At 42.9% G+C, this 117,566-nt stretch overlaps 1 protein-coding gene across 3 annotated transcripts; it reads left to right on the top strand.

Moving 5' to 3' along the window:
* Window positions 1-13,361: 13,361 nt before the first annotated feature.
* cnr2 (cannabinoid receptor 2) lies at window positions 13,362-117,073 on the top strand. Of its 3 annotated transcripts, none has more exons than XM_059954437.1 (2): window positions 13,362-13,777; window positions 113,445-117,073. In XM_059954437.1, exon 2 carries the CDS (start codon window positions 113,593-113,595, stop codon window positions 114,772-114,774), a length of 1,182 nt encoding a protein of 393 aa, XP_059810420.1. In that variant the 5' UTR covers window positions 13,362-13,777; window positions 113,445-113,592; the 3' UTR covers window positions 114,775-117,073. The 3 variants fall into 3 exon arrangements, with proteins under 3 accessions (XP_059810420.1, XP_059810421.1, XP_059810419.1); XM_059954438.1 differs by lacking the exon at window positions 13,362-13,777 and adding an exon at window positions 95,521-95,546; XM_059954436.1 differs by lacking the exon at window positions 13,362-13,777 and adding an exon at window positions 101,327-101,790.
* The last annotated feature ends 493 nt before the right edge of the window (window positions 117,074-117,566 follow it).

Below are 117,566 nucleotides of genomic sequence, written 5' to 3'. Positions count from 1 at the left end.
ATGTAGTCTATATGGACTTCAGCAAAGCCTTTGACAAAGTTCCACATGGAAGGTTAGTTAAGAAGGTTCAGTCGTTAGGTATTAATGCTGGAGTAATAAAATGGATTCAACAGTGGCTAGATGGGAGATGCCAGAGAGCAGTGGTGGATAATTGTTTATCGGGATGGAGGCCGGTGACTAGTGGGGTGCCTCAGGGATCTGTTTTGGGCCCAATGTTGTTTGTAATATACATAAATGATCTGGATGATGGGGTGGTAAATTGGATTAGTAAGTATGCCGACGATACTACGGTAGGAGGTGTTGTGGATAATGAGGTGGGTTTTCAAAGCTTGCAGGGAGATTTATACCGGTTAGAAGAATGGGCTGAACGTTGGCAGATGGAGTTTAATGCTGAGAAGTGTGAGGTTCTACATTTTGGCAGGAATAATTCAAATAGAACATACAGGGTAAATGGTAGGGCAATGAGGAATGCAGAGGAACAGAGAGATCTAGGATTAACAGTGCATAGTTCCCTGAAGGTGGAGTCTCATGTAGATAGGGTGGTGAAGAAGGCTTTTGGAATGCTGGCCTTTATAAATCAAAGCATTGAGTACAGAAGTTGGGATGTAATGTTCAAATTGTACAAGGCATTGGTAAGGCCAAATTTGGAATATTGTGTGCAGTTCTGGTCACCGAATCATAGGAAAGATATCAATAAATTAGAGAGAGTGCAGAGACGATTTACTAGGATGTTACCTGGGTTTCAGCACTTAAGTTACAGAGAAAGGTTGAACAAGTTAGGTCTCTATTCATTGGAGCGTAGAAGGTTGAGGGGGGATTTGATCGAGGTATTTAAAATTTTGAGAGGGAAAGATAGAGTTGACGTGAATAGGCTGTTTCCATTGAGAGTAGGGGAGATTCAAACGAGAGGACATGATTTGAGAGTTAGGGGGCAGAAGTTTAAGGGAAACACGAGGGGGTATTTCTTTACTCAGAGAGTGATAGCTGTGTGGAATGAGCTTCCTGTAGAAGTAGTAGAGGCCAGTTCAGTTGTGTCATTTAAGGTAAAATTGGATAGGTATATGGACAGGAAAGGAGTGGAGGGTTATGGGCTGAGTGCGGGTAGGTGGGACTAGGTGAGATTAAGCGTTTGGCACGGACTAGGAGGGCCGAGATGGCCTGTTTCCGTGCTGTGATTGTTATATGGTTATATGGTTAAAATGCTGGAGGAACTCAGCAAGTCAGGCAGCATCCATGGAAGTGAATAAACAGTTGACGTTTCATCAGAAGTCAGAGCAAGAAGGGGAGGAAGAAGCACAAGGTCATTTAGTGGCGGTCAGGGTTGGGGGTCGGGCAGGGGGATGGTTTTTCCCACTTTGTTGGAACAAGTTTTGTTCCCACTGCATCACTTCATTGACGGAAATACACACCCATTGGTGCAAAGGCTGTATGGACACACGAGATTCCGCAGGAATCTTGGGCAAACCACAGATATTGCTGGGGTATTGTGTTCGATTTTGGTCACCCTGCTGCAGGAATAATGAAATTAGGTGGGAAAGAATGCAAAGAAGATTTGCAAAGGTGTTCTCAGGTCTCAAGAGCCTGGGTTATAGGTTGGACAAGCTGGGACTTCTTTTCCTTGGAACAGAGGAAACTGAAAGATGATCCTGAAGAGGTGTGTAAAGTCACGAGGAACATAGTTAGAGCGAATGCACTCAGTCTTTTCCCGAGGGTAGGGAAATCAAGAACTCGAGGACATAGGTTCGAGGTAAGAAGACAAGGTGACACAGATTTCATATGAACCCAAGGGGCAAAATTTTCACCTGGAGAGCGATCTGCAAATGGAAAGAGCTGCCAGAGGAAGTGTTTGAAGCAGATACAGGACATCAACCACATTTAAAGACACTCGGACAGCGTCACAGAGAGGAAAGGTTTAGGGGGATATGGATCAAATTATGGCAAGTGGGACTAGATTAGATTGCAGTCACGGATGCTGCCTGCAAGGCTGCGTGGAGCGCCCCCGTGTGGTAATGCTGTGTCATTGCATCCAATTCCCAGTTCCTCCGGTTCAGACTCCGGTTCCAATTCATCAGTTCAGACACTAAGTACACAATGTTTCAGCTGCGCATTACTTCAGTCACCAAAATTTTAATTTTTAATTTTGTTGCCTGGAAAAATACACACTCAGGACAACAAATACTTTTTCGGGTCTTTAATTCCTTTATCTGTTTTAGATGTTTTAATGCAGAAAGTGGGTATCAAAATAAAAACGACAAAATTAATTTTCAAAAAGTTTTTGCCGTAACAATCTCAGCTTAATTTCGGTCTACACACTAGTGTATCAACTAGTTACACATGTAGTGTGACAATAAATGAGACAACGCATACCAATAACGGTGGTGACAATTTTTGGCACACACGTGCTTATACTAAAACTTCCAAAGACCATATCGGCTTGACCCTGAAACGGGTTCACCTCCCTCACACTAAACCGAGAATGAACTTCGCACAACCGCGCCCTCCAGCGCCGATACCTCGACTGGGAAAATCTTTCCTCATCGAGAGTGGAAAAAGCTGCTCCCAGCACTCGACGCTCGTTCTCAAACATTTAACTCTTTATTTCCGCTCCACACGTGCATATTGATGTCAGCGTTTTCTCTGAAGGTTCCGGGCAGCTATCTCAGCGTGACCGGGGTGAATACGTAAATGTACTTCAACAACAAAGAATAGTATTCAGCGCTCACCTGGTTATATTGATGTTTTCTACTTCAGAAACTTACTAAGCTACCTCACACCATTGATAGCTGAATCAGAATCAGACCTCAAGTTTATCATCTCTGACCTGGCGTGAAATTTGTTGCTATGTGGGAGAAAAAGATGGGTTACAACCAACCAATCAATAAATATGAAGAATAGTGAGGTAGTGTTCATGGATCATTTAGGCATCTGATGGTGGAGGGGAAAGTATACTGAAACACCGGAACATAGAAAACCTACAGCACAATACAGGCCCTACATGTCCCTACCTTAGAAGTTACCTAGGCTCTGCCCATAGCCCTCTATTTTTCTGAGCTCCATGTATCTATCCAAAAGTCTCTTGAAAGACCCCATCGTATCTGCCTCCACCACCATTGCCAGCAGCCCATTCCACTCACTCACCATTCTCTGCGTAAAAAAACTTAGCCCTGACATACCCTCTGTATCTGTTACTAAATCACTGAGGTGTGCCCTCAGGCTCCTGTACCTCCTCCCTGATGGTATAATGAGAAGAGGGTATGTCCCGGATGGTGAGGGCAGGCTAGAGTAGGACTTTGCTGGTTACCACCACTCTTTTGGCAGTATTGCCGATTAAATCTCTTTGCCGACCAGAAGAAGATCACGCTCTGAAGAATGTTTTGGGGGTTGGGGGGGGGGGTTAAGGCCTGTTATCTATGCTGGACCCGAGATCTCCGGTGTCGAGATGAGCGCAGGCTGCCCAGGGCGCGGTAGCGTTGCGGAGGGAGCGGGTGGAGGGAGTCACCAGCGTGTTGCCTGGCTGGGAGCTCGTCACTTCCGAGGTGGAAGCAGAGAAACCAGGTTTGTTCTCCCAGCCCCAAGGCAGGGTGAGCAGGGACGTGATTAACACACGTAGAACTAAGAGCAACAGAAATCGAACAGACTGCAGGAAACATTTCTCCTCCAGATCTGAGGTCGATAAACCTACAGGATGCCATTTTGAGTTAAAGCTGAAGTTTATCATTGTCACAGACATAGACAATCGGGGAGTAAATGGCATGAAAATGAGCTTTTTGCAGCTGTTCACCACATAGTTACAAAGGCTCATATTAACATAAATTATGCATCATTTATACACATGCAAAATGAACGACGTGTAAGATTGAGACAGAGAATAAAATATAGTCTGAGGTGGTGTTAAGGTTATCCAGGTTGGTTTAAGAATCTGATTGTAGTGGGAAGGCAAAGGAGTCTGAGGAGGCCGGGTTTAGTCAGAGCGTGGTTAGTATCTGTAGTGTTGTTGGCTTCTGTCTGTCTGGAAGGACAAAGGGTAATGTTGATCATCACAAGCCTGGGTGGAAGGTATGGAGATCCTGAGATGCCCATTCATCGAGATCTCCCTCTTGGCCTCACCAGTGTAGACCAGTGGAAAGCTTATGAAGCAATACGTTTGGCACCTGCTTGGCTGCAGGAGCTGCCGGAAGGATGTTCAATGACGTCCAGCCGCCTCAGGGACTCCACTCTGGGTTTCTATCTGGGTTTTACTCCCGTAGCCTTCATCACTCCCGAGGCTACCCACAAGGCAGTGGGGCTATTTACCCACAGCTGGGGATCTGGTTCACGAGCACCAGGGCGTGCCCACACACCGGTGGGCCTGCGTGCTATGTGTGCAGGGGCCAGACCCCCTCCCTGTCCTCTGTAGTTCAGCCTGAGTCCGAAAGGAGTTCAGTTTCCGTGTGTCGCCAGCGAGGAGGCACTGCACGAGGCTTGCTGTTGGAGAGGCTGTGTACTGGCAGGGAGAGACTTACACATCCAGCTCTCCTGACTGCTAGCCAGCGGTGGAAGCTGAGAGTGAGAAGCGCTACCCACTACACTCCCACACTAGACACATCACAACCACCATCTGTAACGTACTGCCTGAGAAAGTGGTCAAAGCCGGGTTGTTAACAGCTTTTCAGAAGTGTGTAGACGAGTAGTTGAATTGCCTCAGCACAGAAGGTGATGGGAGGTGGTCCCTATAGATCAGTGGTTCTCAACCATTTTTCGGTTCGTGGCCCAGTTGTGACTTTCATCTACTTCTATGGCCTCCACCCTCCATAATCTCTGTTAGTTGCAAAGTTTCTTTGCTGGTCATTGTTCTTATATGCAGTCAATATTTATGCTTAACAGGTTACATATTAAATATAATGTTACAGTGCATATGAAAAACTTTTAAAGCCCTAAATGGGATAATTTATTTATAATACATATAATATTTTTCCAAGCAGAAACGAAAAAGCATTTAATGTTATTACTTTGGGCATTTAGTGAGATCCTTGCAACTGACGCAAACGTGAGTTTTCGAATATCTGGTTGCAACTTGGTTAAAGTTAAAAAAATCGAAATTTAGTTTTTTAAAGTAATCCAGCATCTTGTCTTTCTTGTCCTTATACACCGTCTTCAGGTGCTTTCTCAGTCTACACGGCTGCTGCTTTCATTGGAACATGTAGCTATACCAATTAGACACGGTTAACGTCCTTTTGTCCTGTGGGGATGGAATAAAACCATGGGCAAGATAGCCAATGGAATAATGCTGAAATCTTTTTTTTGACACAGTAATCATAGGTAATCTGATATTAAAAAAATGTTTAAAAATATGTATTTGTGTGTGTATATGTATGTGTGTTTTGAAATGAATATATGTATTATATGGAATAATGCCAATATCTTTTCTTTGCCTCAGTAGTCATAGGTAATCTGATATTTAAAAAAAGGAATATTGAAACTGTGTGTCTATATCTATATATCTATATCTATATCTATATAGATATAGCGTGTGGGTTGATATATACATATATAAACAGTAACAATAATCCAATTGTGTGAGTAGGCTCTATAGAAAATTAATAAATATTGAAGAATTATAACATGTACAATCTCACGTGAAAAAAGTATCAGTATTGAATATACGTGTAAAATTAAAACTAGCTTTTTAGGCAGTATTTTTTAAATGATTTAATTTTTTAGGAAAATTTTTAAAAAGTTTCTATTCTATATGCAAATTCTATGTAGCAATGAAGAGTGTGTAGTCACCAAGAAAAGTGAATTAAACTTGCTTTCAAAGTTTGGTAAGTTTCAGGAGTTTAATGGAGGATGTCATGGTAGATAAGGACACAGTAGCATGTTTCACGTGTTCTCTCCTCACCGCAGTTTAGCCGTTTCCGGCGGGGGACCTCACTGCGGTAACTGCGGCCCTCGTGCCATGCTCTGTAAGTGTTATAACACGCACAGGCCAGTGTGGAATGCAAATGGAACTGGCCTCCTTCAGCATAGTCGCTGACTGGCCTCGCTGCAGACAGCCTGGCCCAGTCTGCAGTTTTTGATTTGGGGGTGGATGCAGATGTGGGTCTTGGCGGGCCGCCCTGCAGGGTGTGAACGGTGAATTGCGCACAGTCAAGCAGGGGGAGAGATAACAACTGACATGCCACTCCCCATGCTCTTCCTCCACCACCCCCACACATCATTTGGCATATTTTCCCATTCATTTCATTCGAGTTGCAATCAAATTACATACGCTCATATATTTTTATTTATATATTTTAGTAATATGTCATTAAAACAGTAAACTTATCATGGCCCATTTAGAAACTCCTGTGCCCCCCCCCCCCAGTTTCTTGCTTTTCATTTGTGGCCACTATGCCACCTGACATCCCCTAGGACAGGGGTCGGCAACGTTTACCACTGAAAGAGCCAATATGGACCCATTTCCCACAGAAAAGAAAACACTGGGAGCCACAAAACCCGTTTGACATTTAAAATGAAATAACACTGCATACAACGGTTTTTTTTTGCCTTTATGCTATGTATAAACAAACTATAATGTGTTGCATTTATGAAATTGATGAACTCCTGCAGAGAAAACGAAATTACATTTCTGCATGCAACAAAAACATTTTGAACTCCGAAAAAAAGACTCCATAGGTTACTCCATAGTTAGCCTACCTTGGATCGAAGAATTAAAAAAAAGCGCGCACTGGCGGGTGTCAGGCATTGGCAGTGGTGATGTATATTAATAGCGATAAAAAACATGTTGTAGCGGTGTAGCGCTACACACAGCGCTAAAATAAAGGCACTGCAGTCAAAGGTAACTTTATTCGAATTAAACAGCCTTGATTTAAAGCCTCCCTCAACCCGTCCCCGTGGGCGCAGATGCTCCAAAAGACACGTACTCACAAACCCCCGTAGGCTATCTCCCTTAGCCAGAACGGTGGCTAATTGTGAGCCGGTTCGGATGTGCCAGGAAATGGGGTCTCCACATCGTTTTTAGATTGTACAAGATCACCATAATCTTCAAATTTTGAATTACATTTCAAAAACTAACAAACCACGGGGAGCCGCAGCACAGAGATGAAAGAGCCGCACGTGGCTCCAGAGCCGCGGGTTGCCGACCCCTGCCCTAGGACATGGCCTATGTTGAGAACCACTGTCTACACTGAGGTGGATTTTAACATTGTACAGTTCTCTGACAGCATGGCTCAAAATGGCCTCTGCTGCTTCTATGAAGGGATATATGACAGCGCATTGCTCTCAATACATGCTGCTTTTTTTATTTTATTGAGATACAATGCAGAATAGGCTCTCCTGACCTTTCGAGTCATGCTGCCCAGCCTCAATTTAACACTAGCCTAATGGCGGGCCAATTTACAATGACCAATTCGCCTACCAACGGGTGGGTCTTTGGACTGTGGGTCAAAACCGGAACACCCTAGGGGGAAACTCACGCGGTCACGGCGAGAACGTACTTAAGCCAGCAGAGGGAATTGAACCCGGGTCGCCTGCACTGTAAAGCGTTGTGCTGACCACTACGCTACCGTGTCGCCCCCTAGTTGCTGTCGAAGGTCGATGCTGCAAAAACGGGGGCTGCTGGTCAAAGAGCTTCCCATTCAGCTCAGGTTTATCTATTGCTGAATATCCAGGCAACAATGGCACGTGGCAAGAGGCCACCTTGCAGGTTTCTAGTAAAACAATATTGCCCCGGGATACAAAGAGACGCAAGTTGTCTCTGAACATTACATCCTCTAAGTTTAGCACCATTTCTTGGGTTACGTGCATCTCTGCTCCTCTTGAAAATGGAATGACTGCAATAAAATGTGGAGCATGCAAAAGATGGGGTGAACTGTCCGTGGAGTGGCAGAGATTTGGGAGGTCCTTTCCCAACGTCAATATCAGAGTGCTGAGTCGTTTGTTGAATTGTGAGTGAGGTATCGAGGATGCAGCCAAGTTATCTGCACCTTCATTGTGCTGCTGCAGGGTGGGTGGCTGCTGGTTTGCACTTGTGCTCCCTCAGGTATTCAGGCCAGTGAGAAGAATGGATGTTTGAATGGTTTGTTCTCGAGGTTTATTCTTGAGAATGTCACTAAAAATTCTCTGAGGGTGATATTGGTTGAGTCATGGGAATGAGTGACATTGGGGAGCGAGGGCTGATATTTCTGGCACGTCAGGTGATTTTATTTTTTTCTCCGTGTTGCTTCTCCTGCTGAACTGAAACTGCCTGGTATGGGAACTGTACTTCCCTCAATCGCAGGACTCTGCAGAGAGTGGTGCGGATGGCCCAGCGCATCTGTCGTTGTGAACTTCCCACTGTTCAGGACATTTACAGAGACAGGTGTGTAAAAAGGATCATTGGGGACCTGAGTCACCCCCAACCACAAGCTGTTCCAGCTGCCACCATCCGGGAAATGGTACCGCAGCATAAAAGCCAGGACCAACAGGCTCCGGGACAGCTTCTTCCACCAGGCCATCAGACTGATTAACTCACGCTGATACAACTATTTCTATGCTATATTAGCTATCCTGTTCTACATACTATTTATTATAAATTACTATAAATTCCACATTGCACATTTAAACAGACTTAAGGTAAAGATTTTTACTCCTCGTGTATATGAAGGATGTAAGTGATAAAGACATTTCACTACGACTGCCCTCATTACTCTCACAGTTGATTCCAGACCTTTGCTTAATGTTACTTTTACTTTTTCCAAATGCAAAAAATGCCCTGTGTATGTTTCACCACTCCATCCGAGGATACTGAAGGGATTGCTGAGAAATATCAGGAAACACCGAAACCTATGAATCTCCTTTTATTCTCAATAGGTTTCAGCAGGTACGTTTCCTGTCTGAGAAATCTTCGCAAACACCAGCTCAATTCTCTCACCAACTCAAGCTCTTGGTTATATATACATGGACACACATAGGCTACTAGAAGTCACACTTAAAGGAAAATGAGGAATTGATTTACAAAATGTATTGGTCTTAAGGTTCTTAAATGAATGAAAAGACATGAAAACTTTAGAGAACCTAAGTTTTAAGAAATGATTTAAAGGTTAGAAGTTTATTCCTTTGAACGCAGAAGATTGAGAGGAGATTTGATAGTGGTATACAAAATGATGAGGGGTATAGATAGGGGAAGTGCAAGCAGGCTTTTTCCACTGAGGTTGGGTGGGTGAGACTGCAACCAGAGGTCATGGGTTAAGGGTGAAAAGTGAAACTTTCAAGGGAGACATGAGGGGAAACTTCTTCACTCAGGGGGTCACGAGTGTGTGGAATGAGCTGCCAGCGCAAGTGGTTCATGTGAGCTCGATTTCGACGTTTAAGAGAAGTAGGTGGATGGGAGGGCTATGGTCCCGGTTCAGGTCAATGGGAGAAGGCAGTTTAAATGGTTCGGCGTGGCCTAGATGGGCTGAAGGGCATCTGTGCTACACTTTCCTATGACTCTATGACATAGTGGGCAGACAACGCAAGCAATGCCCGTCCCTACCACAACCACTTCGCACATCCTCTCCACATCAGGGCACCATGATCCAAAAATTTCAGTGTCTGGCACGTATTAGGGGAACGCTTACATATGCAGAAGGATGTATTTTGTGTTTCGGGATCTTCTGTCAATCACTGTCTAATGTCCTGGAGGGGAGGCAATTATTTAAAGCCTGCAAACAAAGGTACTTTATTTATAAAGGAGCAGTATTCTTAAATGGTTTTCTCTGTGGTTACAGACAAACTTTGTAAGAATTTATAGATTAAAACACTATATCAATGCTTCCTGCCCTACCCTGTTCCTCCAATATCATTTACATCTCTCATTTTAGATCACACAAGGCTACAGTCAGCAACTTGTCCACACACATCTCCAGCCATGCCTGATTTTACATAAAATCAGATAATCAGCACAGTACTAGATCCTCACAGAGAGCTGAGTTTTCAAGCAATGTCTTGTTGAACAATTTGTTCTTTGGAGGAAAACTGCAAGTTTTTAAAAGTATTGTTTCTCACCCAGAAATATGTAGTTGCCTCAGTTGCCATGACTTGTGTCTGGGAAATTAATCACACAGGGTAATTTTTCCAGAGCTATGCTGTTGATTCTTTCTGGCCCAAGTCATGATTTTAATCATCTCTAGACCATTTCTTATCATTCAGAGGAATCATAGAGGTACTTCCTGACATCAATCACCCTTGCACACCCTTTGATGTGATTTCCATGTGTGATATTACTCCTGGAACTCCGCAGAGGAATGTGGGTTTGCGGTCTTGTTGGTTCCTGCCATCGGCCATTCTAAGGACTTCATGGTCTTTGCACTACAACATTGAACTGGGAGTCCTGAAGGTGAAGAGACACTCTTCCGGGGTCCTCTTTCCCTCCAGTAACCCTCAATACTCCCTAATATCCAGTCTGCCTCCCAATCCAAAAGTCCACCTCAAACCTACAGCTCCCTCACCCCCACTGCAAATGCTGGTTTCACACCTCCCCCACTTCCTGCACTCCACTCACACCCATAGCCAAAACCTCTAGATCAGGAATTCCCAATCTGGGGTCCACGGACCTCTCAGCTAAGCGAATGGACATGCTCTATGGCATAAAAAACAGTGCTGGAAATCCAAAGCAACACACTCACAATATGCTGGAGGGACTCAGCAGGTCGGGCAGCATCCATGGCAACGAGCGGTCGCCGTAGTTAATACTAGAGGGAACGCGCTTAAAGTGAGCGGAGGAAGGTCCGAAAGAAATGTGCGGGGCAAGTTTTTCCTTGGTGATGGGGTGGGTGCCAGGAATGCACTGGTACGGCAGAGATGGTTAAGAAGCTCTTAGACAGAGTGCAGAGGCAGAAGGGATTAGCAAAATCAGACATCATTAGCTTAATTATTTTAGCACAGCACTGTGGGCTGAACAGCCTGTTCCTATGCTGTATAGTTCTATGTTCTACCTATGATAAAATCATTATTTAATCTACAAGTCCCTATGCAGTATTAGTTAATCACTGGCTATTGCACCACTGGCATTTAGGGCATCAATAAAGGTCCTCCATCTCTGTCTGTCCTTGGCCACTTTCTCTATTGCGTCCCAGGTGTGGCTCAGGGTCCTCATTTCTGTCTCTACGGCAGGGTGCCAAGCTGTCTTTGGTCTCCTGAGTTTTCTTGCCCTTCATGGGTCAAACAAATTGCCCCCTTGATGATGCCCCTCTCTCCTCGTCGTGTGCCCAACCCACCTCCGGCATTTCCTCATGACGACTGTGGCCGTGCCCTCTCGGTGACACCGGAGGAGTAGGGCGTGGCTGGGGATCTTTCTTGGACAGGAAACGTGGGGCAGCTTCCGGAGGCTGGCGGGGTGGAAGGGCGACGGCCTGGCAAAAGGCGGCTCACCCGTCGTGCGCACGGGAGCGGGCAGGACGCAGCTCTGACGCAGCTTCAGCTCGGTGTGGGTGCTGTTGGAATGTTCTCGGGCGACAGGACGAATTAGAATTGTAAGGAGCAGCACAAACATGTCTGCTGTTTAACAGACAAAAAAAAAATGAGCTCCGCAGCTCTTGCAGTTGAAAACAGAAACAGCGTAAATCAGCCAACTCTCAATCAGCACTACGAGATCCAACCGGTTGGGAACCTGCCGCTTCAATGGGAAGCCGCCTGTGAAAATCAAGGGATCTCTTTAACCCCGGATTCAATGGACTGGTACTTTCAGAGTGTCTTGCATTTTAAAATTACAACCCATGCAGCGTCAAGTTATGAATTTAAAATTTTTTGAGCCTTAAGCAAAAATAATTAGGTTATAAATTGGATGGTGCTGGAAAATAGGCTTGGGAGTTGCAATGTGTGATTAGCCAGTCTTCCTTGGAGCCAGTGGAGGGACATTTCTGCTCAGACCTCATTAGCACAATAGTAGCATTAGTCAACCCTAATTTACTAAAGCAATGCTAATCCATAAAGGCTATGTGCTTATGAAAGTCCTTCCACAGCTGGGCAAATACTGCACAAAGTGACCACAGACGAGCTGGTAACCTCTCCCTCACCGTCAGCCTGCTCTCGGGCCGGTGGTGGATAATGTGGAGAGGCAGCGAAATCCTTAAAGAGCCGTCGATGCCAGCCAGGGGACTTGTAGAAATTCAGTGCCTACAACTCTAGGCCAAAGGGGTTGATTTAATAATCTCCACGCGTGGCCGCAAGAGAAGCAGACACAATCAAAGATAGCGTATTGCTTATAATTAATTCTTACTCTCATTCCACTTCCTGATGCTAAATATCCATTTTCACGCCCGTCCTTGGTGGTGTGTTCATTGACGCAACTCTGCTCCGAAGGACAGTTGTTAATTCAGCTTTGGATGAAGACTTACTTAACTTACAGATTGTTTTACACAACTAGTGGAGTGTGTGGCACTACTGTCTTATGCGAGTTGCTGGTTGGGACCTTTTGAGACCCTCACTGCAGTCTTTCAAGTAAATAGCTCTATAAATAAAAGTCAGATGTAGGTATTGATATTAGTTAGTGGATTTGGATCTGCATTTCACTTCATGATGTGTTTCTTCTTGCTCCTTTTTTGTTGTTTTGACTGGGGCGTCCTGCAGATAACGAACGACATGGCGCTCGATTGAACTGAATGTGCCTGGACTCTTTCAGTTACTTTGTGGTTTGGGTGTTCTATATTCTGGTTTTTCATTTGTTTTCTGTTGCCATTTGTGCGACTTGTTCTTTTTTTATTGCATGTGGGGGCGGGGTTTGATGTTTTGTTCTTGAACGGGTTCCATGGTTTTCTTTGTTTTGTGGCTGTCTGTGGAGAAGACGAATCTCAGGCTGGTACATTGCAAACATTCTTCGATAAGAAGTGTTATTTGAATCATTGAATGCACTGAAATAACGAAAAGCCTTTCAATCAGATCATCCTGGAATTTGGAGTGAAAAAAATTGGAAGAACTTAGCAGTTCAGGCAGCATATGTGGAGGGAAATGGATAGTTGAGAATTTTGGGTGAGATCCTTCATCTGGACTGAAGGTAATTTGTTCCTGTGACCATGTACTTCTTTCTTTTAGTCAAAATCATAGAGTCATGGAGAGATATAGCACAGAAACTGATGCTGAGGTGAACGAAGTTCATGCCCACCATATTAAACCCATTAACGCCCGAGTTCTGACAAAGGGTCTCCAACTTGAATTACTAACTCTGTTCCTCTCCTCACTGATACATCCTGACCTACTGAACATTTCTATCATTTTCAGCTTTTATTTTAAATTTCTAGCATCTGTGTTTTTAAAAAAAAAATCACAGTTCCCATGCTAACCCTTCACACTAGGAGCATTTTACAGTGGCTGATTAATTAACCAAACTGCATATTTTTGGGATGTTTGAAGAAACTGGAGCACCTAGAGCAGGGTTTCCCAACATGGGGTTAATGGTAGGCATCCGTGGCATGAAAAACTTTGTGAATCCCTAATCGAGAGGAAGCGAGCACACAGTGGTCACAGTGTGGTGAACTCCATATACCTGTCTGGACATGCCCCCTGCTGACTGCTCCTGTGGCTCCTCCCACAGACCCCTGTATAAAGGCGATTGAGGCCTGAGACCAGCCTCAGTCTCCAGGATGTAGTATGGTGGTCAACCACTGCTTGTTCCTTCTTCCAGACAATAAAAGCCGATATCTCGCCTTCACGTCTCAGAGTGAGTTATTGATGGTGCATCACACAGAGGAAGCGTGTAAACTCCACACAGAGAGGAACAAGATCCAGGATTGAACTGTGGTCACTGAAGATATGAGGAAGTGACACAACTATCTACACCACGGTACTGGCTGGTTCATAAAACAAGATCTTGTTGCTAGTTTAGTAATAGTTGAGAATAGATCTGTTGGATTGGATGGTTTAATCGTTTTTTTTTGTATATTAACAATTAATTGTCTGTTTGTATTTGGTACCACTACTTATGTACATGTAACTGTTTAGTATGTTTCCTAGTGGTCATAGTATGTATCTGCAATTGTTCAGTGTCTATTGGTTACATTTTGTCTGATTCTGGAAGCTTCTTCTGGTATTGCATTAATTGACTAGGGGCTATCTGCAAATTGCATGGAATGTTTCTTATCTTTGGTATAAAAATGTCCGGCCACACAGCCCTGACGTCTTTGCATCTTCTCTCTCTTCCCTTACTGGATCTCTATCACTGCCTAGTTTTCAACTACTCGTGCTTAATAAAATGATCGTGAAGCAACAAGTTTTATGCCTCTTTCCTGACTTCTGAAAGTACCTGGGATCAAGAACAGTGCTATTTTGCTCAGTAATGTTACATTTCCTACTGTATGGGAGGAAAACCCTAGACCGCTACCGCAAATATTTTTCCTACGCTCAATACTCTCCCTGTCCGCTGCACTTCCAGAGTGAACTGTAATGAACCAATTTCAACAGTTCTTCATAACTACAAATTTTTGGGAAGTAACTAAAAATATCAAAATGTAATTGTGGAGTTTGTACAATATGTGGATTAATCCATCTCTAAGACCCCTCATCATCTGGGTCATGCCCTCTTTTCATCATTACCATCAGGGAGGAGGGATAGGAGCTTAAAGACCCACACTCAATGACTTAGGAACAGATCCTTCCCTTTCCCCTCCACCACCACCACTAGATTTCTGAATATCCAGGAATCCATGAATGAACACAACCTAATTTTTGGACTTGATGGAAATTTTATATCACTGCACAATACTGCTGTCACAAAACAACAGATTCCATGACATGTACGTGAGTGGTAGTAAATCAGATTCTGATTCTGATAGATACCCCAAGCAGACAAGTGGATAAATTTCAAATTTTGGACATAATACTTGATGTAAAGAAAACTTGAGGCAAAAGAGTTCTCAGTAATCATATTCAAAATCAGAATCAGGCTTATTGTACAAAAGTTCAAAGTTCAAAGCAAGTTTTATTATCAACATACATAAACTGAATACAACACTGAGATTCATTTTCCTGTGGGCATTGTCACTAACACGTCGGGAAATAGGTTGCAACACATGCAAAATGCTGGAGGAACTCAGCCAACCAGACAGCATCTATGGAAAAGAGTATGGTCAATGTTTCGGCCAGAAACCTTTCAGCAGGAGTCCTGTTGAAGAGTCTTGGCCCGAAACATCGATAGTGAGGTAGTGTGCATGGGTTCATGGACCCTACAGAAACTGGATGGCAGAGGAAAAGAAACTTGTCCTAAATCATTGAGAGCACACCTTCAATCTCCAGAACCCCCTCCCTAATAGTAGTGATGGGAAAACAGCATTTGCTGGATAGTGAGAGTCTTTCATAATGGATGAGGCCCTTTTGAAGCACTGCCTTTTGAAGATGTCCCTTGATGGTGGGGAGGTTAGTATCTTGTAGGGAAGCTAGTGCCCGTGAAGGAGTTGGCTGAGTCAGCAACCTTCTGTAGGCGTTTATTTTTCCATTGGTGCCTCGATACCAGATGGTGGTGCAGCCAGTCGGCATCCACAGTACACTCGTAGAAATTTGTTGGACTCTTCAGTGACATCTTCTCAAACTCCTGGTGCAGTTCACCCGCTGGTGTGCCATTTTTTGTAATTGCATTAACACATTGGGCCCAAGGAAAAAAATCTTCCGGGAGGTTGATGTCCAGGAACTTGAAGCTGCCCACCCTTTTTCAACGCTGACCCCTCAATGAGGACTGGCGTGCTTTCCTGCAAATTTTCCTTCCCGAGGTTCACAATCAGCTTCTTGGTCTTACTGACAAAGAGTGCAAGGGTGTTGTTGGTGCCTTGATGCCCACATCTTGCTGCAGAACGTTAAGGCCCTCTTCAGCTGACTCAGGCAGCTGCAGTCATGATACAAAGTCTCACAAAGCATTAAATGTTCTTTTCCTGTTGGAGAGATGTTCCACAGAACTCGGTTATTCTGGAGTGAGCCACAGAAGTTAGTGATAATAAACCTGATTGTTATTCTGATACTTCAGCTATTGTTATACCCTTCCAAGCTGAGATCTTGTCCTTGTTGCCTTCTTTCAAAGTTAAATTATTGCCCTCTCCCGAACCTAACCTTCCTGGTGGTGGTTGCCCGTCACATCTGACAATGACAGGACAGCTGTGCAGGAGAGTTTCAAAGAACAAAACCCGTTGCACTGGGGTACCTCCACTTCCTTGACCTCAGAAGTCCAGGTTCAGTGGTCCGCGCCAACATCACGAACCGGGGGACCTTCTCCATTGCAGGGGATGATCATGATGTCTTCTGTGCCCTGTCATGCCCTTCGCTCTCCACGAAGCATGGCAAGTCCATCTTCCTAGCCATTGGATCTCACTCTAGATCTCATCTGCCCAGTCTGCCACAGCTAACTTTGCATGCTGGGACAGGCATGCCCCTATGTCACTGGGGTACGAGGCTCACCTGGTTTAGCCCACCTGTCAAAGCGTATGGGGTGTCTGGGAGGGTGAAGGGGCTTGTCGTGTCCATTCTGGGGCAGCTCACTCACCTTTGGTCCCCACTGGACGCTCAGCTCTCACCTGTGGTTGTAAGTGGTTGTTTACATGCGAAAGTGGTCACATCCCAGTACACCGCTTCGACAAACCTCCTGAGACAACCATAACGTTCACACTGAGGGTAGGAAATCTTAAGAAGAGGCATTATAGGCATGTCTACCAATTGCCATGTCAAAGTCTCCCATTGTTAACCTGCTGACGAAAACTTTCCAGAGTTCCAAAACAATCCGTCAAAACAAGGTGAAATAAAGGGCAAATGTTTCTCCCTGATAACGCATTATTCCAAGTGTGAAAAGCTTATATATTTCCTGTGGCTGTCCCACGCAATTCATGAACTAATAAGACCACAAGACCACAAGATACGGAAGCAGAAATAAGCCATTCGGCCCATCAAGTTTGCTCTGCCATTCAACCGTGGGCTGATACAATTCTTCCAGTCATCCCCACTCCCCTGCCTTCTCCCCATACCCTTTGATGCCCTGGCTAATCAAGAACCTATCTATCTCTGCCTTAAATGCACCCAATGACTTGGCCTCCACAGTCGCTCATGGCAACAGATTCCACAGATACACCACCCTCTGATTAAATTAATTTCTCCACATCTCTGTTCTAAATGGACGTCCTTCAATCCTGAAGTCATGCCCTCTTGTCCTGGACTCCCCTACCATGGGAAATAACTTTGCCACATATAATCTGTTCAGGCCTTTTAACATTCAGAATGTTTCTATGAGATTCCCCCCTCATTCTCCTGAACTCCAGGGAATACAGCCCAAGAGCTGCCAGATGTTCTTCATACGGTAACCCTTTCATTCCTGGAATCAACTAATCCATGTCTCTCCTCATCAACTTCAGAGTAATATTTTCCTCATTCCTAGATACCCTTCTTTCAGAACCAGAGTCAGATTTAACATCACCCACATATGTCATGAAACTTGTTAACTTAGCAGCAGCAGTTCATTGCAAACCATGATAATATAGGGAAAAAAAAGTAACTCAATTACAGTAAGTATGTATGTATATTAAGTAAATTAAAAATAGTGCAAAGACCAAAATAATAAAAAAGTGAGGTAGTGTTTGTGGGTTCAGTGTCCATTTAGAAATCAGATGGCAGAGGGGAAGAAGCTGTTCCTGAATTGCTGAGTGTGTGCCTTCAGGCTTCTGTACCTCCTCCCTGATGGTAACGACCAGAAGAGGGCATATGTTGGGTGATGGGCATTCTTAATAACAATTTCTGTGGCATCTTTCTGAAGCACCACACCCAACTGATAAAATATAAATTTCCGCAGGCGTCACGTTGAAAAGCTACGAACTGAAATAATCTTGTCCTGATGAAGAGTCTTGGCCTGAATATTGACTCTTTATTCCTTTCCAGAGTTGTTGCCTGACCTGCTGATTTCCTCCAGGATTTGGTGTGTATTGCTCAGGATTTCTAGCATCTACAGAATCTCTTACATTAATAGTTTTATGGACTGGCTTTGTAATTACCGAAGGGCTGGAAAATGAAAGCAACAGAGTTAGTTGTTAATGTACATTGGGCTCTTTACGTGAGAAAAAAATTACATCTTAAATGCCAGGTTTCTAACATTGGAGAAATAGACAGACAGCCCAATTGATTTGCTGATTAGTTCTTAAGATTGATGGGTGTTGTTCTGTGATGCCAGGATCCTCTACAAAGCTTTAATTTTGTCAGAGATATTCTTTGTATTTTATTCATTATTTCTGCTCTGTCAGTTCTACATTCAGGCTGGGACTTGATCCATTTTGACATTACGCCAGTACCCTCTGGTGTTTAAAAGGCACTGGCATGTGGGATTGGACATGTCTGTAATTGTGCTTCTGGCATTTTTAACATTTATAAAATATTAAATTTTCATCGATATGGCATTGTTTTAATTACAGAGTTGTGGGTATTGGTGCTATATAATAATGATTTTTTAATATCATTTAAAGCTGCTTCTAACATGTAAGGAATGGGAAAAATAGTTTAGCCAATGAAGCATTATTAGATTGAAAATCAGACCTCAGAGACTTTCCAACCATCAATTAGTTTATTTGCCCCATTACAACAGCATGAAATGAATACCTTTCCTTCCATTTGCCCTGCACTGACTCCAATATACACTGAAAATGCATCCTTTGAAGATGTTGCCTTGAAACTTACATTATGTACATCTTATAATTTTGTATCTAAATTAACAGTTTTATTTCTATCATCCTTCTCTTATCATCTTCTTCCTGTTAAGATAGATGCACTATTTAATTCTTAACATAAATACTGTAAATTAAAATGTTCCATTTTGAGAAAATGTCTTCTAACATCTTCATTCTTTCAGTGATGATTGTCAGTCCTTACTACTTATTTACAAATTTGCTTTGAGTGGATATAATTTTGCATGGCCACACATTCAGAATGGTTTCTATTCATAATTTCTTCTTTGAATTAAACACTTAATAATATTTGTTTGTGAAGGGTGAAAAATATGTATTTTTTACTTCTTCCACAGTTTCCAAAGCACAAGGAGGGTGGGATTCAATCAGAAGTCCAATGTTGTAAGAGAGATCACACTTGGAAAGTGTTATGTAGAATGTAACCAACTTAAGGATCACCTGAGGCCACAAAAGATGTCAGTGCTTTTCCATCCTTCTGCAGATAAACTCTAATGTGGATGGGTAGATATTTTAGTATCCTCCAATCACGTGTCAATTTCTTCGCATTGTATGGATCTTTGTCCTGTTTCTGACCTGATCCTAAAATTTTTCCTGACTATGGCCAACTACTGTCTTGTAAAATCTTGTAAACATCTTGCAAAATCAAGTCAATCTTGGCAACCAAATGAAGTTCCCAGACTTCATCGTCACATCATCCCCGAGGCCCGACATAGTCATTCTGTCAGAAACCTTGAGGCAGCTGGTTGTTGGTAGAACTGACAGTTCCTTGGGAAGACTGGATCAAGGAGGCGCTTGAGTGGAAGAAAGCCAAATACCAGGAGCTGGTAGGGCAGTGTCAGAGACAGGGCTGGAGGGGATGATGTGTACCTGTAAGAGGTTTTGTTGGCTGTTCTCTGTGCAGAACCTACTCTCTCTTTGACATTATGTGGGCTGCAAAGAAAAGAGCAATCAGACCATCACAGAGGCTGCTGAGCGAGCCTCCAGCTGGCTATGGATCTGGAGGAGTGACCCATGGTCCAATGCTGCCGGAACACAAGGCCTGATCAACCCTGGCTGGGTCACCTGGGTGAGAGTGTTGGACGTTGAAAGATCTGAAACATCTGATGACCCCAGGTTACATCACTGATGATGCGTCCCAGTGCATCTCAGCATTAGCATCATATTTTGCTAGTTAAATTAATTCACTTTCTTTTTTACATTTAATTTCTTAATCCTACAATTTAAAGATCTAAATCACACGTATTTCTATTCTTTTTAGGGTCTTACTATTCAAGATAAAGTTTCTTTCATTCTATAGCAAACATGAGGAAATCTGCAGATGCTGGAAATTCAAGCAATACACACAAAATGTTGGTGGAACACAGCAGGCCAGGCAGCATCTACAGGGAGAAGCACTGTCAATGTTTCAGGCCGAGACCCTTCGCCTGGACTAACTGGTCTCGGCCCGAAACGTTGACAGTGCTTCTCCTTATAGATGCTGCCTGGCCTGCTGTGTTCCACCAGCATTTTGTGTGTGTTGCTTTCTTTCATTCTAGTTTTGTCAGAATTTGGCATAACATATTTCACTGCCTTTTGCCTGCTATTTTTCCCTGAGCAACCTAACTGTTAACTTCATCGTCATATTTGCAGATGACCCCACAGTGATCGGATTAATTGCAAATAACAATGAAACAACATACAGAGTGGGGGTGTAGAAACTTTCCGAATGACGCAATAACCATAATCTTTCACTCAACATCAGAAAAGACCAAAGAGATGATTATTGATTTCAGGAACTCAGGAAGGTAGACAGTGGAAAGTGTCTCCAGCTTTAAGTTCTTGTGAACGAACATCGCCAAGGAGCTCTCCTGGACCATCAGCATCTCCTTGATAGCAGGGAAGGCTTAATGGAGCCAATCCTATCTTAGGAATTTAAAGGGAGCAACTCTTCCCCAAAAGCCTTCATCGATGTGATGAGAGACCTCGATGAGGATGGTCAGGACCCAATTGCTGGGGTATCTGAGGCTAGGGTCAAGACACGGTACGAGACTGAAACAAGAACTGAGCTAGACAATTTACTCAAGCTGAGTTTATGATCGAGCATTGAACCTTCATTCAGACGCTCCTTAAATTTTGAATCATGGCATCAAAACATGGCTGCCAATTAGTGAGACAGTCTTGAATCCTTAAAGGGGCTGTGCCAGCTATCCTTATTCTGGAAGCTGGTGTGGCTGGGTACATATTGTAACAATCAACGTGTGACTGAGAGTATACTGACCTAATACATGACCGTATGGTACGCTAGCTGCAGCAAGATCAACCGAAAAGCTCTTCAACGAGTGATCCGGACTGCACAGAATAGCAGTGGGCCACAGCTACCAGATATGAAATCACAAACCAGAGAAAATCAGCAGAAGCTGGAAATCCAAGCAACACACACAAAATGCTGGAGGAACTCAGCAGGCCAGGCAGCATCTATGGAAAAAAAAGCACAGTCCTGCCAAAAGGTCCCGGCTTGAAACGCCAACTGTACTTCTGTTTCCATAGATGCTGCCTGGCCTGCTGAGTTCCTCCAGCATTTTGTGCGTGTTGCAGATATGGAAGCCATCTGCAACTCATGATGAATCACGATGGAGTCATCCCTCCCCAGTAATCACCTGTTCACTCCTCTACCATCTAGCACGAAAAACACTAGAACACAGCCACCCAAGCTCTAAAATAGCTCTCCCACCACCACCCAGCCAATCTACAAACAATCTCTAAGTACACTACATAGGCATAATTCTTGATGCTATTTTATATTTAATGATTGCATTTTATAATCTGGGCAAGTGCAACACTTAATGGGGCAGCCAGTGTTTCTAGTGCTATTTGTTTGTAATTCAGTTGTCACTATGACTAACTCAGATGTTATTTGAAACGTAGTCATTGTGGTTTTAGTAATTGAATTGACGTTAAACTGTTTTGCACTGAGTGAAGTAGCAGTGTAATCTCGTTATCCTCAGCAATGGTAATAGAACTAATTAACTGTTTCCTCCTGCAGTCTCTATATCTTCACACATTACCACGCTGTACATGACAATAAACAGACTTAGTATTAACACCTCTCTTGTGTTTATATCCATATCATTCATGTAGATTTATAAAGTCAGCCATATAACACTACAGCACAAAAGCAGGCTCTTTGGCCCATCTAGTCCGTGCCAAACCATTAATCTGCCTCGTCCCATCGACCTGCACCTGGACTATAACCCCCTCTACCCCTCCCATCCGCCTACCTATCCAGATTTCTCTTAAATGTTGAAAATCCAACTCGCATCCACCGGCAGCTTGGTCAACACTCTCACCATCTTTGTGTTCCCCCTTAATCATTTCCCCTTTCACCCTTTAACCCATGACCTCTGGTTCCGGTCTCATCCAAGCTCAGTGGGAGAAGCTTGCTTGCATTTACCCTCTCTATACCCCTCATAGTTTTGTATACCTCTGTCGAATCTCCCCTCATTCTCCCACGCTCCGGAGAATGAAGACCTGGCCTGTTCAGCTTTCCCTTGTCATTCAGGTCCCCAAGTACCAGCAACATCTCTGTAATTTTCTCTAAGTCTTAGAGTAATGCAGCACCGAATGAAGTGGGAGACTGTTCCAAAGACACATCCCCATGCCACACTGTTTACTTTGATTGTTTATTCCAATGGAATATGCAACATTTTTTGTGTGTGTGTCCTCTGCAGCAACTCCTCAAAGAAAATCCTATTTTATAGTCATTACTCATTTATTACCCTTTCATTACCCATTACTGCATTACTCTTTATTACCCATCAGTCAACTGAACCAGTCAAGCTTAACTGAGCCTTTCTTTTTCTTGTTGCATGTTCAGGAAACAATTAACATTTAAGCAAATGATATTTTTGAATTCCATGAATGGATTTTGCATTCAACAAAACATGTTCAGAGTCAAAATCGAAGATGTAGTTATAATGTCTGGTGCAGGCAGTTGTCCTTGAGAAAGTGTTTTCTTACTGAATCACTCCAGTGCTTCCAGTAAAGGTGAGGACGTTGTTGTTGTGATGAGAGGTCCCAGGGTATGAAAGTACTCCAGGATACACCATAATTCTAAATTCATCTGGTTATTTGGACTAAAACGTTTGCAATGCCTGCTAAGTGTGAGCATTAGAAATTCTGCTCACTTGCTTAGCCTCCGTATGGCGTCAGTAGAAACCCCAATGCTATGAGTCACAGAACAGACTCTTGTTGAAATCTGCCCTCTCCAGCTCAGCGGATGATTGCATTTGCTAGCTTAATGGCTGGAAGATCCATTTTGTTGAACTGCAAAGAGATTAATCTTCCAACCACATCTCAATGGTTCTCCAAAACCATATTTTGTTTAAATTTAGAAAAAATTAGAAGTGGTACATTTGACCCCTCGGTTAAATTTGAAGAAACTTGGAGACCTTTTATTCAACACTTCCATAGAACGTAATCTGATCTTTCCCGATTCCTTTATTTTATTCATTGGCCTGAATAGAGGAGCGGAGTTAACGACATTAAAGATTTTATTTGATATAATTGAATAGCCCGGCTTTGTTTAGTTCTGCCTTAGTTTGGTTTAGTTTAGTTTAGTTTTTTCTCAATTTCAATTTGGGGTTTTTTCCGCCATCTTTTTTTTTTATTTTGGGTATCAAGGGTTTGGGAGGTCAATTATATTGGTGCTATTTATAGCCTTTTTTCATATGTCAATTACCAACAATGTAATCCCACTCCCTTTATACTACCATGATTATTATGTATTTACTTTTGAAAAACTTAATAAAAAGATTAAAAAAGAACGAAATGTTACAAACACCCAGCAACTTACTGTTTCATCCTGCTCGCAAAGTAACCAAACCCCTCGAGTAAGTTTGGTACAGGGTGAACCCACATTCCTAAGCCTTCACACAGTTTCACTTTACAAAACAGTGACTGCTCTTCGCCTCGGAATAAGGAGCAACCCGGCAGACTGTAACATCGTAACAGCGACTGCTAGTCTCCCCTTTCGCTGTGAAGCGGGTGACATCTCTCTGTGTCTCGTTAGTGAGAAAGACAGCCTGTGGCACTTCGAACTGCTGGGTGAGCAGCAGATTTTGTTGACTGCAGATCGTGGGAGCTTTGCTAGTCATTGGTGAGTGATGGGTGTGGATGCTTTTTGCTGAAATGGGTGGGGGGTAGAGGGGGTCTTTGGGGGTCTAACATTTTCCTGTCGTTTGTCCTTTTGGGGCTCTTCTGTTTCTCATGGACTCTGCAAAGACTAAGTATTTCAGGTATACATTCTCTGATCATAAACAGAACCATTTGAACCAACCACTTGAAGTGCGTAATAATTTGCAAAGCCGTATACCTTACCAGAGTTTTGCCAAATGTTACTGGCGTGTACAGTGCCTAGGAGTATTCAGTCCCCTCCCCCCCAACCCCTTGGAAGTTTTCATATTTTATTATTGTTTTACAACATTGAATCACAGTTGTTGTAATGTGAGTATCATTAAAAGTAAGTTAATATTAATCGGGAAGCTGTTGGTAACAAGAGGCGGGATCCGAGGTTGGCGGGGTCTTTACTTCTGCTCTTTTTACTCCCAGCATGCATTGTATATAATTCCTCCACCCATGCCGCACGAGGGACCTGGAAGCCTCTGGATTGTAAATATCATTTGCCGTCCCAGATAAAGATGCTCTTTTGGCCATCAAGTTGTCGAGTGGTCTTTTTGTAAAGTAGAAGCTACCACAACAGTGATTTAATTTGGCTTTCTTTCCTGTCAAAGTGAAAACACATCTCTACAAAGTGATCTAAATTAATTAAATAAATTCAATTAAATAATTGTTTGCATAAGTATTCACCCCCTTTAATATAACACACCAAATCTTCACTAGTGCAGCCAAGTGGTTTTAGGAGTCACATGATTAGTTAAACGGAGATCTGTTTCTGGAGACCTGTGTGCCGTCAAGGTGTTTCAATTGACTAGTAAAAATACACCTGTGTCTGCAAGGTCCAACTGCTGGTGAGTCAGTATCCTGGCAAAAACGACACCATGAAGACACGAGCACACTCCACGCATAGGCCTTTGAAAAGCACAAGTTAGGAGATGGATACAAGAAAATTTCCAAGTCACTGAATATCCCTTGGAGTACAATGAAGTCAATCATCAAGAAGGGGAAAGAATATGGCAGAGCTGTAAATCTGCCAAAAGCAGACCAGCCTGAAAAACTGAATGACCATACAAGAAGGGGACTAGTGGGGGAGGCCTCCAAGAGACCTATGACAACTCTGGAGGAGTTGCAAGTTTCAATGGCTGAGGTAGGAGAGACTGCACATACAATAACTGTGGCCCGGGTGTTTCACCAGTCACAGCTTTATGGGAGAGTGGCAAAGAGACAGCTACTGTTGAAAAAAACTCCCATGAATTCTCAGCAAGAGTTTGCCAGAAGGCATGTGGTAGACTGAAGTCAGCTGGAAGAAGGTTCTACGGTCTGAAGAAACCAAAATTGAGGTTTTTGGCCATCAGACTAAATGCTATGTTTGGCATAAGCCAAACACCACACATCATCAAAAACACGCCATCCCTACCGTGAGGTATGGTGGTGGCTGCATCATGCTGTGGGGATGCTTCACTGCAGCAGGCCCTGGAAGGCTTGTGAAGGTAGAGGGTAAAATAAGTGCAGCAAAATACAGGGGAGTCCTGATGTAACTGGGGAAAAGACTTGCTTTCCAATGATCCCAAACATAAAGCCAAAGCTGCACAGAAATAGCTTGAAAACAGCAAATTTAATGTACTGGTGTGGCCAAATCAGAGTCCAGACCTCAATCCAGTTGAGAATTTGTGGCTGGACTTGAAAAGGGCTGTTCGCTCATGATTCCCATGCAATCTGACAGAGCTTGAGCAGTTTTGTAAAGAAGAATGTGGAAAAATTGCAGCATCCAGATGTGCAAAGCTGATAGAAACCCATCCACACAGACTCAGGGCTGTAATTGCAGCCAAAGGTGCATCTACTAAATAAATACTGATTGAAAGGGGGTGTATGCTTATGCAACCAATTATTTTGTGTTTTATATTTGTAACTAATTTAGATCACTTTGTAGGGATCTGTTTTCGCTTTGACACGAAAGCGTCTTTTTCTGTTGATCAGTGTCAAATAAAGCCAAATTAAATCCTCTGTGATTCAATGTTGTAAAACAGTAAAACATGAAGACTTCCAACACTTACTTTAAATAAGCACTGTATAGCCTATCCCTAAGAAATTTCTTCAGCAATTTCCCTACACTTGATGTGAGACTCACCAGTCTATAGTTACCAGGATTTTCCCTTGTTCCCTTCTTAAATAGAGGTGCTGTAGCGGTGTGCTACACGCAGCGCTAAAATTACGACACGGAGTCGGTAACTGCAGTCGAAGGAAAAAACTTTATTCGAAATCCTCAGCCTCACTTTTAAGCCTCCCTCAACCTGCCCCCCGTGGCGCAGAGGCTCCAAAGCTCTGTGCTCGCAAACCCCCGTAGGCTATCTAATTGTGAGCCGGTTTGGATGTGCCAGGAAATGGGTCGCCACAGTGCAACATTAGCCTCTCGCCAGTCCTGTGGGACTTCACCCGTGCTAGAGAGGACACATAGATACTGGTCAAGGCCCCAGCAATCTTGTCTCTTGCCCCCTTTAATAAAAAAGCCCTGGGGGCTTATCCACCTTAACACTCATTAGGAGGCCCAACACTTCCTCCTCCATGACCTCTGAATGCCCTAATGTATTTATACACTCAACACTGACCTGCTGTTCCTCCACGTCCTCTTCCTTGGTTAATATTGAAGCAAAGTTCTGCTACTTTACAAATGTTGTAAAACAATAAAGCTGTTGGGATGGGCTGGGGTGAATACTTTTTATAGGCACTGTATACTCATCATTGAAGGTTAGCAAACAGACAGCTGTAAATGAATGCAACCAGCAGGTAATAACAATGACAATTAAAGCTAAACTCTGAGGACTGGAATGCCACTGACTGGTTGCCACGTCTGACAGAGTATGCTATTACCTCAAGGGAAGAAATAATAACCGAAAGATAGAATATCTTGCAGAAAATTAATGTAATAAATCTGGGGCATGTAAGTGCCAAGAGCAAAGTGAATATACATTGGTGAACAGACTGCACAAATGAGGACTGGATATGCCTGCACGACTGCGACCTTGAAATAGAAGGAAGGGCTCTTCAATAACATTGAATTCCCCTTAGTGATTAAGAGACAGAATTAATCAGGTTTTCTCATTTAAATAACAACTTAGAACAAGCACCCTTGGTTTAGTTTACCCAATGTATTATAGCAAGAATACCTTCACTTCAGAATCAGAATCAGGTTTATTATTGTTGGCATGCATTGTTAAATTTGTTAGCTTAGCAGCAGCAGCAGTACAACACAATGCATGATAATATAGAAAGAAAAAAAAGTAAATCAATTGCAGTAAGTATATATGTGTATATTGAATAGATTAAAATAGTGCAAAATAAAATATTTGAAGTGAGGTAGTGTTCATGGGTTCAATGTTCACTTAAGAATTGAATGGCAGAGGGGAAGAAGCTGTTCCTGAATCGCTGAGTGTGTGTCTTCAAGCTTCTGTACCTCCTACCTGATGGTAGCAATGAGAAGAGGGCATGTCCTGGGCAAAGGGGGTCCTTAATAATGGATGTCACCTTTCAGAGGCACTGCTTCTTGAAGATGTCTTGGATGCTGCAGAGGCTAGTACCCACGATGAAGCGGACTGATTTTACAACTTCCAGTAGCTTCTTTCGATCCTGTGCAGTAGCACATAACCACCCCCCCCTCCCCACCCCTACCATACCAGACAGTGATGCAGCCTGTCAGAATGCTCTCCACGGTACATTATAGAAGCTTTTGAGTGTTTCAGGTGACAAATCTCTTCAAATTCTGACTTGCCTTCTTTATAGCTGCATCGATATGTTGGGACCAGGTTTGATCCTCAAAGATCTTAACACTGAGGAACTTGAAATTGCTCACTCTCTCCACTTCTGATCCCTCAATGACTGCTTGTGTAGCATTTAGGTTACTGGACTGAGCCAATGAGCTTTTCTACAGGCTTTTTAGTCCACTCTGTCTTGATAATGCCCATTACAACACTGGTGTTTAGGGCAGCAATGAAGGTCCTCCATCGCTGGTGGTGATCAGGCCTTCCTTCAACATGTCAGTAGCTTCCTCTCAGTTTTCACTCCTGTCAGACATGCAAGTCCCGGGTGGAGACTCAGGAATACCGTTGCACTCAGGTGCTGAAGGATTCTCCATTGCTGTTTCTGTAACAATTTTGTTTTACCGGTAAGGGTTGTTAGCCCTGAGCTGAACCCCCCCCCTCCCCCCCAACCTGAATGACCGGTGGACCACTCTTAGTCTGGCCTCTGCCCTTTGACCTGTTTGGCATGGGTGACCCTTCTAAGAGCCAAAGCATAAAGCCCTGACTCCAGCCAACAGGGTTCTCTGTGTCATTGAAGCACACAAGCCTCCTGCGATCCGGATGTGATCCTCTTGGAGGACTCTGTTTTCAGAAAGGAGAGTAATGTGTCCTTCTCACAAGACAGGAAGGAGTAAGTTGTAGTCTGGTACATTGTAGTCTTCCAGTTAGGCAGTAAACCAAAACATTTTACTTTCTTAAATAATTATATACTCAAATATTATTGATTTTACCTCTACAAAGAGTTCCAGCAGAGAGTTCCATGGACATCCGTCCAAACATTTACCACCCTTTTTTAATCTATTGATTGCAATCTCAGCTGTATTGACTCTCACAGAAACATGCCAATGCTTCCTGCTGGAACTGTGCAAAAACCTCTCCAAATATTGCAGGTATCCATCAGCTCTTCCCTGGACTTCCGCTGTTCCGGTGAAGAGGTCAAGCCATCGGTGCTAGGGGTGTGCTGGTGCTCGGGCTTGATGTTGGTTGGGGTAGCTGGTTAATGCTCAACAGATCTACCTGGCCATGGCACTTTGCCACAACTCAAAGCTCAAAGTAAGTTTATCATCAAAGTGCATTTATGTAGCCATATACAACTCTGAGATTCATTTTCTTACAGGCATACTCAATAAATCTATAATAGAATAAAACCATAATAGAATCAATGAAAGACTGCACCAACTCACACTTAACCAGTGTGCAAGATACAACAAACTGTGCAAATACAACTAATAATAAACAAACAAACAGATAGATAACTAAATAAATAAATATCAAGAACATGAAATGAAGAGTACATGAAAGTGAGTCCATAGGCTATGAGAACATTTCAATGATGGGGCAAGTGAAGTTGATTCAAATATTCAAAGATTCAAAGTACATTTATTATCCAAGTGTATATACAACCTAGAGATTTGTATTCCTTATAAGTAGCCATGAAACAAAGAAACAAAAAATATCGTGGTTATCCCTTTTGGTTCAAGAGCCTGATGATTGAGGGGTAGTAACTATTCCTGAACCTAGCGGTGTGAGCCCTGAGGCTCCTGTACCTTCTACCTGATGGCAGCAGTGAGAAGAGAGCATGTCCTGGGTGGTGGAGGTCCCTGATCATGGATGCTGTCATTTTACTTTGGTTTGGTGACTAATCCAATGCGTTACCATGGTGAAAACTTATATCATGTGGTCTCAATTGAGGACATAAAAATATAATCTGGAGAAAGAAATCGAAGACAGACTTTGTGAAAACTTTTATGATATGGTCTTAATTGAGGACACAAAAAGCTAATGAAGAGAAAGATATTGAAGACATTGGGAGGTTTGGGACAAAGCTAACACAAGCAGGAGACAGAATCAGAACAACCCATACTTGTGTGTAAAATATTGGAGAAATTATCTTCTCCAGCACAGGAAGGAAGAAGCATGCAAGGTACCCTGCAAGGAAGAAGCAAGGTACCCTGTCGTAGCTGTACCTGGATTTGGTAGAGAAGGTTGGCAAAAGAAACATTGAACTCAGTGTAGCAAAGACTTCTTTAACTTATGTATGTCAGAAAGGTGAGTGTAATGGCATTCTCCAGGGCCCACTTTCACCAGATATTCACACCCCCACCCCATGTATCACTACCCAGTCTTATCTCTCCAAAGTTCTTCACCCCAACCATGCTCCGGGCCACTAATATTAGTGCACACCAAAGGATAGTTTCCCAATATATACAGTCTGTACATATGATGTCTTGGAATTACTAAACCTTGCTGTGGCAGGGCCGAACAGCAATGGTTATTGGCCCCACCAATGCACCTCAAAAGACATGATGCAAAGTCAGACGTAATTTTTTCTTAAAATCTAGCGTGCAAATTGCATCTGTTATTTACTTGTTTTTGTAAAATACATCTCACTTTAAAGCCCAAAATCTTGATCCTTTCTTTTTAAATGGCAATTTATCCTTCCACATTCCAATGATTTGACTGCATAATTCCCACATAAACTTCTTTTTTAGTATATACTGTAGTGTAAATCGTATCTTCTTATCCTACTGCCACTTCTAAAATATATCACCCCTGTACAGTATTTCCCTTGATTAAAATCTGTCCATCTCTTAACTTCCCAATCTGTCAACCTGCCAGTAAAGTAATGGAGTATCTCACACAATCTTCTGCACATCTAATTGCTCTTTACTACAATGTCATCTCTCTGTTGTGCAATGAGCTCTCTCACATCCAGCCGCAAATTGTTCAATATATATATTTACCTAAATTCTTTCATTTTAAAAGAGATGCGTTTTAAACCCTAACTTTTGTTAGAGAAAGCATGACAGCATTTCCCCCTCAGAATGTTAATGATTTTTGAATTGCTTTTAAAAATAAATCAAAACAAAATGAATACTTTTTGAAAGTAACTACGGGCACTTGTCTAGATGTAGCTGACTTACTATTTATCACCATAAATAATTAGGTACACAAGCCAAGTGAATGGATTAGAACTGTATTCCTGAAGCAGCTGGGCAGGGACTGATAATTATTATTGTGACAGGCAATCACTTTTGCATAAAGTGCAGCATTTCAAATTACAGCAAGTTTGGCTATTTACTGTAATGTGTGAGGCCGCATTAATTAGAGTTACGCCCGTCTGTTTCTTGTTTGAACATAGCTTTCACAAAGAGGCTAGGATTCTGAAGAATCTGGAAGCAGCCATGTAGCCCTCTTGTGCTTTACTGGGGATCCACTCAAGACTAGTTTCTGATATCCCTAATGGGAAAGGAGTCCAGCTACAACACCAGTCACAGTCTCCTTCAGTTCAGCAAGTTCCTGCCCTTTCCCGAACCAGACCAAGCAATAATGAAGTGTTCTTGCAACAGATTATATTCCCTGAGATGTAACCATACTAAATGGCACTTGGCTGTGGGGATGGATATATGACTCTACCAAAGGAGGTGTAAGAGCCATGGGAGCAGGTGGTGGATGGTCATATGAGCAGCTGATACATATCACAAGTCCTGGTTATGCAACCACCGATGCCAGGCAGACAATCTCTGAAGAGTATTGATAATGGCTGGGGTCACCTGTCTTGTAAAGACACTGCCCAGAAGAAGGCAATGGCAAACCACTTCTGCAGAAAAATTTGCCAAGAGCAATCATGGTCATGGGATCATGATCACCTACATCATAAGACATGGCACATAATGATGATGATGAAATGGTACTGCATATAGTTTCCTAATATAATATAATCAGTGCTCTAGTGATGGTACTTGGGTAGATGGAGCTCATCAGCCTGGGAAGGAAGTCCACCTAAGAGAGGGAAAACTCCGATTTCAAACCTCCGCTGCCTTGTGGCCATACCCAGTCATGGGAAAGGCTTCGGAAGTAAACCCTGAGGACAAATCCGGAGCTGGAGTCCCTAAGGCAGTCCGACGTTGCCTTCAACCCCATTCCAGCAACTCCTGCGATGTCACTGGTGCCAAGCTATATCGGCCCTTGCCCTTCCCTTGGACATCGGTGTCGTGGAGAGGGGAGACTTGTTGCTTGGGCAACTGCCAGTCTTCCATACAACCTTGCCCAGGCCTATGCCCTGGGGAGGACTTTCCAGGCGCAGATCCATGGTCTTGCAAGACTAACGGATGCCATCAATGATGGTAAAGATTAAACATTTGATTTTGGATGCTGCATTATCATTACTGCATGTGTCTAAGGCAACTACAGATGGACTGATGTATAGATATAGAGATAGAATGAGCAGAAACCTATTGAGATAAATTTTCTGATGGCCAATTATTCCCTCTGTTAGAGGTGTATGGGTATAATCTAAGTAAAAGTCCCTTTACTGCATCATTTAGCAGGGAGGAAAATAAATAAGAAGGTCATTCAGAACATTGACCGATTGGCTTTCCACTCAGTATTCTTTCCTTTCAAGGGAATTCTAACAAACCAATTGCTGCTGCTGGCGACCCAGCGTGGGTTGTTGTCCCCGTATGATGCACCCTCCAATCACTCCACTAACGATAAGACCATAAGACCATAAGATATAGGGGCAGAAGTAGGCCATTTGGCCTACCGAGTCTGCTCCGCCATTCAATCATGTGCTGATCCAATTCTTCCAGTCATCCCCACTCCCCTGCCTTCACCCCATACCCTTTGATGCCCTGGCTAATCAAGAACCTATCTGTCTCTGCCTTAAATACACCCAATGACTCGGCCTCCACAGACGCTCGTGGCAACAAGTTCCACAGATTTACCACCCTCTGACTAAAGTAATTTCTCCTCATCTCAGTTCTAAAAGGACGTCCTTCAATCTTGAAGCAATGCAAGTTAAGCAATCTAATGCGTAACTAAGTGGTCAACAAAAGATATGACGCCCCGCGGTCCCCAGCAGCAAAATACCCAGAACAGAGCATAAATATGTAACTTACTCCCTTCGCTTTTACCCCACTTTTGCTCACGTGACAAACTACCATAATAAATATACAACACTGAATACAATGCAGATAGAAAACAGGTACATGACTCTGACATTCCAGATCCCTGATTATTATGCTAAAACAATTACAACTACGTACACTAAAACACAGGAGACATGAAATCTTAACATTCACATAAGTGTCCTCATTCTGGTAAGTGGTCTGTCCTGGATTGTGATCTTCTCTCGACAAGCCAGATTGTTCCTCCCGACTGCATTCAGGAAAATCTGTGTTGCCTTGCTGTTGCCTAAACTCATTCAAGTTCAAAACTGAAATCCTGTTAATTGTCAGCTCCGACCGAGCGTAGTCTCCTGTTTGCAGAATTACTTATTACTGAGCTGCCGAGTCGCTTCATTACCTTGTTGAAGAAAATTAATTCATGTCCTACTCAAACCTTTTGATTCTCTCCAAAAGTTAATCACACATCAATGACTTCAGTTGGGCACTTTCAGAATGTTATTTAGGGGTTCGAAACTTCTTCCAATTAAGAAGACAATAATGAAATAATTTCTATACCAGATGTTCTCAAGTGGGAGTAAGGGCTGCTAATCTCTGGTTCAATTCAGCTAATTGAATTCCACTAATTATTTACTGCTTGATTTTATATTTGTCTGTAAATGATCCAACTTTTGATGTCAGCAACATTGCTTAACCAGATGTTTTATAATTTAGTTTAACAGTTCTTTTCGGGTAAAGGGCAAAGTTATATTGGACATATTTTTGAAGTTGCTTTGTTCTGTATTATTTGACAATAATATCAACAAAAGCCTGTTGTGAATATCCATTATAACACATTCTTCATGGCATATCAAATGTGAGAACTGATTTGAATAACTTATAACTCACTGAACCCCTGGGGCAACTAACCTGCTTTTTTAAAAAAAAATCTTGTCCTTGTTAATGTTCATACTTCATATCTTAGGGGGCAATGAGATGTTCCATATTTTAATTTATTTTCTCATAAGACATAGGTGCCATTGGCAAGGTCGACATTTATTGTGTCCCGCTAATCAGCCCTAAGTGATGTGATGTCTTGGGCTGTTTCACAGGACAATTAAACACACTGCAGCAAGTGCAAAGTCCCTTACAGACCAGACCTACTGGGGAGAGCAGGTTTCAACAAAGTAGTCGTAAACTACTTATTTTTTCCAGCAATGCAGCAATTTCACAGTTTCTCTTGTTGATAGTAATTTTTTTCTAAAAAGAAAGACTTCAGAATATTTTTGAACTAAATTCCCTGCCTATTTTGAAATCCTAATTCCTGGATTCAGTTCTAATCTACTTCGCTGTCATGCCGTTTTTCCCCTTTAATTAGTTCCCTGCTGACCCATCAGTAAGGACTGGTGTGTGCTCTTCTACCTTCTCCTTCCTGAATTCCACAGTCTGTCCGTTGGTCTTTCTGATGCTGAGAGAGAAATTGTTGCTGTGATACCCTTCAACAAGCCAGTCTATCTCACTCCAGCAAGTCTCCCCAGTGCTGTCTGGAATTCTACCAAAAACCGTGGTGTCACTGGCAGATTCATAGATGACTTATGAGCCGTGCTTAGCCACACGGTCACGAGTGTGCAGAGGGTAGAGCAGGGGAGCCAATGTTTGTTGTCAGCGAGGAGGAGAAGGAAGAGGATGATGAAATTACGTTTGCAGCTTGTTTTATTTTTCCATTATGTAGTTCACAAGGAAGAGATCAGAGGATAAATGAAAATCATAACCAGGTGGGACTGGAATGCAGAAAACAAGTGTCTGATTTATAGTAAATAAGGCTGGAGATGCAGGTTACCACATTAGACCATGATGAAGTAACAATAACAGATTTGCCTCTTGGAAGAAGTTGAGGGTCAATGGTGTATTCCTGGCTATAAGATATATAGCAAAGCCACTTAGGACTTCATTGTTGCCAATGGCAATGTGCCTCAAGTGGCCTCTAACTAACAAGTCCAGCTCCGGGCCTTTGGAGGAACCGTTTCTACTGACAGGAGAAGGGGCAAAGGAGGGTTACTGGCACCTTTGTACAGATGGGGCTGGTCAGCTGAGTCTGGCAACTCATCTAGGGGGAGAAAAACTATGATCTGTAACCTCTGCTGCCTTGCGGCCACATCCACTCCTAGGGAAGGCTTCAGGAGTGGACCTTGAGGGAAAAGTCCAGAGCTGGAGTCCCTAAGGCAGTCCTACATTGAGTTGAACGCCTACTGGCAACTCCTGCAATGCTGCTGGTTCCAAACTATATTGGTCTCTGCTATTCTTTTGAGTTCATCAGATGGGTGGAGAGGGGGGGGGGGGTTTGGTCCATGGGCAACAGCTTGCTCGCCATTTTATACTGACCAGGCTTGCAAATCTGCATGCCTGCAAGGACGCAATGTGCATGGTCGGGGGCCCCGAGCGACAGAGGCCCAGAACATACTTAATGCCAGTCCACCAGTTTGCTGTCAGACAACTGTGTCACCTGATCCCTGGAAACCAACTATCAACAAATCACAGTTTCGACTATGGGCGATGGGCCAACATTTGCAACCCATTTGGGCCACCTGACACATGCATCATTTCTGATAACAATGCGCCCGGCAGTTGCTCCATTTAGCACACGCCGCATTAATCAAAGTGAATAACTGAATTGAAAGGAGACACAGAATTTCATTACTGATCATAAGTCAGGGTCATTATCTTTTTTGTGTGGGGGGGATATGGTTGATGGTGATTGAGAAAATCAAGTTAAAATCATGTGAGTTGGAATGCTTTATAAGAAAGGACAGATGAACCAAATTCACCAGCAATTTCCAAAAGAAATAAAGACTTGAAAATGGGGGAGAAATTGCAGAACTAGGAGGATGAAACAAGTTAGGATGAATTGGATAGCTCTTTGAGAAAAGCAAATAGTGCTGATGAGCTGCAGTGTCACTTTATATAATAAAGAACATCCTATGGCCAATATATCATGCTTACGGTGCTCCAGGGAGATAAAAATGGATATTTGTTTTTATAAATTGTGAAGGTAGCTAGGAGAAAAATGCAACGCCATGGCTGTTATTTTATCAGCACGACAGCAGTGTTCTCAATAGCGTAATATCTCATGCCCAATCTGCATTGGAATTCAATCCACTGCTAACTCGGCCAGGGACACTGGCAGCTGCCCGAATGAAGCTCAACCTCACTTTAATAATGTGATAAAAGTTTATATAACACTTGGATGACAGATTTGCCAAGGCCAGTCAAACTTGCAAGCTCAGAATCACTCTTACAGGTCAACAGTGACCTAGGCGCGTGCAAACACGAGGAAATCTGCAGATGCTGGAAATTCAAGCAACACACACACAAAATGCTGGTGGAATGCAGCAGGCCAGGCAGCATCTATAGGGAGAAGCACAGTCGACGTTTCGGACCGCGACCCTTTTAATGCGCCATGCGCTGCATGGAGCAACTGCCGGGTGCATTATTACCAGAGATGATGCATGTGTCGGGTGGCCCAAGTGGGTTGCAAATGTTGAGCCATCGCCCTTAGTCAAAACTATGATTTGTAGATCGTTGGTTTCAAGGGATCAGCTGATACAGTTGTCCGACAGCAAGGCAGTCCGGAGGCCTCCAAAGAAACTTCCTCCTAGCACTGGTGTATGCCAGGGAAAGAGGCAGATTGTTACCCTAAGCTCACTTCTCCTCGTCATCCCATTCTTCTTGTCTTCTTCTTTGGTCCTTAGCTCACAGTGGAGCATAGGCCTTTGATGACCTCCTGTCTCCGTTGTCCAAAGTCAATTGTATGGTTGGAGTTCATCAATATTTCTGCAATCCATTGTGTCCACTGTACAGAGATTCACTAAAGCCCCATTGACTGACCTTGCCCATTTCTACCTCTCACGAAAGGATCGCAGGATTGGACTTTGACAGGTCATTCTATTCATCTCCTTCCTTCTTTTCTTCCATTAGTTGGGATGAGGGACACAAGCCAGGGCCAACAACACCGCAAACCCAACCTGGAAAGTAGTGTTCCCCTTTAGAAGTCGGAATCACGGCCAGAAGCTCGCCATTATTCTTAACCTTGGTTTGCTTTATTTGGTCAACAACTGAACTCTGCTGGCAGTTAAGTGCCAGTTATACAGCTTAGTTCTCAATTGTTTCTGAAGTGTCAGTAAACGTGAGGAGTTTCCACTTACAATGCGCGCTATCAACCATGGTATTATTTGCAGAAAATAGAATGGGCGAGTTGTTTGTTATGTCTCCCCATTTGCCGGGAAAATGGAAACACCTTTTTCTCTCTTACTAGGGGAGAGAGAATCTGTGGTATGTCGAATGCCGGGTAAAACGCAAAGACTTTGGGGTAACCGCAAGTCTGGGTCTTTGCTGTTGCTTTGCTCACGCTTGATGCTTGGTGACGGTGCCAATGCTTTTTTTCTGCTGGTGGGGGGAGTGGGGTGGTTGTTCGGTGCTGCTTCCATATAGTTGGGGGGGGAGCTGGGGTGGACTTTGGTGTTCTTATATTTATCTGTAATTCAGTCTTTGGGGCATATCTCTGTTTTTGGGTATGTTTGGGAAGAAAAAGCCTTTGAGGATGTATATTGTATACATTTCTCTGACATTAATTTGTACCTTTGAACCTTTGAAGTACTGTTCTTATAGATTTGAATATTTCTCTGACAACCATTTCACCCTAGGATATGATATAATAAAATAGAGAATTGAAACCCACCTTAAATCATAACTATCTTTATAATTTAGTTATTATTGTTTTTATTTACTTTATTATGAATCCTAATAAGATGAAGATGGCAATCAAAGACTTGTCTGATTTTAATTTTTTGTTAACTTATTTTTCCATAGAATGTAAGACTAGAGGATAATCACTAGGGTGTGTAAAATAGTGGTTAGAGTACAGCTATAATTCTGATCAACATGTTATTGTAACATTGCCGTCGTTTCTGGATGGTACATTGGACACTTAAAGCACATTTCCCAAGGATGAAGACTTTTTGTTATGCTGTAATATTCTCAGGGAGTCTTGCTGGAATCCAATAGGCTAAGGGGAATGTCACGATGTGCACTGGCAATGTTGGAACCCAAGAACGGAGAAATGGCAGACTCTGATGCAGAGACGGCAGCCGGTGCTTATTCATAAGAATTCCAGCAGTACATCAGTGGCTTGGCTGAGTGACACCACGAGACATAACATTCTCCAAACTAAGGCCCTGCTATTAGTACTAATCAGATGTCTGTTTAAATAATACAAGTAATGTGGAAAAATTAACTTAACAGGTTTAAACAGAAAGCACCAGGAGCTGCATTACAAAGAGTGAGATGCTTGAGAAAAAACACAAGAAACCCTAAATGATTAATGACTCTCATTAAACAACAACTTGTAGCGCTGTGCTACACGCAGCACTAAAATAACAACACGGAGTCGGTAAACTGCAATTAAAGATGATTTTATTCGAACTTCACAGCTCTGCTTTAAAGCCTCCCTCATCCCGCCCTCCCCGGGCGCGGGTGCTGTAAGGGACACGTACTCACAATCCCCCGCAGGCTTTTCCCTTTGTTGTGGACCTGGCCTTTGTGCCTGCACGCTGGCTATTTGTGAGCCGGTTCGAGTGCGCTAGGAAGTGGGTCGCCACATAACCCCCCCCCAACAGAACCGGCGATACACCCCCCCAATGTCCACAGGCTGGGCCGGACCATGTTTGGGAGGTCGGCCTCTGTGCCGCGGTGCCGGAAACTCGACCGGTTGCGCCAGGTCCACATGGGCCGGTTTGAGTCGGTCCACCGTGAAAACTCCTCTCTCCCCCCAACGTCCAGCATGAACATGGACTCGTTGTTCTGGAGCACCGTAAACGGCCCCTCGTATGGCCGTTGCAGCGGTGGCCGATGCCCGCCCCTTCATACAAACACAAACTTACAGTTCTGCAGGTCTTTGGGTACGCATGTTGGGTTCTGTCCATGCTGCGAAGTGGGTATGGGGGCCAGGTCACCGAGCCTCTCGCATAGTCTGCCCAGGACTGCTGCGGGATCTTCCTCTTGCCCCCTTGGGGCTGGTATGAACCCCCCGGGGATGACCAGGGGTGCGCCGTACACCAACTCGGCCGACGAGGCGTGCAGATCGTCTTTGGGCGCCGTGCGGATGCCGAGTAGGACCCAGGGAAGCTCGTCCGCCCAGTTAGCTCCTCGCAGGCGGGCCATTAGAGCCGACTTCAGGTGACAGTGGAAACGCTCCACTAGCCCGTTCGACTGTGGGTGGTAGGCAGTGGTGTGGTGCAGCTCAGTGCCCAAAAGGCTGGCCATAGCTGACCACAGGCTGGAGGTGAACTGGGCACCTCTGTCGGAGGTAATGTGGGCCGGGACACCAAAGCGAGAAATCCAGGTGGTGATCAGGGCTCGGGCGCAAGATTCGGATGTGGTGTCGGTGAGTGGGACCGCCTCTGGCCATCTTGTTAACCGGTCCACAATAGTCAGGAGGTGCCGTGCTCCGCGCGACACTGGCAGGGGGCCCACGATATCCACATGAATGAGGTCGAAACGCCAGTGGGTGGGGTGGAACTGCTGCGGCAGAGCTTTGGTGTGCCGCTGCACCTTGGCCGTCTGGCAGTGCATGCACGTTCTGGCCCATTCACTGACTTGCTTGCCGGATGGAGGGGTGCGCCAAGTTATGAATGGAGTCGAAAATGCGTCTCCGCCAAGGTGCCGGGACGACAGGACGGGGCTGGCCGGTGGCGATGTCACAGAGTAGGGTCCTCTCACTTGGGCCTACGGGGAGGTCTGGAGCTGCAAACCGGAGACTGCGGTTCTGTAACTCGGGATCTCCTCGTCTGCCTGCTGCGCCTCTGCCAGCGCCTCAAAGTCTACCCCTTGGGAAAGGGCATAAATGTTAGGGCGTGAGAGCGCGTCCACCATGACATTGTCCTTACCCGAGACATGCTGGACATCCGTCGTGTATTCAGAGATGTAGGACAGGTGGCGTTGCTGGCGGGACGACCAGGGATCGGACACCTTCGTGAACGTAAAGGTAAGCAGTTTGTGGTCCGTGAACACAGTGAAGGGCCTACCTTCTAAGAAGTACCTGAAATGCTGGATTGCCAGGTATAGCGCCAACAGTTCCCGGTCGAAAGCACTGTACTTGAGCTCGGGTGGCCGCAGGTGTTTGCTGAAAAACGCCAGGGGTTGCCAGCGACCTGCGATGAGCTGCTCCAGTACCCCACCGACTGCCGTGTTAGATGCGTCCACAGTGAGGGCGGTAGGGACGTCCATTCTGGGGTGCACTAGCATCGCGGCGTTCGCCAAGGCTTCCTTCATTTGAACGAAAGCGGCGGCGGACTCCTTGTCCCAGGTAATGTCCTTGCCTGGATCCAACATCAGGGCGAACAGGGGGCGCATGATCCGGGCAGCTGAAGGGAGGAAGCAGTGGTAGAAATTGACCATACCTACGAATTCCTGAAGGCTTTTGATCGTGGTGGGTCGGGGGAAATGGCGGACCGCATCTACCTTAGCGGGCAGAAGGGTTGCCCCGTCTTTAGTAATCCTGTGGCCCAGGAAGTCAATGGTGTCGAGCCTGAACTGGCATTTGGCCGGGTTGATTGTTAGACCGTATTCACTCAGTCGGGCATAGAGTTGACAGAGGTGGGACAGATGCTCCTGATGACTGCTGCTGGCTATGAGGATGTTGTCCAAATAGATGAACGCGAAGTCCAGGTCGCGTCCCACCTCATCCATTAACCGCTGGAACGTCTGTGTGGCATTCTTCAGGCCGAACGGCATGCGGAGGAACTCGAAAAGGCCGAATGGGGTGATGAGAGCCGTTTTGGGGATGTTGTCCGGATGCATCAGGATTTGATGGTATCCTCGGACGAGGTTTACCTTGGAGAAGATCCGTGCACCGTGCAGGTTTGCTGCAAAGTCCTGAATGTGCGGCACAGGGTAGCGGTCTGGTGTGGTAGCCTCATTCAGCCTGCAGTAGTCGCTGCACGGTCTCCAGCCCCCTGTCGCTTTGGGCACCATGTGCAGGGGGGAGGCCCATGGGCTGTCGGACCGCTGGATGATCCCCAATTCCTCCATCCTCTTGAACTCCTCCTTCACCAGTCGGAGCTTGTCCGGGGGAAGCTGCTGAACACGGGCATGGAGGGGTGGTCCCTGGGTTGGGATGTGGTGCTGTACGCCGTGTCGGGGCATGGCCGCTGTGAACTGCGGTGCCAGAACCGATGGGAAATCCGCCAGGACCCTGGTGAAGTCGTTGTCGCACAGCGTGATGGAGTCAAGGTATGGGGCTGGCAACTGGGCTGCACCCAGGGAGAACGTCTGAAAGGTCTCGGCGTGGACCAGTCTCTTCCTGGGCAGGTCGACCAGTAGGCTGTGAGCCCGCAAAAAATCTGCACCTAGAAGCGGTTGGGCTATGGCGGCCAGTGTGAAGTCTCACGTGAACTGGCTGGAGCCGAACTGTAGCTGCACCTGACGGGTACCATAGATCTTTACTGTGCTGCCATTCACGGCCCTCGGGGGGGACCCGGTGCCCTGTTGTGGGTATCGTAACTCGTCGGAGGTAAGACGCTGATCTTGGCACCGATGTTGACCAAAAAACAGCGTCCCGACCGCTTGTCCCACACATACAGGAGGCTATCCCGATGGCCAGCCGCCATAGTCATCAGAGGTGGCTGGCCCTGGCGTTTCCTGGGAACTGGCAGGGCGGGCGACAATGGCGGGCTTCTGCGCCCCACCGCTGGTGGTAGAAACACCATTGTTCGTTGGGCTCCCCACCCCTGCCTCTGGGGTTAGTGGGCTCTGTGGCCGGGCCTGGTCTGGTTTGCTGCTGGGAGCGTGGCCTGGTGATCTGTGCAACGGACGCCCCACTCACCTTCTTGGTGTTCCACAGCAAGTCCGCCCGGGCTGCCACCTTCCGGGGGTCGCTGAGATCCGCGTCGGACAGCAGCAGGCGTATGTCCGCGGGCAGCTGCTCCAGGAATGCCTGCTCAAACATGAGGCTCAAACATGTGTGTCCGTCGGCGAGAGACAACATCTCATTCATTAAAGCCGATGGAGGTCTGTCTCCCAAACCATCCAGGTGTAGTAAATGGGCAGCTCGCTCGCACCGTGAGAGTCCAAAAGTCCTGAGGAGCAGGGCTTTGAATCCCGTGTACTTGCCGTCCACCGGGGGAGACTGTATGAACTCCTCAACCTGGGCCACTGTGTCCTGGTGGAGGGAGCTCACCATGTAGTAGTAATGTGTGTCCTCTGAGGTTATCTGCCGAACGTGGAATTGGGCTTCTGCTTGCTGGAACCATAGGTGAGGTCGCAGCGTCCAGAAGCTTGGCAGTTTCAACGAAACCGCATGAACAGATGTGGCCTCGGTCACCTCCGGCCCAAATATTGTTTGGACCGCTGGGGTCACTAATTGTAGCGGTGTGCTACACGCAGCGCTAAAATAACGACACGAAGTCAGTAAACTGCAATTAAAGATGATTTTATTCGAACTTCACAGCCTTACTTTAAAGCCTCCCTGATCCCGCCCTCCCCGGGCGCGGATGCTGTAAGGGACACGTACTCACAAACCCCCGCAGGCTTTTTCCCTTTGTTGCGGACTGGCCTTTGTGCTGGCATGCTGGCTATTTGTGAGCCGGTTCGAGTGCGCTAGCAAGCGGGTTGCCACAAACTAATCAATTCTGGTGCTCTAAAAACCTTGGCGTGCAATGCTCTCTGGCACCTCTCACAGGTTGGAAGAACTCATTACAGGGTGCGTCAGGTATAAGAGGGCCAGATGTGTTGAATAAGAATCACCTGTTTTGCCAATAGAGAGGTCACAGATTTAAGATCACTGGTTGAAGGATAAGGGGGTATCGATTGAAAAAAATCTTCATCTAGAGTGTAACACATTAATTTTTGATTTGGAGGTACTTACCATTTTTTGCTGATACCCTAAACAGTTTGGATAGGCTTTGATATGGGTCTGGCCATTTAATAAACAAGAAGAGAGATAATGTATGCAATATAATAAATTATCATATTTTGCTTGGTACTTTTAATACAACCAAAATAATTTTTTAAAATCCTTATTGCAATAAAAGATAGCTAATCTATGTCATTAAAAAGGTAGCTAATGAAATCCACTTAATAAATTTTCATTGTTTATTGGTATCTGGTAAAATGTCTTTTGAAGGAGCCTTTCAGAGGCAAATTGAGTGATAAAGTATCTTTTACTTCAGGCAACATAGTCCATTATCTAGAGAAAAATATCTGATCCTTTGGCCCTTAAATTTGTTGGAAGGTATGATAATATATTCCACGTTCCAATATACTAAAATGTTCGTCGGATTGTTCCCCAGACCCAGCACTGCCCATTTTCTTTAGTTTTGCTTTCATAATAGAGTGTGGTGGTCCTAGGGAGCAAGGTGCCTTCTTACATGTTCCGTACACACTGTATAATGCCTTTTAGAATAGCTTAATCTAACTAAATTCGCAGTGGGGTTAAGCAGAGTTAAGTGCTTATCGTGTCAAATCACGGACCTGGTTTGATGGCTCTGACTGAAAACTGCTGCCTTTGAAGGTCCTTCGAGGGCTTCACTGGTGATTTTCTTGCAGCAACATACTTGCTGCTGCTGTCACTTTGTGGCAAAGCTGACAGAGATAAATTGCTATTTGCCTTAGCTGAGGTGATGTAGTCATTCTTGCTTGAACAATTGTACCATCTAATGGGTTCCAGCAGATTGGATTGCTTCTCTCTCTTGGAAAATAACCTGATGGCTATGATAAGACTGTGCTCCATGTACTTTTACAGAAAGGGCACTCTGTTGTCCCTATTCCCTCGAATCTCAGCACGGCATACAGCAGACTTTGCCTTGACTGAATCTGGCTTTGAAGTCACCCAGGAGAATTTGTTTGACTCCCTCTGTGTTGTGCACCAGGGTTAAATGTGGAATAGAATACATCCCCACCTTCTAAGACTGGGGCATTGGCATCAATGACCGTGGCGTGCTGGTTCAGTGCTGGAGTAAGCCAATGGGTCTTTCCACACTTTGAAGTTGCTATTCATGTAGAGCGAGACATAGTTCCTTGAAGTTGTTATAGTCGGGAGTGGTAATGGGGATAAGCTCCCACTACCTATTAAATGCTCCCAATGGTGTGTGTGTGTGTCAAATAGCCTCTGACAACCAAGTCCAGCTCCTGGCCTTCACATGTGGCTTACCTACTAACCCCAGCAGAACCATTTCTACTGACAGGAGAAGGGGCAAAGGCGGGTTATTGGTACCCTAAAACCACCAGCTTCAGGCAGATGGGGCCTGTCAGCTGGAGTTGGCAGCTCATGTAGGAGAAGGAAAACTCTGATCTCAAACTTCCACTTCCTTGTGGCTGTACCCACTCACGGAATGCTACACAAGAAGGAGATCTTATAAAATTATGAAAGGGATAGATAAGGTAGAGGCAGGAAAGTTGTGTTTAGTGGTAGGTGAGACTAGAACAAGGGAGAATAGATAAGAACTGGGAGAATAGATTTAGGACAGAGATAAGGAGGAAGTGCTTTTCCCTGAGAGTGGTGAATCTGTGGAATTCTCTGCCCAATGAAGCATTGGAGGCTACCTCAGTAAATATATTTAAGACAAAGTTAGATAGATTTTTGCCTAGTAGGGGAATTAAGGGTTATGGGGAAAAGGCAGGTAGGTGGAGATGGCCAGATCAGCCATAATCTCATTGAATGGCAGAGCAGGCTCGATGGGCCAGATGGCCGACTCCTGCTCCTATTTCTTGTGTTCTAATCTTCTTATGTAACCTGATGATAAGTCCAGAGCTGGAGTCCCTAAAGCAATTCTACATTGAGTTCAACACTGACTGGCAACTCCCGCAATGCCACTGGTGCAGTTCCTTTGGATTTATCAGCCGCGTGGGCAACAGCTTGCTCTCCATATTGTACTGCCCTGGCTTGCATATCATATAGACAGCCGGGACAGAACATCCAGAGTCAACCCCATCTACTGGAGGGCCCCAGGACTCAAACATGGTCAATGCAAATAAAACAAATTACGTTAAAATACAAAAGGTAGCTAATGTGATGCTCTAGCTGAGGAAGTATGTAGGAAGAAGCAAAAATGGAGAAGGCAAAGGATTATTCAACAGTAGAGGTAAATCAATGCTTTCCACTTGCAATGAGGATATACAGAGAAAGAGAAGAGCATCTACTGGTATGCTGGGGGTTCAATGAAGTACAGGAGTTGTGCATTAATGAATGAGGTAAGGAAGGTTGAACTGGGGGAGAGGAAAATGAAAGATTGGAGCCAAACTTGAGAGTGAGGTTGCCTATTAGACATGTTTTCTTGGTTCCTGTTACGTGGGTGAGAATGGAGCTGGAAATATTTTGCTTGATATGAACTTTGTACTAACTGGATGGGTTTTCACGAAATTGTAGCTTTCTATAATCTCTCTGCTCAGTTTCCTTTACAACAGGGGTTCCCAATCTTTTTTTATGCTATGGATCCCTCCCATTAACCGAGGGGTCTGTGGACCCCAGGATGGGAATCCTGGCTTTATAAGATTGTTTATGATTGGCTACTTTGTCTGCCATAGGGTGTTTGGATAGGGCAAATTGAAGGAAGTTGTCCCCATTAGCAGGACCGGGAGACACAGATTTAAAATGTTTGTTCACATGTTCAAGGGGAAATTTAAAAAAAACTTTTTAAGTTGGGAACTGCCTTGATTAGGAATGCACTGCCTAAGGGAATGGTGGAAACCAACCAGCATTTCCAAAGGGATAACTAAATGGAACGAGTTCCAAGGTAGTGGAGAAAGTTGAGGGGAAGGGGACTATATGACAAATTGCTCTATTCATAATCTAGCATAAACTTGATGGGCTGAACGGTGTCCTGTGTCACTGACAATTCTTTGATTCTAAATGCATCAGACATACATGATCTGTAGATAAGCAGTAAAATAAAAAGGAAGCATATGGCTACCTTGGTTCTATTGGGTAAAATCAATGAATTATGTACCTGTGCACTATAGTATCCGGAAAATAGTCTACGATTCTTTTGTATGTTGTTCAGCCAGAGCAGTAATTCAATGTAAATTACATATATAGGCTGTCATGTCATAAAGTATTTTGCTGTTTTGTAGTAACTGCGATAGGTTGTGAAAGGCTGTAGAGAAGAAAACAGTGACTGGTCTGCCAGCTGTCCAACACCCCTCTGAAACATTGGTGCTCTTACAAATGGGGAAGTGAAGACGACAGTCGTATGATGCAACTTAACCAAATACCTCAACATCAGACCATGGGAAGCAGAAGTTGGGAATTTTCACTTTAGATTCAGAGGTTGCTACAACACTGGTGACTCGTCATTGGCAAAAATGACAGAGATACACTGACAAATAAATATTTATTGTATTGAAATTGAGTCTAATATAAATGTGATTGGGTTGTAGGGTGGAGATGCACCCCTGCCAAAGAAGGTGTCAGGTGCTCCTTCCCTCCGCTAGCCTGCAGGGCACCCTTGGGCATAGTGTAGAACCCACCACGGCCCCCCCAACAGGATCAGGGTCGGTGAAACCATGGGAGTAGGTGATGGATGGTCGTAGGAGCAGCTGGTGCATATCACAAGTCCTGGTTATGTGACCAATGGCGCCAGCCAGATGATCTTTAAGGCATATTGATAATGGCTGGGGTCACCCGTCTTGTAAAGACACTGCCCAGAAGAAGGCAATGGCAGACCACATCTGCAGAAAAATTTGCCAAGAATAGTCATGGTCATGGACCATGCTTGCCCACATCATAACGACACAGCACATAATGATGATGAATGTGAACTGTATACCAAGAGGGGCTTTGTTTTCTACTAGTTTGCAGGGATTCATATATTCTGTGCCAAGAGGACTTTGAGATCCTAAACAACAGGGCAAAATTCATTTGCGAGCAGTGGGGAGCTGACACAATGCTTGGCTTTAGAAAGTTATAGAAAGTAGTAAAGTTTCGCACTAAGGGGAAGAATTATTCAGTGCAATTTACTCTTCAATGAAGAGATGTCAGAGCTAGGTTTTTACAGTGGTAGGAATCTGGAACATGCTGCCTGGGTTGAGAGTAGAGGCTGATACCATAGGGACATTTCAGAGACTGGATGTAAGAAGAATGGAGGGTTATGGTGATGTAGGAGGGAACTATTTATTTAAAAAATGGGGGAAAGAAAACCGTGAAACTACAGGGTAGTTAGCCTGCCATTGGTGGTAGAATAAATGCTGGACTCTATTACTAAAAAATGATGACAGGGCAGTTCCAAACAAAAAAAGTTTGGAAACATCAAGTTAACCATTCCATGACTGTTTGAAGCTCCCTTGCTTCCTCCACATGGTCTACTTGATTATGTAACTTTGAATCATTAATAAAACGCACTTGAAATGCAATGGGTAAAACCATTGACTCAGATTTTGAACAGTTGGGGGATCCAGCACCAAGCCCTGAATCACCCCTCCAGAAACATGCTCCCAACAGAAAAACTGATCTAATTACTCATTCTCCTTGCATTCCATCCATTAACTATTCCCCAGTCCATGATAGTACAGTATATCAGCAACAGCACCATGCATTCTGATTTTGTTTTACGGTGTTGCACCGCTTTTTCCTGGTTCTTCATTGTCTATTTTAGATACAATCTCAAAAAACAGATTTAGCAAACATAACTGCCCTGGAGGGAAAACCCTGTTGAGAGCCAGCATAGATCTTAGGGGCAAAATCCTGATCCTCAAGTTTTGATAAGCTTTTGGCAACATTCTAAGATTATTTTTTAATCCAATAATTGACCTTAACCATTCTGGTTCAGTACTGCCATGTCACATTTCCAGCGTAGAGTTTATTTCTCAATGTAAATTTACTGAGAATTATTTTTTAGACTTCTCATATCGCTTATCTATTGTCTCACCTTTTGTACTAATTTCCCAATCGCCTAAGTCTTCTTCTCACCACTTACATTTCCACAATTAGCTTTGACTTTGTCATCTCTAAACTTCACTATTGTGATACTTCTTTGATCAGACTTCCGTCTTCCATGTTCCATAAACTTGAGCTCAGCTTCAACACTGCTGGCAAGTCCATAAGACCATAAGATATCAGAGAAGAATTCAGCTGATGAAGTCTGCTTTGCCATTCCATCATGGCGGATTTATTATTCCTTTCTACCCCATTCTCCTGCCTTCTCCTCGTGACATTTGACACCCTTAGTAATGACAAACCTGCAAACTTCTGCCTTAAATATACCTAAAGACCATAAGGCCACAAGACACAGGAGCAAAATTAGGCCATTTAGCCCATCTAGTCTTCTCCGCCTTATCACCAACATTGATATCTTCCTGATCACATCTCCCATAACCTCACCCATTCTCTCACTATAACACACAATAATTGTTATTTTCACTATTTGATCATTCTTGAAATTAATTATTCCACCAATCGTATTCATGTCTTCAGTTGCCAAAAGCCTTAAGATTTCAAACTCCCGTTATAAATATTTCCACTTCAGTTTCTCTAAAAAAACGACTTAAAACTTCTGCCTGTGAGCAAACATTTGGTGACCTGTTCTGTTACATTACGTAGCTTAGTATCAAATTTTATTTGGCAATGCTCCAGTGAAAAGCGTTTTCCAGTTTTAAAGATATACTAAATTTGGCAGGATATTTCAACCAGTATAACATAATGTCACCAAAGACTAACAAATTTCTACAAATATGCCGTGGAGAACCTTCTGACTGGTTGCATCACCATTTAGTATAGAGGAGCCAATAGGCAGGATCAGAAAACAATGGTAAGCCACCTCCATCATGGGCATTAACCTCCCCACCATCAAGAACTTCTTCAATAGGTCATGTCTGAACAGTAGACATCCATCATTAAGACTATAAGACCATAACCATTGACCCTAACCATCCTGGATATATCTCCTCTTCCTATTGCTACCATTAGGGAGGAGACGCAGGAGTCTGAAGACACACATCCAACATTTTACCAACAGCTTCTTCCCCCCCCCACCACCAGACTTTAGAATGGAGCATGGGTCCATAAACACTGCCTCCTTTTTTGCTCTCTCTTAGCATGACTATTGTTTTTATATTTCTTATTGTAACTTATTTATTTTTATGTATTACACTGTCCTGCTGCTGCAAAACATTAAATTTCATGACATGTGTCAATGATAATAAATCTAATTCTGAATCTGATACTGGAATAGAAGTTAATAGACAGACTTTCAAATTGATTTCAAAACATCAGTCCATAGTTGCACTGTTTTACATTATGTTTCATGAAGTTTACGCATTGCAAAGTGTGATGAAAAAGTTTTTGCACAATTATTACAAAGGAATCTCCTTTTTTTTACCATTGCACAAAATTCTGAAATATTCTACCTATCATTATTATGAGTCATACCATCAACACAAGAAGTATATTGGTTTGCGGAACATGGGAACTTAGGAGGGCAACTAAATGGTTCCCTGAAAGCGGTGTTGCAAGCAGACGGGATAGTGAAGAAAGCTTTTGGTATGTTGGTCCTCAACAGCCACAGCACTGAGTATCGAAGGTGGAATGTTATAATGTAGTTGTACAAGATGGTTGCGAGGCTGCATTTGGAATGTTGTGTTCCATTCACGTCTGGAAGGTGCCAAAAGTAGTACCTCTCCATTTCTGGGAATAGTCTGCATTGCTCTGGCAGAGGATTCATGTGGATTTTGCCAGACGATTCATTGGCACAAATTTCTTGGTAGTAGTGGATGCAGCTACAAAATGGCCTGCGGCGTCCCCAGCGGACTCCGCTACAGTCTCGTACACTGTTGATGTGTTGCAAAGCCTGATGTTCCAGGATCCTTAATCAATAACAATGGACCACAGTTTGTTGTGGAACAATTTCAACCATTCCTAAAAACGAATGGAATGAGATATATTAGATCTGCACCATACCACCCAGCTATAAATGGCTTGGCAGAAAAGTTTGCACAGAGTTTAATGAATGCTATGCAAACAATGTCAGGAGAACAAATGACACTGACACTGAATCAGAAGCTCACCAGTTTTCTCCTTGCATATCGCAATGCAGCACACTCCACAATCAACAACTCACCAGCTATGCTGCTCCTGGGTCGTCCCTTGTACTCACATTTGGATCTTCTCAAACCCAGTCTCAGAAGGAACCCGAGGGCTTCTCAAACAAGGACGTTTGATGTTTCACTCCTGCACAAGCAGCCCTGATGAGGGACTACAGAGGTGATCAAAAGTAGCTACTTAGAACTGGACCACTCTCCAACACGGTGGAGATTGCGTCTGATGTCATCTGGAGAAGACGCATCGGTCAGTTGAGGAGAGCAGAGTCAATTGTCAGAGAAGAAAGTTGGCCAGAGCTGTCGGAACCACTTCCTGAAGTCCCAGAGTCAACTCCTATAACCTGCACAGCAGAGGCCCCAGAAGCTGAGACGGTTTCACAGCTACAGTCTCATCTGATAAGCAAAGTGAGAGAGAGAATCTTAGGCACCCTTACTATATATATGTGCCTAAGACCTTTGTGCAGTGCTATATATGTATACACAAGATAACTAGAGAATGATATAAGAACCTAGTGCTTTCCCGGAGTATATTATGAAAACACTCTTCTCTGGCTCCAACCAGGTACAGGTATCAATTTTAACCGATGTTGTGATGACAGACTCTGCCATCTTCATCTCCATCTTCATCTAGCCATGTCTAGTCCGTCCCCATCCGTCCTTCCTGATTGGCTAGTCCGCATTCAATTAGGTTTCCGCTCTCCCCCTTCACCAGGTGGTCCCAGAAGCCATTGGCACGGCACAGTAGTTTTGAGTAGTTCAAGTTAATCCTATGGCCATTGCGAGTGCAATGTTCTGCTATGGCCAATTTCTCCAGGTAACCCAAATGGATACTACTCCTGTGCTCTGTGATGCAGGTTTCCACTGTGTATCCCATCTGGCCAATATACCCTGCTCCGTATTCCTGTAAACGCCAGGCGTCCTGAGTCCCAGGTCATCTTTGACCTGCATAAGCTGTGATTTGAGCTTCCCTATAGGTTTGTGGATGGTATTAATCCAGTATTTCTTCAGGATTCTGGTGATCCTTTGAGAAATCATGGAAACATAGGGAAGACAGGCGGTAGCGATGGGTTCGTCCTCATTGTTAGGTTTCCTGGTTATCCCCATGCCCCTCAGCAACCCCCAGTATAATTCTAATTTAATCACAGGACAATCTGCAATGACCAATTAACCTACCAAATATGGCATGTACTTGGACTGAGGGGTGAAACAGGAGCACCTGGAGGAAACCCGCGCGGTCACAGGGAGAACGTACAAACTCCTTACGGGCAGCAGCGGCAATTGAACCCAGGTCACTCGTACTGTAAAGTGTTGTGCTAACCGTTGCACTGCCCCCTTCTTCATCTTCCATCTCTGCACACATTGCAGCCTTCTGGACCTGGCACTGAATTTCTTCATATTTTCTTTCTGCCTGTATCGGAACTGGCCATTTCTGCCAATCAACCATTTTGCTCTGTTGCCGTCTGCACATCAATATTTATGACCTCCTAGAAATGCGCGCTTGAGAGCACCACTGCGTGGTGTGGAAACTGCACTGCGGAGGGCAGGAGGGCTCTACCATGGGTAGTTAGCTTGACCCAGCACGTCACTGGCACCAGCCTGCCCAACATCAAGGGCATATAAACAAGAAGGTGTTGGAAAAAGGCCAGCAATATCATTAAGCATCCCCCTCACCCACCCCACTTAGGGACTGGTTCTGTCAGTGAAGAGGTTACTCAGCATCCACACCAGCACCACTAGACTCAAAAACAGGTCGTACCCCCAAACTATCAGGCTGTCAATACATCCACAGATTGACCCACCCCACCACTCCCCACATTAGCCACTCCTCTCCACCGCCCCTCAGCATCCTTCGTACTCCCATGCACTATCACTTTCCACTTGCACTCCAGGCCTCATACTTACATTGACACAGCCACTGTGTTCACATGCACCCTGCTGCTATCTAGAATCGTTCCTTTCCAAGAATCACTTTGTAACTTTGCTGTTTCCTGTTAAAGTCACCTTATGTGCGTGAAACCCCACTGGTTTCCTTGGGCTGTGTAAGTCTAGGGAATACACACTCTGGTCCCACCACATCCATGAGGTGGAGATGGCTCTCCCACCCCAAGCCACAGTTTGTGTGGATGCTGCGTAATTTGCTACCTGTTACAAGTCAGTGCCAAGAAATAACCAACAACACACTGCATACGAGCTCAGGAATTATATTTATGAATGTTAACTAAAGGGTTAATAAAGAAAAGAGAAGAAAACCAAAAAGGGCCCATTATAATCAAACCGTCAAAAGTGCACCAGTTGGAACTCAACTTTTCCAAAAGTCATATTCGCCGATCCTCAATCGGTCTCTTCATCTCCCACTTAACAAAAGACCTAGCTCACATTCCAAGGAACTGTTACCTCTAACCATAACCCAGACGCTGCTTCTACAGAAAGACCATTACGTTAGCAGTGAAACCTTTCTCAGGGTGATACATGCAGATACTCCTGTACCAGGTATCATTTTATGTACATACAATCTATCTATGTAATAAGCTAATCTTATGTACAGTATATACAGCCATACTCAACAGTTATTTGTACAAAGCTTTATAGGATTCTATATATATTTACACTTATTGAATTTTTAATGCTCAGTGTTTTTTTATGCCGCATTGGATGGGGAGTAACAATCATTTTGATCTCCTTTACACTTGTGTACTGAAGAATGACAATAAGCAATCTTGAATCTGGAGTCTTGAGGTTGTTTCTTTCCACTAGTAGAGTCAGGCCTCCTGGGCAACACGTAACATGGGCAGTTTCTGATTCTGACTGTCTCCTTCACTCATTTGGTGTCTCTCTGTCAGAGATATTCCCTTTCTTTGCCACATCCTTAACTCGCCTTCTCCGCTACAGAAAACTATCCTGTTGTCTTTCTTTCCTCATTCTGATGAGTTGATGAGGTTCCCCGAATCTGATCCTCTTACCTGACCTGCTGTGTGCAGCATTTTAGGATTTTATTTCACTTTCCTAGCGTCTGCGGTTTTATCTTGATTTTCAGTCTAGTGATTTTGTATTATTGTGCACAGTTTTATTGGGGGTAAAATGAGTTTCTCTTAAAACTCTTTAACCTATTAGAGGTGTAGTCTTTAAATCTTGACTACAGTCTGCTTAAAATCATCATCACTTGCGGAAAGCACATCTCTACATGCCGTTGAATTTCTGTTTAATTTCTGACCCTTAGGGTCCTTACAGAAGTCAAGAATGGTGACCAGTCTTAATTCCAAGGTTTTGGTTTATTTTAGACTACAAACAAGCATACAAACACTAAGCAAACTAAGAAATGATGCTAAGTGGGGAATTAATGCTATGAGGTAAAAGACAAAAGGATAAAGGAAATGAAACGTGGCACTTCTGAAAATCCCCTGACTTATATAGATAGAGATAAGAGAAATTCCTTGGATAGGAAAGAATTAATTAATAGGATGCATAATTAGAACAATTACATCACATGGATAATGTGCTAATATTTAGCCAATGAGAAAGGTGAGAGATCGTTAGTTTAGCTACTATACAGCTTTCTGCCAGTGAGTGTGAAAAATACCTGAGTTTGTTAAAAAGTACAAATTTTATAAAAAAAAGTATTATTTTAAAAAAGGCAATGCCTAATTGCAGCCAAATGCCAATATTTATTTACAAAATACTGTCCACGTATGTCAGTGTTACCACCGCTCCAGTAAAAGGATGAGCAGGATAAACAGTTGTACACCAGATCGTGTACCTGAGAGAACAGAACTACTTGCTTTAAGTCAGGGAGTCCCAACCTGGGGTGCAGGGGTCCCTTCCTTAATGGTATCGATCTATGGCATAAAAAAGGATTGGAACACCTGGTTTAAGTAAAAGAAATTGTATTTATGAAAATGTACATTGATGGAGCTAATTTATTCTATTAAAACAGAAAATGCATAGGCACGCTTTTCCCATTAAGCCAAATGAAGTGTTAGTAATCCACTATGGGTTTACTTTTCTTGACCAACTGTAGGTTAACTCTATTTTGTTTTGTCTGATATAAGACTACATCGTCCCCATTTTAGGCTATTGAAACATATGTTCAAAACAAGAAGAATTTCAAAATATATTGCAACAGAAGTGTGTCTAAGCCAGCTTTGTTATTCATTCTTTGGAGAACTCCCTTGTGATCTGGGAGCTGTATCTGCTATTATTGCTTGGGCTAAAATGGTTGTCAGTGGTATTAAGATGAATTAAATTGCTGTTGATTAATTGTAAACATAAATACACAGGAAGTATAACAAAAAAGCTGAACACTTACTTTAAAAAAAATTAAGGTCAACAACCTCATTTAGATTGTCTGGATGACATAGGTGAAGAATTAGGCGATTTGGCCCATCAAGTCTGTTCTATCATTCCATCATGGCTGACTTATTATCCCTCTCAACCCCATTCTCCTGACTTCTCCCTGTAACTTTAATGTCCTTACTAATCAAGAACCCATCAACTTGAGCTTTAAATTTACCCAATGGCTTGGCTTCCACAATCATCTGTGGCAATGAATTCCACAGATTCACCACTCTCTGGCAAGAGAAATTCCTCCTCATCTCTGTTTTAAATGAATGTCCATGTATTTTGAGGCTGTGCTCTCTGATCTTAGATTGTCCCACCATTAGAATATTTCCCCTCCAGTTTCACTCTATCTAGGCCTTTCATTCTTCCCCCTCATTCTTCTAAACTCCATCAAGTACAGGCCCAGAGTCATCAAATGCTCCTCGTGCATTAATCCTTTCATTAATGCTGTTACTGAATTGTGAGTGTAAGTCTTCACACTCCTGTACCTCCTGCCCAAAGGTAATAACAAGAAGAGGGCATGTTCCAGATGATGAGGGTCCTTAATGATCAATGCCCCTGCATGAGACACTGCCTCTTAAAGCTCTCTCCGATGGTGGGGAAGGTTGTGCCCATGATGGAGCTGGCTGAGTCTACAACTTCTCTAATCTCTTGCAAGGCTGTGCTTTGGAACCTCCACATAATGTTGTTACCTGTCAAAATCCCCTCCATTAACTTGCAAGAGACTTTGGTGACATATGAAGTTTCCCCAAGCTCCTGATTCAGCGGAGCCTCTTCCTGCCTTCTTCACAATTGACCAAGGTCACACATTTAGATAAACTTCTAACTCAATGCTGACCGAGTTATATCAAAGCCTGAGTATGGCACAGAATTGAATGTGAGATAGAGTCAGTCAGATTGATTGAGCACATACTGGAAATCAGAAATAAAAACCGGAAATGCTGGAAACACTCAGTGGGTCAGGCACAACTGCGGAAAGAGAATCGTAGTTAACATTTCTGGTCAGAGCCCATTCTGTTTCAGCTCTGACATCAAATGTTAACTCTGTTTCCGTTTCCACAGATACTGCCTGACCTGATGAGCATATCCAACAGAATTTGTTTCTGAAACAAACTGTTTCCTTTACTTCTTCTTTTTTATTTTAAATGTGTTTCTGGTACTGTAGTACAATTGGACTCATTCAGATCTATATTTTATATTCTGTGTTCTTGCCCATTCTTTTTGTTACTGTTTGTACGATTTGTTTGTTTTTTTTTGCATGGGGGTTAGTGGTTGATCTTCTTGTTGCCATTTGTGCTATTTGTTTTTTGTACGTGGGGGGGTTGATGTTCTGGGTGCCATTTGCATGATTTGTTTGTTTTTTTTTGCTGGGGGATGTTTGGGGTTTTATGTTCTTGTAGCCATTTGTGCAATTTGGTTTTTTTTGTTCTGGGGGTTAGTGGTTTGTGTTTGTTTTTTGTGCATGGGGGGGTTGACACTCTTGATGCCACTTGCACAATTCATTTTTTTGCATGTTGGGGGGGGGATGCTGATATTTTTTTTTTGAATAGCAGCTTTGTTTTGTGGCTGTCTGGAGAAGACAAATCTCAGAGTTGTATACTGCATGCATATTTTGATAATATCTTTACCCTGAACCTTGATTGAGTAGGTCGGTGCACCACATCGTCATCCTTTTCTTGTGAAGCAATGGTCACGGTTGTTCAATGAGTCAATGGTTTAGGAAATCGAAGCTGTGCCCACATCATTGGAGAGGTTCATGTGAAAATGCATATATTGACTGATTTGTGTGTGTGTGTGTGTCCTTCTAGAATTATCTCTCTCTATTGTTTCATGCTTTTGAGGTTTACGATAATGTATCATGTGACGTCTTGGTTTCTTGCAACCATGCTCCATTGCAAGGGCATTCTTGCTCTTGACAACACAATATGATTCACATCAGAAGTGACGAACTGAACTTCCAGAAGCGTTCACAATCGTGGCCCATTCCAGAAATAGCCAACTTTCATTTACACAGGAAAAAAAAAGTTAGTCAGCTAAATTCCCATGTCCTGGTTTACTGACGTCAGTAAGTGAATACTTACTTGAATACTTGAGCCAATTACAATTTCTTTTTAGATGTTCAAAAAAGGAATGGGTCATTTTTGAAAGGAATATTGCTATTCCCCTATCAAGAGAAAACCTGCAGATGCTGGAAATCCTGCCCCGAAACATAAACTGCAATTTTCTCCATAGATGCTGCCTGGCCTGCTGAGTTCCTTCAACATTGTGTATGTATGTTGCTATTTCCCTTTTACAAGGTATAAAACAGCTCAGTAAAAGTTTTTTTTTGACAAATAAGAGGACACACAGAACACAATGCCGTTTAAAGAAAACAGGAATCCTACCATTGTTAATATATTTCAATCCAGTTTCACTCATTCATCTTGTTAACTGTGATCTGAATATCACAGATTTGACAAGTACTATTGAATGTATTCATGTGAAAATGAAATGTTAAGTGTAATGTAAATGTTAAGAAGGGAGTGGTGAGGGGGAAATAACATTTTTCAATGATGATAAGGGCAATAGTTCATTCTTTTCTGTTTGAATGAGAAATGTGTTACCATGTTCCAAGATTTGATATGCCAAATGCTTATTAATGTATCGGCATGCAAGCTCTTGTTTTAAATGCTCGGTCAGACTTAAGGGGACTGATTTGATGAATCGCGAAGACTTTACAAAAAAGAATCTATTGCAAATTGAAGTGATCAATGAACACCTGTCCGCTTTTAAGTAATACATTTGGCATTCTGTTCTAATGGAAGTTTGTACTGATACTTTCCTGGCTGTGGTTTGAAAGGCTTGCTGAGGCAGACTGACTACTATAAGTAACTGCTTTGCATTGAGAAGGCTTTGCTTTGGGGCTCAGTGCTTTAAATGTGCAGTTCCTTTTTGCAGCTGATCAAAAGGCAAACAAAGCACAAAAGCAAAGTATTACCGTCCTTCAGAAGAGTAAGTATTATTCTGGTTTGTAATGTAAGTCACTTAAGTTCTTCAACGTGAGTTCCTTCTGTAGAAACATTCCATTTAATAGGTAGCATGATGGTGGAACACCGTTACAACACCAGCAATCGGGTTCAATTCATCTGCTGTCTTTTCAGAGTTTGTACGTTCTCCCCGTGACCACGTGGATTTCTTCTGACTGCTCTGGCTTCCTCCCACATTCCAAAAATGTATGGGGTAGAAGGTTAACTGTTCACGTATAATTGTGGGCTCTTGTTAGGCTGGAAGGACCTATATTCCTAAATCAAGTAAAGTGCAGAGTTTCAAATTTGAGTAGGCATCTACGAAAATAACCGGCTGGTGGCATCAGTGCTGGACTTCAGGGCGAGAGCTCCCAAGTTCGAATCTGGCCGGCTCCCTTGCACGCTCTCCATCTGTACCTGGGTTGAGTGTTGAGCTGGCAACTCAACCTCATAAAAAAAACCTGGAGAGGGATGGGCTCCGCCGGGTTTCAGATGCCCAAGACACACCGTATGATGAGCAAAAAGATCGGTGCAAAAAGCTTGTCATGACGGCACCCCCACACACACACACACACACACACACACACACACACACACACACACACACACACACACACACACACACACACACACACACACACACACACACACACACACACACACACACACACACACACCTCCCCCGCCTCTATTAAAAGTAGGATGCAGCCTAAATTTGTTAACTTTGCAGCAGCAGTACAATGTAAAACATAATAATAGAGAAAAACTGTGAATTGCAGCATTAATATGTATATTAAATAGTTAAATTAATTAAGTGGCGCAAAGGAAAAGAAAGTTGTGAGGTGGTGTTCATGGGTTCAGTGTCCTTTCAGATGATAGAAGGGAAGAATCACTGAGTGTTAGGAACAGCTTCTTCCCCTCGACCATCCGATTTCAGGGGGAGAGGAGTTACCTCTTGTCGAACTAGGTTCCCCAATCCCTCTGAGATGCCAACCATTTCTACCTTTAACGTGCAGCCCTGGTCACGTGGCACGCGAATGGAGAGCTGAAGTTGCACAAGGAAGATCATTGATCAGGTGGATGAACTTCTCTATTGAGTATTTCAAATGGTGACAAATGGAAAACAGTGACCCAGAATTTCTAAAGCGTGGTGTGAGGGATGGTCAATGGATTCTAAACCCAGTGAAGCTCAATGTAGAGACCTAGTTGCATCAGAAATGAAGAACTCAAAGTAAATGTGATTTATTCAAGAGATTTCTCAGAAAAAAATAATCAAATTCCAAAACAATCGACCTATCAAGTCATGATCAAACTGAAGATGGAGTGCAATATCTCAAACTTCCCACCAAACCTATCAAATATTAACTTGGAGGGCAGCATCCATCATCAGAGACCCTCACCACCCAGGCCATGCTCTTTTCTCGCTGCTGCCATCAGGTAGAAGAATCAAGAGCTTCAGGATTCGCACCACCAGGTTCAAAAACAGTTACTACCCCACAACCATCAGGCTCTTGAACCAAAGGGGGTAGCTACACTCACTTGCCCATCCCTGCAACGTTCCCACAGCCAATGATCTCACTTCGAGGACTCTTTATCTCATTATCTCAAGTTCTCGTTACTTATTGCTATTTATTTATATTTGCGTTTGCAGAGTTTGTTGTCTTCTGCACTCTAGTTGATCTCTCATTGATCCTGTTATAGTTACAATGCTGTAGATTTGCTAAGAATGCCTGTAAGAAAATGAATCTCAAAGGAATCTCAGGGTTGTATATGGTGACACACTGCATATGAACTTTGAACTGTTCTACACTCCCAACAGTGAAGTTTGCTTGTAATAGAATAGTGGAATAAAGAACTGGTGATGCAATATATTCTCGGTTCCTGCTTACATTATTCATGATTGAGTGGATCTTTTGTTTGATTTGCAGAATGGAGGCTTAAAAAGTATTTTAAGGCTAACATCTATGAGGATAAAAGTAAATTGCATTCTTTGCAAGCTGAGAAACTCACCCCAGTAAATTATTGACTGTTTAATTTTATTGGGCTGTTAATTCCTTTAGTGGTTCTATAATTGCTTAAAAGGATTTAATTCCTTTCTGCTCTATTAAGTAGAATTCAATGCATCACCACTTACTATAAACTATGAGCGACTTGATGAAACATTTAATTCTGAATCAGGCATTATTCAACAGATTCGGGTCTTATCTGGATTCCAGGCAAATCAAGTGAGTAAGTAAGACACTCACTTATTTTCCACGCTCCATCTATACTAATCCAAAATAGGCAATGACTGTATTTCAGTGATATAGATAGGTTTGCAATGACAAAGGTCAGCATCATTATTATCTGCCTGTTGATCATGGTCTTCCTATCCCTGACTATGTTGGCAATATTTTCTACGTAAGTGGTTTGTCATTGCCTTCTTCAGGGCAGTGTCTTTACAAGACGGGTGACCCCAGCCATGACCCATACTCTTCAGAGATTGTCTGCTGGCGTCAGTGGTTGCATAACCAGGACTTGCAAAATGCACCAGCTGCTCAAATGACCGTCCACTGCCTTCTCCCATGGCTTCATGAGACTCTGATTGGGTGGGTTAAGCAGATGTTACACCCTGCCCAAGGGTGACCCCCAGGCTAGTGGAGGGAAGGGTTGCCTTACACCTCCTTTGGTAAGGCATATCTCTAGCCTGCCTCCCTGGACAAAGGAAAAGCTAGAAAAACAGTTAATTATTTGACTGAATAATTCCCATTTCAGACAAAGTATTCTGGCTTTGCGTTGTTAGATACCTGATGGCAGACAGTTTTCTATACTAAGTATGGCTTTCTATCTACCAAAGTTAATAGAGAGCTTCCACTATTTCCCACATGTCTGTCCTTACTCCTCTCATTCTAACCATATCAAGGGAAGGGTTCCTCTTGTCTCCACCAGTCTCCTCATTCAATGGATCATCCTCTGTAATTTCCATCACCTCTAACAGGATTCCACCACCAGGCACAGTAAAGCCCACTCTTTACCGTTCAGCATTCTGAAGGGTCTATGCCTTCAGTGACTCCCAGTCCGTTCTTCCATCACAATCAACCACTCCTCTTCTCATGGATGATACAACATCTATCCTTTTACCTCCTCCCTTTCCGTCTTACAGTGATCCAAAACAATCCTTTCCGATGAAGCCCTTTTCACAACCACATTGGCACACTTGGTTTCTTGATGAGGCTTCCTTTATGTCAGGAAGACCAGTTGTAGATTCAACAACCTCCTCTCTGCAGAACACCTCCGTTCAGTCTGCAGAGGTCACCTTCAGCTTCCAATCATCAGTCGTTTTAATTCTCCATCCCACATTCACTCTGACCTCTGTTGTTGACCTCCTGTGCTATTCCAACAAAGTCCAGTGAGTAAGGAACAGCGCTTCGTCTTCTGATATTACAACATTTGGGACTTAATAGTAAGTTTATGGTTTCTGGTAAATGCATTTTTTTCACAGGTTAGGCAATAACTTTGTTTTGATGCTGTGATGTTTCAATTTGCCTCAAAATCATTTTGTTCCAAATCTGTGCTTTATGCAATTACTAGCTTGACAACTCTGGTCCTATCGCAGACTTCATAAGACCATGATAAGACATAGGAGCAGTAATTAGGCCATTTGGCCTATCGAGTCTGCTCTGCCATTCACTCATGGCTGAACCTTTTCCCCCTCCTCAGGCCTGTAACCTCCTCAACTCCATAATTCTTCTCCCTGCAACCCTTGTTGCCTTGGCTACTCAGGACCTATCAATCTCCACCTTAAATACACCCAAATACTTGGCCACCACAGCTGCCTGTGGTAACAAGTTCCACAGATTCACCATCCTCTGGCTAAAGAAATTTCTCCGTACCTCTGTTTTAAATGGACACACCTCTTCCTATGCCCTCTTGTCTTAGACTCCCCCACCATGGGAAACATCCTTTCCATATTCTTTCAACATTCGAAAGGGTTCAATGAGATCACCCCTCACCCTTTTCATTTCCAGCGAGTACAGGCCCAGAGCATCAAATTCTCCTCATATGACAACCCTTTTATTCCCGCAATCATCCCTGTGAACCTCCTCTGGACCCTCTTCAATGCCAGCACATTTTTCTTAGAAAAGGAGCACAAAACTGTTCACTATACTCAAGGTGAGACCTCACGAGTGCCTGATAAAGCCTCAGCATCACATCCTTGCTCTTGTATTCTAGACCTCTTGAAATGAATGCTAACATTGCATTAGCCTTCCTCATCACCAACTCAACCTGCAAGTTAACTTTTAGGGTGCTCTGCACAAAGACTCCCAAGTCCCTCTACATCTCAGATCTTTGGACTTTCTGCCCATTAGAAAATAGTCTGCACATTTATTTCTTCTACCAAAGTGCATGAGCATACATTTTCCAACATTGTATTTCATTTTTCACTTTCCTGCCCATTCTCCTAATCTGCCTAAATCTTTCTGCAGCCTTCCTGTTTTCTCAATACTACCTGCCCCCCCCCCCCAATCTTCGGATCATCAGTAAACTTGGTAACAAAGCCTCCAATGCCATCATCTAAGTCATTAATAAACAGCATAAAAGAAGTGGTCCCAAAACTGGCCCCTGTGTACCACCACTAGTCACTGGCAGCCAACAGAAAAGGATTCTTTTGTTCCTACTCTTTGCCTCCTTCCAATCAGCCAATGCTCTAAACCACGCTAGTAACTTTCCTGGAATACCATGGGCTCTTAGCTTGGTAAGCAGCCTCATGTGTGGCACCTTGTCAAAGGCCTCTTGAAAATCCAAATATACAACATCCACTGCATCCCCTTTATCTATCCTACTTGTAATCTCCTCGAAGAATTCCAACAGGTTTGTCAGGCAAGATTTTCTCTTAAAGAAACCTTGCTGACTTTGTCCAATCTTGTCCTTTGTCACAAAGAACTCCATAACCTCATCCTGAACAATTGAGTCCAATATTTCCCCAACCACTGAAGTCAGGCTAACTGGTCTATAATTCCCTTTCTGCTGCCTTCCTCCTTTCTTAAAGAGTGGAGTGACATTCGCAATTTTCCACTCCTCTGAAACCAAGCCAGAGTCCAATGATTCTTGAAAGATCATTTCTAATGCCTCCACAATCTCTACCGCTACCTCTTTCAGAACCCTAGGGTGCAGCTCATCTGGACTGGGTGACTTATGAACCCTTTCAGCTTTTTGAGCACCTTCCCCCTTGCAATAATAACTGCATTCACATCTCTTCCCTCTCACCCTTCAATACCTGGCACATTGCTAGTGTCTTCCATGGTGGAGACTGATGCAAAATACTCATTTAGCTAATCTACCATCTTCTTGTCCCCTGTTATTATTTCTCCAGCCTCATTTTCTAGTGGTGCTATATCCACTCTCATCCCTCTTTTATACACGTACTTGAAAAAGCTTCTTCTTTCCACCTTGATATTGTTTGCTAGCTAGTTTTCATAGTACTTATTTTCCATCCTAATGATTCTTTTAGTTGTTTTCTGTAGGTTTTTAAAAGCCAGCTATAATACATAAATAGAACACCTACATCTATAATGATTATACAATTGTTCGCTGGCGTATTCCCATTGTATCTGCAAGTGCAGCCCTAAACAAAATATCACGTGCAATTTAAATTATCCATCCTGTCTCCCTCATCATGATAACTGCTGTTGGCTTTTGACGTTATCGAAGCCTAAAGAGTAACAAGAACTCTGCAATTGGATACTTCACACCCCTTTTGCTTAAACACTGATCTTAATTGTAAAGGGGGTTTCTTCTTTTCTCTTTGTTACTGTGTATGTAATCAAAATGGCTTCTTTGTTTTGTTAAAAGTAGGAATGCTTCTTTGTTGCGAGAGAGTGCTGGAAGTTTGTTTGGGTTAAAACTTACTGATAACGAGAATTGTATTCCTTTGTAAACCAATTGGGATTAATGTTGTTCTTTCTTCTGAGCCTGTAAGCTATTGTTGGCGGGCTTTTGGGGAGATCGGCGCGAGGGGGTGAGAGAGAGAGGACGCGATGCTGTAAGCTGGGCGAGGAACGGACCCCAAGCAGGGGTCCGAGGCCAGGAGGTACTCCGAGGAGAGGAGATGAAGCTAGATGTGCTTGGTTGACCACTTCGGATGGTCCTAAGCTGCGAGTCGAGGAGTTCGGAGGGGATCGAATGGTGGCCAGAAGACTTCAGTAATTGAGCTCCAATGGTTGTGCACGAAGTGGTTTGGACTTTGATAAGTTTGGCACCTTTTCTTTATTTTTTTCTTCATATATACTGTATCGTTATTAATCACTTAGTTATAGTAACCTTTATAAATTATACTCATTTAATCGCATATGGTGTACTGTCTGTTTTTGGGTGAGGCAGGGACATCACACAGCATCCACATCAGCTGATTACCCAGTCTGGCGGGGCCGAAGGCTGCTCCCCCTAGACGGGACGAGCTGAGCGAGCCTGAGACGACCCAGGGGGTTACATAATCATTTCCGGTCGCTGGTATAAATATACTGCCAGGTTTCACTAGAAAAGGCAGCAGAAGTGGTGGATGCAGGTTCGATTTCAACATTTAAAAAAGTTTGGACAAGTACATCATGAGGCATATCAAAACCCTGCTGCCCCCCCTCACTGGAGCCCCTGCAGTTTGCGTACAGTTCCAACTGCTCAACAGATGACGCCATTGCCATCACCCTCCACCTGGCTCTAACCCACCTGGACAAAAAAGACACATACGTTCGGATGCTGTTCATAGACTTCAGTTCAGCATTCAACACAATAATCCCTCAGAAACTGACTGGAAAGTGAGCCTACTGGGCCTGAACACCTCCCTCTGCAACTGGATCCTAGACTTCCTGACTGGGAGATCTCAGTCAGTCCAGATCGGGAGCAGTATCTCCAACATCACACTGAGCACGGGGGCCCCCCAGGGCTGTGTGCTCAGGCCACTGCTGTTCACTCTGCTGACCCACGACTGTGCTGCAACACACAGCTCGAACCATATCATCAAGTTTGCCGATGACACGACCGTGGTGGGTCTCATCAGCAAGAACAACGAGTCAGCTTACAGAGAGGAGGTGCAGTGGCTAATGGACTGATGCAGAGCCAACAAACCTGTCTCTGAATGTGAACAAAACAAAAGAGATGGTTGTTGACTTCAGGAGGGCACAGAGCAACCACTCCCCGCTGAACATCGACGGCTCCTCGGTAAAGCTCGTTAAGAGCACCAAATTTTTTGGTGTTCACCTGGTGGAGAATCTCACCTGGTCCCTCAACACCAGCTCCACAGCAAAGAAAGCCCAGCAGCGTCTTTACTTTCTGCAAAGGCTGAGGAAAGTCCATCTCCCACCCCCCCCATCCTCATCACATTCTACAGGGGTTGTATTGAGAGCATCCTGAGCAGCTGCATCACTGCCTGGTTCGGAAATTGCACTCTGAGCTGAGAAGATCATCAGGGTCTCTCTTCCTGCCATCACGGACATTTACACCACACGCTGCATCCGCAAAGCAAACAGCATTATGAAGGACCCCATGCACCCCTCATACAAACTCTTCTCCCTCCTGCCGTCTGGGAAAAGGCTATGAAGCATTCAGGCTCTCACGACCAGACTATGTAACAGTTTCTTCCCCCTCCTCAATACCCAGAGTCTGGACTGACACCTTACTGCCCTATTGTCTTGTTTATTATTTATTGTAATGCCTGCACTATTTTGTGCACTTCATGCAGCCCTGGGAAGGTCTGTAGTCTGGTGTAGTTGTTGTCTGTTCTTTTTTCCCTGTGTTGTTTTTTTACGTAGTTCTGACTAGTTTTTGTACTGCGTCATGTAACACCATGGTCCTGAAAAATGTTGTCTCATTTTTACTATGTACTGTACCAGCAGTTATGGTCGAAATGACAATAAAAGTGACTTGACTTGTCTTGACTTGTCTTGATTGATGGGCGGGGTATGGAGGGCTGTGGTCCAGGTGCAGGTCAATGGACCTGATGAAATAATAGTCTGGCATAGACTAGATGGGCCAAAAGGCCTGGTTCTGTGCTGTAGCTTCTATGACTATAATATCACTTCAGGAAATTCAGAATCACATGCTGTGATATTCATTACACACATGGCTGAACCTCTATCTCAATACCATATTACTGCTCCCTTGATGCCCTTTATGCTCCACAGTTTCTTTGTCTTTCTTAAATATATTCACAACTTGGCCTCGACCAGAAATTCTGCGTTTAGATTCAGATTTATTTATCGCACGCACAGTGAAATGTGTCGTTTGCGTTAGCGACCAAGCATGTGCCGGGGTCAGCCCACAAGTGTTGCCATACATTCTGGTGTCAACGTCACGTGCCCACCATGCTTGGGAGAGCTACACAGAACGTACTAAGTCCGTAAAGAAACAACGGCAGAACAAGTCAAGCACCTCCCTCACAGCCACCTCCCCACCCCACCCATTGCACTTATGCAGTCCGCTAACCCCAGGTCAGGCTGTCTTCAACCTCCAGTTCCAGAAGACATTGGGCCTCCAGCTTCTCTAATGTACTCACAGGGATTCACAGGCTCTGGCCTTCGGGCTTTGACCTGCAGTTCCGATTGAGCTTTAGACCTCAACCCTCGGTATTGACCCATGACTCACTGATGGTGCAGCCCCAAACTCTAGGCCTTGGACTCCGGTACCTGGTGAGTCGCTATCGCTTGTGTCTTCTGCCCGCGCGAAACTCTGATCTTGGAACCTGGCAGCGACTCGCTGATCTCACAGGGGCCACCAGCCCTTGCCCTCACTGGTCTGCCGGCCTGATATCAACCAAATCACATCGCTGGCCTTCAAATGCGGAGTGAAGGCTTAGACTTTGGCCTGCCCTCTATCACTGTCCCCATCCCTAACCAGACCCAAAACTCTGTCCCTAAAACCATCCCTCGTTCACTGGTCAAGAACTTTCTCTTCATCTCATCCTTGATATCTTGCTCTGTAGTATGAGATTGTGACTGTTCATTCTAGACAATCCATTCAGGAAACAAACAGCTTGTCAATATTTTATACCTTTCAATAAAATTCCCTCTAACTCTCCTAAACTCCAGTATATACAGGCCTAGTTGACCCAACCTCTCCTTATACGACAATCATGCCATTTCAGAAAATGGTCAGGTGAACCTTCACTGCACTCATTCTCTGGTAAGTTTACACTTTCTTAGAGAAGCAGACAAAACTGTATGCAATATTCCAGGAGTGTTCTTGCAAAGTTTGTACAATTGTAAGAAGATGTTCTTGTTTCTCTTCTCAAAACCTCTTACAATGAATGCCAACGTACCATTTGGCATTCTGACTGCTTGCTTCATCTGCATGTTTGTAATCGGCAATTGGTGTACAAGGACACCAGAGTCCATTTTCCAGTCTATCACCATTTACCTTTCTCTTTTCCCTACCAATGTGGATGACTCAACATTTGTCCATGTTTTACTTTGCCTGTCATAAATGCCCCCACTCACTCAACCCGTCAAGGCTGTCTCAGAGCCTCTTTGCATCCACCTCACAACTCACAATCTCCCCCCGTTTTACACTGTCAACAACCTAGAAATTTGACATCTCGTTCCCTGTTGTATCCCACTAATCACTACATCCCACTCCATTTATTCCTCGTCTCTGTTTCCTATTTATCAATCAATTTTTGAACTATTCATTTATATTACCCTTAACCCCACATTGTTTAATTTTGTCCACGACATTATCTGAAAATATACCATATCCACTAGGTCTCCTTTACATAATATACTGGTTAAAACCACAAAAGATTCCAACATAAATCCATGCCCTCTACTCTCTCTGCACCAACCCCATCTTTACTATCAAACCACAAACAAGAGGTGGTGCACTGACCTCAACCTTGCTGAGGCCAGGTGGCAACTCTCCGACATCTCCTTGAACCTACCCTTGAGGAGGACCCCACTCCAGACCATCAGAAAACTGGCTCTGACACCATCACTGACCTCACCAACTCTGAAGAACTCCCATCCATTGCCACCAAACTCATCGTTCCCTTACCCCACACTGCTTGCTTTTACCTCATACCCCAAGATGGATAAACCTGACTGTCTAGGTAGGCCTATTGTCTCTGCCTGCTCCTGCACCAATGAACTTGTGTCCACGTACCTCGATTCCATTCTGTCCCCCTTGGTTCAGTCCCTTCTCACCTACATCCACAGCACTTCAGTCCTGAGGAAGGGTCTTGGCCTGCCTGACCTGCTGAGTTCCTTCAGCATTTTGCATGTGTTATTTCATAAATCCATATTGACTTGGTGTGATCTCGTCTAAATGTTGTGTTATCTCCTTTGTAACAAATTAACATTTTGTCCATAATTGATGTGAGGCTAACTGGTCCGTAGTTCCATATTTTCTCTCTCCTTACTTTTTCAAGTAGCTTGCCAACTCTAACCTGCAGGAATTGTTCTATAGAGTCATAGAGAAGTACAGCACAGAAATAGGCCTTTCAGCCCACTTAGTCCATGCCCAAAACCATTTAAACTGCCTGCTCCCATTGACCTGCATCAAGACCATAGCCCTCCATACCCCTACCATCCATGTACCTATTCAAACTTCACTTAAATGTTGACATTGAGCTCGAATGCACCACTTGTGCTGGCAGCTCATTCCACACTCTCAAGTCTCCCCGAGTGAAGAATTTTTTCCTCATGATCTCCTTAAACATTTCACCTTTCACCCTTAACCCATGACCTCTGGTTGTTGTCCCACCCAACCTCAGTGGAAAAGGTCTGCCTGCATCTAACCTACCTATATTCATAATTTTGTATACCTCTATCAAATCTCCTCTGAATCTTCTACATTCTAAGGAATAAAGTCCTAACCTATTCAATTTTTCCTTATAACTCAGGTCTTCCAGACCTGGCAACGTCCTTGAACCATGGAATTTTGGAATTTGACAACCCACGCATCCACTATTTCGATAGTTATTTCTTTCAGTAGTCCAGAATGCAAATTAGCAGGTCCTGGGGATTCACTGGTTTTCAATCTCATTAATTTCTCCAGTATTTTGTTTTAACTAATTACCTTTTCATTTGATGTCTTCTTTCCAGAAGTCCCTTGGCTCCCTACGATGTCTAGAAAGTTCTTTGTGAATAATTTGCTTAATAGTGCTGTCATTTCTTTATTCCCCATGATAAATTCTCCCACTTTTGACAGTGAGAGACTTACATTGTATTCTCTAATATACTGTACCTTACTTGATCGTAGATTTTACACTTCACTCCAATGCTCCTTGTATATTTAGGAGCAGTTTAGAATTTAGCCAGAAATACCAAAAGAAATGAGAATTCACAGAATTGGCAGTTCATTTCATTATCCTTGGATCTAAAACTGTTTTTGACATCTTTTGTAAACCATGCCTACTCCAGTAGAATATTTCCCTTGACTGTTAATTGCAGTAAAACCTTCATTTGAAACAAATTTACTTTCTTAATCCCATTCCCTATGATTGAAATAATTGTTGCTGTCAATCTTTGTGTTCTTTTCTAAAGCACTTCTCTGCTGCATTTTATTTATAGGAATTTTTTTTTGCTAAGCATATAATTTCATAAAGCATATAGACAAAATGTAACCTGTGTGTATTTAATATTTCAATAATATTTGAGTAATCTTGTATATATATCATTTGATTAAGCATCCCTATTCATTTAATAATTAATTACTGGTTATATGCAGTAATACATCAATTGCATTCGTCATCATGTGTGCGCGCCTCTCTTAATGTACAGACAAAGCCAGACCTACATTCCTGGACTCCCAGCATCTTCCTTCGAATTAGTGTAATGGTTTGAAGTTACAAAACATAACATAACCCTCATGTTGAAAGATTGCAATACATTTCATGATTCAGAAAGATCTCCTCTGCTTCAAATGCAGTATTAAATTCTTGAGGGTGTAAAATCTGACATACTAACCGTAACAATACAAACGTTTATTTTTGGTACTTCTGCATTCTCTGTAAATTTACAATTCCTTATTACATAACTCTTGCAAATTTCTTAATTATACCCTGCTCCTCCTTATCTGCTACCTCAGCTAGTACTCAGGACACACACCCAGAAACAGGCACTAATGGAAAAGGCATTGAAGGGGTCAGTGCAGCTTTATGCAAAAATAGACATTGTTAAATGTCCAAAGGCAAAAATGGCTGGAATCGCTCAGTGCAAAGTGGAAAGGTGTTTATTAGGTGTGTCAATAAACTTACAAATTTAGTGAAATTAGTGATAAAACTGCCAATATTCACAAAAAAATACTAGAAAACACAATACTAGCTCCATATGTTGTCCTGTGTGAACGCCTGGCAGCCCCGATCTCTCCCTGTTTATTAGGCACCAGGACTTGCCATCTTTAACTACCCACAAAGTTAACTTAAGAGTACACATGAATCAGAATACGATGCACCCCACAATGTAGCTACAATCACATTACAAAATAAACCGAGGTATCTACCCTACTAGGGTTAAATCGGGGGTTGCTGGGTGGTGTGGTGTGAAGGGCCGGAGGGGTCCAATCTGTGATGTATCTTAATAAATGAACAAACAAACAAACATATAAATAGATAAATAAATGCAGTGTACAAACATATTTACATATGCCCATTACTAAAGAAATGCAATATTCCACCGTGTATGGCGGGATGGTGACATAAAGCCAACCCAAGTGCATCTGCTCAGATTTGGACCCATTCCAAAAATATACTGGGGAAGACATTAAAGTGCACGCACTCAATGCAAGGACAGTGCATCTGCTCAGATTTGGACCCATTCCAAAAATATACTGGGGAAGACATTAAAGTGCACGCACTCAATGCAAGGACAGTGTATCAGCTCAGATTTGGACCTATTACAAAAATATAATGGGGAAGACATTGAAGAGCGCGCACTCAGCAGAATGACAAGGCAATGCTTGTGTGTGTAAATGTGTATGTATGAAGAGTGCATTTACTGAGTGCTCTCCAGCACAGACATGTTTCTTAGAGTAGTCCTATTCTCAGAAGCTGGCATAAATCCATCAGTGTATCTCCCGGTCACTCAGTGTACTGAGGCTAACTGTGAGGACTGGTTCTGGGCAGGCTCCTGTGTGATGGAAACTGCTGTTTCTCTTTCTCTACTAAATGCACGGCTCCCCTGAACCAGAGATTTCTCCATGGTAATAAGAACAGAACTGTCTTGTCCATACTGCTCCAACCGCCGCCATTGGGCTATAAAAGTGCAGGAGCAGTGTGTGGTTAAGTGCCTTGATCAAGGACACACACGCTGCCTCGGCTGAGGCTCGAACTAATGACCTTCAGATCGCCAGCCCGAAGCCTTAACCGCTTGGCCACAGTCAACCAAATGGAGATTTCCATGATGTCCAGCAAGAGAAGTTGGGTGGTCTGTCGACACATGGAGCAGCCACTGCCAGTCCCTGGTAATGGCCCACATTCACTGTGCCCCCTCTAGCCCCACACCTCAACACCGAGCAGACACGCCGCCAACTCTGACTCTCCCGAAAGCAGACCTCACAGTCGGCCTCTACTGGGAATCTTGGTTGTCATGGCGAATCTGACCAAAGGGCCCGTTTCTGAGCTGTATGATCTGAGACTCCAACTTTCAACACTGAGTTATCAGTGACTCATCTTCCCAAGATCATTGCACCGGGTTTCAGGCACAGCAACGTGCAACAACAGGGAGACCAAGAGCTCACATCAGGCTCATGGACATCAGCGCTCAGTCAGAGTAGATGCCCCTTTAGTGAGGGCCGTACCTGTCAGTGGGCAACCAGAGGTACTGCGACAGATCAGTGCAACGTGAGGTCACGCTGAGTGTGAGAGCTGCACTTTGGTCAAAATGGTGACGGACAGCACTGCTCAGAACAATCCCTGTTAAAGACTAAAGATTAACTTTATTTGTTGAATTCAGGCATTCACTTGTCAGGGAACACACGCAAAATGCTGGAGGAACTCAGCAGGCCAGGCAGCACCCATGGAAATGAATAAACAGTCGATGTTTCGGCTGAGACCCTTCATCAGGAGGTTTACTCTTTTCCAGAGATGCTCTTTTCAGAGGCTTTATTCAACTGAATCTGGGGAACATCATTATAACAAGAATTGGCTGCCTGTAAGGATTTCCACATACAAGGGAGAACTTCTTGTAGCCATCAAATTATTGGCAGTGCGTAGAAATATTCTCGCAGTAATTCAACCAAAAGCAAACTGCATAACCACTGAACACTCAAGAGTAGTACAAGTTAATTGATCTCATCTTTTCCCTGGCTGTCATTAAGGCAGCTGAATTTCAATGTGTTAGATAATACTGAAGAAGGTAAAAATACATTTCTTGCTGAAGATTAGAATATACACGGAAACAGAGGTCAACATCTGAAAAATTATTAGCACTGACAAGTGGAATTTGGATTACAGAACATCTTTATATAGAAATAAACTATGCATACAAACAGTAGGAAAAATTGAGTTAGAGCAGGCTGTACTCCTTCCTGAGCACGCTTTGTTAATCATTAAGTTCAAGCCTTATCAAAATCCTAAACTCACTGCTTTGGATGATCACATTTTTTGATTACTTTCAAATTCAAATTCAAAAAAGCCATTGATCTCAGTTTCAAAAGACTGAAAATCAAAAATTCCACAGATTCAAAAACCTCAAGGAAGACAATTTCTTCATTTCATCCGTAGTGGCCCCTTATTCAGAGTCTAGACTCTCTAGCCTTCTCATTCCCCTCAAGTCCTCTTAGGATCTCCCATTCCTCTAAACTGCAGGGCAGTTTGGCAAACTCAGCTCAATCTTTCCTCATGTGACAACCCTCCGGTTCCAGGCATCAGTGGTGAATCTGTATTGTGCTACAAATGTATTTTCCTTGGGATAAGGAGTCCAAAACATCAAACGCAATATTCCAGAATTGGTTTCACCGAAGTCTCATTGAATTGGAGCAAGATTACATTATTATTTGAAGTGTTTTAGAATAAAACCAATGTACTATTTGCTTTCTTGGTGGCTTGCTGTACAATGTCCAAGTTCCTCTGGTCACCATCATTCACTGGTTTCTTATCTTGTTTCCCTTATGAATGTGTGACGAGCCTTTGGACCCACCAAGTCTATGTGAGTTCACAGAGCAGTTTCTAACTTGTCATGTAACCAGCTCTCCCCACATTCCTGCCAGTTCTGCCACCACTACACTGAGGGCAATTTTACACTGGCCAAGCAACACAACAGTCTGCACATCTTTGGCACATAGGGGGAAAATGGACGGCCCAGAGGAAAGCAAACGATCGTGGGGAGAACAGGCTTACTCTGCTCTAGAGGGCAGGATCTCTGAAAGACCTTGAGTAGTGCTAATTTCAGTCTATCTACCAAACTTCACATTTCCCACATTGAAATCAAAAACAACTCTCCTTAAAGCATTTCTTCTTTGGGCAAGATTTTAGAAGTGGAATTATGCAATGCTTTAGTGTGCTGTAAGCTAACAGCAGTAAGCAACGTCTTCTGCCAAGTGTTCTGCCTGATTTTGGTGTCAAATGTGGTTCATTAGTGGTGAAACAAAACCTGAAGTTAAGAACCTTTAGAGACTGGCAGCTGAAGTGGTTTCCCAAAGATTCAAAAATGGAGATCACTTGAAATCTCTGCCATTCTGCAATGGGTTCCTGTAGCACTGCATAAATTCTCAGTGTGGCTATACAAGTAAAGCTGCAGTTTAGAAAATTAAAAAAAAAATCAATGATTCATAACTCTGGAAAATACTTCACTAGAATTCACAGCACACAGAAAAAGGTGCTCCTTTGGTCTGTTTTTTATTCATCATAATCCCCCTTGATGAAAGCTGGGAAGAGGCTGCTCAGTGTTTCTCCCGGCAGTTCCAAAGACTTTGTTTCAAAACAGTAGAACAAGAAAAAAGTAGGCTTAATCAAAAACTGGATGGCTTAAGACCATATCTTTCTCTCCATCAATTTTTCATTTGTTTGCTCTGTCATCCCAGGCCCCTCAGGTCACGATTAGACAATTCAAACCCAGTACAACTGAAATAGAATACAACATGGGCACCATAGTAGTGTTGCTGTTGGCGCAGCACGATTACAGCTCTGGGTGCTCGGAGTTCAAAGTTTCAAAGGACATTTATTATCCAAGTATGTGTACGACCCTGAGATTCGTCTTCCCGCAGGCAGCCACAAACAAAGAAGCAGAGTTTCATTTCCTGTGTCATCTGGAAGGAGCTTGTAGATCCCTCCCCGTGAGTGTGTGGGTTTCCTCCCGGTGCTCTGGTTTCCTCCCACAGTCCAAAGATGCACTGCTCAGCGGGTGAATTAGTCTTGATGAATTGTCCTGTGGGTTACTGGGCAGAGTGCAGCTCGTTGGATCTGAATGTTTATAACAAATAAACATTGTACACTGTGACCCCTTTGGGGTTGTCTAGATTAGATGATGATGCTCTTGTGGGATTGATTACATCATTCCCAAAAGATCTAGATTAAGACATATGGAATAAAATGCTTATCAAAAATTGATGTCTCCGATATTGCTAAGAAAACCATGATCCTGTTTATGCTTGATTCTGCTAAAGGAGATACAGTAGACTTGGAGAGACAGCCCATCATCCTGATAAATGACAGAGAAGACCCTCGAACAAGTGTCAGGTACCGAGGAGATCCAGACAGCGAGAACCACTCTCCTGTCACTCGTATCTTTGCAGTGAATCAGATGCAATTTTCTTGACAGAGTGCCAACTTTAATGCCTCGATCTTGAAAGGAGAAATTACTTTCTCTTCACCAGTAACTGTCAAAGAGATTGTACATGCTTGCTAAAATGTGTCAGATCAAGCCTGGCATTGATTATAATACAACGCCAACGGCATTAAGCAAAGCTGAAAAGTTGCACTGCAAACTTGGAAAATAATTTTTGCTATGTTTACGTTTTGTACATCTGTACAGTATCTACCATGAATTTAGATAATGGTTAACATCAAAGGAACGATAAAAAGACAAAGTCTGTCACTTCTCGTGTATCACATTGAATCGAAAGGGATTGTCTTAGTCAAACCTCAGAAGCAATGCCTTAAGAAAGTATCTCCCAATTACCCTTCCACATTATGTTTCATGCAGTACGGATTAAGGCACATATAAGGTACATATAATCTATAATCAAAGGGGAAGTGGTTTATTTGAAAAGCAGAACACATAAGCAGAGTCCTCACACTTGCATTACAAAGCAACTTCGTTGAGTCGATATTATTGTTGTATTGTTATTATCAAGAACACAACATGATTCTCTTCCCAAGTGGATTGCAGTCCATCCCTGCTTGCAGACTGGGAAATCCATGCATTTTAATAAAGATGGTATAGAGCGATCAATGTACCTTATTGCTTAGATGCTTAAGTACAAGGCAAAGAGATAACAGTCTTTACTACTTTATTTGGCACTAATTATAGAATTTTGAAAGTTGTTTCCTTTTTGCAGAATCTTCTCTATCAGTTTTTTTTTTCTGACGTGCCTTGCTGTAAAGAATACAGAAGGTGAGTGGGCGGTGGGGTGTGCTTAACAATGGCAAAGGAGACTCTTACAGAGGATGCTTAAGTGGAAACATTTTATTTGTGTAACAAAATTGCACTTTTGTCTGTAACAAAATGGAACCTGTATTGTATCAGAATGCTTTGCTAACAGTGTTCATGGAACATTATGCCAAGCTGCAGAAAGACAAGCAACTGCCTTACTGGAAGAATGCCAACTACACTAATTAAACAGACAAACAGAATGCACCCTGTCCTTGAACTGGTCCTTGTGTATAAAGGAGTGACTATGCTGTCAATCTTTTCGAAGCTATCACTGGCTCTTGTGCGGTGCCGGTCTTCCCTTGTTGCAAGTAAAATAAACGTATTTATGACTGATGCACTCTGAGTTAGTTGTGGCTTGTTATAAGATTAATTGAAAATGTGCTTGATGCATATTTTAATCATTTGTCATTAAGTGATTTAAAACAGGGGGTGCAGTCGAAGCAAAGGATACAACTTAGCTGGGGGAATTGTCTTTGCTGCCATCCAGTGACATGCCTTAAATAATTCCTATATCTGAATTATATTTAGATCTGAAATACGAGAGGCAATTGATAAGTTCGTGGCTTGAGGTAGAAGGAGTCAATTTTAGAAAACCTAGCACATTTATTTTTCAACATAGTCCCCTCCTACATTTACACATTTAGTCCAGCGGTCGTGGAGCATATGGATCTTGGACCTCCAGAAAGTGTCCACAGATGGGTGATTGATAAGTTTGTGGCCTATTGTAGACGGAGATGAGTTATACAGCTCTCATTACATGCACATGCAGGTCAACTCTTTGAGGGATTATGCAGAAAGTTTGAAGTTAATAACTCATCAGTTAATAACTCATCAGGGGTGATTGATAAATTCATGGCCTAAAGTAAAAGGAGAAACTTTCTGCATAATTCCTCAAAGAGTTGATCTTCCTGTGCATGCAATGAGAGCTGTATAACTCATCTCTTTCTACCTTAGGCCACAAACTTATCAATCACCCTTCTGTGGACACTTTCTGGAGGTCCAAGATCCGTATGCTCCACGACCGCTGGACTAAGTGTGTAAATGTAGGAGGGGACTATGTTGAAAAATAAATGTGCTAGGTTTTCTAAAATTGACTCCTTCTACCTTAGGCCACGAACTTATCAATAACCCCTCATTACAAGTCCCTGTGTGGGTTCTTCTACATGTGCTGTAGTGTTTTGTATTTTGTATACAACCAAATATTTTGTATTTCAGTGCCAGTTCAATGTTTTCCTTATCACTAGTGCCCATCACTTGGAAACTTCTTTGGAAAACCAACCCAATTCCATTATTTTACCAACCAGATTTAATGGATTTTAAGGGCCAAACTCATGGCTTAGTTAATAACCATATATAAATTGTTGTGATTCTGTTGGTGTCACAATTACTGTACCTTGGATTTACAAGGCTCCAGATGAAAGACTCAAACCCAGCAGTTAGGCACACTAACCCAGCTTTGTAATCTGATGGAGCGTTGCAGCTTTCAACGAGAACGATAAAGGAGGGAACATGAAATTGGACTGGAGGATGTGGATGAGGTCCTAAGTAAGTATTTTGCATTATTATTTACCAAAGGGAAGGACCTGGAAGATAGGAAGACCAGTATGGAATGCGCTAATTAGCTAAGACATTTCCAAACAAAGAAAATGGTTGGGTTCCTTAATGAACATCAAGGTGGGTAAGTCCCCAAGGTTTGATGAAATATACAGGTAACTGAGAGAGGCAGGAGATGAGATTGCTAGGAATTTGACTGATATTTTCATACCTTCTCCAGCCACAGACGAGACCCTGGAGGACTAGTGAGGAGCTACATTTTTTTATTATTCAAGAAGGGAAATAAGGTTAATACTGGAAACTGTAGACCAATGAGTCTAATATCAGTGGTAGAGAAGTTACTGGAGAGGATTCTTAGTGATAGAATTTTTGAGCATGTTGAAAACCATGGCCTAATTAGGTACAATCAGTATGGCTTTGTGCAAGGCAGGTCCTGTCTTACTAACTTGACTGAGTCTTTTGAAGAGGTGATTGACGCAGACAGAGCTGTGGATATTGTCTACATGAATTTTAGTAAGGTGTTTGACAACATCTATCACGGGAGGATCATCCAGAGGTTAATATGCATGGGATCCATTGTGAATATTGAATGGAGTAAGGACTAGAATATAAAAACAAGAATGTAATGCTTTTATAAAGCAATGGTGAGGCCTCAGTTGGGGTATTGTGAGCAGTTTTGGGCTCCTTATTTAAGAAAGGATGTGCTGGCCTTGGAGAGGGTTCAGATAAGGTTCTCCAGGAATGAAAGGGTTATCGTATGAGGAATATTTGATGGCTCTGGGCCTGTATTCACTGCAATTTAGCAGAATGATGAGGATCTCATTGAAACCTATCAAATGTTGATAGAACTAGATACAGTGGATGTGGAGAGGATGTTTCCTATAATGGGGAAGTCTAGGACCAGAGGGCACAGCCTCAGAATAGAGGGATGTCCATTCAGAACAAAGATGAGGAGGTATTCCTTTAGCCAGATGGTGCTGAATCTGAGGAATTTGTTGCCATAGGCAGCTGTGGAGGCAGGTCATTAATGTGCTTAAGGCAAATGTTGACAGGTTCTCAATTAGTCAGGGTATGAAAGGTTACAGGGAGAAGGCAGGAGAATTGGGTTGAGTGGGAGAATGAGTCGGCCAAGGTGAAATGGTGGAGCACACTCGATGGGCCAAATGGCCTAATTCTTTCCCTGGTTGTATACTATACACATTCTCTGATATTAAAAGGATCTATTGAACCATCACCTATGGTCTAATTGGCAACTTGGATTCCAAATTAGCTTGCTCATAGAAGATCAAGACTAATGGTCAGTGGGACTTAATCTGGATGGAAATCTGTGACAGGCAGTGTTATTTTTCAGCGATCCACACTAGAACTTTTGCTTTTAGTGATATACAGTGGATTCTGGTTAATTTGGACACAGTGGGACCAGAACATGCATGCCAATTAAGAAGCTGAACCAGTTAGCTAAGGTTTCATCGAAAAGTTATAAAAAACAAAACTGTTTAACTGAGTAATAAATTATGTACTTCAATGAATTACAGAACAAATTAGAACAGCGCCAATACTATTAAAGGGCTATTAAAATGTGTACTAGTTCATAATAATTATCAACGGAGAAGTCCGTCCAGTGTGCGCTGGCGTGTTCTTTTGATTGACTGTAAATGAACAAAATTAGTACAGACACCGAGATTAATCTTTTCAGCTAGTGCTAAATATTTCTGTGGCACCTCAGCAAAGGTTTGAAAAGTTTTAAGTTAAAATAAAAAAACAAAATAATCAAAAATCGCTGTTTTTTTGTACCGGCATCCATCAGCTCTGTTGGATAACTTACCTCAAGCACAAGTTGTCCAGTGGGGGCGTGCCTTCTTCTGACTGTCGGAAGTTGGTTCCACTGTGATTGGTTAGTTTAGAAGCTACAGCTGCTTTCCCCATTGGACAGATGCCTGGTGTCCAGTGTTGGAGTGAATTTTGGGTTTGGGTCATTTACATTTAGCAAATGGCTTTGGCTACCGGTCTTCTGTTCCTTGATAATGTATTGTGGATTCAGTTTGGGACAATGCACTCCAAAAAGCTGTAGATCCCAGTCCATAGACACTGCTGCAAAAGAAAGCATTGTATAGATTTTGTAAATATGGAATATTCCTTTGCGTTTAGCACATAAATATCGAGCTGCACTTTGGGCCAGCAGACCTTTCCACCAAAAGCATCTGCATATGATGCCTGCTGTACCTTGTATTGTTGAATAAAGAAGTTGCTTTGTATCTACTGGTAATTTTCTCCAGCGATTTCATTCATGTCACAACATTCAGTTTCAAATATCCTGGGTATATAAAATAGTACATGTAAGTGGCTTGCTTTCTTCTTCCTTTGCTTAAGGCAAGAATGCACATGATGATTGAGAAGGTATTCTCTACTTGCATCTCTAACTCAGCATGTTTGTTGAATACTCAGCTTTGTAGTGACTGTAACTTGGGGAACTTAAATGTTTGATTGAATGTTTACTGTGTGTAAATGATCATATACCTATTTGCAGAGAGTGCTTTCTGGGTCACTTGCCAGACCCACTAACCTGATTGAACATTACACAAGCAGCTGACACTAATTAAAAACTGTTCGCTTTTAAGTATTATCTAGTGTCTAATGGCCATACAAGGGCTCATGACTGACACTAATTAGAAACTGTTCAGCAGTAGTCTTCTGTCCCATTTTGGCAGTGTGGTATCCCAATTAAATGAAGGGAATCCCAGCTATTTCCTTAATTAACTTCTGTTCTTTAAGTGCCTTCCCAAATAAGCAGTTGCCCACATAGATAGCTGGTTGGGTCTCGGCCCGAAACCTCGACCGTACTTTTCTTTCCATAGATGCTGCCTGGCCTGCTGAGTTCCTCCAGCAATTTTGTGTGTGTTGCTTGGATTTCCAGCATCTGCAGATTTTCTCTTGTCTGAGATGGCTGGGTTAGCAAGCTTGCAAGTGATACAAAGATTGGTGATTCTGTGGATAGAATAGTAGACTGGCAAAGGATACAGGGGGAATATAGATCAGTTGCAAATACGGCTGGATAAGTAACAAATAGGATTTAACACTTTGAATTGATTTGAATTGAATGATCTTTACTGTCATTATACATAGGTACAATGAAACTCTGTTTGGCTTCCTCTCAGGCAATCAAACAAAGTGGTAGATAGTAATGGGAAAACGGTATTAAACAGATAAGTAGCAGAAAATGGGTTGGGAAATCAAATGTAAGGAGACAATAGGCAATTAATAGTAAGATCCTGACTGTGTTGATGTGCAGAAGAGTCCATAGCTGGCTGAAAGTGGCTACACAATTTCATAGGGTGTAAAGAAGGTCAATGGCATTCTTGCCTTTATTAGCTGAGGAAGTAAGTTCAAGAGTTGGGAAGTGATGCTGCAGCTTTATAAAACTCTGGTTGTGTCACAGTGTGTGCTGCCAACGTTGGAACTTGCATACGGAAGAAAGCCAGACTCTGACGTAAAGGCATGTCATAAGTAGTTCATAAGAATTCCGACAAAGCATCAGTGGCTCAGCCGAGACATAGCGTTCTCAAAACTAGGAGCCCGCAGTTAGCGCTAATCAGACGTCTGCTTAAATAATCCAAGTAACACAGAATCCCTGAGCCAATCAAGATAAACTTAACAAGTTTAAACGGAGAGCACCAGGAGACCACTACAAAGTGCTAGTCACTTGAGAAAGGTCACACGGAACCCTAAACGATTACTGACTCTTCTTAAACAACAATTACCAAAAAACCATGGAGCGCGACACTCTCCAGCTCCCTGTACAGGTCCGAAGAGCTTGTTACAAGTTCGGCTGCACCAAGAGGAGAACATAGAACATAGGAATCTACAGCACATTACAGGCCCTTCAGCCCACAATGTTGTGCTGACCATGTAATCTACTCTAGAAGCTCCCTGGAATTTCCCTACTGTATAGCCCTCTCTTTTTCTAAGCTCCAATTACCCATCTCAGAGTCTCTTAAAAGACCCTATTGTATTCGTCTCCACAACTACCACTGGCAGTACATTCCACGCACCCATCAATCTCTGTGAGAAAAGCCTTCTCCTGACATCCCCTCTGTACCTGCTTCCAATCACCTTAAAACTGTGCCCTCAGCCCTGGGAAAAAGCCTCTGGCTATCCACACAATCAATGCCCCTCATCATCTTATACCACCTCTATCAGGTCATCTCTCAGTATTGCATTCACTTCTGCTTGCCCCATTAAAAGAAGGATGTTCAGGCCTTGGAGAGGGCACTGAGGAGTTTTACAGACAGACAGACAGACATACTTTATTGATCCTGAGGGAAATTGGGTTTCATTACAGTCGCGCCAACCAAGAATAGTGTAGAAATATAGCAATATAATACCATAAATAATTAAATAATGTTAATCATACCAAGTGGAAATAAGTCCAGGACCAGCCTATTGGCTCAGGGTGTCTGACACTTCGAGGGAGGAGTTGTAAAGTTTGATGGCCACAGGCAGGAATGACTTCCTATGACGTTCAGTGTTACATCTTGGTGGAATGAGTCTCTGACTGAATGTACTCCTGTGCCTAACCCAGGCATGGGCAAACTACGGCCCGGGGGCCATATGCTGCCTGTTAAGCTTTTTAATCCGGCCCGCAGAACTTGATGAAATTATATTAATAAACCTTGTTAACGTTTTTTCCCCGCAATTCTGGCATTTTCCCAATAGATGACGCACTCTATATACATTGACCTTTGTTGAGGTGCAGCGTATTACTCCACATTTGCACTTTACTCTTTGTTCGGCTCGACCTATTTGTGTGAACAGGCGTTCAGCGTCATGAACATCAACAAAGCCAGCCACAGATCCAAGTTAACTGACCAACACCTCAGATCCATCCTGAGAATCGCCACAACAAAACTAAATCCAGACTTTGATGTGCTGGCTAAAAAGGGAGACCAACAACACAGTTCCCACTGAAATTAAAAATAAGTTTCTTCGTTGTGTTATGTAAAAAATGCATTTGAAAATATTTTTTTCAATAAGCCTTACATGTTACATGTCATTTCTGTTAAGTGATGGACATGAGTAATGCGCAGGTGCACGTACGTTCTCAAAATAAAAAATGCGCTCCAGATCAAATAACGCGCTCCGCATGACTGTTCTGTCCTTGTGCTGGTCGTTGTTGAGTTTTGGCACAGGGGACAATTGAATAAGAAGGAGCAGGACAAGTAGACCTGCATCTCCTACCGTTTTTGAAATAAAGACAGTCAGGAGGAGAGTGATGATGATAATATCTTGAAGGATAACAGAATTTTCAGTGCTTTAAAATAATAACTGTTACTATTAAAAAAAGCTGTATTTTATTCATTTAATTTTCAGTGTTTTAAAAGTCATTTCAATAAATAGCTAAATACCATGGGACTTCAAAGACAGATATTTTGTTGTAATGCATTTGTTCATTTTCAATTGAAATTAAAGCACATGTTTTCTACATATCCCATGATATTTTATTTTCTCTTATGAGGTGTATTACCAAAACACTCCGTCGATCTGCTCCTGGTCCGGCCCCCCTGTCAAATTTTAGAACCCTTTGTGGCCCACAAGTCAAAAAGTTTGCCCACCCCTGGCCTAACCAGTACATTATGGAGTGGATGGGAGTCATTGTCCAAGATGGCATGCAACTTGGACAGCATCCTCTTTTCAGACACCACCGTCAGAGAGTCCAGTTCCACCCCCACAACATCACTGGCCTTACGAATGAGTTTGTTGATTCTGTTGGTGTCTGCTGCCCTCAGCCTGCTGCCCCAGCACACAACAGCAAACATGATATCTGGCCACCACAGACACGTAGAACATCCTCAGCATCGTCCGGCAGATGTTAAAGGACCTCAGTCTCCTCAGAAAATAGAGACGGCTCTGACCCTTCTTGTAGACAGCCTCAGTGTTCTTTTACCAGCACGCTGCCTGGACTAGAGGGCATGTGAAATCCGAAGGTTGGTCGAGTTTCTATTCTGTGGAGTGGCAGAAGATGAGGAGAGATCTGCCAGAGGTTTATAAGACTATTAGAGACATAAATAGTCAATTCGTATCTTTCTTCTATTGAAGTGTCTAATACTAGGGGACATGCATTTGAAATGAAATGGGGTAAGTACAAATGAGTTGTGAGGGGCAAGTTTTTACATAAACAGTCAGGGGTGCCTGAAATGTGCTGGCTGGGGTGATGGTGGAAGAAGATGCTATAGGTGTTTAAGAGGATTTTAGACAGGCAGATGAATATGCAGAAGGCAGAAGGGGTTCATCTAATTGAGTATTTGATTAGTAACTTTATTAGGATGCACAATATTGTGGGACAAGGGCCTGTCCTGTCCTATGAATGTAACAGAAACTTTGGGATGTCCTGATAGATGAGCAAAAGACACCATTTAAGCACAAGTTTTATCTTTTCCTTTATCCATAAATGCAATTTACCTGGCATCTCGGTTCACTGAGATGAATAATGAGGAAGGTTTTCTAGGGCTACAACAAGGTATAGATTGGACGGACTGCTGAGCATATTGTTGAAATTTAATCCTGACAAATGCAAGGTGATGAATTTTGGGAAGTCATATCTGGGTAGCATATATACAGTAAATGGCAGGGTGCTAAGGTATGTTAATGAATAGAGGAACTTTGGGGTTCAACTCCATGGTTCCTTTAAGTGGTAGCACGAATAGTCAAAGTGGTGGAGAAGGCATATAGTATGTTAGGGGTGGAGAATATTAAAGTTAGAAAATATGTTGCAACTGCGCAAGACAGTAGTCAGACCACTCTTGTAGCATTTTCTGCAATTCTGGTTGCACACTGCAGGAAGGACATGGTTGCGCTGGTGAGAGTGCAAAGGAGATTCACTGGGATGTTGCTTGGATTGGAGAACTATAACTGTAACTATAGCTTTCCCCCCAGGAGTGCATGATCCAACAGAAGTATATAAACTTGAAAGAGGTATAGATAGGGTGACCATCATCATCATTATGTGACATGTTGTATGACGTGGGCGATCATGGTCTCCATCTGTCTTTAATCTGAGAAGTTCTAATAAGTTCTTCAAAACTTTTGCCTGTCCATCCCTTGATATAACTCATACTGTCGAATACAATTTTTTCTTCCATCAAATTTTCCCACGAGCTGTTTGAGCTTCTCTTTCCTCAGAATAGGTCTCAAAACTCCCAGCAGCCGTTTCCTGATCGATGATATCTCTTCCCTCTTATTCTGGCTTTTCACAACACTTCCTTATTCATTGCTCTGTCCTTCCATCATATTTTCTTAATTTTTCTCAGAAACCACATATCTGCCCCTTCGAGTCTTCCCTCGTTTTGCTTTAACATTGTCCAACATTCGCTTCCATGTGTTAGAGTGGAATGGACGTAGCAACTCAGCACTCTGGGCTTTGTACTCATAGATAGGGTAGATAGTCAGAAACCTTTCCCCCCACAATAGGGGTATCAAAAATGAAAGGGCTTTGGTTTACAGTGAGAGGGAAGACTTTTAAAGGGGATTTGAGGAGAAAGCATTTTTAACACAGAGAGTGGAGGCGATAGAGTCAGACACAATCAATACTTTTAAGAGATATTTAGTCAGGCACTTACATAGGCAAGACATAATGCTCACAAATCAGATTGGTACGGATGAGCGGGAAGGTTGTCACAGACTTGATGGGCCAAGTGGCCTGTTTCTGCACTGTACCACTCATTGACTCCATAATTCTCTAGAACAACACAGGATAGGGACAAGTTCTTCGGCCCATCTTATTTGCACTGAGCTAATCACTCATCCGATTGATCTTCCCTGAAGATGGGCCCATGGGTTGATTGCACTTTTTGTATGAATATTTATTTTAATTGAACTTAAATTTGCCCTTTCCCTGGCATTTTCAGCATTTAATTTACATTACCTACAAATCTGAGCAGTTAATGTTCAGATTTTGATCCAAATTCTCAATGCTCACTTGGAAATCAAGTTTCCAACATCAGTCCTTATTGACTTCCATTTAAACCTTCAATAAACAAAAAGTGCCTGCAGTTGTTTTAATTTGCTAAATTTCTTATCCAGAGTAATCTAAATAGCACAGTTCAGCCAATGTGCTTGCATTGTGACCCCACCAGCCAAAATAGGAAGAAACATACAAGTTAAAATGTAATGATATTTGTAATGCCTTCATCAGGGTCTTGGCCTGAAACATTGCCTCTTTATTCTTTCCATAGATGCTGCCTGACCTGCTGAGTTCCTTCAGCACTTTAGACCTTAAGGTATCAGAGCAGAATTGGGCCATTTGGCCCATCTAGTCTGCCCTGCCATTTCATCATGGCTGATCCATTTTCCATCTCAGCTCCAATCTCCTGCCCCTTTCCCTATATCCCTTCATGCTTTGACTAGCCAAGAATCTGTCGACCTCTGCCTTAAATATACCCAATGACTTGGCCTCCACAGCTGCCTGTGCCAAATGAATTCCACAGATTCACCACTCTCTGGCTAAAGAAATTCCTCCTCATCTCCATTCTAAAAGGAAACCCCTCTAAGCTGAGGCTGTGCCCTCTGGTCTTAGGCTTCCCCACCATAGGAGATAACTTTGTATGGTGTTGCTCTGGATCTTCAGCATTTGCAGAGCCTTTTCTGCATATGGTAAGTTATTTGAAGTTTTGGATGAGTTACAAATTGATAAACCATAACTTTGTTTTTGAAAGATTATAATCAGGTTGTGGTTACAAAGTGAGAAATATTGATATAGATAATGTGAAGCACTGGTTATCTCATTTGTGACCATCAAGATTGTTCAGTTTTTCTCTGCTAAAGTTCCCATGTTTTTATTTTATCTTTTCATACTTTGAATCATACTGCTACCGCAATTTTAAAAAAAATTGAAGGAAAGTTTCATATTCACTTAATATCACAAAATGGAACATTTCCTGGCTGGAAAAGTAGACAATCATAAAAATGTGATAATGGTTCACTGTGTCCTTGATGTAATAATGATGAAAGTAATTTTTATTTCACCTTCTGATATATATGATACTTGAGAGAGATTGCCTCGGAAGATTATGGCTTCTTCTTCTGCTGCTCTAAATGCCACTGGCATTCAGATCAGCAATGAAGATCCTCCATCTCTGGCATTCACCGCTTCCTTCATCGTGTCGGTAGCTTCCTCTCGGTTTACTGTCAGTCACGTAAGTCCTGGCTGGAGACTGAGCTGTACCATCACACACAGATGTAAAAGGGTTTCCATAACAATTTTGTTTGACCAGTCAGGGTTGTTAGCCCTGAGCTGAACCCCCTGGAGGACCGATGGACCACTCTTCTTCATGATGTGGCATTGACCTCCCACATCATGAAGACCCTGGAGAGACTTGTTCTAGAGCAGCTCCGGCCTATAGTTAGGCCACACTTAGACCCCCTCCAGTTTGCCTATCAGCCCCGACTAGGAGTGGAGGATGCCATCGTCTACCTGCTGAACTGTGTCTACACCCACCTGATGCACCATCAATAACTCTGAGACGTGGGTTAAGGTAGGCTTTTATTGGCTGGAAGAAAGCACAAGCAGCAAGTGACCATCACACGACATCCTGGAGACTGAGGAAGGGTCTGTGGCTCCAATCGCCTTTATACCGGAGTCTGTGGGAGGAGCCACAGGAGCAGTCAGCGGGAGGGGGGGGGGGCGTGTCCAGACAGGTATATGTAGTTCACCACACCACCTGGACAAGCCGGCGAGCACTGTGAGGGTCATGTTTTTTGACTTCTCCAGTGTGTTCAACACCATCCGCCCTGCTCTGCTGGGTGAGAAGCTGACAGTGATGCAGGTGGATGCTTCCCTGGTGTCATGGATTATTGATTACCTGGCTGGCAGACCACAGTACGTGCGCTTGCAACACTGTGTGTCAGACAGAGTGGTCAGCAGCACTGGGGCTCCACAGGGAACTGTCCTGTCTCCCTTTCTCTTCACCATCTACACCTCAGACTTCAACTACAACACAGAGTCTTGCCATCTTCAGAAGTTTTCTGATGACTCTGCCATAGTTGGATGCATCAGCAAGAGAGATGAGGCTGAGTACAGGGCTATGGTGGGAAACTTTGTCACATGGTGCGAGCAGAATCATCTGCAGCTTAATGTGAAAAAGACTAAGGAGCTGGTGGTGGACCTGAGGAGGGCTAAGGCACTGGTGACCCCTGTTTCCATCCAAGGGGTCAGTGTGGACATGGTGGAGAATTACAAATACCTGGGGATACGAATTGACAATAAACTGGACTGGTCAAAGAACACTGAGGCTGTCTACAAGAAGGGTCAGAGCCGTCTCTATTTCCTGAGGAGACTGAAGTCCTTTAACATCTGCCAATTGATGCTGAGGATGTTCTACGAGTCTGTGGTGGCCAGTGCTATCATGTTTGCTGTTGTGTGCTGGGGCAGCAGGCTGAGGGTAGCAGACACCAACAGAATCAACAATCTCATTCGTAAGGCCAGTGCTGTTGTGGGGGTGGAACTGGACTCTCTGACGGTGGTGTCTGAAAAGAGGGTGCTGTCCAAGTTGCATGCCATTTTAGACAATGACTCCCATCCACTCCATAATGTACTGGTTAGGCACAGGAGTACATTCAGCCAGAGACTCATTCCACCGAGATGTAACACTGAGCGTCATAGGAAGTCATTCCTGCCTGTGGACATCAAACTTTACAACTCCTCCCTCAGAGTGTCAGACACTCTGAGCCAATAGGCTGGTCCTGGACTTATTTCCACTTGTCATGATTAACTTATTATCATTTAATTACTTATGGTTTTATATTGCTATATTTCTACACTATTCTTGGTTGGTGTGGTTGTAACGAAACCCAATTTCCCTCGGGATCAATAAAGTATGTCTGACTGTCTGTCTTCGTCTGGCCTCTACCCTTTGCCCTGTTTGGGTTGGGTGACCCTACCAAGGGCCAAAGCATAAAGCCCTGACTCCAGCCAGCACAGCCTTCTGGGTTATTGAGGCATGCAAGCCTCCAAACCACGACAAGGTACGGCCATCTTGGAGATTGGAAGACTACCTTTCTCATTCTGGATTGTCTTTAACTTGTTAAACTGTAAGAGTTCAGCCATAAATGATATTTAGGTACTAAACCACTCATATACAAGAGAAAGTCTGTAGATGTTGGAAATCCAAGCAACATACACAAAATGCTGAAGGAACTCAGCAGGCTGGGCAGCACCTATGGAAGGAGTACAGATGAGGTTAATGTCCACTGTATCCTTTTCCATAGATGCTGCCTGGCCTGCTGAGCTCCTCCAGCATTTTATGTGTGTTGTTGAGGTAGTAAATTCAGCTTTGGCCATTTTAGATGGTCCAGACCCACAAAATTCCAAAGCCTTCGACAGTGGTGCTCTTCTTGACGTGTTGTCTCATCCCATCCTTTGTATGTGGAACAGTTACGTCTGAGCAATTGGTGCAGGAACAAGGCCAAATCATCCATCAGGAACAGATTTATCTCCTTTAAGTCCTTGCAGTTGTGAAACAGATATCTTTAGACATTGATCCTAATCCACAAAATTGATATTACAAAAAAAAGGTTTGGTTGTCCAGATGCAGTTTAATAAATGGTTGTTTCATAGACCATAACCAGGTCCACATTGGATAAACCTTTACCTAGCTCTTTGTATTCACAATGGCCCAGTGCCCTGTAAGTTTCATTCAGTGCCACCAATGTGAACAAACTAATTCGGAACAGTATTAATGTCACTGGATAATAATATCACATGGATTTCCACAGATGCATGATACATTCCATACAACCCTTTTCATCTTCTACTTTGTACAATCTGTCTATTGCTGTTGGGAAACAATATGGGTCACATGATGGTGTTTATTTACATCCCAACCATTCACCATTTAATGGGTATTACACCTACCTCAATATTCTCCATGTTGTATCTTTTATTTAAGTAACAATTAAATTGCTATAATTTTATTTCTCTTGAAATTGTGTGGATCCTTGGAGCACCACTGAATTGCTTGGTAGCGTAGTCGTTAGCACAAGGCTTTACTGAACAGGGTTCAATTCCCACTGCTGCCCGTAAGGAGTTTGTACGATTTTCCCCGTGATTGTGTGGGTTCCCTCCAGGTGCTCCGGTTTCCTCCCATTGTCCAAAGAAGTACCGGCTGGTAGGTTAATTGGTCATTGTAATTTGTATTAAATTTTGAGATTGCTGGGTGGCATGGCTCAAGGGACCAGAAGGGTCTATTCTGCACTGTATCGCATAAATAAATACAGACAAGAGTACACTTTACTGTCACATAAAACCATGAAAAGCAAACGTAATTGTACTCTCCATTATAATCTGGGAATATATCTGAATTTAATAGTAGATTTTAGCATCATTTCCCAGTTAACTCTCTTTATATTATTTAACAATGCATTGTTATCCTGGCAGTAAGATACAAAGTTGAGTTGAATATTGGAGAAATAATGTTCCTGGCATTTATGCATTTTTCACTTCCCACCTTCCTAAAATCTCATGGCTCTGCCTTTGCTGTTATGCATTAGAGTGATAAATCTGATAACTAATTCTATCCCTAGAAGCAAATAAGGTGGAAAAGTCCCCAGGGCCTGATGGGATATACCCCAGGTCATGAGGGGGAAGCAAGAAATAAGGTTGCTTGGACCCTGATCAAGATCGGTGTGTCCAAAGATCTGGTGAGTAACTAATACTGTACCATTGTTCAAGATCCCAGTGCTACAAAAATGCCATCATTGTATTGTGTAATACAAGTTAGTACTGTGTTCAAGAGTCAGGAAGTTATGTGGCAGTTTCATAAAACTTTCTCTGGGCTACACATGAAGTATTGCATTTGGTTGGCCCATTATAGGAAGGATTTTGAGGCTTTGGGGAGCATGCAGAAGTGGTTTACCAGGATTCTCCCTGGATGAGAGGGCGTGTGCTGCAAACAGAGGACGGACAATCTTAGATTGATTTCTCTGAAGGGGTGGAAACTGACGGAGACCAGATAGAAGGTTTAAAAAATCATGGGAGTGTAGATAGACTAAACAGATACATCCTTTACCTGAGGTTGAAATATCTAATACCAGTGGCCATGCACTGAAGGTGAGAAGGATTAAGGAGATGTGCGGTGAAATTTTTGCTTACTGGGTGTAAGTGCCTGAAATGCACAGCCAAGGGTGGTAGTGGAGGCAATATGATAGAGGTATTTAAGAGGATCTTATATAAGCAGATGAATATGAAGAGAATGGAGGGATATGGACATAGTGTAGGCAGAAAGGACTATTTTAGTTAAGCATTTAATTAATGGTTTCATTCATTCAGCACAAACATTGTGGGCCAAACGGCCTGTTCCTGTGCTGCATTGTTCTATGTGCTATGCATGCACCATCACAAACAAAAGGCCAGGTTACGCTAACTTTTCAAGTAGAATGGCTAGCATCCAGTCACTGGAGCTGAGAGAAGTTCAGGAGGTGTTGTCAGACTTGGATCCCTTTGTCTTCATAATGGAACTTGTCCCAATCCTTGTGCTACACCTGACCTCAAAGGATCTTATCTGTGGCTGACACCGTAATAAATGCCCTTTTTAAATCACAGGGCTTGATTATTCTGGTACACTTCAGGAGAGCGTCCATGAACCTACATCCCATATACAATTTTTTCCATCCCATGTCCTAACTCACTCAAAACAGCGTGCACTCATTAACTTAATAAAGCTTTAAATAAGTAATGCCTCAATTTTTAAAATTTTCACTCTTTTCCAATACTTTTTTAAATTTATTGAAATAGGCCCTTCCAGCCCTCCAAGCCGCATTGCCCAGCAACAACTGATTTAACCCAGGTCGGTGGGAATTGAACGATGGTCGCCAATGCTATATTAGCATTATGCTCACTGTGCCGCCTGAAAGATAATTTGTTTCATTAAAGGCAATAGTGAGTTCCATTGATGGTGTCTGTCCTTGCTTAGGGGTGGGTCTGACAATTAAGATGTGGTCCATTTTTTTTAGGATCTTGTCATGGAATGTTTACTGATATAACATGGTTACTGTTGTAATGAGGCTGGGTTGATGGAATTATAGAGTCATAGAAAAGTCTAGCATAGAAACAGGCCCTTTGGCCCATCTAGTGATTGCTGAACCATTTAAACTATATGCTCCCATCGACCTACAGTGGGACGATGGCCCTCCATACTTCTACCATCCATGTACCAATCCAAACTTCTCTTAAATCTCGAAATTGAGCTCGCACGAACCACTTGTGCTGGCAGCTCATTCCACACTCTCCACTGAGTGAAGAGGTTTCCCCTCATGTTCCCTTTAAGCTTTTTACCTTTCACCCTTAACCCATGACCTCCAGTTGAAGTCCCATCCAACCTCAGTGGAAAAAGCCCACTTGCATTTACCCTATTTATATCCCTCCTAATTTTGTACACCTCTATTAAATTTCCCCTCAATCTTCTACAATCCAAGGAATAAAGTCCTAACCTATTCAATCTTTCTTTATTACTCAGGATCACCAGACCCGACACCATCCTTGTATATTTTTTCTGTACTCTTTCAACCTTATTTACATCTTTCCTGTAGGTAAGTAATCAAAATTTCACACAGTACTCCAAATTAAGCCTCACCAATGTCTTATACAAGTTTAACATAACATCCCATCTCCTGTACTCAATACTTAGATTTATGAAGACCATTGTGCCAAAAGCTTTCTTTACGACACTATCTACCTATGATTAACAGAAGTAATTTGGGTCGTGGCCTGATCCACTGTAACTAAATTGCGTTGCCACAGCTGGGAGCATTCTACTGTCCTACAGCACCTGCTTGCAGAGGATTTCTTTTTAGCAACTCATATCACACATCCTCCAGACTTGTACAGTCCCCAACGTTCCATCTCTAATAGCTTTCATTAACGTTGTGTTGCCTCAACCTGATCTGGGACTGTCCACTTAGCTTTTTATTGAGGCGAATTACTTTTACATAGGAATAAATGAAAGGGATTGAATTTTTTATATTTAGCTTGGTAATTAACCCAAAAAAAAATGAGAGAAGATGCAGGACGAATGTGGACATCATCATGATGTGTGTGATCATGGCCCCATGACTGTGGTTGTTCTTGGTAAATCTTTCTACAGAAGTGGTTTGCTATTGCCTTCTTTTGAGCAGTGTCTTTACAAGATGGCTGACCCTACCCATTATCAATGCTCTTCAGAGATTGTCTGCCTGGCGTCAGTGGTTGCTTAACCAGGACTTGTGATATGCACCAGCTGCTCATATGACCATCCACCGCCTGCTCCCATGTCTTCATATGACTCTCATCAGGAGGCTAAGCAGGTACTACACCTGCCCAAGGGTGACCGGCAGGCTATCAGAGGGAAGGAGCATCTCACACCTCCTTTGGTAGGGATGTATCTCCACCTTGCCACCCCAGAACATGGACAGAGTGGCCAAACAGATACTGGAACCATTCTAAACAAAGGGCCTCCTTGGACGTTGTGCAACATGGTAACCTGGTGAGTTGGTGGGGGAAAGAGGGAAGAAAACTTAAAGTAAGCACGCGATAAATAGTAGAATTCTTAACATTGTGGGGGAGGTAAATAATTGGGTAATTGCTGTGGGTTTAACTATAAGAGAAATTTGATGCCATTAGTTTTTTCAAATAATTGTAGTGCAGGCCTATCATTTGAGCTTAATAAGATAGAGAATAGAACATAGAACAATACAGCTCTGTTCATGCCATTCAACCCACTATGTTGTATCAATCTTGATGCCAATTTGTACTAATTGCCTTCTTCATGTGTATCATCCATATTCCTCCATTCTATTCCAACCACAAATCACAGCCACCATTTACTCGTGTCCACATGACACCAGAATTAGTAGATCATGGAGCGGTCTCTACAGTTAACTGAGGATCAGCTAATAGACAACCCCTTAGGGAAACATCTTAATCAACTCAAGTGATTGTCCTGCTAAACCTTTCATGCTCATGTGTCTATATAAAAGGCACTTAAGCTCCACCAAACTGCGTCTTTCCAATGATCACCCATTCTAGGCACCTGCCATTCTCTGTGTAAAAAAACTTCCCCATTCTAATCTTAAAAACATGTGCTCTGGTGTTTGGTATTTCTATTTGGGGTAAAAGATTCATACTGTCTACCTCAATCAATGTCTCTCATAACTTTAAAAACCTCTGCAAGGTCTCCCTCAGCCTCCAATGCCCGTGAGAACAACCCAACTATAGTCAGACCTTCCACAATCCAGCAGCATAAGACATAGGAGCAGAATTAGGCCATTTGGCCCATTGAGCCTGGTCTGTTATTCCATCATGGCTGATTTGTTATCCTACTCAATCCCATTCTCCCGCCTTCTTCCAGTAACCTTTGATGCCCTGTCTAATCAATCTCCTTAAAATATACCCAATGACTTGGCTTCCACCGCCATCTATAGCAACGAATTTCACAGATTGATGACCCTCTGGATAAAAGAAATCTTCCTCATCTCTGTTCTAAATGGACATCCTGCTATTCTGAAGCTGTGCCCTCACGTCCTAGATGCACCCATTATAGGGAACAACCTCCCCACATCCACTCTATCCAGACCTTCCAATATTCGATAGATTTAATTGAGACTTCCCTTTTCTCTTTTAAACTCCAGTGAGTACAGGCCCAGAGCTGTTAAATGTGCCTCATATGTTAACTCTTTCATTCCTGAAATCATTCTCATGAACCTCCCCGGACCCTCTCCAATGCCAGCACATCTTTTGTTATATAAAGGTCCCAAAACTGCTCACAACGCTCCAAGTGATGTCTAACCAATGCCTTATAAAGCCTCAGAATTACATCCCTGCTTTTAAATTCTGGTCCTCTTAAAATGAATGCTGAAATTGCATTGGCCTTCCTCACCACCAAGTCAACCTGCAAGTTAATCTTCAGGGAATACTGCGTGAGGACTCCCAAGTCCCTTTGCACCTCTGATTTTTGAGTTTTCTCTGGTCCATCTGGTACAGGTGACTTACTGTACCTACCTTCAGATTTTTCAGCTTCCCAAACACATTCTCCTTAGTAATAGTGACTACAATTTCTTCTGCCCCCTGACACACTTGTATTTCTGGCATACTTCTAGTGTCCTCCACAGTAAACTCTGATACAAAATACTTATTAAATTTGTCGACTGCTTGTTTGTCCCCCATTACTACCTCATCAGGATTCTGATATCCATTCTCACTTCTTTTTTGCTCTTTGTATATTTGAAGAAGCCTTTGGTATCCTCTTTGATATTATTGGCCGGCTTACTTTCATATTTCATCTTTTCTCTCTTTATAGCTTTTAGTTGCCTTCTGTTTGGGTTTTAAAACTTCCTAGTCCTCTAACTTCCCACTAATTTTTTGCTATATTGCATGCGCTCTCTTTTTTCTTTTATGCTGTCTTTGACTTCTCTTGTCACCTATGGTTTCCTCATCCTCCCTTTAGAATGCTTCTTCATCTTCAGGATGTATCTATCCTGTGCCTTCTGAATTGCCCCTAGAAATTCCAGCCATTGCTGTTCTGCTGTCATCCCTGCTAGTGTTCCCCTTCAAATAACTTTGGCCAGCTCCTCTCTTGTGCCCCTTTACTCCACTATAATACTGATGCATCTGACTTTATCTTCTCCCTCTCAAACAGCAGGGTGAATTCAATCACATTGCGCTCACTGCCTCCTAAGGGTTCCTTTACATTAAGCTCCCTAATTAAATCTGGTCATTACACAACACCCAATCCAGAATTGCCTTTCCCCATAATGGGCTCAAACACAACCTGCACTAAAAAGACATCTCATACTCATTCTACAAATGGTAGAACCTCTCGCATCCTGGTAAACATCTTCTGCACCTCTTACAGACTCCATATCCTTCCAATAATAGTGTGACCAGAACTACATGTAATTCTCGAGGAACAGCATAACTTAAATTTTATATAGCTGGTACATGGCTTCCTACATGCCTTCTTTTAGTCAATACCTGTACCAATGAAGATAGAATTTCTTTACCACCTTATCCACTTGTGTCGTCATTTTCGGTGAACTTTGGATCTGGACTCCAAGATCCCGCAATGCTGTTATGGTGTCTTAACAGTGTTTACTTTCTCCTTTCATTTGACCTCCCAAATTGCAACACCTCACACTTGCCCAGGTTAAACTCCATCTGCCACAACTCTGTCCATAATTGCTACTGATCTACATCCCACTGTTTTCTTTGATAGTCCTTTACACTGTACACAACTCCACCAGTCTTGGAGTTATGTACAGTTCACCCACCGACATTTTCAATCAAATCATTAACATGTATCATAAACAGAGATCCAAGCACTGATACTTGTGAAACAACACTGTTCACAGACCTCCAGCTACAGCAACAGCCTTCCAATCCTAATCTCTATCTTCTATGGGCAAGTCAGTTTTGAATCCAACCTTGTGATTCAGTTGGATCCCATATATTTTTATCTTTTGAACCAACCTACCACAAGGAACCTAGACAAACGCCTTACTGATGTCCATGCAGATAATGTCCACTGTCCTACCCTCATCAAGCTCCTTTGTCACTCTTCAAAGTCCTGAACAAGTTTCTGCAGCAAGACTTGTTCTGCACAAAACCACGCTGACTGCAAATGCAAGAGATTCTGCAGATGCTGGAAATGTTGAGCAACACGCACAAAATACTGGAGGATCTCAGCTGGTCAGGTAGCATCTCTGGAATAAGCAGCATTGACCCTTCATTGGGATGGAGAATGGAAGGGAGTAGAAACCATAGAGAAGGTGAAGGAGGGGATTGAGTACAGCTGGTGGGTGATAGGGTGAAGGGGAAGATGAGAGGAGGGGGAGGGAGGATGAAATAAGAAACTGAAAGTTGATTGGTGGAAGAGGAGAATGGCTGAAGAACAAAAAAATCTGATAGGAGAGAACTGTGAACTATGGACGAAAGGGAAAGAGGATGGGCAGCAGAGGGAAGCGATGGGCAGGGGAGGAGAAAGCAGGAGAGGGGAATGGGACCAGGCCTTCTCTTCCATCTAAAAAGAATGATGGGCAATTTCAACATCACATTTAATTCTTAGAACCCAGAAATGCACTGTAAGACCAGCAAGACAGTCTTGAAATGTAGTTTGTGTTGAAAGGCAGGAAATATTGCTGATAATTTCTTCACCACAAATGTTCTCAAACAGAAACGCGAACCTGGCCTTCCTAGTTATGCAGTGTGAGAAGGAAATCGTTGGCCAAGACACAGGAGGAAACTATCTGCATCTTTGCAAAAGCACCATGGGATTTTTAAAATATTATCTCAGAAAGCAGACAGACATCTCATCCGATCGATGGCGAAACCTTCTCTCAATATTGCACTTGAGTAGTAGTGTTGATTAACCTGCTGTGAATGAGGACTTTCACGTAGTCTTCTGGCCTTGTTCCTGTCCTGCTCTAAAGTCTTCCCATGTGAGTGGCCATTCAGTCTTCCTCGTGCTGATATAAATATTTTTGAAGACTGCAAAGAGGCCGAAGCAGAAAAAATATAAAACAGGTGAATCCCAGGTGCATAGATTAATTGAATATGTGATTTTCTAAACACAAAATTGCAAAATCCTCTGATTATGATCATTTTGATATAACTTCTGCATAATGTGATATTTATCTGCCAAGTCCTCATTTTTAGCACCAGAGTTTAGATATCTAAACTGTTAAGTTATGTTTGTAGTTCTTTCACTGAGGTCACTTGCCACATCTCACAACCATTTCCTATGGAGCACTAGTCTTTCAAATCAGAAACTTTGTGTAAGGTCAATGAAATATCGAAGCGTGTAGGCTAACGCAAAAGCTGAGATGCTTTCTTTCATAAGCATCTCTGGTCTTAACATGGTGTGTGTGTGTGTGTGTGTGTGTGTGTGTGTGTGTGTGTGTGTGTGTGCGCGCGTGTGTGTGTGCGTGTGCGTGTGTGTGTGTGTGTGTGTGTGTGTGTGTGTGTGTGTGTGTGTGTCCATCCCAATTAAGCGGCTGCCCCAATTAGCTCAAATTTCGTGGAAATGGTTAAAAAGTTATAAAAAAGACAAGCCACTGCTTAACTGAGTAACAGATCATGTATTAAAATGAAATACAGAACAAACTGGAACACTACCAATGCTACTACAGTAATATAAGACCATGTATTAATTCCTTATAGTTAACTATGGAGAAATTACGCTGTTATGTTCTTTTGTTTGATTGTAAATGAATAAAATCAGCACAGACACCTAGTGTAGGTAGTGGGCTACCTTCATACAATTTTTGACAATTGTATTTTTTTGTTTCTTACATCAAAGGGAGTAAAAATCTTTACTTTGCATCTCCGTCACAATGTACAAGCAATAAAGAGGGGAAATATGGGGGGATATTGTCCAAACACTGAGAACATAGTTGTTTTGTATATGTGTATGTACAGTCAGATACACAATCAGATCAATATGCAGTCACTGTACATCAGTTGCATCATCCAAATCTTTATTTTCATTGTCACATTCAAGGTGATTGTTGATATCTTCAAACTCTTCATAGTTCCTAACTTGTTGAAGTAATGCAATTGTTTCATTTTCACTCCTGGCTGCTTCTGGCATCTCCAAGCCTGAAAGCTTGAAATTGCAGTGAGCAAGATGGTTCTGGATTGTCTTACTTCTTATTTCTCACCAACTATCAGTGACAAAAATTGCTGCTTTATGAACACAAGCACACACAACCAATGCTTTTTAAAAACTGCTTGCTCTCAGCACAGTGAACTAGATAGTTAGATACTTCTCAGCAACAGTCTCCTGCCTCAGTTAAGCATCATAGTGTCCCAATATAAACAAAGGGAATGCTGGTTATTCTCGATTAGTTTTTGTTCTTTAAGAGTTGTCCTAAATAAACATCTGCCCTGATTAACTGATGGCCCATATGCCAGGAATCTGCTGTATTCATTCAATTACATTTTAAAAACCTCATTTTAATTTGTAACCACTAAATGTCCAGGTGGTTCATTTTAGATCAAAACTTTTTGCTGCTTAAAATTATTCTTCTTGGGTATTACGCCTGGATCATGTGCCCTCACTGGGGTGCTCTGCCAACAGGAACAGTTTCTCTGCATCAGCCTACCCTATTTAAACTCCAGGGAGAACAAACCCCATCATAACTGAAGTTTCTCATTCTTTGAAAATGTTATAGCAAATCGCTTCCACTCCCTTTCTAGGGCCTTCACATTCTTCCTGGTGTGTTTGAGCCGAATGGGGTACAATGCACCAGTTGTAGCCTAACCCATGTTTCTCAATGCAAAGTTACCTCCTTTCTTTTAGAGTGACAGCATCATAGAGAGATACAGCAGAAGAAAAGGCCTTTTGGCCCACCAAGTTCACATCAACTATCAAGCATTATTTACCCTCATCTCACTCTAACCCACTTTTACCATGTAGGAAGAAACATGATTCTTAGCCTGTTGTTCTAAGCGAAATAAAGAAAATATTAGCAGTATTTAATTGACAACATTCTATGTACATTAATATTAAAATGATCATTATCTTTAAGGTTATGCCATCAGATTCAAACAGATACCAAGTTGGATCCTACTTGATTGGGGCAGCACAGAAGCATAGTGGTCAGCACAATGCTTTACAGTACAGGTGTCTAGGGTTCAATTCCCGCCACTGCCTGTAAGGAGTTTGCATGTTCTCCCCCTGACTGTGTGGATTTCCTCCAGGTGCTCTGGTTTCCTCCCACAATACCAGTGGGAGATTAACTGGTCATTATAAATTGTCCTGTGATTAGGCTAACTTTAAAATCAGGGGCTTGTATGGCTCAAAGCTATATCTGAATAAATTGATTGCATTCTAAACTTCAACATGATTTGCACGGACACAGTGGAAGAGCATGTATTGAACTCACGGTACAATGAACGTGAATAAAAATGAGTCTTGCTTGTATTTACTATATATACACAATTTTAGAATTATTGGGTCTATATTGCCTCTCCATACTGCTACAGACAAATGCATTCCTTTGCACTTGTCAGGATGCTGGAGTAGGGACCCAATCGCAGACCAAGTACTGTGCACACTGTGATATTTACAGAGTAGGAAATCCAGAGGGGCATCAAAGTCGCCATCAAAGTTCAGGCAGAGATCAAAAATTCCAGAGAAATCCAAAAACCAGAATTGGGAAACAGGCAGAGACAATATTCGGACAGACAGAGTTCAGACATCAATGCTGGAAAGGCTCAGGAAAACTCACGAGCACAATCTGGCAACAAATAGCTGAAAACACAGGACTGAAATACACTGAGCAATAAACAGAGAGGCAGATGATAGGTGGAGCACAGTGAGACAGAAGTGGCCGCAAAACAGGTAATAATGAGAAACAGGTGAGAGACGGAGTACTCAGTGATACGGGGGCCGGAGTGGAGCAGGAGCGGGGACAGGGGCACATGGGGCATGAAAACAAACAAGATCACATGGCAATACAAAAACACAAACTGACAGCTAGAGGAAAAACACACAAAAATATAGACAATAGACAATAGGTGCAGGAGTCGGCCATTTGGCCCTTCGAGCCAGCACCGCCATTCACTGTGATCATAGCTGATCTTCCACAATCAGTACCCCGTCCCTGCCTTCTCCTCATATCCCTTGACTCCACTATCTTTAAGAGCTCTTATCTAACTCTTTCTTGAAAGCAGCCAGAGAATTGGCTTCCACTGCCTTCTGAGGCAGAGCATTCCATAGATCCACAGCTCTCTCGGTGAAAAAGTTTTTCCTCAACCCCATTCTAAGTGGCCTACCCCTTATTCTTAAACTGTGTCGTCTGGTTCTGGACTCACCCAACATCGGGAACATGTTTCCTGCCTCTAGCGTGTCCAATCCCTAAATAATCTTATATGCTTCAATCAGATCCCCTCTCATCCTTCTAAATTCCAGTGTATACAAGCCCAGTCACTCCAATCTTTCAACATATGACAGTCCCACCATCCTGAGAATTTACCTCATGAACCTACGCTGCACTCCCTCAATAGCAAGAATGTCCTTCCTCAAATTTGGAGACCAAAACTGCACACAGTACTCCAGGTGTGGTCTCACCAAAGCCCTGTACAACTGCAGAAGGACCTCTTTGCTCCTATACTCAACTCCCCTTGTTATGAAGGCCAACATGCCATTAGCTTTCTTCACTGCCTGCTGTACCTGCATGCTTACTTTCAGTGACAAAGTTCAACTGGAGATACTGACAGCAGTGTCTTGCATTATAATTAATTTTCCATATGTCTGCCCAAACCACCAGTCCAAAGGTCTGTGACCTAAATAACAGGAACAGTTATTTCGGATAGTGTGAAAACAAAATGTGAAGAGTCACAGTACTGGGGAACCTCTGATGTCACAATAAATAGACAGAGGATAGTGATGCTGTACTTTCAAATGGGGGGAGCGTGTTGAAGGGACAAATTTACAGTCCAAACTATTTCCAGGAGTCACTTATAAGCATCATGTTTTATGTTAACTGAACGTAACCAGATACTGATAATGTTTGGTCATAATTTAAGGCATGAAATGAGCACAAAGTCAGTGTAGGGAAATGAATTGTCATGCATTTTGGTAGAAGGAATGAAGGTTCAGACCATTTTTAAAATGAGAATTCAGAAATCGGAAGTGCAAAGGGACTTAGGAGCCTGGTTGATGGTTAATTTGCTGGACGAGCCAGCAGTAAGGAAGGCAAAGTTAGCTTTCATTTTTAGAGGACTAGCATACAAAAGCAAGGATGTCATACTGAAGTTTTACAAGGTATTAGTCAGACCATATTTGGAATATTGTGAGCAGTTTTGAGCCTCATATCTAAGATAGGATGTGCTGGCATTGAAGAGGGTCCAGAGGATGTTTACATGAATGATCTGCGTCTGAAAGGAGTCCAGAAGAATGATGGAGGATCTTACTGAAAGCTACCTGTGGCTTAGGTAGAGTGGATGTAGAGAGGATGTTTCCAATAGTGGTGAGTTTTGACCAGAGGGCACAGCCTCAGACTAGAAGAGTGTCTCTTTAGAATGGGAGAAATTTCATTAGCTAGAGTATGGTGTATCTGTGGAATTCATTGCCCCAGATGGCTGTGGAGGCCAAGTCATTGGGTATATTTAAAGTTTATAGTTTCTTTATTAGCAAGGGCATCAATGGTTATGGGGAGAAGGCTGGAGAATGGGGTTGCGAGGGAAAATATATCAGCTTTGATTGAATGGTAGAGAAGGCTCAGGGAACTGAATGGCCTATTTCTGCTCCTGTATCGTATGGCCCTTCCTGCCGCATATGCTACCTCCTCACTGTTCCAGCCACTGCCCTCTCACAATTCCTTCTGTTACCTCCTCAGTGCCCCTTAAGGGTAACACAGCTGCATAGTGGTTAGCACAACACTTTACTGTGCAGGCAACGCAGGTTCAATTCCCGGTACCTCCTGTGAGGCGTTTGTACGTTCTCCCTGTGACTGTGTGGGTTTCCTCCCACAGTCCAAAGACGTACCGGTTGGTAGGTTAACCGGCCTTTGTAAGTTGTTCCTTGATTAGGCCAGGGTTAAAATTAATGCGTTTGCTGGGGAGTGCAGCTCCTCGAGCGGAAGGGCCTACGTCACATTGTATCTCAATAAATAAATACATTTCTTGTTCCACTCCGTCTCTTATAGGTGCTTCTCTCACCATTCTTCAGGTGCTCGTTTACACCTTGGCAATGACTTCAATATTCCCATAATATGGGAATTAGATCATTATTTACCAGAATATTTTTTTTTCAGATTCCCAGCATTTCAACAGAGGTAGGCTGGGTTTCTTTTCCTGAGAGCAGAGGAGTTTGATCGAGGCATATACAATTATGAGCAGCACCAAGAGGATAGATAATAAGAAAAGTTTCTCGCGAGCATGGCGACGAAACCAAGAGGGTAAGGGTTAAGAATTTTATAGCGGTTCTGAAGAGGATCTTCTCACCCATGGGATGGTTGGAATCTGGTTTGCGTTGCAGGTGCTTCAGAACATTCAAGTAGTGGGTCTTGATGTGCACTTGAATCACACAGGCTATTTTTAAGTGTTCCTGATGTACTTAGTATGGGTGGGTATTTGAAATTTGGCACAGACTGATGAACTGAAAGCCCGGTTCTATGTTGGTGTTGCAACGGGATGCCGCTCTCTTTTTGAAGTAGTTCAGCCATTGTTTGGTGAGAATGGTCCAATCACGAGTTAACAGTCTCGGGAGACCGCTGACCCCCCCGCAGTAGAAGCAAACTCTACCTGTGGCGAATTTTCCTTTGACCTTCCCAGGAGTTCGCAGGGAGACACGCAACTGGCTGGTTGCGATGTGAGAGGCGAGGTTTGTAAACCAGTCAGAACAGTTCAGTTGGTCGTGTGCCTCTCGGGTTTTGCCGCGCGTGTTGTCCCCGTAAGAACAGGTTGCTCGCAGACACCGACGCATCCTTTATGGTGATGTCCTAGCGTCAGGGTGTGGTATCGGGGAATTTCCTTTAGAACCCGTGAAAAGGCAAGTTTGCAGACAGAGAGTGCGAGAGTCACTAGGAGGAGAGCAAGACCCGGACCTGAGGTGACAGACTGTCAGGGCGGGAGGGGAAAAGAAGAAACTCGCACTCAGTGAGGTGGATTCAGCCGAGCAGAAGTAAGCGGTCGGAGGGCGAGACAAGAAGCTAAGGGATTGGTACCGGGATCCCAGCGTTACCTGTCAGACGCCAGGGCACACTTCCACACTCCTTGGTCCGGACACGGGAAAGGCATGGGCCACTCAGAGTGTAATCAGGTAAGAATAAACATCATAAATTAAAATGTACCTTCTACTGAAATCTGCTTCTGTTCTGCCCTGCTCTTGTGAGTACATATTTCGTCGAAAAAATGTTTATATATAGAGAGCAGATGCGTACATTTAAAAGACACGTTACAAAGAAAGAATTTCGTTCCCATGGTGAGGCGTGATTAGTTACTAACTTCGATTTTCAGAAATCTAAGATTGGCACCCGGAATGGTTATGGACAGTTTTACGTGCCGATCGGCGGCGCCGTGACGAGCGGAGAAGTTGGTCTGCGGTCCCTGCGCTACCCGAGAAGAACCTGCGCCTTCGGGGCGACTCTTTGGTCCTCACGATCTGAAATGAAGGTCGTGACTCTGTGTGCTGCAAATGATTATCTCAGTTAGAGCTTGTAATGGAAGCCGTTCTCTCAGCTCACGGGCGCTGCCGACTGTATCGGCTCCAGAAAGGTCCCAAATGAAAACCAATGGTTTCGGACCGAAGTGTCGGCATTTCCTTCCCCGCACCCCTCACCACCTTACTACAGATGCTGCTCGGCCGCTGAGTTCTTCCAGCCGATGTTTGTTTTTTCGCTCCCTGGATCCAGCATCCGCGGGTCCCTTGTGGGGTCAAAATGAACGGTGTCCTTTTCAAAAAGCCGGTCAAGTTCCTGTTAATCTACAAGACCGCAGCCTTCAGAACAAGATACGGCCTGAGCTGGGAGAAAGAGATAAGGGCGAAATGGTGACGCTGCTCCAATCTTACAGAGAATGGATCAGCGGCAATCATTGTCGCCCTGAATCGCCTGCCAAGTCTTTGTGACATTCTGGGCAAATTAGATGCGCGTCTGGAGAGAAGCACCGAATGTGCGAATAACGAAATCGCCGTGCAGGAAGTAAAACGAAGAACATTGTTTTCCTACCAAAGAATTTATGTATTTGAAATACATTTTATTCCATAATTCTGAATACTGAACACCTCAAGTATATAAACACGCATAGCAAGCTGGGGGAACTAATAAAGAAGATCTCGGCCGAAACGCCCGTTATCATTTTCCTCTTTAGATGCTGCCTGACCCACTGAGTTCTTCTAATATTTTGTGTGCTTGCATCATGTCCTTTTTTTAAAAAAAAAGAATCAATCCCATTCCTGAGTGATAACACGGTGATAACGCTCGTTTAGAATGAAAATGTCTAATGCACTGAAATTACAGTTCAGACACGCCTAGTGCAAATTCGGCCCACGAGGGAAATGGAAATAAGAGGAAAAAAAAAGTGAGAAAAATCGGAGGGCAGGCAGCATGTGTGAGAGAGAAAGGGTTAAAATTTTAGGCCATTGACCTTTCATTTGAAATGCTAACTCGCATACCGCATCTTTGAAGCAGTTGAAAAAGACCGAACTTGGGCACCGCTCCGGGTTCAAGCGGGACTGAATTCGGATAGCTGGACGGGTAATTTATGGCAAAATAAAAAGAAAGCAGATTTTCACCGTGGGTATTGGTTCTCCACACTCTAAAGTGCGGTTTAACTCGCTGGTTTCAGCCTAGGGAAGGTCCAGGGAGGTTCGATCCGTGTTGGACTGAAGGACTGCGATGGGCAAGGGTCGCCTTTGCCTCCAGAATCGTCGTGGGGTTAAAGGAAAAGAAGCAATCTCCGTGGGGACTTCTTTAACATGGGGCCTGTTTCCGCTCTCGCAGATTATTTGGGTTCACCTCAGACTAGGGACACTAATTTATGAACCAATTGAAAATAAGCGAACGGGCCAGAGATTTTGACAGGATCCGTATCCTATACGAAGGGCCGTGGATGAGGTGCCACTTTTATTCGCCCCCGGCTGTCCACTTGAACGCCGCAGATACTGCTTCTCGCTCTGCCCTGCCTTTCCTCCGGGCATCGAAGGAGAGAGCGCGTCTTCTCCGTCAGCAGACGATTTTCATCTGGGCAGTCAATCCTTTTGTTCAGTGAGAAAAAAAGATCCCTTCTTCACAAAGAACACTCGGAATGAAAAGTATTGTTGTGGCAAGTTCTGTTTGCTTTTGGTTAATGGGAAAGAGGAAGACATTCTCCTGGAGGTAAAAACAATCTTTGGACTGGGCCAGTACTTGCTTTGTGCAGATTCCCAGATTTTTGACTACTTGATTAGGATTGTATCTGATTTTGAAGGCTGGAAAACTAGCCCTTATTGAAAAACCTGTTGTCAAACAGCTGCTTAAATGATCCCAACCTCAACATGTTCACATCATCATTCATTTCTTCTCTCTCTCTCTCTCTCTCTCTCTCTCTCTCTCCCCTCTCCCCTCTCTCTCTCTCTCTCTCCTCTCTCTCTCTCTCTCTCTCTCTCTCTCTCTCTCTCTCTCTCTCTCTCTCTCTCTCTCTCTCTCTCTCTCATTCAGTTGGCGAGAGGCTATGCAGAGGTTACCGTTCACAAAAAAAAATTGCCAAAAAAGAGCTGCACATCAAGGAGTTAAATCAACTATATTGAGGGTTAATCAAGTCAGGACAGTGGAAGATTTGGAAAGGAGATCGAGTTCCAGTGTCTGGCTTAATCTTTTGGGTGATAGGCATCAAGAGCCTGGTTGGTTGTATTGGGTACACAGCGCAGCTGTGGTTTACCACGGATGGAACTGTAGAAGCTCAGGCCAGTGATGAGAAACCAATCAAGTCGGCTGTATTACCTGCGTGGTATGAAACTATTGCAGGGTTAGTACTGCTGTAGGCACCAAGGAATATTAAATTATTTCATCCCCATCTTGTTGGGCTATTCCTTCGCCCCAATTCCCCCTCCCAACTTTTTTTTTGCTGCAATAGTTCAGGATATTTGTAATGACACTAGTCCATTCGGCAGGGTAGTCAACCCATACAAAGTGCTGGAGGAAAGCCAGCTAAAGATTGATAGATAATAGACAATAGGTGCAGGAGTAGGCCACTCAGTTGGGACTCCTACCTCGCTTCTGTACGCTGACTCAGTGATTTGTCCAAAAACTGTACCGCCATCGGATTTGGATATGGCTTTGGGGCTGTGCTGGAATACACAGTCACAGGGAAAAGAGCAGGGGCCCCGGGATGCCACCTTAGGCCATAAGATATAGGAGCAGAACGAGGCCATTCTGCCCATCGAGTTGCTCCGCTATTCTATCGTGGCTGATCCCGGATCCCACTCAACCCACTCGATTTGAGGTGTATTTGCCTTGTATGAAATCATATTGTGCAACCCCCGGTACGGCTGTCGAGTGTCCGTCCGTGATTCCAATTTAGTTCGAAATTACCTCCTTGCACCCACAATGGCCTTCCGAGGTGATACCTAGACATCTTAAGACTTTTGGGTCACCGGCGCTAAATTATCGAGCCCTCGGCGGATCTCCTGGTTCATCCAGGGCCTCTGGTTGGGGAAGACAGTTATTTTTCGTGTGGGTATCACACTCACTTATGCTTGTCCTTATGAATATGATGACAGCCTCGGCATACATAGGTTGGCGGACGAATCCTTAAATATAACGCAGTCCTCCGACGCGAGGCAGTTCCGAGTTCGCTCCTCCGCCTCTCCTGTCCGGTTTTTCCACAGTCCTCGTCACCTTAAGTCTCTGTCTGCACAAAGGCAGAAGATGCAGAGCCACATGGTTGGACTTAAGGTGCAGTCTAGGAATGAGGTCTTGACGTCGGCAGAGCAGTGGCCGAGTGTGTTGGGTCCTCTGTTATTGCAGGTGATGTTTTGATGCTAGTTAGGTAGAGATTTCTGCAGGCTCGCCTGATCAAGCTTTCCTACTTTGATGTGACAGGTAAGCCTGTTGGTTCTTGTTGATTATCGTTCCTCGAGAGCTCGCTTGATGCCTGCCCGAGGGAAGGTGTAGACCGCAGTTCGGATGAATTCTTTTGGCGTGGTTCAGACGATGGGCACTTCACTTCCCGATGTCCCAGAGCAGGGGAACAGAAATGAGCCGTTTCCTCTACACTCGTGCACCAAGACGAGATTATCATAAAGCAAGCGCCGCTGTTTTTCCCCCTACCTAACCTGTGGTCCTTGCTCGCCATACCAGGAGAGCTGGGTTGAGCCGTGTTTCCGTGAAACAGAGCATATAGCAGACCCTTCATTGACTCTGATAGAGCAATCCTGTTCTCGGGTTTTCTGTTCGCCAGCGTTTGTATATTGTCCAGAAGGATGCTGGACTGGAGGTGGCGATCAATCCTGATGTCCTCCTTGGCGCCCACATTTTCTGTCACAACAGACTTCTCCATCGTGCTTCCAGGTGCCGTACTCGCCTCCAGTTAGCCGGCTCTGGCTACACTTGACCAGCTTAAAAGCGCGTTATTTACCGCAGTAGTTCCCAGTGCGGTTTTCCGTTTGAAGCAGTTAGATCTTGAGTTTAAACTACAGTACACTCAGTGGCCATTTTATTAGGTACAAGCCTTACCTAATAAAGATGCCAGGGTGCGTTTCTGCATGTTCCTGGTCTTCCGCGGCTGTAGCCCATCCACTTCAAGCTTCGACATGCTCTGCGTTCAGACGTGCTCTTCTGCACACTGCTGTTGTAAAGCGTGGTTATTTGAGTTACTGTCGCCTTCCTATCGCCTTGAACCAGTCTGGCCCTTCTCCTCTGACCTCTCTCATTAACGAGGCGTTTTCGCTCACGGGACTGCCGCTCTCCAGAGGTTTTCTTTAGTTTTTCTCAACTGTAAACTCTGGAGACTGTGTTGTGCGTCAAAATCCAAGGGGACCTGCAATTTCAGATGTGCTCAAAGCACCCCGTCCAGCACCAACGATCTTTCACGGTCAAAGTCACTTGGATCATATTTCTTCCCCAGTTAGTTCTGTGAACAACAAATGAACCTCTTGACCATCCCAGCATGCATTGGGTTGCTGCCACGTGATCGGTTCATTTCAAAATTGCATTAATGAGCAGGTGTACTGATGTACCCAACAGAGTGGCCACTGAGTCTAGATGCCTGTTAGCCGCCAGCAAAATGTCGCCTCTCTCCAGCGCCATCGAGCCACAACCATAAAAGTTGTCCACAATGGTCCGCATCGCAAGTGCAATCTTTCCGCAAAATCAGTGACAATCTTCATTGCCCCTCCAAGTGTGTTATCACAGTCTTTGGCTCTCTGAGGATCTGAATATTGGAAGATCAAGACCTCAAACCTGCCACCAAGCGCTTGGTAACCCCAAGCAACAATCACTGCCTTCTGAGTTATTTGGGAACATGGAAACATCTATCAGTTTACACCAATGGACGAAATGAATGCACTGCAGTGACACCATTAACAGGAACTCCACAAAACCTCCAAATCCATTCATTGAATAAGCAAACTATTGCCGGCATCCTCGCCAAGACTAACCTTCCCAGCTCTGAGGTTCATGTTGTATTTAGCCAGCTCCAATGGATGAGCCGTATTGTTGGCACGGCTGGTTCCGGACTCCAGAAGCAAACACACTTTTCTGAGCTCCATTATAGCAACAAATTACCGGGAGTACAGAGCAGATGCTGTGAGGATGCTCTCAAGCCCCCGTGAAGAAATGTAGTGTGCTCACTGCCTGACAGCAATTCCTGACTTATAACTGATCCAAGTAAAGAAGGAGCATCTCAGAAGTCAGTGAGTTTCTTTATGGGGAGCACACATAAGTCTACCAAAAATGGTGGATGGTCCCCTCCATCTCCCACACTAATCTCCCACCTGCTCTCTATTCTTTCCCCACTGTGACAGAGTCTAAAAGATCCTATATAAGGTTCATAAGTCCGCTCAGAACCACATATGTGAGGTGGAAGGAAGTCATGGCTCACTTGGTGTATTGTGTTCCGCTCAAGCTGCTTCTCTATAGGAAGGATGTAGAAGCATTAGAGAGGGCGCAGAAAAGATTTACCAGGAAGAGCAAGAGAGGATAGATAGAGCAAGAGAGGGTTTTTCTCTTTCAAGCAAAGGAACAACTTAATGGAGATGTACAGGGCGATAGATTTTTACTCAGAGAGATAACGGCTAATACCAGGGATTATGATTTTTAGGTGATCGGAGGAAAGTTTGTGGGGGGGGGGGGGCTGGTGACAGATATGCCTTTTTTTTTACGCTGAGTGGTGGGTGCTTGGAATGGCCTGCCAGTGGTGGTGGTAGAAGCAGATACATTAGAGACAAATAAGAAACAAATAGGTTCATGGATGTTAAAAACATTTAAAAACATCGAAGGCTGTGCAGGACAGAAGGGTTAGATTGATCTTGTATGGGTTAAAAGGTTGGCACGACATTGTGGGTCATAGGGCCTGTACTGTGCTATGGTGTTCTATATTCTGTGTTCTAGCTGTAAGGGCCTATTTACAAAGAATGCTGTTGAATATCAAAGGGAGGACTATAGATTCTCTTTGGTTGGAGATGTTCATGTCCGCCTCTTGAGTGAACGAAGGTAGTTAAATACAACCACAAAGAAATGCCAGTTGTCTATAATATGCATTCTCACGAGCGCATTTGAAGCACACTTTCAGCTGCCCACCTGCGAGGGCACCCAAGCTCCACGGCACAGTCTGTGGCTGTGACATAAGTTGGGATTCATCACGGGCTATATCTGCTCGATGGTTCTCTCAACTTTGGCTGAAGTCATTAGATGTTAATACTTGGCAAGACTGGATTCACAATTTTTAAACCTCGATTTCATGCATCGATCTTCTAAGATAGTTAATTAGTATTATTTTATTTCTCATCATTTTTCATTGAGTATCTTGCTGTGGTACTTCAATATGAAGTTCAGGGTTAACTAACGTGCTACAAGTCAAACTGTGTGCAGATGGCTGGTTCCTCTTCTGAAACCTACAGTTCCTTGCAGCTGATTTATGAGGATAAACATTTAGGAGATCATTAAAAATGGATTTGCTGGCTGCTGTAGGGCTGTTAGCATCTTCTGCTGGGTGTGAAGGAGGCACTTCTGTTGCATTCTATTACCTCCTCCTCACCCCGACATCTAACTGCAACAATTGGAGAGCTGGGCTGGGTCAAACCAAGCAGACTTGGAAGCACTGAGCAGACCTATTCATTTATCGCTGAGTCAATGGGGGCGGCCGGTGGCTGTTCTTCCCTTACCTGCTCGCTCTCCTGTCACAGCTATTTTTGTGATCCTCTCCTGCACACTGCTTTCGCTCATTTCTGACTTACAAACAGTTCCCAGGACTGAAAATCTGTCATAACCTGGGGAATGCCTATATTAGTTAAGCAATGGGTAAACCAATCTTTGTGATTATCTTTTAAAGATGCTAAACTTTTATTTAACTCTGCCATGGACCACCCCAAGTCTGGCTGCAAATTTTTAACCCTCATTTTGTGGAAACGCATGAAATAGGATGGTATATTTGGAAAACAGAGCCAGAATTTCTGAATTAATTGTCATAGAACCATAGAACCATAGAACACTACAGCAAAGAACAGACCCTTCAGCCCTCCATGTTGTGCCAACCCATATAATCCTTAAAAAAAGTACTAAACCCACACTACCCCATAACCCTCCATTTTTCTTTCATCCATGAGCCTGTCCAAGAGGCTCTTAAATACCCCTAATGTTTTAGCCTCCACCACCATCGCTAATCTTGTCATTAGATTACCCATCACATGCATCTGCTGAAGACCTCTAAAGATATCTGAAACTAAGAGAGAAACCATTTTGTGCCATAGGTTCTTCATGAGAGGAGACATTTTATGTTTATTGAAAAGTCAGTAATGTATTTTGCATGTTATAATGAAAGGTTAGAAGATTGTACACCAGACTGACAAAGAAAAAAATAAAGGAAATGCTGGAAATGTGAAATCAAAATTGAAATTAATGAATACACCTGATTTTATCTTTAACATTTTCATCAGCAATACACAATTATTGTGTTCATCTCTGGTCACCTCAATATAGAAAGGCTGTGGAAGCTTTAGAGAGGGTGCAGAGCAGATTTAAAAGGATAAACACAAGAAATTCTGCAGATGCTGGAAATCCAAAGCAACACACACAAAATGCTGGAGGAACTCAGCAGGTCAGGCAGCATCTATGGAAATGAATAAGCAGTTGATGTTTTGGGCTGAGACCCTTCTTCAGGACTGGAGAGGAAGGGGGAAGATGACAGAATAAAAAGGTGAGGGAAGGGGAAGGAGGATAGCTGGAAGGTAAAGGTCTGGAAGGGAAGGAATTTGATAGGAGAGGAGAATGGACCATAGGAGAAAGGGAACGAAGAGGAGAAATGGGGGGGAGTTGATAAGTAGGTAAGAAAAGGTAAGAGGCAAGAGTGGGGAAAAGAAGAGGGGAGGGGTGAGAGATTTTCTTTACCACAGGGAGAAATTGATATTCATGCCACCATGGAGGCTACCGAAACGCAATATGAGGTGCTGCTCCTCCACCTTGAAGGTGGCCTCATCATGGCACAAGAGGAGGTCATGGACCGACACGTTGGAATGGGAATGGGAAAAGGAGTTGAAATGTCTGGACACTGTGAAGTTCTGCTTTAAGGCAGATGGAGCAGAGGTGCTCGATGAAGCATTCCCCTGATTTATCACGATCTTGCCTGCACTGAAGAACATCTTAAGTGGAAAGGTTGAGCAATTCCTATACACTGGGAACATTTAGGAGTCTATTAGGCCTAAAGAATAAAGAACATGGTGGTCTAAGTAGGAAGGAAGGGTTAGATTAACCTTGGAATAAGTTAAAAAGTCAGCACAATAAATTGGGTCAAAGGGCTTATACCGTACCATAATGTTCTATGTTTTAATACACTCTAACTCCAACCCTAATTTTCAAGATACCCATATTGTGAAACTTATGGAGGTGGAATTCTTTTGGCTGTACATCAGTCCTTCTATATTAGGATTTTGGAAAGCATTAAAAAAAGTACTTAAAATTTGGAATTTAAAAAAAAAACAGAAAATGCGGGATGTACTCCTTAGATTAAGCAGCATCTATGAGAAAATATTTCAGATTGTTAAATTTTCATCAGAGATGTCAGTGCATTCATCAGTTCTGACAAAAGGTTATTGAATTGGAACATTAACACTATTTTTCTCTCTGTAGATACTGCCCAACCTGCTGAGCATTTGCAGAATTTTCGGATTCTATTTTCAATTGAGTCTTTTATAGGGATCAGATAAGTCATCATCAGACTGGGCTCTTGTAATAAAATAGGAAAGCTATATTTCAATTTGAACACTTGTCAGTGGATTTTGTGCATTTTCACAAGCATCATCCCAGACCTTTGGACTTCCTTCAACATCCATTCTTAAAATATAATTTAGTATGGGAATAAAATAATTATCTGAAACTTACAGCCTTTGAATCATTTGAAATATATTGTGAACAACTACATTGCCAAAATGTCAAAGCTGCTTCAGAGAAATCCAATTCCTATGTTACTTCCACTGATAAACCTACATCCACTAAAGACATGAACATTTCTCTTATATCTGCAAACCCTTATCTTAGTCTGACTCAGTTCTCTTGCATTTTTGTTCTTTGTTTACTCTAACGGAAACATTAGGGCCAATGTGTCTCTAGATATCTTTCCTACTTCCTGTGAAACTCTGAGTACAGTGAAGCACTAATTTCCTCTTTGCTTGTTCCATTTTGTTCAAAAGAAAACTCATTTTACTGCCCTGTTTTTGTTTATTCTGCATCTCAAGAGGAGTCAACTCCTTCAATCCTGTCGGGTTTTCCACTCCCCTCACCAAACTCCCTTCATCTGTGTTCTTACTCCAAACAACATACCATCCAAGCAACTTTTCTTGTTGTTAATTCAAATACAAAAGATCACAAATCTGTCTCAGTTTAATAGCTAACATCCATATATTAAAGGTCTATGAATTTGCTTGTTAACAAATCCTTCATGAAGAGACTATGTAAAATGATTCAGAGATCAATACAATAATTGACAAATAGCACATTTGTGCTGGCCTTGTTTGCTGTTTGTTCACCTTTCATTTTGGTGGAATGTTGCACAAATAACTAATTATTTTATGCCACTGCATTACTTTTAAATCATTATCCATGGTCTATGTAACTTGAATGAGATCCCACTGTTGCAAGCATACGCAAAATGTTATCAGAGATTTATCATTTGGGATTTGCAGTGCATTTGGACTATCCCAATGTTATAGGATGTACTGTGTTTAAATGAATTTAGAAAGGAGTTTAAATAACATTTCATATTTCTATAAAAAAATTCTGCTTTCTCTTTGGAAAACAAGATCCAAAAGCAGTTAAACTATATGCCTTTTTAGTTAAAAACACAAAATGCTGGCAGAACTCAGCAGGCCGGACAGCATCTATGGGAGGAGGTAGTGATGACGTTTCGGGCCGAAACCCTTCATCAGGAACGTCGTCACTACCTCCTCCCGTAGACGCTGTCTGGCCTGCTGAGTTCTGCCAGCATTTTGCATTTTTATTTATTTCCAGCATCACTCGTGTTGCCTTTTTAGTTAGTTAGTTTATTCATTTATTTATTGATATACAGCGCAGAACAGGCCATTCAGCCCTTTGAGACGTGCCGCCCAATAGCCTGATTTAACCCTAGCCTAATCACGGGACGATTTACAATGCCCAATTCACAAACAGTCTGTCTTTGGACTGTGGGAGGAGGAAACTAACACAGTCATAAGGCGAATGTACAGACAGCGGCGGGAATTGAACCCAGGTCACTCATACTGTAAACCCTAAACGTATATAAATATTGTAAGTGTCATTTCCAAGCAAGCTGATAGACATTTGAGATTTTAACTACATAAATTAGGTTTAGTTTCATTCAAATCCCTGAGTGTAGGGTGACTTAAACAAATACTATTTCAATTTGTAAACCATAAGCAACCCTAGTTTGTCTGGACAATGCAATTTTTTTCATTGCATTAATATATCTGATCAGTACTAATGCATCTGAAATTAATGATGTATTTGACTAATGGATTGATGGTGGATGGTTATGTTGTGTTGTCTAGCGCCACCTAAAGAGGAAATAAATAATACAAAAGTATCAAATAAAATCTGCTCTGAAATTGAGTGAAGTCATATTATTACAGAGCCTTGGAAAGGGCAATTCATTTGGTGGTTTTAGCTGAAAGTAACCCAGGCAATGCACCGAAGCAACATTTTATCTAATTATGCTTCAACTGCATTGATAGAAATGTCTGGTCTTTCCAGGAGACAACAGAGAGATGGGAACAAACAGTAGTGGTTGAGAACTAAATGCAGCAAGAGGGAAATAAACTGAACAACAACCACTACAGCACAGATGCTGTGTTTGAAAATTGTTTATGAGCTCTCTTGTCTTAATAGAATCTATCCTGACAAGACTTTCCTAACATTGTCTTTCTACCATTTCGTGAACTCATCAATGTTTGTAACAAGCCTCACTGTACTATTCCTGATATTACAAAAGACATAAAACCGTAAAGTAACAGCAAAACTGATGAGAAAAAAGTACAAGCAAAAAGAGTTTTGCATGAGATGCATTCTTCAGGTTTTACTAAGGGCCAGAAACCGGAAACATTATTGATCCCCAAGAAATATTACAAGCCTCCTGGGGCAGCAATGATGTTGCTTTCCATTGAGTTCTGGATAACAAAAGTACAATTTAAATAATCTAACTGCATTAATATGTATCCTACAAATTTCTCAATATATTAGATTGTCAAATTAAAGCATCCTTAGTGATTAATTTATGCTCTCTCTTTTTTAGGTATAAAGTAGGGAACTGGTGCCAGAGTGCTTAAAGAAGATTGAAAATTCCTCTTTGAAATCTATCTTCAAAGGTCCTCAATCATAAACCTTCTTTAGAAGCACTGGGGAATTCTGAAGGATAAAACTTAGATATCTTGCCTGTGAAAATGAATGGAAATAATTCAACTCCAACATCCAACTTCAAGTCACTTGAAAATCAAGGACCTTCCAACTCAGTTTGTAGCCAAGATACCTTGCCTATTGAACAGTTCATGGTCTTTACAGAAAGCCAAAAGAAAATAGTTACCGCATTGTGTTCAATAGTGGGGCCTTTTACTGTTTTGGAAAACATTTTAATTTTATGTGTAATACTCTTGACCCCACAACTCCGAAAACGACCATCTCAATTATTTATTACTAGCCTTGCCTCTGCTGATCTCATGGCAAGTGCCGTATTTGTTTATAGTTTTATTTGCTTCCATGTTATCGAGAACAAGGACAAGAAGAATGTATTTCTGTTTAAACTTGGATGTGTCATTATATCATTCTCAGCTTCAGTGGGCAGTTTGCTGTTGACTGCTATTGACAGGTACATATGCATTCACAAGCCTACTGAATACAAGACAATTATGACAAAGAAGAAAGCAATGAATTGTATTTTGGTTTTGTGGCTATTTGTTATTTTTATAGGCTTACTTCCTTTGATGGGTTGGAATTGCTGTCAATTACATTCTACGTGTTCCCAGCTATTTCCTTTAATTGATGAAACCTATTTAATTTGCTGGATAATGCTTATAACCTGTCTGTTATTTATAATAATTCTTGCCTATATACATATTCTATTGAAGGCCCATATTCATACAGCCTACATGGAGAAACAAAGAAGGAAACATCAAGCAAATTTAGGACACAAACGTATGGACATTAAACTTGCCAAAACACTAGGCCTAATATTAATTATTTTGGTTACTTTTTGGTGTCCAGTCTTGGCTCTAATGACATATGATATATTTACCAATGTAAGCGAAAATATCAAAATGGCGTTTGCGTTTTGCAGCATGCTGTGCTTGCTACATTCAACCATGAATCCAATAGTTTATGTGTCAAGGAGCAAAGAGGTGCGCTGTATAATATTCAATATTTTGTCTGGGTACAAGAAGCAGGAGCCAACTCTGGAGACCAGCCTGGAGTCTGATGGACAGAACAAAACCCAGGTTACAAGTGTTTGTTCAACAAATGAGAGATACAGGTCAGAATATAGTACCACTCCCACCATGCCTGAGAAGACCGCCTCAACAATGGTCTTTCAGAACAACAACTTATGCAAAGAGGAAGAACTTTCCAGCTGATGATACTTATTTTGATCCACACAATAGGGGACTTCTGCCAAGAGAGCACATCTTCAGGTGTCAAGCGATCCTAATTCACCTACTCATAGCATTTTGTTTGAACGATATTTCAGATATGTTACAGAATTTAAGAATCACATTTGCCAACTTTTCTTTAAGAAAATATTGCTATGTATTCCTGACTTTTGTGTCAATTTAATCAGTATTTCAAAATGTTAACAGCCCCTTTATGCATTCACTTGAAATAACAGTACATATATGTGACTGTGTTGCTTAAATTCTTCAATGGATTTTTATTCTGTAGCACAATTTTAAGAAACAAACACCTTTCTGTAGAGTTAGTGTGGAAAACAGCTTGGCAAATTAATCTTAGAGGTAACACAGAACAGCCTCTGAAATGAGAAACTTTATTAGAATTTCTCATTGGATCATACTTTCATGTTGTAAACAATAATATATTTGCAAATGATGAATTCTTGTCCAGTTAAAACAGGTCTACTGAGACAAACCAGAAGAGATTATGAGAAAATGAACGTCTTTTATCAATGTATTATGTACATCATAATAGCTTTGGTGAATGATCCAAGAACTAGTACGAACAAAAGTTCTGTTAACTTTTACAAATGAGGTTTAAAGATAATAAAAACAGTAAGTGTTGGCAAGCAGATCAGGCTGTGTCTGTGTAAAGAGAAACAGAGTTAACATTTCTAGTCAAGCACCCTTCATCAACACTGGGAATGAGAGAAAAACAAGTTAGTTTTAAGGTTAGGTCTTTATTCTTTGGAGCATAGAAGATTGGGGGAGACTTGATAGAGGTATTTAAAATTATGAGGGGGATAGATAGAGTTGACGTGGATAGGCTTTTTCCACTGAGAGTAGGGGAGATTCAAACAAGAGGACATGAGTTGAGAGGGGGCAAAAGTTTAGGGGAACACGAGGGGGAATTTCTTTACTCAGAGAGTGGTAGCTGTGTGGAACAAGCTTCCAGTAGAAGTGGTAGAGGCAGGTTCGGTATTGTCATTTAAAGTAAAATTGGATAGGTATATGGACAGGAAAGGAATGGAGGGTTATGGGCTGAGTGCGGGTCGGTGGGACTAGGTGAGAGTAAGCGTTCGGCACAGACTAGGAGGGCCGAGATGGCCTGTTTCCGTGCTGTAACTGTTATATGGTTAACTTACAGGAAAGGTGGAAGAAGGCATGTAGAGGAGGAAGTAAAAATCTACAACAGGGTGAAGACAGGATTACCATGGGAATAAATTGTAGTGTTTTTCTCTCCATTGGGTCAATCAGAAGAGTTAGAAAGCACAAAGCACAATAATAAATATTTCACACTAATTGCTTAATTTATTTTTTATATATACTCCTTACAATAGCTCATAGCTTTGCGGTCAATGCATTGTAATGTACTGCTGCCACAAGGTGGATCCCATGGCATATGCCGGTGATATTAAGTCTGATTCTGATTAAAATGTTATGAGATGCAGGGCTATGAGAGCAGCCCAGCAGGGCAGACTGTACTAATGAAGAGCAAAGCTGAGCTAGAACCACTGATGGGTGACTAACAGGAGAAAAGACCAAACCTGATGCAGGCAGAGAAAGCAAATCAGCAGAAGTTGTAGACTTTGAAAACGAGTCAGTCTGGCTGTATCATGCCTGGACGGAAGGTGCTACTCCACAAGACATTACTCTTTATTTCACAACAATCTATATTTCTATATTTATATTACTACTCCCCACTGAGCCCATTAACCCACTATCTGGAGGACCACTACATCTTACCTTCCTGGTAACCCTGGTCTCACCTTATCACTGGTTCACTTTGACCTATTCATTCCTCCCAACCACTCCCCCCACCCAACCTCCTCCACAATTTAAACCACTTTCTCATTTTTTCTTTAATGCCGGTGACAGGACTTAGAGCAGAAATGTAAACTCTATTTCTCTTTTCATAGATGCTGCCTAATCAGCTGAGACTTCTGGATTTCCAGCAACTGTATTTTAGATATAAAAATCCTTGCTTTAACCTCTGGGCTGTTGTATATTCCTGATCTATTCATTGTTATTTTGCTAGCTGTGATATATATTTATAATTGAACTTCCAGTCTCCTGTGATATCTCATCAAATAACAGGCATGTTTGGTAAATCCTGATCTTTGGACCTTGTTCTACTTTTACTGAGGGTGACGATAAGAAATAGCAGTTTCTTCCATGTTCTTGTTTATCTGCATGCAATATTAAAAGGAGCAAATAAAAGCAAATAAAAGATATTTGAACCAATGTGGATTGGTTATGAATTCCACTTTGTGCATACACCGCAGCATACACAGAAAAAGGGTTGAATTAAATTATATCAAGCGCTCAGGTGTACATTTTGTTTGGGTGAGAATTGGAATTGCTGCCATGCTTTGTCCAGTGATTTTTCTCTTCAAAAAAAAATCAACACTCTGGTTAACTATTCATCTGTATGCATAATCATTAAATTGAAGAGACATAAAGAAGAACACAGCATGCATTTTTGCTGCATCATTCTGCAGTTTTAATCATGATTTTGAAGTGCAGAATAGAAATGCACCTTTGGTGGCAGTACAAAACCTGGGCGAGAGTGATGCAATGCATGGTTAATGTTCCTATTCACAATTAATTCCTTGACAAAAGCAATCATGATCAAGGATCGCCTTGAGAGAACCATATGGCCTAGTTGAACTTTATTGGTATTTCAACCCCACTATGACACATTTTCTTATTCATTTGAGAAATTCAAGTCTGTTTTCAGCACAGAATATATTTATCAT

This window comes from Hypanus sabinus, chromosome 30, assembly GCF_030144855.1.
Source record: "Hypanus sabinus isolate sHypSab1 chromosome 30, sHypSab1.hap1, whole genome shotgun sequence".
Lineage (NCBI taxonomy): Eukaryota > Metazoa > Chordata > Chondrichthyes > Myliobatiformes > Dasyatidae > Hypanus > Hypanus sabinus.
This window is presented reverse-complemented; position numbering and strand designations above follow the sequence as displayed.

Bases quoted from the DNA above. Each gene is read 5' to 3' on its own strand.
- cnr2 (XM_059954437.1), top strand. From the start codon at position 113,593: ATGAATGGAAATAATTCAACTCCAACATCCAACTTCAAGTCACTTGAA.